Raw genomic sequence first — 144,179 nt, 5'->3', positions numbered from 1 at the left:
ACTTGTTTAAATGCATTAGCTCCACCTTCATTCATCTGTCAGTCACCTCCAGAACACCCACCAGGCATCCTTCAGACGAAGTTAGCCTTAGGGTTAAGACGGACACACCAAAGCAGGGTCCAGCAGGTCCTTAAAATGTATTAAATTATCTTAAATTTACTGTAAATTTGCTGTAGGTATTAAATGTTCAGATGGTCCGTTAAATGTCGGTAAGAAAACACAGTGACCCATCGTAAACATCTAATCCGGGGAGAGAACTAAGGTTAGCAAAGAGCTAGCTAACATTAGTGGCAAGCTAGCTACACATACTAACTTTAGCTAGCTAAAGCGAGGTAGCTAACGTTACCAGGGATAGAACTAAAGTTAGCGGAAAGCTAGATAACATTAGCAGCAAGCTAGCTAACATTTTTTAACATTTATTGAGGTCTTAAAACTGTCTTAAAAGGCATTAATTTTGACTTTTAAATGGTACAAGAACCCTGTAAAAGATTTGAAAAACTAAAAGAGTGGACTGTCTTTTGGTTAGTAAAGTTAAAGGTAGGATTAGGGTTAAGGCGGCCACACACTAAAACAGGGTTCCTGCAGGTCCTTAAAAAGTCTTAAATGAAAATCCTGGTAATTAAGGTCTTAAATTGTCTTTTTAATGCCCGTGGGAAAACACAGTGGCCCATCGTAAACATCTAATTAGTGGAGAGAACTAAGGTTAGCAGAGAGCTAGCGAACATTAGTGGCAAGTTAGCTAACATACTAACTTTAGCGGTGAGCTAGCTAACATACTAATTTTAACTAGCTAAAGCGAGCTAGCTAACGTTACCAGGGATAGAACTAAGGTTAGCGGAGAGTTAGCTAACATTAGTGGTGAGTTAGCTAACATACTAACTCTAGCTAGCTTAAAAGAGCTAGCTAATGTTACCAGGGATAGAATTAAGGTTAGCGGAGAGTTAGCTAACATTAGCGGTGAGTTAGCTAACATACTAACGTCAGCGGAAAGCTAGCTGACGTTAACTTTCGGGGAGAGAACTAAAGAAATTATTACTACATTTTTGGGTCTTAAATTATATTTATTGAGGTCTTAAAAAGGTCTTAAAAATAATTAAACTTGACTAAATTTGACTAAATAAAATGTTGCAAGAACCCTGTAAAAGTGAATTATAGTGCAGCACTGCAACAAAGGCGAAAGTGACCGCTCCTTATCTGTGACCAATGATTTGTTTATACAGTGAAGGAAATAATTATATATAATAATTGATCCCTTGATGATTTTGTTTTTTGTTTGTTGTTCGCCCACTGACAAAGACAAGAAACTCAGTATCATTTTAAGGGTAGGTTAATTTTAACAGTGAGCGATAGAATATCAAAAATAAAATCCATAAAATCACATTGTATAAATTATATAAATTTCTACTGGCTGTTTCACAGCCTGGTCGCCCGGGGGAAGAAGCTGTCTCAAAACAGGCTGGTTCTGGTCTTCAAGCTTTGAGCCTCCTTCCACTGAGCCACTGTGAGAACAGGTAGTGGGAGTGGGAGACATTTGGGTGGGAGGGGTCCTTCTTGATTGATCTGGATTTCCTCAGGCATGGGTGGGTGTATAAATGCAGAAGTATTAGGAGCTGAACCCTGGTGATGTACTGCGCTGTAAACGCTACCCTCTGCAGGGATTTCTGCTTTAGAGGATACTCTCATAGCATAGTAAGGTCCTTGCAAGTATAGTAAAACAAACCTGTGTGTCTGCATGTGTGTAGTAAGGATCAGTAGTTCTGGATCAGAGTGGCAGGGAAGTGCAGGTGGGTGCACATCAGAAGCCCCCCCTCAACCTTCACACACAGTCTCTCTCTCTCTCTCTCTCTCTCTCTCTCTCTCTCTCTCTCTCTCTCTTCAAGTGATGAAAGCTTGTTTTATACAAAGGCTCCCTTTCAGCAACCAGACAGCAGTTTCACAGAAAACGCTTATCATCGTCAAACTCTCTCTCTCTCTCTCTCTCTTTCTCTCTCTCTCTCTCTCTCTCTCTCTCTCTCTCTCTTCTCTCATGCTTTCTTTCTCTCTCTCTCTCTCTCATGCTCTCTCTCTCCCTCACTGTCTCTCTCTCTCTTTCTCTCTCCCTCTCTCTCTGTGTCATCTTTACCGTCTTTTCTTTTAACAGCCTTTCCTTTCCTCTCCTGTAGACACATCAAACGTGTCACACCAGCTTGAGAAAGTAAAGCTTTTTTATGTTTTATTTTTTTTTCAGTAAGTAGTGCCGGGCAGGAGTGGAATGACTACTATAAAAATCCCTACTTAAAGTGGAACTCTGCATAATTCAGTACCTGAGTAAGTGTGTGTGTGTGTGTGTGGTTTGATGAGAAATGTATGTAGTATTGTGGTAGGACAAAATATCGATATTGCGATATATCATATAGTTTTTGTTTGCCATATAGTGCCATATATGAACTGAAGCCATCTATATTTGGCTTCAGTTTTGACATTAGGGCTTGGCAATATTGTAAAAATAATTCTTGATATATCTCAAATATATATGAGTGATTCTCAATTACGATAAATTTTTTAGGCCTTACATAACAACTTAATTAATCTTTTATTATTATTATTTTTTTTTTTGTAAAATTGTCCATTCAAACAGAAATCACTTCAACCACATTCAATAAGGTAGACCCCACACACACATCCCACATGGCAGTACAGCGGGCTAAACGCTGCCACTATGATCGGGAGATCGCTGGTTCGAATCTGGTTCGAATCAGCTGCCGGAGCTCCGAGAGTGCACAATTGGGCTTGCTCTCTCTGGATGGGTAGATGCCGCTCTTTCATCACTTCTAGGGGTGATGTCGATCGGCACAAGGCATCTGTGAGCTGATGTATCAGAACCGAGTCGCTGTGCTTTCCTCCGAGTGTGCTGTGATGCTACTCAGCAATGCTGCATCAGCAGCAGTTCTAAAAGAGGCGAGTCTGACTTGTGTGTCGGAGGAGGCATGTGCTAGTCTACACCCTCCTTATGTTGAAGCAATTTGGGCGAAGAAAAAAATGGGAGAAAATTTGAAGTAAATCTTAAAAAAAAGTAATGGGACACCATACACCATAGTAGTCCCATGTCAGTATAATAATAAGTATAATACATTTTATAAGACTATTAGCCTCTCTTTCTAATGATATATCTGTAAAAGATCCAATAAGGGACTATAACCTTACGCTACCAGCATTAATTCTCTCCCTCCACCTTTTTTATATACTTGATCTTTAATATATCTCTGAGTCTGTGCTCGTTTTCTGCTTTATAAAAGCACATCCTAATTAAACACTCTGCACCACAAAGATGCTAAGCTTGAGCAAAAGATTTATCTCTCCCTCAGAGATATAACCTTACCCCCTTAAATGGACTCAGAAGAATCTCCGAATTCTCATTTGCTTTCCTTTTTGGCCTTAAGCCTGCTGTTCCCCGCACTCAGCAAGATGTAGCAAGCAGGGCAGAGGGAGAACGCTCTCTAATTAATCAGCTCGTTTAGAGCCGAGGCCGCACTTATTACACTAAAGCTTCTGCTGCTGCTGTCTGCCCACAGATACTGCTGAGGGGTGGAGGCCTCAGTCGCCGGGCCAGGTCTTTTACTCAGACAAGTTCATCAGGGGCGACGGGAGGGGGTGTTTATGCTTGTGTGTGTGTGTGTGTGTGTGTACAAGAAGCAGTGTTACACATACTTTTATAGTAGAGGTACACCAATATGTGAACCTTGTGAAGTTTTTAATGTTGAATAGCAAGAAAAAAAGTAGAGGTGCTACGAAAGTTTCCTAGAGCCATAGCCAACACTTTGAAAATAATGTGTAAATTTAAATGTAAAACTTTTTGAAGGGTTAAAAGAAGTGGATGTAGGGCTGTGACACAAATTTCTAACTTAGATTTTTTAAAAAGTCTATTTTTAATTCATTTTTGTATGTACTGTATTTACAATTAAATGCTTGTGTTTGCATTTTACATACACTAAACAGGCTACCCTTTAGAGTTTTGTATATTTTTTATTTTGTTACATTATTACCATATTTTTCGCACTATAAGGTGAAATTAAAATTAAAATCCTTTAATTTTCCCAAAAATCGTCAGTCCGTCTTAAAATCCGCTGCGCCTCATTGATAAATTTTAGCAGTCAGGTATTAAGGAGCAGTAAAGCCATTCCGCTGAAGTGCAGCTTTATACAGGAGTTTCAGTAAAGTTTCTCCAGCACTAAGGCTGGAGCATCATAAACATCAGCCGCTAACTGCCACAGAACAGAAACCAAAACATATAGAATATTTATTAACGAAATTAAGAGATTTGTGAGTGTGAAGAAACTTTACATCCACTCATTTTAACTCTTCACTCTTATTACGACTCCTATTACTGTCTTAATTAAAAGTTTTGTTGACCCTAGAATAGGTCTCTAGAATAGAACTCTGGGGGACCCTATGCATAGAATTTTGTACATATAGGGGTCCAGGCTTTAACCCTTTAAAAAGATTCTTTACACATGCATATCTATTACAAAACAGTTCTTATAAGGATTTACTTAAATACATTTTTGCACAGCATTTGTTCCTATGAGTGTAAATGTCTTATGCTTTTTTAATAGACAATAGTACAGAAATGATTCCTTAATATGTTTCCAATTTTATTTGAATTTCCTCAGATGAGTCTTGTTTCTCAGGCTGCAGTAACTGTAAACTGAAAGCGGTGTAAATCTTGCAGTATTTCTTGGCGTGGAGCTGCAGAAGTGAAGAAGTAGCTGATAAAAGCTCTGTCCTTGAGGATAATGCCAAAGCCCACACATTTCATCACCGTATTGCAACGTCAGCACTACAGCCTTTCAGGTGCACTCTTAAAAAACGAGAGTTCCTAAATGTGGGTTGAGTTGGACACAGTTCTAGGTGTGTGTAGAACAGTTCTTTATACTTGCATTTGTGGCATATGTTCTGGTTAGGCCTGGACAACAATTAGGTATCATCATTTATTGTGATAGAAAATGCTTCAATAATTGTTAATATGATCTTAAAACACAGGTTTCAGGCAGTTTTAGTGTCTTTCAGAACCTGCCTGATGCCTGCACTACATGTTTCTGTGTTCTGATCTTCATAATTTTATAAAAAAATTGATTAAATTATACTAAGAATTATTACACCATAGTGCACTGAAGTGTTCTTGTAGCCACGTTATTATTAATCAGTATATTTAAACAGTGCTAAAATGAAGTAGCTTTTTTCGAACTTATTATGCTTTACCTGGAAAAAAATAGTACAAAAGTCTTACTTAAAGTACTTAACTGTACTAAAATGGATCTATTTTAAATATATATAAGTAACATTTAAACATACTACTTTATGTATGTAACCCCATATTTTAAATATTTAAACGGTATCACTGTTATACACCAGGTATATTAGGAATGTACTGAGAATTTATGTTAAATATATTTACATTAGAGGACAAATATGCTTCTTTTTTCCCGTCTTTTGTAAGTAGCATACTTCTAGTGTACTTTGTTGACTGTAAAAAAATATATTTTAATATACTATACTACAATTTTAAACGTGTTACAAATTTACTTTACATTTTATAAATGTAGTTATTTAATTTATTTTCTAAATGTTACATGATACATCGTACTTGTAACACACTTTGCTAAAAATGTACAAAAGTATATAGTAGCGGTATAATTTTAACTTTTTAAATACACTACATTGTAATTTTTAAAAAGTATCATCAAAGTTTACTTTCAAACTTTTGATGAAAGCATAATATTAATGTACTTTTAATATACACTGCTCAAAAAAATAAAGGGAACACTCAAATAACACAATATAACTCCAAGTAAATCAAACTTCTGTGAAATTAAACTGTCCACTCAGGAAGCAACACTGATTGACAATCAATTTCACCTGCTGTTGTGCAAATGGAATAGACAACAGGTGGAAATTATTGGCAATTAGCAAGACACACTCAATAAAGGAGTGGTTTTGCAGGTGGGGACCACAGACCACTTCTCAGAACCTATGCTGTCTGGCTGATGTTTTGGTCAGTTTTGAATGTTGGTGGTGCTTTCACACTCGTGGTAGCATGAGACGGACTCTACAACCCACACAAGTGGCTCAGGTAGTGCAGCTCATCCAGAATGGCACATCAATGCGAGCTGTGGCAAGAAGGTTTGCTGTGTCTGTCAGCGTAGTGTCCAGAGGCTGGAGGCGCTACCAGGGGACAGGCCAGTACACCAGGAGACGTGGAGGAGGCCGTAGGAGGGCAACAACCCAGCAGCAGGACCGCTACCTCCGCCTTTGTGCAAGAAGGAACAGGAGGAGCACTGCCAGAGCCCTGCAAAATGACCTCCAGCAGGCCACAAATGTGCATGTGTCTGCACAAACGGTTAGAAACCGACTCCATGAGGATGGTATGAGGGCCCGACGTCCACAGATGGGGGTTGTGCTCACAGCCCAACACCGTGCAGGACGCTTGGCATTTGCCAGAGAACACCAGGATTGGCAAATTCGCCACTGGTGCCTTGTGCTCTTCACAGATGAAAGCAGGTTCACACTGAGCACATGACAGACGTGACAGAGTCTGGAGACGCCGTGGAGAGCGGTCTGCTGCCTGCAACATCCTTCAGCATGACCGGTTTGGCAGTGGGTCAGTAATGGTGTGGGGTGGCATTTCTTTGGAGGGCCGCACAGCCCTCCATGTGCTCACCAGAGGTAGCCTGACTGCCATTAGGTACCGAGATGAGATCCTCAGACCCCCTGTGAGACCATATGCTGGTGCGGTTGGCCCTGGGTTCCTCCTAATGCAGGACAATGCTAGACCTCATGTGGCTGGTGTGTGTCAGCAGTTCCTGCAAGATGAAGGCATTGAAGCTATGGACTGGCCCACCCGTTCCCCAGACCTGAATCCGATTGAGCACATCTGGGACATCATGTCTCGCTCCATCCACCAACGTCACGTTGCACCACAGACTGTCCAGGAGTTGGCGGATGCTTTAGTCCAGGTCTGGGAGGAGATCCCTCAGGAGACCATCCGCCACCTCATCAGGAGCATGCCCAGGCGTTGTAGGGAGGTCATACAGGCACGTGGACGCCACACACAATACTGAGCCTCATTTTGACTTGTTTTAAGGACATTACATTAAAGTTGGATCAGCCTGTAGTGTGTTTTTTCACTTTAATTTTGTGTGTGGCTCCAAATCCAGGCCTCCATTGGTTAATAAATTTGATTTCCATTGATGATTTTTGTGTGATTTTGTTGTCAGCATATTCAACTTTGTACAGAACAAAGTATTCAATGAGAATATTTCATTCATTCAGATCTAGGATGTGTTATTTGAGTGTTCCCTTTATTTTTTTGAGCAGTGTATTTTAAGTAAGTACATAAACAGTACATAGACATTTCTCAATATGTTTTAAGTACAATTAAGTATATGTATCTGATATCAACAATTAGCTATTAATCCAGTCTAAAAAAACAGTTAATCAGTTTTGTTGGAGGCTTCATTTTAATCATAAGTCTTCTAGCTAATTCACATTAATGCAGAAATGTACACTAACAAATAATAAAGAACATCCTTTTTTCCCTGTTTTGGACTTTACTAACAAAACATCAGATATCTTAAATATGTTTTATCAATATTTACATCTAGTGTTTAGTGTACTCACACTAAGCACGGTTTGGTTGAATCATGCTGGAGTACGGTACACCCCCTCCCTACTCCCCCGCTGGCCTGCACTCACACTGCGTTTAAACAATCCGTGCCTGAGCACTCTTAGCTCACTCACTTCAGCCAGTAGGGTTGCCTGTATTGGGCCAAATTCAGCACCCCCGCCATGAAAAGCACCCTCTCTCGGAAACGTGTACACAGGGTTCTACATGCAATTTTTTAAGCGCACATATGCAAACTATAGTGTTAATGTTTCAGTGGCAGATGAAACCTAGATGCAATAAGCCAAAGAGTGCCTGTTTCAGATTAAACGTAGTCTGTTTCTTTATCCAGTCAAATGATTCTGGTAAAGAGGATTAATTTCGCGTCCTTCCTTCACACTCAGACTGATCAGTATTTGTCCCTCTTCAGTTCCACAGTAAACCCATCCGGAATCCAGACGCCCATGCAGAATTCATGACTGCTGGGACTCGGCGAGACTTCACACACTCCGAGATTCTCTCTGTGACACTCGCATACACAAACACACACACACACACATGCACACAGAGATGATTGACGTGAGGAGTTTTAAATACTGTGTAACAGATGCACTTGTCGGGTATTAATGTAGCTTGGAGAGTGCTGATTGGTGCTCTGAGAGCTTTGTCTAGGTGTGTGTGTGTGTCTGGGTGTGCTGTGCAGGAAATGTCACCTGTGGTGTTGATGGCGAGGACGTGTGCTGGTGAACGTTCACCTGCTTCTGGTGCTATCTGTGCAGTTTGTCACACGCACACACACACTCGCTCGTCTTCCTTTCACTTGCGTCAGTACCAGATATTCGCCTTTTTAACGCCTTAACGCTGCATTTTTTCGTCATTAGGAAGAGGCTAATTTGCCCTGCATGCTGAAAATCAAATCTGTATGCCTGAGAGCACTAGTTCTATCATTACTACCACAAAGTAGGGATGCATTGATCTTTATTAGATCCAATATCAATACATAAAATCATCTGATACCAATCTGGTACCATTGTTGAATTAATAAATCACATACCTGACCAAGCATTACTTTACTAACTTTGTAAAAAATTGTATGCCCAATGCAATGTCACAACGTTTATTTCTTTCCTGTGTTGCATTAATTCCTCCCCAAGATCTTTTTCGCATTGATGATGGTAGAGTCTGACCACTGCACAAAGTCTTTTCCAGCTCATCCCAAAGATTCTCAATGAGGTTAAGGTCTGGACTCTGTGGTGAACTCTCTCAATCCATGTGTGAAAATGATGATCTCATGCTCCCTGAATTACTCTTTCACAATTCCAGCCCCATGAATCCTGACAGTCCTGCCATCAGGGAAGAAAAAAATCCATTGATGGAATAATCTGGTCTATATTCAGTATATTCAGGTAGTCAGCTGACCTCGTTCTTTCAGCACTTACTGTTTCGGAACATCAAACCACATTAAATATATACACAGGGCCATGTAGGTTTGCTTAGTAATAAACAACTTCTGTTAAAAATATCATTTTGTGTTTACCTGTGTTGTCTTTGACTAATATTTAAATTAGTTAGATGTTCCGAAACCTTTAATTGTGACAAACATGCAAAAAAAATCAGGAATTTAGGAAGGGGGCAAACACTTTTTCACACCACTGTAATTTTGTTTACCAAAAATCCGTAGCATCCCTATTACTCTCTTTGAAGCCGAGGAAGTGTCCTCTTCAGAAGGGATGAGAACCTTCCAGTCTCTCTGACCTTCCACCTGTTCTGCAAAGATGAGCTCTTTCTCTGTCTATCCTCCCAATTTTCTGTATCTCCTGAATGTCAGGGGCTTTTTGTGGCGGCTCTGAGTCGGGGAACGTGAGAATATCAGGCCAGTCGGGTTTCGCTCCTCTCTGGTTCCCTTTGTCCGCTCTGGTTTCTGAGTTTGTTTGCACTCTTGCCTTTCTCTTGCTTCTAATTGAACACTCTTATCTTTCACATTCATGTTCACATTACTTTACATTACATTTGGCAGATGCTTTTGTCCAAAGTGACTTACAGTAGTGATGTACATAGAGTAATAGAAGTTTAGGGTAAAAAACATTTAAGATAGGGTCTGAAGGAGGTCAAAGGGAAATAGTGAGTCAGAGGAGGAAAAGAGGGGAAGAAGGAAATGAGGTTAGAAGTAGTTAGGAGTTTGTTAGAGGTGTTAGGAGAGTAAGTGCTCTTTGAAGAGCTCTGTCTTCAGGAGTTTATTAAAGATAGTGAGAGATTCTCCTGATCTGGTAGTAGGAGGTAGTTAGTTAGAGGTGTTAGGAGAGTAAGTGCTCTTTGAAGTAGAGATGGGACCGATCCGATACAATATCGGTATCGGGGCCGATATTGACGTAATTCGACATATCGGATATCGGGCGAGCGCGTCCGATCCACTTACCGATCCATATTCCAGTACAAAGCTTGAGCTGAACAATAAATCCGCCATAACGTTAACACAAAACGCATCCCTGATCAGGATTCCAGTTCCACAGTTTACCCTGAACATCCAGCAGCTTCAGTCTGCAGCTGACTGAGTAAACATTAGCTATTTGTCTTCAATAAAAATTCAATTATCTGGAGAGTTTTAACTTTGAAAACGCTGTACAGCAGAACGGTACACGTAAAGTCAGCGTCCAAATAAACAGATTAACACCAGCAGTCTGTTAGCCTAGCTAGCACTGAACTGACAGCAAATTATATTTATAATTCACATATCCTATAAAAACACAGGATCTACAAACACTAACCAGCACAAACACACCAGTTAGCCGTTAGCAAATGCATTCCGGCATTGTGAATGCAATAAATAACTATATTAAGTGAACTACAGCCATAATCCACATCTAATATCAAACCACAGATCCTACCAACCCTAACCAGCACTAAGAAATCAATCAGTTATTAAAAAACAGTGATTAATTCAGCTCGGAAATACAGTTAGCACCACCGGTTAGCCATTAGCTATTGCAGCTAATCCTCTACGCTACTTGTCAAAATAAAAGTCTCCTGCGCAACCGTAGCAAAACAATGCCCTGAATTTAATATTTAGCGTATTTAATATTTACCTTTTTTTAATATTTAATAAAAATTAAATCATTTAACTTGAAAGGAAACTACTGTGTATTTGCATATAAAGTATGTCAAATAAATGACTTTTGAATGCATTTACATTAAATGCACTTGTGTATACTCTTCAAAGGGCTGTGTGGTCTGTTTCAGCCTCATTATGAAACCTTAATCATAGTACTATTAATAAACTAAAAGTATCGGTATTTGTATCGGTATCTGCAATTTTATCAGTTTTGTATCGGTATCGGATCGGAGCTGAAAAAAGCGTATCATCACTACTTTGAAGAGCTCTGTCTTCAGGAGTTTATTAAAGATAGTGAGAGATTCTCCTGATCTGGTAGTGGAAGGTAGTTTGTTCCACCATTGGGGAACTCTGTATGAGAACAGTCTGTATTTCTTTGTGTGAATGTTTGTTTGGTAAAGCGAGGCAACGTTCATTGGAGGAGCGCAGCGGCCGGGAGGTAGCGTAAGTCTTCAGGAGTGATCAGTGCAGGTAGGAAGGAGCTGTTCTGTCATCACCTTGTAGGAGATTGTAAGAGCTTTGAGTTTGATGCGAGCATCAACTGGCAGCCAATGGAGCTCAATGAGCAGCGGGGTGACATGCCCGTTTTGGCTGGTTGAAGACCAGACGTCCTGCATTCTGAATTATCTGTAGTGATTTTATAACACAGGCTGGGAGGCCTGTAAAATGCAAAGCATATTGTTTAAATTCCCTCAATTTATTCATTTTATGGGCCACATTTATGTCATATTACTCATCCCACATTTTTTGATTATGTGATAAACAACACCATAGGAGCCACCTTGCAACACTGTAGCACCCATTGTTGTTCAAGTGCCATTTAGTGACACCAAAACAACCACATGGATCTCTCAACAACAGTCTAGCACTTTTCTTCTTCTTCTTTAATTTTATTTCTAATTTTTCCCATTTTTCTCCCCAATTTACACGGCCAATTACCCAACCCACTCATTAGGACTCCCCCTATCACTAGTAATGCCACAACACACCAGGAGGGTGAAGCACATGCTTCACGATACACATGAAGTAAGCCACCGCTTTTTTTCGAGCTGCTGCTGATGCAGCATTGCCGAGCAGCCAGCGCGCTTGGAGGAAAGCACAGCGGCTCGGCTCCGGCTCACAGACGCCCTGTACTGCAGACATTACCCTAGGAGTGATGTGGGGAAAGAGCGCCATCTACCCACCCAGAGGGAGCAGGGCCAATTTTGCTCCCTCTGACGCCGGCAGCTTGATGGCAAAGCTGCTTGAGCTGGGGTTCAAACCTGCGACCTCCTGCTCATAGTGGCAGCGCCTTAGACCGCTGGACCACTCGGCGCCCACAGTCTAGCACTGTTATAGCAACACCATATGAACCACAGTGGCAAAACCATAGCAGCCACTTAGTAATACCATCACACCACATCCATGTGCAGGAGTCAAATTGCTGACTCCAGCCCCATCGCCTGAAAACCTGTTAATCCCTTGCATCCAACTGGGACATCATAGCAAACCATAAACAATACCTTAGCAACCACCAAGCAACATTATAGCACCCTTCAAGGGACTACTAAGCAACATCAAATCAACCACCTACGATACCATGACAAACCATTAGCAACACTATAACACACATCAATGAACTCTTAAGCAACACCTTATCAACCACAGGCACAGACACTGGTTTAGTTTTTTTTTTTTCATGGCTAATGAACTTCCTCTTATCTTGTCTCTGCGCAGGGGACACTACACAGAGGATGAGATCAGCTCAGTGTCCGACCCCTGCGGAGCTGGATGCTTATGCTAAGAAGGTCGCCAACAGCCCACTCACCATCAAGATCTTCCCCAACAGCGTCAAGGTTCCGCAGCGCAACCACGTGCGCCGCACCGTCAACGGCCTGGATACGGGCGGCCCTCGCTACAGCCCCTACCCCCCCTCCCAGCCCACGGCCAAGGCCGGCCTCCTGGCCATCGTAAAGGCGCCCACCGCCAAGGGCGTGGTTAAGGACTTTGCCGGTACACGAGCGCGCCTGCACCCCGAGGCCATGATGAGCGCCCCCGGAGGCCCGTACGCTCCCGCGGGCGCCAGCACTTTAACCCTTCACCACGGGCCACAGCCGCTCCCGAGAGTGCCCGGCCAGCATCAGCAGGGGCTACCCCAGCACTCACAGACTCTCCAGCCCCTCCAGCAGCCCCAGCCTCAGCAGCAACAACAGTCTGGAGCACAACACCAGGGGTGGGCAACTATCTCAGTGCCTTATCAGTGGTTCTGTCCCTTATTATTACCTGTAACAACACATTTATACATCGATAAAGCAGAACATTAGCATACCTCCTTGTTACCTGCTTGAATGAAAATCCTTAAGATTTAGTATCAGGCAAAATATTGACAAAAATGTCTGCCTGTTTAGGGGTTAATAATCGGCTTAGAAACAAGGATTATAAAATTATACTAATGTTATGCCCGATCTGTGCATTTAAAAGAAAAAATCTGTTAAAATGTTAAAATTCAGTTGTATGCAAAGTGCACTTAATCAACAAACAAAAAGTCTTAATGAAATTTAAAAGGTTAATTATGTAGATTTTTATCGCATCTGCTAATATATGGATATGATTTCACAGTTCCTAATTAACTGCTTCCATAACCTTGAGAATTAATCATGTATCTCATGTTTCCATGTATCTCTTTATCTCAGGCATCACCCCCCTTCTGCTATGCCCCAGCACCCCCAGGGCATGGGCAGGACGCAACCTCTGTCGCACCCTCCTGCCCTGGCACATCCAGGTCCACAACCCCCTCCTGCTGTACTGCTCCAACAGCAGCAGCAACAGCACCTCCAGCAGCCTCCTCCAGGCCTGCAGGGCGGCGCCAGGAAACTCCCGGATGCTGACGCCCCACCCAATGTGACCGTGTCTACCTCAACCATTCCGCTGTCCATGGCTGGGGCCCTACACCAGGGCCGACAGGCCGACCTGAGCAGCATCGTGCACCAGATCAACCAGTTCTGCCAGGCGCGGGCTCAGGGTGCCGGCGCCACGTCCGTGTGCGAGGGCCAGATCGCTAACCCCAGCCCCATCAGCCGAAACTTGCTCATCAACGCTAGCTCCCGGGTGTCTATGCACGGTGGTCACCCTGGTGCACTCATGCACCCTTCGTGCAACATGGGACCCTTGGACAAAGCTGCTGCACCGGCCCCTGTGGGCGCCATACCCCCACACGGCATGGGCACCATGAACCGGATGCCTATGTATCATAGTGATATGAAGCAGCATCCTCAGCAACATCAACATCAACAGCAGCATCCACAACAACATCAACAGCATCCACAGCAACATCAACAGCAACAACATCCGCAGCAACAGCATCCGCAGCAACATCAACAGCATCCGCAGCAACAGCAGCCTCTACAGCACCAACAGCAGCATCAGAACCGCCAACACCACCATCAACATCAACAACAACAGCAGCAGCAGCAACAGCAGCAGATGAGGTCATGGAACCAGCATCAGCTAGCTCACCTGCAGCACATTTCAGACGGGGTCGGCCACCCTTGCAAGCCCCCTCAACGAGACCCTACTGGCTTCCCCTGTAAGAGCATGAACTACCCTCCGGAGCTGTGCATGGGGCAGCCTTACACCCTCAAACCCCCCTTGGATAAACCCACGCCCTCGCCACCGGTCGTCAACAACAACAACAACAACAACGGCATGGCGCACTACGCCAACGGGCAGTACTACCACCAGCCACCAGTGTGGGGCAGCATCCTGCCCACGCCCAACAGCGACAGCTCGGGATTGCAGGAGATGCCCATGCCGTTCCTCGGCACCGCCACGGGCAGCACCAACCCAGCCCCGGGGGGAGTGGACTGCGCCCCCGCGGGAGCGACGGCTCATTACCGGCCGCAGGCAGGGGTGGCCGTGGTCGCAGGGCAGACTAATCTGATGCAAACGGCGGATTACATGGGAGGGGACTTCCAGACGCCCTGCTTCCGAGATCAAAATCTGGGCCTGATGAGGAAGATGCACAGGCCGCCCCCCATGGGCAGGGTGGTGGCCCCCCCTTCCGAGGCCCATGGCCAGCACCCAGGGTACAGATAAGCTCCAATTAAAGACTTTAAAAAAAAATAAACACAACAAAACAACAACACAGGCTCTACTCTTCTGCTCCTCCGTCTCTGTCTGTCCACTGCAGATAGCCACACATACTCGATACACTCAACGCTCTCTCAGTCTGTCTTAATACCAATACTACTACTACTACAACTACTACTTACCGTGAGAAAAACGCATAAAGCATCAAAAATTCAGTTTAAAACGACCGGAAACCAATCGCTAATGCTACAAAAAAATAAATAAATAAATGAAGGACGCAAACACACAACAAACGCATCCAAACAAAGAGCAGTGTTTCCTCGATTGTTTCTTTTTTTCCCTTTTTGATCTTCAGTCTTGCAAGTGATCAATTGTTTTAAAGGAGTGCTTTAATTAATTAGGTACCTTCAAGGATCGGGTTCAATATGGCCTCGTTCCCACATTAGTTTTCCTCTCCTTTGCTTCGCTCCACGGTATCTCAGTATCTTTTGGAGTAGACGTATAGAGGCAGGGCTGGAGTCGTCCTCCAAACGTCTGAGCTGGGTTCTGATCAGGGCAGGATAATCTCCTTTTCCTGCAAACCGCTGACACCGGCGATTTGCGCTCCAGTCCAACAGGCTCAGTAATGCATCAGGATGTTTTCTTTCTTTCTTTTTTTTTTTTTCTTTTCTTTCACTTATATTGCAGGATTTTTAAGGAGTTTTAAGGATAAAGTCTGTGGTTCTGATTCTTCTGTAATGAACCTATTTATTTCTTTGTAGGAAGAAAAACAGCACCAGCAGACTGGTTGATGTAGATCGTGTAGCTAATATTGTCATTTAGCTTGTTTAGCTTAGGTCTGATTTGGTCTTGAGATGGGGATGGAACCAGTTATCCCTCCTAAAACTGACAATATTCTTCAATCGTACAGAGAGTTCTAGTTAAGTGTGAGTGAGAGTGGGGCACAAACTAACACTTTTGTAACATGGGGTACAAAAAAATCGTTGGACAGCTCAAAACGCTTGGAGGAGAACACTAACTACTGCATTATGTTGCATCAGAAAACACACAGAGCACACACAGTGACTAGCATCCCAAAGAGTGATTTGTGTGATTTGGGCTTTTGAGTTTTTCTGACCAAGATAAAGTGAGATCAGTTAGTTATGCATGGCAAGTAGATTTCAGTTGCTTTTTAAGCAATTTAAATCTAATCAAGTCAATTCATATGAATTTCTCATTAAATTCTAAAAAAAAAGTGCATTTCTGTTTAGTCTGTTAACATATCAGTCTAAAGTGCCTCTCATTCAGCATGGTCATTGTTTTTCTGTAATAGTGAAAAACTAATAGTATAATCTGTACCAAACATCTATATTGATTATCTGCTTAATTATATTCTATTTTGTATTTAATTCTACATTCAAATTAAAGGAAGTTTTAATTTCGATGACTAGAAATTGTAGAATCATAAACACAGTGTGTGGAATTTTAAAAAGCAGTGGTTCCATGATAGCTTACTCATATGCTGTGTTCTGCTGATCAGCTGGGGTTGCCAGATTTCCACACTCAGTTAATTCATAGGAGCCCAGGTCCATGTCTGAATATTGATACCAAATTCAAGTTCAAATTCACATTGAGTCAGATAAATTCAGTGAGGAGCTCATCAATGTTTTTTCTTACAACAGAAACAGGATTGTCAATATTTTAAGGTTAAAATACAGATGTAACTCAAATAACACAAATGGTTAAAATGGTTGGAACAGAGCTGTAGAACCTAAAATACACTTTAAAAGGAGCTAGTTTAGTTTTATCTCCAGGGCTAAGCTAGGTCAGATAAATGAATACACACAGATGTTTAGTAGTTTTACAGGGGTTGGACAATGAAACTGAAACTTCATGGCTAAATTGGAGCAGCCTGGTGGAGAATCTTCATTAATTGCACATTGCACCAGTAAGAGCAGAGTGTGAAAGTTCAATTAACAGGGTAAGAGCACAGTTCTGCTCTAAATATTGCAATGCACACAACATTAAGGGTGACATACCAGAGTTCAAAAGAGGACAAATTGTTGGTGCACGTCTTGCTGGCGCATCTGTGACCAAGACAGCAAGTCTTTGTGATGTATCAAGAGCCACGGTATCCAGGGTAATGTCAGCATACCACCAAGAAGGACCAACCACATCCAACAGGATTAACTGTGGACACTGTAAGAGGAAGCTGTCTGAAAGGGATGTTCGGGTGCTAACCTTGATTGTATCCAAAAAAACATAAAACCACGGCTGATCAAATCACGGCAGAATTCAATGTGCACCTCAACTCTCCTGTTTCCACCAGAACTGTCCGTCACCACAATAAATTATTGTGGTCTAAAACCAGGTGTTTCAGTTTCATTGTCCAATCCATGTATGTCACGTAGGGACTTTATTAAAGTAAAGTGAAGTGACTGAGAAGTGCTGTAAGGAACTTTACACAGCTTTGAAAGGGTCTGTGACACATACACCACCATGGGCTGTTTTGGGTTAAGTTTCAATAAGGAAACATTTGCTTTTTAATATCTACAAAAATCCAAATATTCAATTAAAAGTCCTTTCGGTTCAAGTCTTAAGTCATATCTTATTATTTATCAATGCTATTAAAGCCACCCTCTACTCTAAACTAAACTTACAAGTTACTTAATCTGCTAAATACACCACTAAATGGTTGTTGAGTCGTGAGTTGAGTGCCCTGCTCTCTCCTACACTTCTAAACATCTACAGGCTGCTATAAATGATTGTTTGCCTCTTTATGAAACCAAAAGTGGTTCAAAGATCCATTTGTAGCAGCTTTATTTCATTTTTAGAGAGTGCTTGTCAAGTCTACCGCCAGCTTTACAGCCCAAAGTGCTGCGCCCAATCAGGTGTCCGTTCACGTCTGGAGTGACGAGCCGCGTCTGGACGGATGAAGTCCTGCAGCGTGATTGTGAATGTGAATGATCTGAGGAAGAAGACACTGTGGGCTGGAGTGTAAAAGGAAAAGGAGACGCTGAGCTTTGAGGGGTGCTGTCGGTTTTCTGCTTCTGCCTGCTTTTTTTTTTCTTAAGATACAAAAACTTAAACTTATTACTTGAATCACAGGGGGGTGGGCTTTCCTCTCTCGTTAGACGGTGTGATGGAATGAAGTTAGCGGGACTTAACTTACTACTGGAGAAGATTGTGTGTCGTGGATTGGTGGATTGTTACTAATATCATTTAGCGACTAACGATGAACCAAATTGAGATTAAAGCCCTATCTGGACGGGATTAGTTTCTCAGGGGGACTTTTACTCAGTGATAAAACTCTTGCTTCTGGACTGTAATTGAAAAAACAGGAGGACCAGTGAGTTTTTTGATGTTCAGTAGCTCCTCCATTTCCACTCGTTGTTGTGTTTATGTGGATCTCCATGGAAACGAGCACTTAAAGTGTAATTACGGTGCGTGACAGTGGACAAATAGCTATTTTATTAAACATGAGGAGACAAAATGTGAGTCCATGAGATGTGAGTCCGGATGGGAGTAAAATTACAGGAGGATCAAGGAGAAAACAGAGAAAAACAGTAGATAATTCAGCCTGTAAATTTTTTTTAAGGGAGGTCTGAGAAAAACGCATATATGGTCATTCTGGACAGGAATAAAATCACAGAGGATAATCCCCCACATAGAAGAGAAAATGACCCCAGAACCCCCTGAAAAACTAATCCGATCTGGATAGAGAGAGAGAGAGAGTGTTATACTTAGGAGTTGCTACTGATACTCTATAACGAGAACTCTTATGTGCTTGAACAGACCAAATTGATCACTTGCAAGATCTCTTGTGGGTAAATCAAGGAGGACGATTAAAAGTTTTGTTTTATATTTTACACTTTATTTAATTTTATTTGGTAATGTTAGGAGTGAAGCAGCAGATGAATTGTTTATTTAATTGTACACACTGGCTAATCTGCTATACTACTGTAACTCTAAGAAGCGTAATGAAATGATTGTGTGAACGGTGGATACCCACGGTGAATATAATGATTACCAAGGACTTTTTGTGGAAGAAAGAAATTGGGTATACGTGTGTTTGGATGAGTTAATGAATGAATGAACGAGTGAATGAGTGAATAAACAAATGAATGAATGAATGAATGAGTGGTTGGCCTGGATTTGAGTTTGAACGTGTGTATGTACGAGTGTTTGTGTGTTAGAATGTGTGTATGAGTGTGTGTAATAATGTGTGTGTTGGTGGGTGGATTCACCCACACCCACTCTCTGCTTGCCTCCCTCTGGAACAGCCCTTATAAAGCCTTAAGTATTTGGTCCTTGGACTTTCCTTTGAAAACAAGCATGGTTATTACGGAACCTATAATAATAACGATAATTACGAAAACCGACGAGAAACAGACTATAAAGGAACAGCAATTTCTTTCGTTTATTTTTATTAACTAAAGCTTTTGTTGAAATAGAAAAGCAATTCCTTAGAATGACTTTACAAATGAAAAATGAAGAAGAAGAAAAAAAAAGAATAATATTTTATCGTAATTATGTTTTATAGCTATGTGTAGTTCTGGGCTGTAACGAAAAAAAAAAATCTTTTTATTCCAAGTTTCAAAGCTTCAGTTTTGCAATTTGTGACTATTTATAATTCTGAACTTGATTTTGTTTTTCTTGTTATTTAAATCATTTTTTTTCCCTTGTTTTTTTGCTATAGCTGTGAAATGGAGGAAGGCTCTAGAAGGCCTTTCTCATATCTGTCACTCTGTGGCTGTTGAATGAATGAATGAATGAGCGAGAACCTACAGAGCGTGTGAGAGTTGTGCTACTCTTTTTGTAATATTGTAATAATAAAATAAAGTTCTAATTTATGCTTTAAAACTGGTCTTTGGTTTATTAATGCAGCTTTTACGCATTTCCCTCCTGAAAGTTTGGATTAAACCTTGTTAGAATAGGTTTTACTCTGCAGTTTACTGAGCAGAATAAAGCACTTTTCTACATCCTGTCTTTATCATCTACATTGACATTGACTGATTTGTAAATTTGTTGTTAATTCAGAAATGTCTTTTCCAGGTGTTGTGCCTAATTCTGCCTTCCTGCACGTATTTAACTGTGTTTCTTCTTCAGATTTCTGTTTATCCTAAAGCCTTAATCTACAGTTACAGTAGATACATACAGGAATCACCAGTGTAATCAGGCTAATGAGTGTGATTTTTGAAACAACGCCAGTTCTTTTTCTTCTTCTGTTGTTTATTGGGTGCTAATAGCCTGCCTGAGCTTTCTGCAGTTGGTCGAAAATCCTGCAAATGGCATGGACCATTATTCAGTTGATCCTTTAGCATTAGCATTACTATGTGTGTATTAAATGTCAGAGAACCTCAAAGCACCATTTCTCCACCCCATTTCCTCAATATCCCATCACTCCACCTCTTCAATTTCCCATTACTTCACAACATTTTTAATAACCAATTACTCTACCCAGTTCTTAAGTTTCCCATCACTCTACTCCATCTCCTCAATAACACATCACTTCACCTCCTTAATGTCCCATTACTTTACTCCTTTTTCTCAATAATATATTACTCTATCCGTTTCCTAAATTTTCCATCACTCCACCCCATATCCTCAGTCGCCCATCACGCCACCTCAATGTCCCATTACTCCACCCCTTCTTCTCAGTAAGCCATTACTCCACCCAGTCTTCTCAATAATCTATCACTCCACCCCATATCCTCAGTCGCCCATCACTCCACTTCAATGTCCCATTACTCCACCCCTTCTTCTCAGTAAGCCATTACTCCACCCAGTCCCCTCAGTGAGCCATTACTCCACCCCTTCTTCTCAGTAAGCCATTACTCCACCCAGTCTTCTCAATAATCTATCACTCCACCCCATATCCTCAGTCGCCCATCACTCCACCTCAATGTCCCATTACTCCACCCAGTCCCCTCAGTGAGCCATTACTCCACCCCTTCTTCTCAGTAAGCCATTACTCCACCCAGTCTTCTCAATAATCTATCACTCTGCTCCATATCCTCAGTCGCCCATCACTCCACCCTATTTCTTTAATAACCCATGTGCTTTTCCAAGATAAACAAATCCTTACATGGAAAGTAGATGGATTTGGACGCAGTATAAATGATGTTATTCCTGGACAGGTATGTATTTATTGAACTGTAAAGTAAAACTGTGTAAAGAACCACTGTTAAACAATAATACGTTCTATCAGTAAGCTGCAGAAAATGCTGAAAAATAACACAGGTAGTGACTGATAACTATTCTCACAGCAGCTACAGTAACTGTTATGATCATTTTTACAGGTTTATAACTTTAAATGTCAGGAAGCTGAATGTAATTCATGCTTTACAAGTGACGTCCACTTTATTAATGCAGCTTTAAGGATTTTTTTTCTCCTGAAAATTTGTATCAAAACCCAGTAAGTTTTATATTTATGGTTGAGTTTATTGAGCAGACTAAAGAACTTCCATCCATCCATCCATCCATCAAGTTGCTTTTCCAGGTGTTGTGGGGCAAATTCTGCAACCCTGTGACAGTATTCAACTCCTTTTGAGTGCGCACACCTTAAGCAGCAGATTGAGTGTAATTAACAGATAAATCCGTGAGGATTACCCTTTATCAATTAGAGAAATCAGTCAAATAAAACTGGGTAAACCACTGCTAAAGAATATTACACGTTTTACCACTCAGCTGCAGATAATGCTCATAGCTAACACAGGTAGTGACTGATAAACTCATGTGAGTCAGCTACAGCAGCTGCAGTAATTTATAAGAATTGTTACAGATTTATAATTTTAACTTTCAAGAAGATGCGTAAATGTTGTATTTGGCAACATCAGATAGCAGGATGATAAAATGCTGACTGCATCGTGCCTCAAGATACTCTGGCTGAATGTCACTGAGTTCTTTGGTTGCATAAAAGACCCTTTAGTCTTTCTGTGAAGTAGATTTTAGGCGAGTGCTTGAGTTCATGGCTGGGAATGAAAGGTGAATTTGAAGGGAAAAATGGTTCCACTGTTGTTGCGATCTTGAATTTTGACTAATGCTCTTTTTAAAAAGCAGCTTCTTGCCCTGTTTGGCCTTTTTCGTCGTTTCCGATTCAGCTTAGTTCTGCAAGCCAAGTGACCTCCTGACCTGTCAGGGGCTCTCGTCCAGCTGAAATCTCGCTCTGCCGTTGGTAGACGTCTTCAGCGCGTCTTCAGCAGCACCTGTCCGTGGTTCTGTGCAGTCGTGAAGTCTGCGTGCTGCTTTGATGTGGATTCGCTTTCTCATATAACATGATCTGACTGGTGGCTGCTGATCCATGAAATCCTGATTCTCTCACTGAGCTGAGCACGTAGAGGAGAGGAGCATGGGAAGCGAGTGGGGAAGCTCTCAGGCACACGACGTGTGACACGTATGAGGCTGCTGCTCGGTGTGCGAGGGCTATTTTCAGTGCTTGAAATGGTGCTTATAATAGTTTCCCCTGTTTAGCTTAGAGTAAACAGGGAAATGAGAGCGGAGTTATGTAAATTCTGCATATCAGACTCTTTACTAGTGGCTTGATTTGTTATATTGAACACACCCAGACAAGACAAGACAAGGTTGACGTGATTTTCAGAAATCAGTCCACTGTGATTTTAATGTGGAGATTCTGAAGATTCTTAATTGTTTTGCAAATTTAATGTATGTCAATCACCCTTGGATGCTGATTAGAGCTTAAATCAGGCCAAAAAAATCAGACCTGACCCGACTCACCCTATAAACTGACTGTTTTCGGGCTGTTTGAATGAGCGAAATCTGTTCAGAATGATGCTAATTAACATTGCAACACTGAAGTTGTGTTCCATGAGTAAGTTTTCCCTTGATTTTCAATGTGATGCTACATTTGGTGGTCCAAAACATCCTCACAAAAATGGCATTCTGTTAGACTATGTTCACATTATCAAGCTGAAATGACTCGTCTGATATTTTGCTTAATGTGACTCAGATCAGATTTTTTAATGGCTGTGTGAACGTGCCAAATCAGATTTTTTCAAATCATATTTGAGTCACTTTCATATGTGGTCCTAAATTGGATTCGTAATCCGATCCATAGAATGAGAACAATCAAATCTGAATTCATGCGTCTTTTTGCTTTTACGCATTAGCATTAGCGCTACGTGCTTCTCTCTCGTACCCACACTGCATCTCTTGGTGCTGCTGTGCAGCTATAGCTGCAAAAAAAAAAACAGCAAAAGCAAACCGCCTGACCTTTTTTCTCCTCCTCGATCTGAGCATGAACTTCAAACCAGCTGTTTATTGTTTCTCCACTCCAGCAAAAGATGCTTCGCATATGAGCTGCTAAAAAACTCATCCATTTCCCTTTATAAAGCTACGAGTCGTCTCTCTAATATGAGTTTTTTTGTTGGTGGTGAAGAAGGAGACGTTTATACAGGTATCAATGTGTCACTTACATTTGTGAATGTGAACCGTCGAGATAGCAAAATCTGATTTGAGCAAAAAATCGGAATTGAGCAATGTGGCTTGTAATGTGAACGTAGTCTTAGATATTTGAGAATTGCTGTAAAAATTTGATTTAGCATCCAGTAACAAGAGGATTAGTGAAGTGTAGTCCGGATGTTGGGCGATAAACACCATCCACACTCATCCCCAACTCCCCAACTAATCCCGAAAGTACTGGATGGAGTAAAACCATCATTCCAGAGAACACAGTGTTCTCAAGTCTCACGCTTTGAGCGTGTGACACACGCACCTTAGCGAGTTCACACGCTCACACGCCACACATGGTATTTCTCAAGCTTGCCAATCCATCGGCTGTATATTATAATGTACTCTCATTGAGCCAATCAGAATATAGATCGCTCTGTTGCTAGGCAGACCTAGTCAAAGAGGGTGGAGTTTCAGCCAGAGTGTCAGGCGAGAAGAACTGTCTGATTCAAAAGTTCTGAAACACACGTCAGTGAACAACTGAGGAAGAACTGCACGGACCATACTGAATTCCTTCAGTATTTGTACAGTTTCATGGCTCACTGCTCTAGTAAGACACAAGCAGCAGACCTCTCTAGATTGCAGTCATTGTCTCAAACAGCTCCACAGAGTCGTTTAGTGAACTTTACTGGAGCTAATAAAACTAGGCTAATGGAATGGCCTTTAAGACGGTGTCTGTGATGCTCCTGAGGGGACACGGCGAGGGCAAGTCAACAAGGGGATGAAAAACGGCCCTGAAAAGAGAACAGAGAGCTGAATCTGAGGACGAGGGCCTGCAGGCTGCTGGAGTAAATTAGCAGAGTTAAAATCGGGTAGCTCAGCTCCTCTCTGCTCAGCTCCGGCAGCATAGCAACAGGACCGGGAGAAAGGCTGCTTTTACTGGAAGTTGCTGTTTTTCTCTGCGCCGTATTGCGCTGCTCTCGGCCAGGAATAGCTAGTTAGCATTAATGAGGACTAATTAGCCATCTGTAATGATGAGGAACTGTGGTGCCACCACTGATCCTCATGGGTCCCCTACTCTCGGAGGACTGCAGCCCTACTGAACACCATCACCTGCGTCTTTTCCTCTTTTCTAGCTGAAGTAGGACATTTCGCTTCGCCACTACTTCTGTGTTCAATCTGACACTCAGGCTAATATCCCAAAATGGATACGTTTAATAGAGTTCTAGTGCTTTATAATGGGGTGGGGTGGGGGGTGGTGGCTTTCTTTGTTCTACAGTAAAAGTTGATGTGTTCACTGGAGTAAAAAGTAAAAATTGACCTTCATAAGAATCTGAGCCCCTCAGAACGTCTTTAAAACATCAGAAAGGTCTTGTGGGGTGTTTCAAAAGTGCTACACTTTCAGTTCTTCACCAGTTTTTCCTCTTTTCCTCTTTCTTTTTCTCTTAAGTTCAACCCTTTCTGAGATTATCTCTCCCCATTTCTCCCTTTGTTTAATTTGTTTCTCTTTTACTTTTACTTTTAATTCCCTTTTTGCTTTTCTCTCTCTTTTTCTATTAGGTTCTCCCCTTTACTTTATTTCTCCCATTTCTTCCTCACAATTTTTATTTTCATGTGTTTCTCTTTCTCATGTGTCTCTCTTTTTCTCCCACCCTTTTCGTCCAGATTTTGTTAGGTTCTTCTCTTTATATTTCTCTCTCCCTCCATCTCATCTGTCTCTATTTATCTTGTTTATTATCTTTTCATTTGCAAAAAACAGCAAAAGCAAACCGCCTGTCCTTTTTTCACCTCCATGACCTGAGCATGAACTTCAGACCAGCTGTTTACTCTCCACTCCAGCAAAAGATGCTCCACATATAAGCTGCTAACTCATCCATTTCACCTTTATGAAGCTCTTTTCCTCTTTCTTTTTCTCTTAAGTTCAACCCTTTCTGAGAATTTCTCTCCCCATTTCTCCCTTTGTTTAGTTTGTTTCTCTTTTACTTTTTTACTATTTTAATTCCCTTTTTGCTTTTCTCTCTTTTTCTATTAGGTTCTCCCCTTTACTTTATTTTTCCCATTTCTCCCTCACGATTTTTTTCTCTTTTTCTTGTTTCTCTCTCTTTCTCATGTGTCTCTCTCTTTTTCTCCCACCCTTTAATTCCACATTTTGTTTCTGTTTCTTCTCTTTATATTTCTCTCTCCCTCCATCTCATCTGTCTCTATTTATCTTGTTTATTATCCCTTCACTTCTCTCTTAACGCCTCTTTCTCTGCTTTCTTTGTTTCATTTTGTGTATATATTATGCTTTCTTCATAGTTACTCTCACTTCCTCTTTCTTTCTTTTCTCACCTCTTTATTTATTAATGTTTCATTCTGTATATATTATGTTTTTAATATGATTAATAATAATCATAAAAATAACACATTTTATTTATATAGTGCTTTTCAAAACATTTCAAAGATGCTTTACATACAAAATAATTGCTCTCTCTCTATATATACACATCTGTCTCTTTCTCGCTCTCTATATTTCTATCTCTTTTTTGTATTTTTTAGTTCTTCTGTATATATTATGTTTTCCTTATAGTTGCTTGTTCTCTCTATCTCTTCCCATCTGTGGGTTTTATTTTATAGTGGATCATGAGTTTAGTTGGAAAGTGCAGCAGACAGGGCAGTGCTCTCTCTCTCTCTCTCTCTCTCTCTCTGTGTGTGTGTGTGTGTGTGTGAGAGAGAGAGAGAGAGAGAGAGAGAGAGAGAGACAGAGAGAGGTCTGGGCAGGTCGGTGTGGAGTTGGAGCGTCTGTCTCAGATGGAAATTGGAGTTATATAAAGAGTCACAGCAGGCCGACAGGCTGCCAGCCAGCGGGTACAGAGTCCAGGGTAGGGGCGCCTTGACCCTCCACTGAACTTTAATACGGGCCCTTTAATGAGGAGTCCGGCACACACTGAACACCCTGAACACCAGCACCATATGCAGGACAGGTCTTTACTGAGAGTTCTCCTCTATATAGTTAGTTTTTGATTTTACAAGTCTATAGAAGATCATTACTGCTGTCTTCATATCTGCTTTTAGCTAAATCTGCTTTTAGCTGCAGTGCACCAGTGAGCTGTAATTCACTTCAGCTCACTGATGTCACTAAATCATTTTGAATTTTTAATATCTTAACCACCTTCAGATAGCCTGTACCTGTTTTAGTTGAGTTTTTTCTTTTACCTTGTTATATATATATATATATATATTTTTTTTTTATCTAATTTTATATTTTATCATTAAGCCCTTTTATTTTATTTCTTTTATTCATTTCATCCTTTTATTTGTTTTGTTACTGCCTTTACGTTTGGCCTTTTACATTTGTTTTTTTTATCATTTTATTTCAGATTTTTCCCATTTTCTCCACCGCTTCTTTTCGAGCTGCTGCTAATGCAGCATTGCCGAGCAGCATCACAGCGCGCTTGGAGGAAAGCGCAGCGACTCGGTTCTGATACACCAGCTCACAGATGCCCTGTGCTGTGAACATCACCAAGGAGTGATGTGGGAGAGAGCGCCATCTACCCACCCGGAGGGAGCAGGGCCAGTTTTGCTCCCTCTGAGCGCCAGACGCTTGATGGTAAAGCTGCATATAAATATATATATATTTATATTATATATATTTTTGTGTTTATATTTTATTATTCTACATATTTATGTCTTTGTTTTATTGCTCTAAATTTGAGCCTGTTTGCATATCATTTTATTTTTAATTATTTATTTTTTCTTAATTAAATCTTATATTGTTTGCTTGTTTTTTTAATTCAAACTCAATTTTCAATCCCTTCAACTATATGTAAGCTCAGCTACATTGAAAATGAGGGTTACCCTCAATGTATTTACCCTCAATGAGTGAAAATAAAGGTTGATTGATTGATTGATATCAGTGTGTACAGAAGAAGTGTGTTTAAGAAGAGTACAGATCCTGAGAAAGAGATTAAACAGCTCACTCTGAGTGAAAATCATCCTCCAAACTGCACAGTAGTTTTATAATGGCATCAAATCAGACATCAGAGGCGTTTAGAGAGATGCACTGATCTTCCTGTATCTTGTCTCCAGCTCCATCCCTACAGATCCTCCTGCACTCTCACAGCCTCCACACCACACACTCACTCCCCCACTCTCTCTGTACAGCAGCTGCTCAGTGAGGCGAGTGAAGCACTGTGTCACAAGAGGGCAGCAGAGCCCAAAGTCTCAAACAGATAAAACACTGTCCTGTCCTTAAGCTGTCCTGTACCAACCAATCACACGTGCTTAGAGGACTTTCTATAAAAAGTTTCTGAATCAGTTTCTCTGATGTTGGTATTTATAGATAAATGTTTAAGTAAAATTAACATTGTAGTTAACATTTTAAACTACAGACAACATTTCTGTCAAATTCCAAATAAAAATAGTCATTTAGAGCATTTATTTGAAGAAAATGAGAAATGGCTGAAATAACAAGAAAGATGCAGAGCTTTCAGACCTCAAATAATGCAAAGAAAACAAAGAACATAAAGTTTTAAGAGTTCAGAAATAAAAATTTGGTGGAATAACCCTGTTTTTTAATCACAGTTTTAATTATGCATCTTGGCATATTCTCCTCCACCAGTCTTACACACTGCTTTTGGATAACTTTATGCCTTTACTCCTGGTGCAAAAATTCAAGCAGTTCAGTTTGCTTTGATGGTTTGTGATCATCCATCTTCATCCAAATCACATGATTTTTAAGTGGTCTCTCTCTCTGTCTCTCTCTCTCTCTCTCTCTCATATATATATATATATATATATATATATATATATATATATATATCAAGTCAAGTCAAGTCAAGCAGTTTTATTGTCAATACTGCATATGTACAGGACATACAGAGAATTGAAATTACGTTACTCTCCTTCCCAAATTTACAGCAAGTACAGATAATAGATATAATAAAAGAGAATGGGAGATGGGAGTATGGGTACAATACAGCAGGGACACAATAGACATACATGAGACAAAAACAAGGTGCAGTAGTGTGGGGAGAAATAGATATTTAAATATAAGTAAAAAAAAATAGATATATAATATAAAAGAGCGGGAGACACTATATGTACAAAACAACAAGACACAATAAACATACGTAAGACAATAGTGCAATATTGATGGTGATTGAGATGGAATGACAGTATAAATAGTATATATCAGTAGTGCAAATATGGTATATGGTATATAGCTTTAGGCTGGTAAAGTGAATGGGTGCGTAAAGTTCTTAAAGTTCACAGTTTTTGGGGAATTAAAGTGCGTATTTACAGTGCAAGTATATCAGTAGTGCAGATACTGGGTGTGTAGTGCAAGTCCGTTTGGAAGGGACCAGTACTTTGTGCATTGTGGTGCAGAGTTTCAGTACTGTATTAGTGGGGGGTCAGGATGCTGAGTGAGTGTGTGCTGGGGGCAGGATTGGGATGGGGGGTAGAGCAGGAAGAGAGTTCAGCATCCTCACAGCCTGATGGATGCTCTCACGATGCGCTGGAGGGTCCTGCGGCAGAATGCTGTGAAACAGCTGGTCAGGATGCTCTCGATGGCCCCTCTGTAGAAGGTGGTCATGATGGGGGTGGGGGCTCCAGCTCTTCTCAGCTTGCGGAGAGAGTAGAGACGCTGATTTGCCTTCCTGGCCAGTGATGCTGAGTTGGTGCTCCAGGAGAGGTCCTCTGTGACGTGCACACCCAGGAACTTGGTGCTGCTCACCCTTTCCACAGCAGTTCCGTTGATGGACAGAGGAGTGTGCTGTGTGTGAGTTCTCGTGAAGTCCACAACAATCTCCTTGGTCTTCTCTGTGTTCAGAGAGAGATTGTTGTGTTTGCACCAGGAGGCCAGGCGGCTCACCTCGCTCCTGTAGTGTGACTCATCGTTGTTGCTGATGAGACCCACCACCGTCGTGTCATCCGCAAACTTGACGAAGAGGTTGGAGGTGTGTGCTGGTGTGCAGTCATGGATCAGCAGAGTGAACAGAAGGGGGCTCAGCACACATCCTTGGGGAGCCCCTGTGTTCAGCGTGGTGATGCTGGATGTGCTGCTGCCAACCCGCACTGCCTGTGGTCTTCCAGTCAGGAAGTCTAACAGCCAGTTGCACAGTGAAGTGCTCAGCCCCAGACTGTCCAGTTTGTGTATGAGCTGTTGGGGGATGATTGTGTTGAATGCTGAACTGAAGTCAACAAACAGCATTCTGATGTAGGTGTTCTTCTTGTCCAGGTGTGTGAGGGCTGAGTGGAGAACAGTGGAGATGGCATCATCGGTCGAGCGATTTGACCGATAAGCAAACTGGTAGGGGTCCAGGGAGGGGGGGAGCAAAGACTTGATGCGATGCATGACTAGTCGTTCGAAGCACTTCATGAGGATGGCGGTGAGTGCAACTGGACGATAGTCATTGAAACAGGATGGCGATGCCTTCTTTGGGACAGGGATGATGGTGGTGGCTTTGAAGCATGTGGGAACCACCGCCTGACTCAGAGAGGTGTTATAGATGTCAGTATAAACCTCTGCGAGTTCCCAGGCACAGTCTCTCAGCACACGGCCAGGAATGTTGTCAGGCCCAGGAGCTTTCCGAGCATTGATCCTGCTGAATGCTCTCCTCACACTGTCTGGGGACAGCGTCAGCACCTGGTCACCAGGAGGAAGGATGGATTTCTGGGCAGTTGTGTTGTTGAGGGGCTCGAACCTTGCGAAGAACCCATTCAGGTCGTTCAGCAGAGATGTGTCGCTGTCACAGGCTGTGGTTTATAGCCTGTGATAGACTGGATACCCTGCCACAGGTTCTGTGTGTCTCTGCTGTCACTGAAGCGTTGGGAAATCTTCTTTGAGTACAGCCTCTTAGCTTTCCTGATCCCGCGGGACAGGTTGGCCCTGGCTGTCCTCAGGCCTGCCTGGTCACCTGTTCTGAAGGCTGCATTTCTAGCCTTCAGGAGCTTGTGGACCTCTCCTGTCAGCCATGGTTTCTGATTCGCTCGAACAGTGATGGTCTTGAGGTCGTTTACATCATCAGTGCACTTGGTGATGTAGGCAGAGACAGTTTCTGTGTACTCCTGAATGTCTGTGGAGTTGTTGTGGGTGGCAGCCTCTCTGAACATATTCCAGTCTGTTGTGCTGAAACAGTCCTGAAGTGCCTCTGAGGAACCCTCTGGCCACACTCGTACCTGCTTAAGAACTGGTTTGGTGACTTTAACCAGTGGTCTGTAAGCTGGCATTAGCATAATGGTGAGGTGATCAGAGGCTCCCAGGTGGTGGAGGGGGGAGGCTCTGTAGGCTCCTCTGTGTGTGGTGAAGACCTGGTCCAATATGTTGTTTCCCCTGGTTGGAAAGTCTATGTGTTTAAAAAGTCCAGAAAACACACTCTTTGGGTCTGCATGGTTGAAAAAGCATCTGGGTGCGCTGTCTGCTGTTCACTGATGTTCTGTTACAGTTCATTCAGTGCTTCCCTCCTCACGCTGTTGTTGGAGGTCGGAGGGATGTAAACAGTAGCGATCAGCACGGCGGTGAAATCTCTCGGTAGATAGAACGGATGGCACTTGATAATCATCAGTTCCACTACCGGTGAGCAGTGTTTACAGACCACAACAACGTTCCGACACCAAGCATCGCTGATGTAAACACAGAGTCCGCCGCCGCGGATCTTACCTCTGTCAGCTAGTGCGCGGTCCGCCCGATAGCATGTTAGCCGCTCCAGCTGAACGGCGTGGTCCCGGACGCTGTTATTGAGCCAGGTTTCGGTAAAAACATAAACACAGCAGTCTCTCACGGTCTTCTGAGTTGACTGAAGTAAGCGGATGTAATCCAGTTTATTGTCCAGAGAGCGTACATTGGCCAAAAGCATGGTGGGGATAGCTGGCTTGTGTGGGTTAGCCGCTAGCCTCGCTCGGATACCCCCGCACTTACCCCGCTTCTGCCTTCTCGCCTGCCGCCTGTGGCGCTTCCATTGTGGGCGAGCTGCAGCGGTGGGGGTCGGTGGGGGTGCGGGTGTCCGGGCACGCAGCAGACTCGCAGATCTTCTTGGAGTCCGCGGTTTAACTCCAAAAATGAGTTTCTGCCAACTCCAAGCAGAAACTCACGGCTGTAGGTGCGCTTCAGGACGTGAACGCACGACAAAGACGTACAAAAACACTGCGACTTACGAGACAAAAAACACGAAAACGCTGTTTCCTCGGAAGAGAGAGTAGCCGCTGCATGTGCACGCACCGCCATCTTGGAATATATATATATACAGTTGTGGTCAAAAGTTTACATACACTTGTAAAAAAACATAATGTTATGGCTGTCTTGAGTTTTCAATAAGTTCTACAACTCTTATTTTTCTGTGATAGAGTGATCGGAACACATACATGTTTGTCACAAAAAACAGTCATAAAATTTGGTTCTTTCATAAATTTATTATGGGTCTGCTGAAAATGTCACCAAATCTGCTGGGTCAAAAATATACATACAGCAACAATAGTATTTGGTTACATGTCCCTTGGCCATTTTCACGGCAACTAGGCGCTTTTGGTAGCCATCCACAAGCTCCTGGCAAGCTTCAGGTCGAATGTTTGACCACTCTTCTTGACAGAATTGGTGCAGTTCAGCTAAATGTGATGGTTTTCTTGCATGAACCTGTTTCTTTAGCACTGTCCACATGTTCTCAATGGGGTTTAAGTCAGGACTTTGGGAAGGCCATTCTAAAACCTTAATTCTAGCCTGGTTTAGCCATTCCTTTACCACTTTTGATGTGTGTTTTGGGTCATTGTCTTGTTGGAACACCCAACTGCGCCCAAGACCCAACCTTCGGGCTGATGGTTTTAAGTTTTCCTGCAGAATTTGGAGGTAATCCTCCTTCTTCATTATCCCATTTACTTTCTGCAAAGAACCAGTTCCACTGGCAGCAAAACATCCCCAGAGCATAATACTACCACCACCATGCTTGACAGTAGGCATGGTGTTCTTGGGATTAAAGGCCTCACCTTTTCTCCTCCAAACATATTGCTGGGTGTTGTGGCCAAACAGCTCAATTTTTGTTTCGTCTGACCAGAGAACTTTCCTCCAGAAGGTTTTATCTTTGTCCATGTGATCAGCAGCAAACTTCAGCCGAGTCTTAAGGTGCCTTTTCTGGAGCAAGGGCTTCTTTCTTGCACGGCAGCCTCTCAGTCCATGGCGATGTAAAACACGCATGACTGTGGAGACTGACACCTGTGTTCCATCAGCTTCCAAATCCTTGCAGACCTGCTTCTTGGTGATTCTTGGTTGACTCTTGACCATCCTGACCAATCTCCTCTCGGCAGCATGTGATAGCTTGCGTTTTCTTCCTGATCGTGGCAGTGACACAACTGTTCCATGCACTTTATACTTGCGTATAATTGTCTGCACAGTTGCTCTTGGGACCTGTAGCTGCTTTGAAATGGCTCCAAGTGACTTCCCTGACTTGTTCAAGTCAATAATTCGCTTTTTCAGATCCACACTGAGTTCCTTTGACTTTCCCATTGTAGCTTTTGTAGCTGAGTCAAATCACTGGGTCAAATGAGCCCTATTTAAATGGGCTCATGAGAAGTCAACAGCTGTAGTCAATCAGAATCACTTACAAGAAGTGAAGAGGCCATGACATGAAGCTAATTTGATTGACACAACTCGCTACATCACCAAAATTGACAAATTTTGTTGCTGTATGTATATTTTTGACCCAGCACATTTGGTGACATTTTCAGCAGACCCATAATAAATTTATGAAAGAACCTAATTTTATGACTGTTTTTTGTGACAAACATGTATGTGTTCCGATCACTCTATCACAGAAAAATAAGAGTTGTAGAACTTATTGAAAACTCAAGACAGCCATAACATTATGTTTTTTTACAAGTGTATGTAAACTTTTGACCACAACTGTATATGTACAGTAAAAAAGCACTAAACTAACTTAGCACTAATCTGTTTTTAGATTCATATTTTCTTTTCTTTTTTGTATATAAATATTTTATATATTGTTTGTATATTTCCTGACACCTTTGTTTTGTCCTCTGTTCTGATATAACATTGCAAATTTCCCCCTTTTGGGATTAATAAAGAATTTATCATGTCTTAAAGTGTATATATATATATATATATATATATATATATATATATATATATATATATATATATATATAATCACTCCCACATAAAGAGATCACACCAGCTCTATTCTTACCAGTTCCAGTCCCTTTCAGATTGAGCTGTTTAAGGGCTCTCTCACTTTTATGCAAATAAGCTGTTGCTGGCTACAGCCCATGAGCATTTTATCACATGTTAATGTTAGCTTGTGTTAAATGGCAAAATGCAAACTAGCTAGTTCATGTTTAAATGTGATGGAAACACAAAACTCAATGTATGAAAGTATTCACATCTCCCTCATCTGCTGACCTGCCACAGACAGTAGGTACAGATCCCTCCCTCAGACGAAGTCCTGCTGTGACATCATAATAAGGGATTATCCAAATGGCTCATAAAAGCAAATGATTCCTGACACCAAACTCTTTCAGCTGATTTACAGAAAACAGATGGATGGATTTTTTTTTGACGTTTAGCTTTTATACAGGCAGGTGAGATGCAAGTGAATAATAATAATTTGCTGGTGAGATCCCTTTGTGGTAAAACAAATCCAAAATTCAGAAAGAATTGTGACAATCTAAAAGAAAATGAAAAAGAAATACAAATAAACTTTAGGAGACAACAGGTTTTATTTTTAACACATTTAATAATCACTTTATTAATTACAACTGTACAAAGTGTATAAAACATAATACAGCATTCACAACACAACCCACTGTCATGGGATAAACTTTCTCAACATTACAGCAGAACATTAGTAAAGCGTAAACTGCAGTCAGGTCACTTTTTACAGGGCTGGAAGTAGCACAGAGAACCTGTATTACAGTGAAAATGTGGACACTGGGTCAGTACCGTGTTAGTACAATATATATATACAGTCTTAAAAATGTAGATGTAAGCTTTACATTTAGGCTGCAAACATTTGAGATTATGGTCATTTCTGCTAGTCCTCTTAAGGGATTCTAATACTATGTTAGCACTAAGCTAATGGAAATTCAGATCAATGATTTTGGCCCTTCTTGCTCAAACACAGACATAGAAAGCTTGTAAAATACGTTACATATTTGATCTTAAATTTCAAACGGACACAAACATATATTTTACCATGTATGTTACAGTTTTACAGTTTTACAGGAGAGCCCAGCACAGTCTTTCAGCAGATCCCTATGATCTTAAATCTAAAAAATGAGGTGGTTTGGTAAAGGTTCTTTAACTAATAGTGTTGTAGTATTCAAGTTCAATCGTCTCAGCCATATTTGGCTTGTCTCATTATTCTTGTCTCATATTTGCAGTTTCATTATTGGTCTTGACTCAATAGGTCCCTGTCTTGGTCTTGACTCGGACTCTATATGTCCCGGTTTTGGTGTTGAATCAGATTGGATATATCCAGTCCTGGTCATGTCTCAGACTCAACATGTCCTGGTCTTGGACTAGACTCGGACTTAGTGTTTCCCGGTCTTGGTCTTGACTTGCACTGGATATGTCCTGGTTTTGGTGTTGAATCTTGTCTCAGACTCAACATGTCCAGGTATTGGACCTCACTAGGACTTAATATGTCCCGCTATTGGTCTTGAGTTGGACTCCATATGTCGCAGTCCTGGACTTGACTCGGACTGCCCCGGTCTTGACTCAGACTTGACTCAAAATCTCAGACTCAGTTTGGATATATCCAGTCTTGGACTTGACTCAGACTGAATATGTCCTGGTCTTGTCTCAGACTTAACATGTCCCGGGATTTGTCTTGACTCTGACTCAATAGGTCCCTGTCTTGGTCTTGACTCGGACTCTATATGTCCCGGTTTTGGTGTTGAATCAGATTGGATATATCCAGTCCTGGTCGTGTCTCAGACTCAACATGTCCTGGTCTTGGACTAGACTCAGACTCAGTGTTTCCCGGTCTTGGTCTTAACTTGCACTGGATATGTCCTGGTCTTAGTCTTGACTTGGACTCTATATGTCCTGGTTTTGGTGTTGAATCTTGTCTCAGACTCAACATGTCCAGGTATTGGACCTCACTAGGACTATATGTCCCGGTATTGGTCTTGAGTTGGACTGGATGTGTCGCAGTCCTGGACTTGACTCGGACTTGCTATGTCCTGGGCTCGGTCTTGACTCAGACTCAAAATGTCCTTGACTCAGACTTAACAAGTCTCAGTCTTAGTCTTGACTCAGTTTGGATATATCCAGTCTTGGACTTGACTCAGACTTAACATGTCCTGGAATTTGTCTTAACTTTGACTCAATAGGTCCCTGTCTTGGTCTTAACTCAGACTGGAAATGTCATAGTCTTAGTCTTGACTCAGAGTCAATGTGTCCTGGTCTTGACTCAGACTTAGTCTTGGTTTTAACTATAGATGTGTCCTAGTTATGGTCTTGACTCAAACTCTGTATGTCCCAGTCTTGTTGTTGATTAGGACTGGATATTTCCTAGTTTTGGTCTTAATTTTAACTCTGTTTGTCCTGGTCTTGGTCTTGATTCAGGCTCGCTATGTCTCAGTCTTGGTCTTGACTCGAACTAGATATATCCCGTTCTTGGTCTTGACTCATTATATGCCAGCCTGGGCTTTGACTCTGACACGATATGTCCTAGTCTTGGTCTTGTCTTAGACTCAAAATGTCCCAATCTTGGTGTTAACTCGGACTGGATATGTTGTTGTCTTGGACTTGATTCTGACTGGAAATTTCCTAGTTTTGGTCTTGACTTGAACTCTGCATGTCCTTGTCTTGATCTTGACTCGGACTTGATATGTCTCAGTCTTGGTCTTGACTCTGAGTGCATATGTCCTAGTCTTGATCTTGACTTGGACTGCATATGTCTTAGTTTTGGTCTTGAATCGGACTCGATATGTCTTAGTTTTGGGCTTGACTTGAACTGGATTTGTCCTAGTTTGGGTCTAGACTCAGACTTGTTATGTCCCAGTCTTGACTCTGAATCAATATGTCCAGGTCTTGGTCTTGACTCAGACTCAATATGTCTTGGTCATGACTCTAGCGATCTTGACTACAACACTATTAAGTAACATTTAAAGAATCATTATTGTAAAAGAGATATGAGTATGAAGAACATTTTAAAGGATAAATAAGTCAGTATAAATGTGTTTTCTTACCATTTTAAAGGTTCTTTACACTGACAGCTCTTAAACATAAAAATGTTCACAAAAATGTACCATTAGCATTAGTTAGCATTAGTTTTAGAGGAGGGTTGACCATGGCTCCTCACCCATAAATTAAAGTACTCCTCTTTCATCAGACGGAGGTATATGCCATAGGCTTCATCTCCTGTTCTTCATCTTCAGAGATGCGGGTCATGGGCCTCCGTCGACTGAAGTCCCGCAGGAACCCGCGCCAGGTTTGTCCTGTAGAGAATAATACGATTTTTTTTATTGCAGATTTGAAATACTAGCTTCATAATGTTAATACTTTAATGACTGTGATAGTGGAGAATGATTCCCTCTGCTGACAACTTTAATGGAGATGCAGATTTCATTTTCCAGCAGGACTTGGCACACAGACCACACTGCAGCCAAAAGTTTCAGTTGGTCTTATTTAATATTTAAATTTTCTGAGATATTGATTTTTGGGTTTTCATTGGCTGTATGCCATAATAATCAACATTAAAAGAAATATAAATCTATAGAACATACATAACATGACATACATTACTGTGGGAATTTCAGTAAAGAATAAGTGTCAGAGATTTTACAGCCCTGTTTTCCTTAAAACATCTCATAATCTCTCCTTATCTGAGTTTAAAAGTTGAATTTATTTCTAGTTCTCATCATATTAATCAACACCTGGTTTGGTAAATTGGTAAATGTGGTAAATCAGGTGAGCTGCTGACGGAACTGAACATATATAAACACATGCTGGCTGAGAAGCATCCAGGAGAAATCTGGAATCTCTACACTTTGTTCTTCAGCTCGGCTCAAAGTATGTAACATACCTAATTAAAAATGAGAATTCCCTGTTATGTTTTACTGTATGTATGTTTATTTGCATCTGTTTAAATCATATGTGGTGCTTTTTGCAGGTAAAAACACTCATATTGCTCTGATAAATTAGTATAATTTGCTTTGGTGCCTAAAACTTTTGCACAGTACTGTATGAGTTTCACATTTTGAACTAAATTACTAAAATAAAGTAACTTTTCAATGATGTTCTATGATATCTATTATATTTTAAAGATGCACCTGTAACTCTACCACCTCAGTCCACATACTTCTTTCACTTTCACCTGCCACTACTGGATCTCTCAGCTTGTCCAGAAATGCATGTGAACGGTTGTCCATAAGGGAAATTCATAGCTTAATTTTGTTTTTACAGACAGTCAAAATTCTAACTAAAGAGGGGTGCTATTGATTCCACAAGTACAGGGTATTATGGGATAAGAAAAAATTTAGTACATGTAATTTTTCACTGAACGATTCCTATAAAGATTTTAGTCTGATAGCAGAGAGCATTTACTGTAATTACTAAACCGCCTGCTTTTACTGCCTGATCTTTCGGGTGGGATTTGCCCCCCTGTGGTTATTAAGTGCTGTTTAATGTGTTTTTTCTTCAGCTCTTCCTGAAAATACAGTAGTGTGTTTTGCAGGGTACCTCTCTGAGGTCTGGTGGGAGACGGTGGGCCTCGGCTGAAGTCACCGGGGTCTTCACTGATGATGCCCACGTGACGGCTCCATTTGTTCCAGTTGACTTCTTCCACTCTGCAAGAGAGACAAGAAGACACGACTCAATTACCGCCGCCATCTTGTGGTAAATGTGTGATGGTAAACGCTGATCAATAGACCAGAAGACTGGATTATGTTAATGGAGAAGTGTGTGCGCGTGTGCGCGTGTGTGTGTGTGTGTGTGTGTGTGTGTGTGTGTGTGTGTGTGTGTGCGTGTGTGCGTGTGTGCGTGTGTGCGTGTGTGTGTGTGTGTGTGTGTATGTGTGTGTGTGTGTTGGATTGAGATGTACAAGTCATACTGGAACCAGACAGCATTTCTTCGTTGTAATTTAAAATTAAAAACATCCACATTTGTCCTCCACATTAATCCCCTGATCTAAACCTGATGAACTGAGATGGTGATTTGAGGTGATTTAATTGGGATGAGCTGGAGCTTCACAGTGTGAAGAAAAAGCAGCAACTATTGTTTAATCAGCACCTTCAGGAACTCCTTCCTTCAAGATGCTGAGAAAACTATTCCAGGTGACTCTCCCTCATGAAGACACTGAGATTAAAATCTCACCAAGAGTGTGCCAATCTAAGAAGAATCTAAATATTTTGTTTTTCTTAGGTAAGCAGAGTCACGGATGCTAATAAATAAGCTGAATTATAACATAAACAATAAATAATGAATTTTAATGATTTATATCTGTTTTAACTCACTGGCGTATGGAGCTTTCTACACATGTCTGAGATGGTCTGGTATGCCTTACATTTGGTCTTAAATTGATCTTAAGCGGTGGGTAACCCTGTTAATCTATTTCTGTTTTTAGTCTGATTGAACCAAGTTAAAAAGTTATTAAAGAAGAAATCCATTGTGAAATAGACTTGGGCCTTAGTGAAACATGATTACATGTTTGCAGAGTACAAACTTTTATCAGATAGCCCACCTCTATTCACCACCAGCATTCTGAAATACAGCGCTTTTAGCCGATGTTCCCAACAGGCTTACCCATGCAAATAAATCACTAGTATGACTCATTAAAGAGCCACTAAACCACCTGTTTTTTGCTCCACCCTAAAGGCAAAAAAATGGGAGTTTGGGAGGGGCACTGGGTGATGTATGGGTTTAGAGACAGGGCAGGAGGGAAAGAGGGCTGATTGGCTAAGCTGCAGCAGCAGCAGTGTGCCTCTGGTTGGACATCAGCAGGGGGTATTACTGATTGACTGATCTGCATCCACACCTATAGCACAGCTGAACCTGAGAGGGTGCTGCAGAGTCAGAAATTACCACAACAAAAGCATCTTTTTAAAGGTTATAATTTATTTTTTTTATTTTTTTTTTTCTAATTTTTCCCATTTTCTCCCCAATTTACACAGCCAATTACCCAACCTACTCATTAGGACTCCCCCTATCACTAGTGATGCCCCAACACACCAGGAGGGTGAAGACTAGCACATGATTCCTCCGATACATGTGAAGCCAGCCACCGCTTCTTTTCGAGCTGCTGCTGATGCAGCATTACCAAGCAGCCAATGCGCTTGGAGGAAAGCACAGCAGCTCGGCTCCGGTACATCAGCTCACAGACGCCCTGTGCTGCGGACATCACCATAGGAGTGATGTGGGGAGAGAGCGCCATCTACCCACCCAGAGGGAGCAGGGCCAATTTTGCCGGCAGCTTGATGGCAAAGCTGCATGAGCTGGGGTTCGAACCTGCGACCTCCTGCTCATAGTGGCAGCGCTTTAGACCGGTTATAAATTTTTTTAATCAGGACTTTTATATTTCATTACTTCAAAGGAACACATTTCACATATTAATGGAAAAAATATGGTTTAGGGTTTAGTGTCTCTTTAACCAAGCTCAAAATAGCTCCACACTTCATTAGTTGATTTCTAAGGGCCCTGATATTTAAAACCAAATATGTTTAAAAACATGTAGAAAAGATTATTTATTGTTTTTTTTGTTTGTTTTTTTTGCTTAAATATCGGGAAATGTACTGAAACAGAAAAGGCTAAAATGTGCTACTTTTCCCTTTATAAAGTAAATCCTATCCACCAGGAAGTCCAATAATTCCTAGTACAAGTGTATAATGATTTTACACATTTTTTTTTTATAAATGATAAATATTCTGTGTATTACCTGAGGCACTGCCGTACGTCTGTCTCTCTTTTTCCCAGATCTCTCTCCACTCCTGACCTCAGCTTAGTCTTCAGACACCAACACAGAGTTCTCTCCAGATCCAGAGTGGTGATGGCTCGCTGAGAGAGAACACACACACACACACATTTAACATTTACTGTCATCATTATTCTGTATATAACATACAACAATGAGGCTCTGTACGCTGCAGACTTCACAGCATTGGCCGGAGGTGATTCTAGGATCAGAGGCCACACCGCTCCCCTTAATAGAACTGTACATTCAATTATGAAGATTTCCCAGAAAGGGTTAATGTCTCATATAATAATAATTTACATTCAAATCAGGCATACTTGCATATTGTATGAAAAATTTCTCCCAATCTGCTCTAATTTAAATAGCTACATTTAACAGCTTTTAATATCTAAAACCGGGAAGCTACTCTAAACTCATTATGGACTTTTCAGGGCATTTGGTCGCCCAACTCTTGACGATGAAGCTCCATCATTTATTATTTAGCTTCTCAGGACAAATCAGGAGCAGGACATCATCTGTCTCACCATATCTTCTGTTATTGTGTAACATTAATTATCTGATACACTTACAGACAGCACTAGTCTAGCACCTGACCTTTAATATAAACAATATATTAATGACATAAACTAGTGGTGTCATTAAAAAAATAATAATTAGATTATTCACAAAAATACTTAATAAAAAAACTTAAGACGCAAGTTTTTATAGTGGATATTTGAATGTTAATAAAAAATGAATGAAAGTGTAAAGTGGAATTAAATTTATATAAGTGTTGTTAATTAAAATACTAATATTATTATTATTTTTTTTTTTACATAATATTGGGTGCTTTACAGGAAAGTGGATCTGGAATGTCAAGTGAAATCATTTTCATTTTAACTATTGCAATGTTTTTCATTAGATTTCTATATAAAAACCTACTTAAAGCAGCATTATACAGGGGTGGGACAATGAAACTGAAACACCTGTCATTTTAGTGTGGGAGGTTTCATGGCTAAATTGGAGCAGCCTGGTGGCCAATCTTCATTAATTGCACATTATTGCACCAGTAAGAGCAGAGTGTGAAGGTTTAATTAGCAGGGTAAGAGCACAGTTCTGCTCAAAATATTTCAATGCACACAACATTATGGGTGACATACCAGAGTTCAAAAGAGGACAAATTGTTGGTGCACGTCTTGCTGGCGCATCTGTGACCAAGACAGCAAGTCTTTGTGATGTATCAAGAGCCACGGTATCCAGGGTAATGTCAGCATACCACCAAGAAGGACCAACCACATCCAACAGGATTAACTGTGGACGCTGTAAGAGGAAGCTGTCTGAAAGGGATGTTCGGGCGCTAACTCGGATTGTAGCCAAAAACATAAAACCACGGCTGCGAAAATCACGGCAGAATTCATTGTGCACCTCAACTCTCCTGTTTCCACCAGAACTGTCCGTCACCACAATCAATTATTGTGGTCTAAAACCAGGTGTTTCAGTTTCATTGTCCAACCCATTCATTGTCCAACTGTATATAGCTGGACAGAGCATCGTCTCTCAAAAGTGAAGCCACCACAGGTCGGGCGCCCCCTGCTGTTCGGTTTCAGAAAGCTGTGTAACTCCACCCATCCCCATAGGTTTCAATGGCAAAACAGACAACTCTCTATCACGTTTTTTTCTAATATACTGTAATTCTACCTCCTTTATTTAAATGCAGCAGCTAGTGTAACCTCTGCTTATATTGTAAAATTTTTATAGCTCTATTCAAAAAAGGTGTGGTTATTGTAAAAGGGCTGGTTATGGGCGGGACCAATAACAGACCGTCAGCTCCGCTCTGCCCCGCTCTGCAGCCTGTGACCGCGAGGCAGCCCTCAGGGGCGGGGTTATTTAAATGAGTAGGCTGTCTCTCCACAGTCTTTCTCCCTCCTCTGGTCTCTACTGCGCAGAATCGGGTATCAGGATCGCCAACATGGAGGAAGATTTTGGCTTCATTTTCACTGAATGAGTGGGAACGGAGACACGGCGTCCATCTTTTTTTACAGTCTCTGGTCCAACCCCTGTATGTGAGAATGAATACTTCTTGTTTCTTGGCTCCCCCTACAGCCAAGAAGTCTAATCTATGCTAGGGTCCAACATTAAAGGATGCACTTTACACATGCATTTCTGGACAAGCTGAGAGATACAGAGCTGGCCATAACTGATAGGAAAAAAAGCATGTGGACTGAGGCGGTAAATTAATGTGGTATATAGATTTAAGAACAAAACATACCAGCATGTGTTTGTGAGCATAACAGTTTCGTGGGGGAGGGGTTAGGAGCTCAGGAGAGATCCCAGCATGCCCAGCAGTCGCTCTTTTTAGTAATTGTGGTTGTTTATGAGGTTTAAGGGTGTGCTGTTCTGTACCTGCAGTCTCCAGATGCTGGTGCTCTCCTTGGACATCTTCTCCACCCTCTTGCTCATGAGGGCGATCAGCATGTTGAGCAGAAGGATGTACGTCAGTATGATGTAGGTTATCAGCAGGATGTAGAACACGTGCTGGTACTGGTACTGATCCGTGAACTCCAGGTCACCCATGCCGATGGTGAACTTGAACAGCTCCAGCGTGGTGAAGGAGATGTTTTTATAGGTGGGCTTTGTGCAGCCCTCTGATGTATCTGGATCTGTGAACAGCGAGCGTCCGCCTACACGGCTGCAGTTCGTGTGGGTTTTTGGAGAAGACGTTGGGGGAGATGTCGGTGGAGATGTTGGGGCGGGCTCCAGGTCAGACTCCTTAAGTAGTGTATTTACAGCTGTTCATGGGAAGAAAAGAAACCTTATTTAACCACTCACCATTGTTTTATGATTGGTTTAAAATATTTTGTGCTTTTATATAAATAATAATAATAATAGGGCTGTCAATGTTAAAGCGTTAATGCACACGATTAATGTGTTATTGTTTTTTTTACGCAATTAATTTTGACCCTTCTTGAACTTCTGCCATAATCTGCCCCGCCCCCGCCCAACACGCAGATTTTTTTTGTGGAGGGATTCGCTTGGCCTTGATCCAACCCAGCTATCAAATATATTTATTTTTAATTGAGCTAAACTGCTGATAAGGCTCAGTTTAATCTAAAATATATTATATTATATAGATAATATATAGATAATATACTGCTATGAATAAATACTGTTCCTGCAGCTCCATGCTGTTTGCACACTAAGAGCGTGGTATGTGCAGCGTTCACTGATTAGAGCCATGCAACTTTGTGCTGCACATGCCATTGAAAACACTGTTTAAAAGAGCAGTGGCACATTTTCAGTGTTCTGTGGTAAAGCAGAATCTTCTCACTATATTTATTTTTTTGTGCACACACTAGACAGCTCTGACCAATCACAGGAGACAATATGCTTGCGTGGTTTATTGGTGCACATATTGGGGCGTTAAGGTTTAAACCTGTGTGAAACCAAACCAAACCAAACAGAAAGAGAAACGCTCCAAATAAACAAATTCATCAACTGATCCGAACCATAAAAAACAACTACAGGTGTGAAAACACCCTTTTATACCAAGCTATTTAAGTTCTATTTCAGAAATCCTTACGAACAAGCTGATATTTTTGTAATAAAGTAAAAAAAGGTTCCTCTATCCAATTTATCATACATTCTTTATTCCAGTGCTCCACGTTGATTTTATCTTCCCTTAAACATCCAAGTATATACTAGTATTTTTATTGACACCACTAATATAAATATAATTGGATTTCACATTTCTTACATTCATTCACACAGTCCAATTTTTTTCAATGATATTTCCGTTTTTGTATACGTTTACGGACATGATTTGCATTCCTAAAATTAAAAAAATTTTACCTGCTGAAAACCCGACGAGGAAGACGATGTAGACGAAGAGGAAGCGCAGCATGTCGCTAAGGATCATCTGAGAGAGAAACACAGAATAAGAAAGTGAAAATCTGCTGATGGAACATCCAAATTCAATCCAATCAAATAGTAGTGGGATGGAAACAGCTATCACTTAGATTTACCCAAAGAGCTCAAGAACTCATTAACCAATACATTATCAAATAATCAATATAAGAATATTACCTCAATAATTCTGCTGACAGCAATAATGCCCATTGTGTTTACTTAGCGGGAAGAGCCCATTAGTTATATTTTATTAAAAATGCAAAGAAATAGTTGCAGTTGTCAGATTGCAGTGCTGTTCAGAAGAAAGACAAAAGTTACCAGGAACAATAAATTATTCAAAATATAGAATGATATGGAAACTCTTGGTTATATGTGTGCTAGATATTTTAGTATGGAGCTGTAGAGGTTCCTAAAGGTTTTCTGTGATAATCCATCCAATGCAGCTCTAATACTCTCTCACAATTCCTGCTGATTTTGTGTTAGGGTTGATAGTGTGTTTAAAGTGCATCCAAGATCATCCAACACATCTTTAATTATAGATTATAGGTCATTGAGTTTAGATTCTCTGCCCAAGCCCGACCCAAACCCGACCCGAACTCAGGCCACCACTTGGTTGGCGGTGGTTGGTTGGGGGTGGTGGTGGTTGCATGCTGTTCTTCTTCAGTTGTTAAAGGGGGGGGGGGGGGGGGGGGCAGGTGCGCGCAGTTCTTCAGTTGTTCAACGGGGGCGAAGGCGGCGCAGTTCTTTAGTTGTTAACCTGGGGAGGGGGGAGGGTCGCAGTTCTTCAGTTGTTCAACGGGGGGTGGGGGTTGGGGGGCTGGTGCATGCAGTTCTTCAGTTGTTAAACGGGGGGGGGGGGGGGGGGGTGGCTCAAACTCCACCCTCTTTGACTAGATCTGCCTAACAACAGAGCGATCTATATTCTGATTGGCTCAACGAGAGTACATTATAATATACAGCCGATGGATTGGCAAGCGTGAGAAATACCATGTGTGGCGTGTGAGCGTGTGAACTCGTTGAGGTGCTCAAAGCGGGAGACTTGAGAACACTGGACATAGGTGTCTGTTTTTTAATGCTATTTTTATTTTATATAAAGCTATGGTGTAATACTCACTTGTCTGCATTATGCACTTAAATTGTAGCACTGTTTGTATCCGCTCTTAATAAATATTTTTCTCAAATAATAGGTCTATGCTTCTTTAGTGTTGCAATGTTAATTTACATAATTCTGAACAGATATTGCTCATTCATACACCCAGAAAAATGATTAAAAAAGTTCTGCTTTAACGCTCTAATATCTTGCTTTGATGACGCACTAGTCTTCTCCAGCACATCCCAAAGATTCTCAATGTGGTTAAGGTCTGGACTCTGTGGTGAACTCTCAAACCATGTGTGAAAATGATGATCTCATGCTCCCTGAATCCTGAACTCTTTCACAATTCCAGCCCCATGAATCCTGACATTGTTATCTTGGAATATGGCCGTGTCATCAGGGAAGGAAAAATCCATTGATGGAATAACCTGGTCTATATTCAGTATATTCAGGTAGTCAGCTGACCTCATTCTTTCAGCACATACTGTTGCTGAACCTAAACCTGCAGACCAACTGCAGCATCAACCAACATTATTTACTTACTTACAACCAGGTGGAGACTTTTTTTTGACCAGGCAGTATTTATCCTATAGTTTAAACATCCATTAAAAAGGTGACCATATATGTGCTGACTGTTTGCAGCAGCTGTGATTGGCTGAGCAGCATTAGGGGAGCTGACTGCAAGCATTGTGATTGGCTCAGTTTTGTAGTGGTCAATATCCTATTAAAAGAGATCAGCTGTCCCATTTCTCCAATGACAACTGCTCCATCTCTCCATTCCTCTTCCTTTCCTCCCCTCAATTCCTCCACCTTTGTCCAGAATAGGAGAGGAGGAGTGGGAAAAGAAAAGGAGGAAAAAATGGAGGAGAAGTTTCTGAACACAGCAGAAGAAAGGCAGAAGAATGGCAGTTACCCTCTGGATCATCACGCTGTAGATGCCCATGTGGCGAGATCCTCTGGAGAAGTACAGGAGGTTGACCCAGCTGAAGGCCAGACACACCACCAGGAACGCCAGATACGCCTTACTGTCAAACGCATACAGCACCACGCAGAGCAGGAAACACACCGCCTGGAAAAAACTACAGCACCAACAAACACAACAACACACTGAGTGGCCAGTTTATTAGAAACACTAAATTTATTAACCTACACTCATTCACCATTTTATCAGAAACGCTTACTCTATTGGTGCAGAACAGCTTCCATTTACAGTGACAAGCCAAAAGTCACAAGACAGGAACTAGTGCTGTATCCCATGACTTTTGCCATGACCCACTGAAGCTGTGGGTCTCCTGCACTGAATGTGGGTGTGATTTCTGTCAGAGTCACCTGTCCGTACGTAGGGACAATTCTAGCCAGACATTGCCAGTCAAGATCATTTCCAATCACTGTGTTGTCTACTGTGGGTGATAATATACATACGTAGAAAGGGCAACAGTATAGATGGCTGTGGGTTCACTATTTGGCAAACAACAGGTCATTGTTGCCCTTTCTACGTATGTGTTATAACTGATTATTAATGATTTTTAAGGCATTTACAACCTAATTAGTAACCATTAATAAACTAATTGTAAACCATTTATAAACCCTTTATAAAGGTAGTCTTATTTTAAAGTGGTACCATAATATTTAATAATATTGATAGTATTTACCGGTGCACACATGTAACACTAGTGTAGATCAATGCAATGTTAAAAATCTGGACTTCACTTCAGAAATGGAATATTTTATCAATCAGGCGCCATTCAAATTCAAATACTCATATATCGATAATGCACATTGGCCCCCACTGTTCTACCTCATTAAACTTAAATAGGTGTGGGGACTCCCATCAATTTGATCAATTTGCATACTGCTATCCCATGACTTTTGGCTTGTCAGTCTACAGTTCGTTAAATCATTTTGAGTATGGCTGTTATTACATTTACAATTACAATTACAATTACTATTATTGGTCTGGAGACCAACATTCAACCTGAAATGAACGTCTTTTGACGTTGGTGGCCAGCTGGGTTATATAAGACCAATTGGAACTTTTGGCTACAGTGTGGACAGTGTGCCAAATCCTGCTGGAAAATGAAATCTGCTTCTCCATAAAGGTTGTCAGCAGAGAAATTGGAATTTGGACTTGATATAACAGAGTGGACCAACTTCAGAAATGGAATGTCCCATCAATCTGGCACGCACTATCAGACGTAATATAAATTCATATAACCGTACTTTTTGGATACAATCAGCAGAAAGGTGGAGCACTCACAAATTCAGGTCCGAATAGCCGTCTATAAGCAGGGTTTTCATCCTGGGTGGTTTCCTCATCATGTCCATCAACTACAAGAACAGATAGTAAATCCAGATGGTTAGAATAAAATAAATTTTTTACATGTTGTAACCTGAGGTAACAGCAATACGTACCCCTTTAATGAAGAAATACACGGATGCAGCACATGTGATGATCTCACCGGTGAAGAATAGGTAGCCACTGGTGGTTTTCTCAGGGAGAAATGCCTGTATTCACAAAGAGAAATAGGGAATGTGAACACAAGAACAGCAGAACATTTAAATATACAGTGACTGGGATAAATAAGGCTGTTCCTCTCTTTTTTCACTTATTCTCCGCTGGCTTTCAGACCTGAATTATCTCCAGTGATGGAAATAGAAATGGAAGTATGATGTCTGTAATTTATTTGCTATATACATTTTATAGTAGAATACAGAGGTGGAAAGTAACAAATTACATTTACTCAAGTTACTGTAATTGAGTAGATTATATGAGTAATTTGCAACTTTTGAAGTAGTTTTTAAAATTGGTAATTTTACTTTTACTCAAGTACATTTTGACACAAGTAATCTACTTTGGTACATTGGAAAACTCCCAATTACTGAGTAAAAAATAAAATGCTGGGAAAAAAACAATTGTCTGAATTAAAAGAAAAAAAAATGGCACAGATGCGCCGGCGCACGGATGCTCAAGCGTGGAATAACAAGGCAATAACGTTCTCATGCAATACAAAATGTGCCCCGCCGGACAGAGCTGTCAGCTTTCAAAACTTCCACATCAAACCTGTGAAAGCATGTGGTGGTAAATATTTTTATCATTAAACAATCTGCTTCAATGTTAAAAAAAAGGAAATAGCAGGTAAAGCACAACAATTGCAAGTTAAAATATAACAATGACCTGTAAAACTATAAAAATACAGTCACATATATGACCATAACCTTTTAATAGTAAAGAAAAAAATGGATCATATACCACTTGTTCTTGAAAATGTTTTATGCGGTGGTCTGAACAAATACTGCCTGAAAGGTCCAAATTATTATGTGAAATAATAGTTCATTAAAAACAATTTAATTTATGATTTGTTTTTACTTTTTTACATCAAATAAATAAAAGTACCTATGTAACTTTTACTCAAAGTACATTTCAAATTGAGTACTTTTTTACTTTTACTCGAGTAGATTTTTAGATGGGTACTTTTACTTTTACTTGAGTAGAATTTTAGCAAAGTAAAGATGCTTTTACTTAATTACAATTTTTCTGTACTTTTTCCACCTCTGGTAGAATATTAGACTCTAATATTCTACTAGACAATCTATATAGCAATAAATCCAATTAACTGAAATATTTATTTAGTTTTTCTGTTATTATTTCCTTTCTATTGGAAGCCTGTGTGTAATATTTGATATTTCATATTAACCTTTTTATTTTATAAACCATCCCTAAACAGTAAAAAAACATGATTAAAATGTTTTAAATCACATTAAATTAGTAAATTTGTTGTTACTTTGCCTCTATGGCTCTAGTACTACTGTTTTTTCAGTGCAGTGGGTGGGGCCAAGGTACTGTTTCATTGTTCTGTAAACTTATTCATTGGCTGGTTCATGGTCTATTCTGATAAAAAACAGCTTTCAAATAGTGTTATAAAAAACACTTGATGTCTATTGTAATGGATGCAGGTTCTGATAGGGTTCAAAGAAATGCCACATTATGTTATGTGGCATCACGTTTTATATAAAATAAATTAACATTTGTCTGTTTTTATTGATATTAATCAATTCCAGTCCAGTTAATACGATGTGTAGTATACTATCTAACTTTACTAGCAGAGACGATGTGTCCGGAGCTCACCTGTCCTTCTCTATGGTGACTACAGATGGCTGTGAAGATGAAGAGGTAGATGAGATAGCAAATAAAATTAAATAAAAATATCCGATGAGCAAATCTGTTCCATTTGTCTTCCAGCAGTTTATTAAGGGGTTCAACTTGGAGCATCTCCAGACGATTCTGAAACACAGCATAGAATCTGTTTCACACCAGTTCAGATTTTTTTTGGTTTTATTGTTTTCTGATTAAAAAAAAAAATTGTGGTTTTGTATAGTTGACTGTAGCCATGTCATCTGCTGGTGTTGATCCTCTGTGTTATTTCATCAAGTTTAAAATCAGTGCAGTTTTGTTTTCCCACAAAATCTTACAGCACTTCCTGCTTCCCTCTGCTACTGACAACTTTTATGAAGATGCAGATTTCATTTTCCAGCAGGACTTGGCACTCTGCCCACACTGTAGCCAAAAGTACCAATTGATCTAATATAATATTCAAATTTTCTGAGATACTGATTGTTGGGTTTTCATTGGCTGTCAGCCATAATCATCAACTATAAAAGAAATAAACGCTTAAAACAGATTACTGTGTTTAATACATCGAAATTTTGTACTGAATTACTGAAACAAAGTAACTTTCCAATGATTTTCTATTTTATTAAGATTGCACTAGTATATATGAAGAGTAGTGCAGGGTAAAAAGGCTCTCACCGGTATCTCTGTGCCGTACACAACGATCTCCAGCACTGAGTTTTTCTCGTAGGTGTCCACAGAGGCCAGGTCATATAGAGAGGAATATATAGGACCGTATGCCCACTCTGTAAACTTCCGGGACAGATGCCTGCACTCCTCCTGCTGGAACTCACGATGCAGAATGTGTTCAAACAACTGGAGACAGAAAGAAAGATAAATCATTTCTATTAATATTTATTACAGGGTTTTAAAAAGGTTTGTAAAACTGCACCTGAATATTTAACAGTCTCATACATACTATTTAATGACCAAATAACGGAATATTGTGTTTAATGGTACCAGTGTGCTGGAGCGACCATCCCTACTAAGCATAATATATTCATTCTAAAAATTGCTTTTTGCGGGAGTTCTTCTTCTGGCCAGGTCACGCATCTTCGAGTACTTACGTCACACGTACAGCCTCTAAAAGAGGATCTGGCTCAATTTTACTGAACACGAGCGGCTGGTGGAGCATTGGAGACCTCAGAAGAGGAAACTCAGAGCTCAGTAGCTCCTCCATTCACTCATAGTAAAACCAAAGAACTGAAGGAGTGAAGTTTCTGACTGAGCCCACTCTCTCTCTTTCTCTTTCTCTCTCTCTGACTGAACATAACCTGGAATCTGGATTCATCCACTCTGAAAGGAGACCGCATCACACCCGCCCAGTTTAAAATGACTCTTCCGCATGCTCGGTGCAGTTACCCATTCTCACCAGAGAGGGACCTACCTCCCAAAATGTACAGAGGTGCTAAAGGTGCTGTTGCCATGTGGGTCAGCCAGACGTGACTCTTCCTGTAGCAGTTTTCTCCAGTTTACAGTCTTTTGAAGGTGTAGGAAACAGTACTCACTGCTGCTCTCTGGCTTCATGTTTCTGTGTATTTTTCTAGTTATTATGATGAAAGTGTGAATGTGCTGTGTGTAAGTGTGTAAATGCTGCAGTAGAGAGTGCAGTAAACCATCTGTTCCAAAGGCTTTGGAAATTGATATATATATATATATATATTTTATATATATATTAATATTGTTTAAGATGGTAAAATAAAGTAGTCTGGTCTATTCCATGTTGGCACCATGTCTATTCCCATGGATTAAAGGGATTAAACCCCCCTGTGTTGCTCTGTGGAGCAGTGGAAACTGGGTCCTCTGGAATGAAAATGCTCCATCTACTAAATGCCTTTCTTGACAGTAGTGGAGACAGTTATTCCAACAAAAGCAGAATTAATATGTTTAATTTCATATAGGGATTTTAGGAAAGTGGAAATGGAAATTATATCAGTGCCATCACAAGACTGGAATGATTCATCTCATAGAATCCTCAAAATAAAAAGAGGAATATGATTGAGAAATGTCTGACTAAAACATACCACTGACTCTCAACCACGTCTCAAATCCTCTCTGCTAGCTCACTCCAAATCTATTTAACTATCCAAAACATCTTTCCAATCAACTAGACCAGAGCTACATATTAATGAAATAGAATTAAAATGCTGTATCTGTATCTGCTGGAGTTTTATTTCTCCTAATTCCACTTTTACTTTACTACATATTTTGGACGAGTTTAATACTTTTACTCTGATACATTAGTGTTTATGAGCTGCATTGTTACTCGTTACAGTTATAAAAATGTTAGGAATTATTCTAAACCCACATTATCAGTAAACCTTCCATTCTGGCTTTAACATCTGGATCAAGTCATATACTGTTACATATAGAAACCCATTCCCGCCACCTGAAACAAAAAGATTGCAAATTTTTATAATTAAATAAACTGCTATCTCATTATTTTGAGATATCAAATCATTACTATCGTATTATTTTTGAGATGTTCGGACACTATATCATTATTTTGATATACTAAGTCATTGTTTTGACATTTGTAGTCATTATGTTGAAATAGCAAGTTTGTTTCCTTTTGGAAAAAATGTGCTGTTTATTTTTACTTAGGTGGCAGGAATGGGCTTCCTTAGTTATCCCACCTTTTTTTTTATTATTAAGTAAACGATATGTTATTATTTTGAGATACTAATTCATTATTTTTACATAGTAAGTCTTTATTTTGAAAAAAGCAATGTTAATTTCTGATACTAAGTCATTATTTTGAGATACTATCTCATTATTTTGAGATACTATCTCATTATTTTGAGATACTAATTAATTACTTTGAGATAAGTAATTATTTTAAGATAGTAAGACTTTATTTTGAGATACTAATTCATTATTTTTACATAGTAAGTCTTTATTTTGTGATAGTAAGTCTTTATTTAAAAAAAAGCAACGTTATTTTTAGATACTAATTCATTAATTTGAGATACTATCTCATTTTGTGACATACTAAGTCCTTATTTTAAGATAGCAAGTTTGCTTGCATTTGGGGAAAAATGTCCAGCACATTTTTTTCTTATTATTAAGTAAACATTATTTTGAGATAGTAAGATGTTATTTTGAGATACTATCTTATTATTTTTAGATACTAGGTCATCCTTTTGAGGGAGTAGGTTATTATTTTGAGTTACTCTTGTTTTTTTTAGATAATAAGTTGTTATTTTGAGATACTAAGTCACTATTTTAAGACAGACGTTATTTTCAGATATTATCTCATTATTTTAAAATACCATGTTATTATTTTGAAATAGCAAGTGTGTGTTAGGTGGTGGGAATGGGCCGTGACTTTTGGCATGTCAGTGTGGCAGCTCACAGCTTACAGGACTTAAAGCCTCTTCAGAGGTCTTGTGGAATTCATGCCTGGAATGATAGAACTGTTTATTGTGTTATAATGTGTTGGAAGGTGGTGCTAATGTTATGGCTGATTGGTCTAATGGAACACTTACTCCTATCTTCCCGGTCTTGGCCGCCAGTTTGATGGTGGTGAGTCCCTGGTTGTTCTGGATGTCCTCCAGCTTCTGCCTCTTAGGGTTCATGTGAGCGTCTTTGGTGAGGATGTAGTCGTACATGCAGATGACGAAGTCGGTGTTCTCGGGGCTGTTATCTGCCACCGCCACCAGAGCGTGGAGCACCGTGTTCCCCTGAGAGTCCTTCTCCCTCACGTCTGCTTTACTGACCGGGTTATCCATCAGCAGGTCCACTATCTCCTTCTGATTGGTGCAGGCAGCCAGAGACAGAGGAAGCTCTCCTGTGGAGAAAGAGCAATATGAGTATGTACTATGCTACTCAGCTGTATATCCCCCATCACTAGGGATGCTACAACACCAGGAGGGTGAAGACCAGCACATGCCTCCTCTGATACATGTGAAGTCAGACTCCGCCTCTTTTTAAACTGCTGCTGTTTAAGCATTGCCGAGTAGCATCACAGCGCACTTGGAGAAAAGCGCAGCGACTCGGTTCTGATACATCAGCTCACAGACGCAGCCTTGTGCTGATCAACATCACCCTAGGAGTGTTGAGTAGAAAGAGCTCCATCTACCCACCCAGAGAGAGCAAGGCTTATTGTGCTTTCTCAGGGCTCCAGCAGTTGATGGCCCAATCATAGTGGTAGCACTCTTTTAAAGCTTTTAAAGAGAGAAGCAGAGAAGCGTGCAGTAGCAATATTATTGGATATATTTTCCACTATATTCACAATTTCTATACCATCTATTCATATAAAATATGCACATACAATATGTTATGCTGGCATGGTATGCTGTTAATTTGAATGAAGTAGTAAAGAATCGTTTTCTCATTTTATTTGACAGACTGGACAGTTTTGTTGTAACATTAAAAATTATAGATTATTAACAAAGGAAAGTTAAAAATTTTCGTAATTAAAGGAAAAAAGAGTGAAATTTGCACACACGCTCAACACTGATGAGAAGTGGCAGCCAATAGCGTACAGCATATTCTCAACCGGAATGACCGTCCACCTGGAGGACTTCATTGGGAATTTTTAACCCTTGTGTGGTGTTCGGGTCTGTGGGACCCGTTTTCATGATAATAAAAAATAATTTTTCTAACTCAAACTCATTGGCATTGGCTCATTTTTTGTGAAAAACATATATCAAAACACATTTTCGATAAACACACACTGTACCCCCCCCCCCCCCCCCCTACACATTTATATTACATACAGTATGTTTGGCCAAGGGCTAATAAACATTGCTTCATTTGTAAATTTGAAACTAAACAAATTTTCTACTCATATCTTGAGTTTAATTCATTTTCTTTTACATTTTATTAAAAAACTAATAAAAAAAGAGTAGCACTTTTTGAAAGAAATGTAACATAAGAAAGGTAAAGGGCAAATATTAACCATGTAAGCTGTTTATATTGCTTACAGTTTAGGTGAAGCAAGCATGTGTAAAGCATTTTAATGTAAAATTGCTTAATTTCGCTGAATTAAATACAAGTAACAAAGTAAACGAGTAACAAAAATATGAACACCACACAAGGGTTAAGAGCATCCAGTTTCCCTGTTCTCCATGTTTTTGGACTGTGGGAGGAAACCCACACAGACACAGAGAGAACATGGAAAATCCACCCAGATAAGGACTTGAACCCAAGACCCCAGTGCTGGGAGGTGAACGTGTTAACCGCTAAGCCACTGTGCCATTTACTTTATAGTTAAGAGTTAACGAATCAGAGGAAATCATCAGCCATCATCAGCTGGACTTACCGAAGTAGAAACATGTTTCTCCATGAGGCTGGAAGAAGCTCCCGCAGGCCTTAGCGTGGACGTTAGCCCCTTTCTGGATCAGCAGATCAGCAAAGTGCTTACTCCTCCTCTCAATCGCAACATGTAGAGGAGTCTGACCTGCACCATCACATTATATCAATATTAATATCAATATAACATACCTTTTGTGTCTGCACACTGCTACTGCTTAAAACAACATCATACTCAGTGAAATTATCTAATTATAAGGCAATAAGGTTTTTTGTCTTATTAAGCATTGTGTAAGTGTGAGATTATTTTGCTTATTTTAGGAATAATGACCTTATTCATTCTTACTTACACTTTTCACCTTATTTTAAAGTGTCAGTCCGTATCTTTATGTTTCTAAACTGAAAGCAGAAGCATTTCTGAGTGGAGAAGGGATAAAATATTGTGTTTAATGGAACAGTGTGCTAAATCGACCCTCCCTGCTAAGCCTGATATATTCTTTCTAAAAACTGGGGTGTCGGGTCGCTTTTCACAGGAGTTCTTCTTCTTCCTCTTCTGGATACGTCACACGTCTTTACGTACTTCTGTCACACATACAGCCTATAAAAGAGGATCCGGCTCAGTTTTACTGAACGTAAGCAGCTGGTGGAGCAATGGAGACTTCAGAAGAGGAAACTCAGAGCTCAGAAGCTCATTCACCCATAGTAAAACCAAAGAAACGAAGGAGTGAAGTTTCTGACTGAGTGCTCTCTCTCTCTGACTGAACATAACCTGGAATCGGATTCATCCGCTCTGAAAGGAAACCGCATCACACCCGCCCAGTTTAAAATGATTCTTCCGCATGCTCTGTGCAATTACCCATTCTCACCAGAGAGGGCCCCAAATCCCAAAACTTACAGACATCAGCTTTAAGTCACATTAGCTCAAAATAAGCATAAAAAATCACCAGTTAAGTTATTTGCAACCTTGTGTCCAAATTTAAGCCAAAGATTCAGTGAGTTTTTCTTGATTTAGGTCTTATTTCAGTTATTTTGAGACTTATTTTAGGAAAACGTTTTACCTCATTGGCAGATTTTGTTGCTTAATATAAGCATATACAACTCTCATTTCACTTATATTTTGTATAGTCTTTGTCAATGGACTATTTGCAGTGCAGTTTAAATGTTTAAATTTCATATTAATACTATGTAACAATACATTCATCACATTATATCCTGACTAATTTTATTTTCAAGGGACTTCAGACACTTGTTGCATGTTCAGCAATTAATAATGTATCATATTTTCTTCACACTTATCTGAGAGTTATGGGAAAAGGGATTGAATAATAATAGAGAAATATAATTTTCTACCTTTATAGAAGCAGTCTGTGTACGGGGCGTTCACCAACTCCTTCAGATCTTCTTCTTTCTCTGGGATTTTCAGCAAGTGTTCCACTGTATCGTTCTCTCCGTTCCTCAGATTTAACAGAGCCTTCAGCAGAGCTGTTTTACCATTGTGTCGATCTGAGGGTGATAGAGAAATCAATTAACCCTTGTGTGGTGTTCATATTTTTGTTACTCGTTTACTTTGTTACTTGTATTTAATTCAGCAAAATTAAGCAATTTTACATTAAAATGCTTTACACATGCTTGCTTCACCTAAATTGCAAGCAATATAAACAGCTTACATGGTTAATATTTGCCCTTTACCTTTCTTATGTTACATTTCTTTTAAAAAGTGCTACTCTTTTTTTATTAGTTTTTTAATAAAATGTAAAAGAAAATGAATTAAACTCAAGATATGAGTAGAAAATTTGTTTAGTTTCAAATTTACAATTGAAGCAATGTTTATTAGCCCTTGGCCAAACATACTGTATGTAATATAAATGGTTGGTTTTTCCCAAAAAAAGTTTGAGTTTGAGTTAGAAAAAATATTTTTTTAGTACCATTTGAAGAAAAATGAAAACGGGTCCCACAGACCCGAACACCACACGAGGGTTAAACTAGTCTTTAATTAAAGTACCATATTTTTACTGTAATGTAATATAAATATAAACTTCCAATCAGATCAGTTTATTTAGTTTTTTGCTCATGTCTCACATTGATTGGACCAATCAGATGATTTGTTATAATAATGTGATAATACTCTAAACAGTGCTATAGATGTGGAGGGGTGGTTTGTATTTATATTTGTATTTACAGGACCAGAGTTGGACTTTCCAAATGTTTGAATCCCACATAGATCCCATCTATATACAGTACCAGTCAAAAATTTGGACACACCTCTTCTCATTCAGGGTTTTTTTTTTTTCGTCTTTTTATGATTTTTTACATTGTAAGCTTAATATTGAGGCTTTTATATTAAAGCTATACATGAAGAATTATGCTGAATTATTCTGTAAACAAAAAGTGTTAAATAAACCAAAATATACTTTAGATTCTTCTAAGTAGCACATATATTTTTTAATCTATCTTTTTAATCTATTTAATCTATTTTAATCTCAGTGTCTTCATGAGGGAGCATCACCTGGAATAGTTTTCTCAGCGTCTTGAAGAAGAAGTTCCTGGAGGTGCTGAACAATAGTTGGGTAACACTTTCTATGAATGTCATGTCTTTTAGACTCTATAAACATACCCATAACACATTATAATGCATTCATAAAGCATTATTAACGTGGCTATAAATATTTGTAAAAGCCATGTTTATTGTACATTATGAACTGTGATTATAATGCATCATTAGTTTATAAGTGTTTATAAGATGTTTTGTGTCAATACCAAGAACCCCAACAACGCTGCCTTAATAAAGCATTCTATAATTCCTTTTAATCACTTATGAATTCTACTTACATTATATATTATAATAGCTTATATTAATTTATAATGTATTATAATGTGTTGTCATACACTCCAAGTATAGTGAAAGATGTCTCTTATGAGAATATATTAATATATAGTGATATTTTTTTCAGATTTTGTTTTTTCAAAGGTGGTGATGGGGAAAGAGCACCATCTAGGCGCGAGGCTAAAGGCTAGTCCTAGCCGGCCGGCTATACCATCGCTCTTTCTGGCAAACGTCTGTTCCCTTGACAATAAACTGGACTACATCCGACTCCAGCGAACAACCCAGTGTGAGTTCAGAGACTGCTGTGCTTTGGTTTTTGTGGAATCGTGGCTGAACGACAACATTCCGGACAGCGCCATTCAGCTAGCCGGGCTAACCACGTTCAGAGCGGATAGGAGCGCGGCTCTATCCGGGAAGACCCGCGGTGGAGGCGTGTGTGTTTACATCAACACGGAATGGTGTAACAACGCTGTGACTGTCGCCAAACACTGCTCTCCGCTGGTGGAGTTCCTGATAGTCAAGTGCAGACCTTTTTATTTAGTACGGGAGTTCTCCGCCGTGCTAATAGCTGCTGTCTACATCCCACCCAGCGCTAGCATTGGTGCTAATGCTAAAGAGGCTCTGTGTGAACTCTATCGGTCTATCAGCGATCTGCAGAACAAACACCCAGACGGACTGTTTATTATCGCCGGAGATTTCAACCACGCAAATCTCAAGTCAGTGCTCCCTAAATTCCACCAACATGTGGACTTTGCAACGAGAGGAGCGAGCGCGCTGGATCTTGTTTACACAAACATCCCCAGCGCGTACCGGGCGGAGCCCCGCCCCCACCTCGCTTTCTCGGACCACATGTGTGTTTGGCTGACTCCAACATACACACCACTCATCGGACGCTCCAGACCAGTTCAGAAGCAGGTGAAAACCTGGCCGGCAGGCTCCATCTCTGCCCTTCAGGACTGTTTTGAGTGCACTGCATGGGACATGTTTAGGGAGGCTGCTACTGAAGGCGATTCTGTTGATTTGGAGGAGTATGCAGCATCAGTCACTGGCTACATCAGCAAGTGTATTGATGATGTCACTGTCTCCAAGACCATCACTACACGCCCAAACCAGAAGCCTTGGATGACTGCTGAGGTACGTGCGCTGCTGAGGACCCGTGACTCCGCCTTCAGAGTGGGTGACAAGGTGGCCCTGAGGAAAGCGAGAGCCGACCTGTCAAGAGCCATCAGAGAGGCAAAGCGTGCACACGCCCAGAGAATCCACAGCCACTTCAAGGACACGGGTGACGCGCGGCGTATGTGGCAGGGCATCCAGGCAATCACCAACTACAGGACAATGCCACCGTCCTGTGAACGTGATGCCTCCCTCCCTGATGCCCTGAACAACTTTTATGCACGGTTTGAGGCACAAAACAACACAATGGTGAGAAAGACCATGCCCAAGCCGGACGAGCAGGTGTTGTGCCTGACTGCAGTGGATGTGAGGAACACTCTGCGCAGAGTCAACCCACAAAAAGCTGCAGGACCAGACAACATCCCCGGCAGAGTGCTCAGGGAGTGCGCAGACCAGCTGACAGATGTTCTCACGGACATCTTCAACATCTCCCTGTGCAGCGCCACTGTCCCAACGTGCCTCAAGTCCACCACCATCGTTCCCGTGCCGAAGAAGTCCACAGTGTCCTGCCTCAATGACTACCGTCCCGTTGCAATTACACCCATCATCATGAAGTGCTTCGAGAGGCTAGTCATGAGGAACATCAAGACACAACTGCCCTCTTCACTGGACCCCCTGCAGTTTGCGTATCGTCCCAATCGCTCCACGGACTATGCCATCACCACCACCCTTCATCTCTCCCTCACCCACCTGGAGAAGAAGGACACTTACGTCAGAATGCTGTTTATAGACTTCAGTTCAGCATTCAACACCATCATCCCACAGAACCTCATCAGGAAGCTAAGCTCGCTCGGCCTCAAAACCCCCGGTTCGAGGGCAGCACCTCCAGCACCATCACACTGAACACGGGGGCCCCCCAGGGCAGTGTCCTGAGTCCTCTGCTGTTCACCCTGCTGACTCATGACTGTGCTGCAAAACACAGTTCTAACAGCTTTATCAAGTTTGCCGATGATACAACCGTACTGGGTCTCATCACCAAAGGCGACGAGTCAGCATACAGAGAGGAGGTGCAGCGGCTGACAGACTGGTGTAGAGTCAACAACCTTCACCTGAATGTGGACAAGACAAAGGAAATGGTTGTTGACTTCAGGAGAGCACAACACACCCACTCTCCACTCAACATCGACGGGTCCTCTGTGGAGATTGTTAAGAGCACCAAGTTCCTTGGTGTCCACTTAGCAGATAACCTCATCTGGACCCTGAACACCAGCTCTACAGCCAAGAAAGCCCAGCAGCGTCTCTACTTCCTCCGGAAGCTGAGAAAGCACACTATAAAAAATTAACTAAAACTAACTGAATCGGAGGAGAAAAAGTTATTTTATTTTGAAAACAAAATAAAATTAAATTGTAATGAAAATTGAAAAACTATTATAACCTTGTAAGTTACAAGTTAAACTGTTTAAAGAAAGGTGCACCAGTTAGAATGTTATAATCACGCAGCTCTGGCCGCACGTGAGCTCCTCCACTTGTCCGCGTTTGACTGTGTTTAGCTGTTCTTAATAAAAAAAAAATTTATTAAACAATAGATCTGCGCTCCTTCCGTGTTTCAGTGTTAATTAACATCATTCTGAACAGATTTTGCTCATTTTAACGGCCCAAAAACAGACAGTTTATGGGTCGGGTTGGCTCGGGCAGAACGTGCACGGGCTCGGGCCAGGTCGGGTCGGACTTTTTGGGCCTGATCTAAGCTCTACCGCTGGACCACTTGGCACCAGAGACATGATATTTTAACCCAGGTGTGTAACATAGTACAAGCACAGCTTCTGACGCATTATAAACACAATTTATAATACACAATAAACATGAATACAAAACCAAATCAACTCAAATCAACGTTGATTCAATCATAACAGACAAACCAAGTCTCCCTGAAGCTGCGGGAGTCTCCAGCATTTTGGTAGTGGCTCCCTGATGCCCTCGAGTCACATATAATCTCCCGGAATTCAGAACGAGTGCCCCAAAAGCGCACACAGGCCACAGACTTTTTTTTTCTCTAATCGCGTGTGGGAAGGAGAGAGATTGTTCTGATTGGCCTGTTCTCTGCAAAGAGTCTGTAAGACAGCCAATCAGTTTTTAGTGTGGGCGGGCAGTGTTTTCAGTGATTGAGAGAAAGCAGATCATGGCAGAGGCAATATTAATAACTATTGTAATATGATATGAAATGTTTTTGATGTGGAAATTTTTGTGATATTGTAACTGTCAATTTTTGTCAAATAAACGCTTTTTTTCCAAGCAGAGGCAGGGCCTTTCAAAAAGAAAAAAGATAAAACTCATTTTACATGTGAATACTCTAAATAAAAAATATAAAAAGTAAAATTAATTAATATAAAAGTAAAGTTTTTTTATCCTTTGGTGTGTGTGCAAGGTTTTTTTTTTTTTGTTTTGTTTTCTTTGGGGGGGGCGTAACCTCCCTGAAATCAACTTTTGCAACTTGGGATGTCTGTCATAACATCAACGTTGATTCAACATTGAAACATCAGCTGGGAATAGAAATGCTCCAAAGTGACTTGGTATAGATTCTTCTGGTAAAAGCTAAGAATTGTTTTCCTCCTCCTGTAAAGCTGCTGTTTTGTAGATATGAGAAGTTTGTTTACAGTGATGATCTGTTGTTTTATCAGTATTGTGCTGTGTGTAAACTGTGATGACGGAGAGAGTGAGGTTCTTATCTTACATTCAGTGTCTGTGAGTTTCTTATTCGTTTTGCTCAGATACTCCTTCAGGCCCTCTAGCTTAGATACGTCACCGCTGGCCACGGCATCAAACAGCCTCTTAATATCAAACCTCTCCTTCTCTCTCTGAGACGGATCTTCTTTTATCCCTCGTTTATTTCTGTACAAAAGAAAGGATACATTAAATTAACTGTTAAATGAACTGCTCATCACAAATGAGCCCTTCCAACCAATAACCTTTTGTTATCTATACTTTACTGTGGTAATTATTTTTCAGATGACTTTTTTACTTCGTCTTTTCACATTTTCACACAATTATCTGAACTTTCTACTTCTTACATTTTAAAAATTATTTTCAGCTTATTTTCATTCCTGCTTCTCATCGTTCAATAAAACCCCCACTCCAGATAAATCTATATAGGACTATAGGACTCTGTGGGCGTGGCCTAAGCTTTTGTTCTTAAAGGCATTTTTTCCCCATTTTACATTATTTTATACTTTAAGTCAGGGGTGTCGAAATACCCGCGAGGTTTTTTAGGAATAGAATGAAAGTTGGCCCGCTGTTAAGCAGGTTTTTATAATGTGAGATTCAAAGTTTGAACGCTAGGTGTCAGAAATGGGCCAAAGAGTCTAAAAGTGGAGAGGGTGCGCATTTCTAGCGCAGATAAAACGGGGAGAGAGTCTAAAAGCGGAGAGAGTGCGCATTTCTAGCTCAGAAAAACGGGGCAAAGAGTCTAAAAGCGGAGAGAGTGTGCGTTTCTAGAGCAGAAAAACAGGGAGAGAGTCTAAAAGCGGAGAGAGTGCGCATTTCTAGAGCAGAACAAAGGGGCAAAGAGTCTAAAAGCGGAGAGAGTGTGCATTTCTAGTGCAGAAAAACAGGGAGAGAGTCTAAAAGCAGAGAGAGTGTGCATTTCTAGTGCAGAAAAACAGGGAGAGTGTCTAAAAGCGGAGAGGGTGCGCATTTCTAGCACAGAAAAACGGGACAAAGAGTCTAAAAGCGGAGAGAGTGCGCATTTCTAGCACAGAAAAACGGGGCAAGTAGTCTAAAAGTGGAGAGAGTGCGCATTTCTAGTGCAGAAAAACAGGGAGAGAGTCTAAAAGCGGAGAGAGTGTGCATTTCTAGCGCAGATAAAACGGGGAGAGAATCTAAAAGCGGAGAGAGTGTGCATTTCTAGTGCAGAAAAACAGGGAGAGAGTCTAAAAGCGGAGAGAGTGTGCATTTCTAGCGCAGATAAAACGGGGAGAGAATCTAAAAGCGGAGAGAGTGTGCATTTCTAGCGCAGAAAAACGAGCCAAAGAGCCTAAAAGCGGAGAGTGTGCATTTCTAGCGCAGAAAAACGGGGCAAAAAGTCTAAAAGTTATTAAGGAGTTTAATATTAAGAGACATCATGAAATTAAACATCAATTTGAAAAATCTTAGTTTACACAACACTGTCAAAGATAAAGATAGTAAGTCAAGTAAAATAGTGTGTAAATGAAATAATCAGGAAAATGTATTATTTAAAGTAGTATATTTCATTATTTGTTTTATTACAGAGTCTGTGGCTCGTGACTTCAAATATATTTCTTCTTCTGGCCCCCAACAAAAATAGTTTGGACACCCCTGCTTTAAGTAGTTCTTTTTACACTTTTACTTAAAGAGTATCTACAGTATACTTCTACCTACAGAGTAATGAATGAGAATACTTTTCACACCTTTGATTATAACTGCATTATAACTCACTTATTGAAGTTCAGATTATATCGACATTGGATGGGGGTCTCGTGGTCATCTAGGCAGTCCGTGTCCATAGGCCCTCTGCTCTTGCCTGGGCATTTTCCTGCTGCCTTCTTTTTGGCTCTGTCCTCTGCCCTCATCTCATCTGTCCTGTCGTCCGTCTCCAATCTGAATGGGTTGCTCATCTTCGTTGGCTGTCAGGGTCTCAGCTCTGAACGATGCAGAAGCAAAACAAAAAGTATATTTGGTGGAATAACTCTGGTGGTTTTTAATCACAGTTTTCATGCATCTTGGCATGTTCTCCTCCACCAGTCTTACACACTGCTTTTAGATAACTTTATGCTGCTTTACTCCTGGTGCAAAAATTTAAGTAGTTCAGCTTGGTGGTTTGATGGCTTGTGATCATCCATCTTCCTCTTGATTATATTATATTATATTTAATTTGGTAAAATCAAAGAAACCACTCATTTTTAAATGGTCTATTGTTTTTTTACTAAAGCTATATGTTAATAAAATGGCTCTATTCAGTAATAAAAAATGTTTTACACTCATATCCAAATTAGTTTCTTATAGTACTGAAAATGAAATAAAAGAGGTTCTACATAGTACTGAAAATTGGCTCTATATAGTATTTAAAAAATTAGTTTCTGATAGTACTCAACACACTATTTAGTACTAAAAATGGGTTTAGGCTTTTAAAGAACCACTTAAACCTGATCCATATTATTTCCATTATTGTGTTCCTTTGAAGTAATAAAACAAACCAGACCTGCTTAACATTTTTATAAACATTTCCTAACCTTTAAAAAATGATCTTATTGTGGTCATTTCTGCCTCTGCAGTGCCCCCTCAGGTTCATTTGCAGATCAATCAATAATACCGCACCCCCCTGCTGACGTCCAATCATCTGCGTCTCTCTACTATCAGAGGCACACTGCTGCTGCAGCTGCTGCTGAGCCAATCAGCTCTCTCATCCTGCCCCACCTCTAAACCCATACATCACCCAGTGCCCATTCAAAACTCCCACTCCCATTTTTTTTTTGCCTTTTTCCAAATTTAAGCTGAAGGTGGAGTCTAAGCTAAAATCAGGGGGATTAGTTACCCTTTAAAAAATAGTTGGCTTCATTAATGCTCTTTTTGACAAATGCAATCAAATCCTCACTATCCTTTTGTGGATAGTAGAGACAGGATGAACTATTTTTAATGTTTTTAATGTATAAATAAACTATGAATGAGTAGGTTTTCATCACTTTTGCTCTTTCATTGTTTTTATGGGGGATATAAACCATCACTCCCTCATGATAGACCATGTGTCTAAGAGACTTTACCAACTTCAAAACCAGCCTGAGCAACAAACAAACGAGCTATTTAGAGCTGAAGAAAACACCACAACGTCTTTACTGTTAAAAGCCTTCAAAAAACAAGGCCTGATCACAGCCTTATTACTCACTACAGAATCCACCATGAGAAAAAAAATCACCCCTGGCCTAAAATCTGCTCTGTCTTGTGATTTCCTCAGCTCAGCCCGACCTCAAACCCAGCCAGTTCCCATTCACAGGTCCAGACCACCGAATCTGCCCCCAACACGTGATAAAACCCCCTCAGGATCTTCAGACATCCTTCATCCAACGTCAGAATGAGATTTTATCCATCAAATGCTTTTCCCTGCGCTGCCAATCGGATTAGTTTATCGATAGTGATTGTGTAAGATGCTCCAAAGGGAGATACTGAGGAGATACTGCTTCCTCATCTAATCTCTCTCGGGCTGAGTGAGATGAATGCCAGAGAGAAAGAGGAAGACCCGTCCCGTGATGAAGCGGGAAGCAGAGGAGAAAAGGAGAAGTGTCTGTTCTGGGTTTAAACTATCTTTAGTTTCTGAAAAAAATTCAGATATGTTTGTGTATTGTTGCTATAGTAACTGTGTGCATATGTTACCAGTCCATATATAACCTGTGATTGCTTATTTCAGCATGGACTTGAGTAAAACTTCATAAACAAGGGCACCATAAAAAAATACTGCAGGAGAACTTAACTAAAGCTTCAGTTAAAGAACTTTTTAGTGAATAGCTCATTTCCAATTTATTTTACAAATTTTTCTTTCATGCAGTGCAAAAATGTTCCTATATTGTGCTAAAAAAAAGGGGGTTCCACACTATTATCAAAAACAATCCTACACTGTAAAACCCGATAAGTTGACTAAAATCAAATCTTTTGTTGTAACCGATGACCTAATAAATTTTAAGTTCATGTAATATAATTTGTAAGTACAGTGAACCTAACAAATACATATACATATATATTTAAACTTAATATTTTCATGAACTTGTATTTAGTCTTCTTTCTGGTTTCATTCAACTATTTTTTTAAATACTCATAGAAAAGTAGATGAAAGAAAACAGTAAAGAATTAAAAGTACTGAGAGCACAGTGAGAACACAGAGTTACTGCAGCTCAGTAAATGATGCTTGTTCTTACAGCCAACAACACAGAGGCCAAGTATTTAATCATAATATGTTATCTACAACTTTACCTAAGGTAGCCCAGGGGGAATCACTACACACTGATGGTGAGTGTCGGTCAGAAACTGTTGGACACACCCAGTATGCAAATAGACTGTGACAGAAGCCAATGGAAAAGAAGCCGTTAATGGCAACAGACTAAACTTTTATTATAAGTTGATTCAACTCAAAGATCTCAGTTTGAATTGTATATGTGGCCACAAAAGTTCAACTAACTCAAAATAGTTGAGTATTGTTTAGAAATATCAAATTTTATGTAAAACAGACTTAATTTTTTGGAGTTCAAACTACTTCTGGGTTTACAGTGTATCATACACTGAACAAAAATAGAAACTCAACACGGTTTTGGTTTCGCTACCATTTTTCATGAGCTGAACCTCTATGTACACGAAAGGTCCTTTTCTCTCAAATTTTGTTCACGATTAGGTCTAAATCTGTGTTAGTGAGCTTTTCCTTTGCTGAGATAAATCATTCACCAGTCACAGGTGTGGCATATCAAGATGCTGATTAGACACAGTGATTATAACACAGGTGAATCTTGGGCTGGCCAAAATCAAAAAGGTCACTCTAAAATGCAGTGCAGTTTTACAGTATTGTGAGAATCTTGTGAAAATTGTGAGAGAAGTTGCTGGATATTGGGAGGAACTGCCGCTGTCATATATGCCAATTCAGAGCATCCCAAATCTGCTCAATGGATGACATATCTGATGAGCAGTGGCGTGCACAGACATTTTGGGGGGCAAGTACTCAGGGGGGAAAAAATGCCACTTTTTAGCGCACGTGGAACACTTCGTTATAAAAAAAAAAAACGTTATCTATCATTGATTTGGGCTAGAGCGGCAAGTTTATCTGGTGACCAGTCGGCTAAAGATGCTTAGTAGTTTGGGGTCACATGACAGAGAAAGAGAGAGGTCGGGTGTGTGCGAGCTGATTTCAGGGCATTCTGTTTTCACTCGTTTTTATTCAAACGAAAAGGGCACTTTGGTTGATAAAGGGCAGAGTTGTCTGATGTCTATGTCTGTACGCCTCTGCTGATTGCTGGCCATTCAAGAACTGGGTCTTTTTCAGCTTCCAGGAACTCGGTACAGATCTTTGCAACTGGGCTGTGCATTATCATGCTGTAATATAAGGTTATTAGTGGGAAGAGTGGGAATATGATATTGTGAGATCGGCTAGGCTAGCTTTACATGGCTGAAGTGACTGTTTGTGACAATTGTTTTTCAAGGATGTGGGGACATGTCAAATCAGATCTGTTTGAATCAGATTTTAATCATCTTGGCAAGTCAGATTTTAATCTTCAATCTGATCTGTTGAGATGCATTGATCGATTTTTAATCAGAATTTTAACACTGTTTCAGGGATCTAATTTTAGTTGATTTGAAACGATCAGATTAGCCATGTCCACACAGCCTCAAAAAACAGATTTGTGTCATATTAAGACGAAAAAATGTTTTAATTAACTTCAGCCTGGTAATGTCAACTTAGCCTGGACTTTCTAAAATCTGTATTCAAGAAGTAAAATGTACGAATTTAGGTAATTTCTGTATATCATAAATGTAACAGGAAATACTTGACCTACCCTCCAAACCATCACTGATTGGTGGAAACTTCACACTAAACCTCAAGCAGCTTGGACTGTGGACATTTTCAGCTTCCAGGATCTGGGTACAGATCTTTGCACCTGGGCTGTGCATTATCATGCTGTAATATAAGGTTATGGTTATGGATGCATGGCACAACAATGGGCCTCAGGATCTCTGTGCATTTAACATTCCATCCAAAAAAATCATTCACAACATTGACACCCACACAACACCATACACACAGTCTGCCATCTTGTGTTAGGGTGCTTTCACACCAGCCTCGTTTGGTCCGGACTTTCGGACATTTCAGTTTGGTCCGAACCAAAGTAGCAGGTGTGAAAGGGGCCGCGAACCACGGTCCGGACTAGAGGACAAAAGTTTGGGCTGACCAAGAGAGGTGGTCTCGGTCTGGATCTTCAGAACCATGGTCCGGTTCGCCTGCAGTGTGAAAGCGCTTTTCTGGATGGTTCAGACTTTCGTACCAATTACAGGAAGCTGACTACGCGTTCCTCAACAACGGCAGTAGAAGAAGAAAAATGACCAACTACTACTGACTGCAGCCTGCGGGAAGGTGGAGTTGGACATCCAGCGCGTCCATTCCCACCCACTTTGTCCTCGCCACGCCTCGTCAATCTCGCAAGCTTGTAGTGTATACACAGTATTTAAGCCGGACGACGCGGCACATTATATTTAAAGTCCACTAACTGCCCTGTACATTGTTTACTTCCGTTCAGAGGCGGAGCTAAGACATGATGCTGACAAAGTGGGCGGGACTGGACGGCATGACGCTAACAAAGTGGGCAAAGTCGGACGCACTGCACTGGACGCCTTCCTGCAGGCTGCAGTCAGTACCCTCTCAAAATAACCGGAAAAGCAGGAAAAATGAGCCGTGGATACAGCTGCTTCAGGACGAGCACGTTCGTTTGGTGAAGTTGAACTAACCTAGAGTACTGAGCCTGAAGTTGCTGCTGCTGCTGGTATAAAAATCACAATAGCAGCACTACTATGAAGACGAAATGAAACTGTTCATTCATTTTATCTTTATACTGGAAAGGCTTTCCACTGAATGAACCACCTGCTGAATTGTCAACACGCCAACGTCAGATGCATGTCCTTCTAAAACTAATCAGCGTCAAGTCAAGGAAAATGTATCGATATATAAGTGATGATGAAAGTATGTAGGAGTATCACACAAAGGTCTTTAGTGCGCTCTCTAAACTGCAGTGTGAAAACAAAGATCAGCGGATCCAATATATACAATGTAGCAAACACATGAACCTTGGTTCGCACCACGGTCCAGACTTTCAGGTGTGAAAGCACCCTTAAATGCCATCAAAAAAAGAGGCATTGGTGCTTTGGTCATGGACTGATTGTTACAGCAGCTGTTCAGGTGGCTGGTCTCAGATGATCTTGGAAGTGAAAATGCTGTGAGTTCTGTGTAAGTTCTGGCCTGGTGTGGTTATGCATGGTCTGCAGTTCTGAGGCTGGTTGGATGTACTGCCAAATTTAAAAAAATATAAAAAATAGGTTCTATATAGTACTGAAAGTGGTTCTGTACAATTATTAAAAAAGGATCCTATACAGTAGTTCCTAGTAGATCCTATACACCAAGTTCCTCGGTGTTCACATTGCAGAGAACCTCACCTGGTCCCTCAACACCAGCTCCATAACCAAGAAAGCCCAGCAGCGCCTCTACTTCCTGCGGAGATTGAGGAAAGCACATCTCCCACCTCCCATGTTCTACAGAGTGACTGTAGAAAGCATCCTGAGCACCTGCATTACCGTCTGGTTTGGGAACTGCAACACCTCTGATCGCAAGACCCTACAGCGGATAGTGCGGACAGCTGAGAAGATCATCTGAGTCCCTTTTCCCTCAATCACCGAGATCTACACCACACGCTGCATCCGCAAAGCTACCAGCATTGTGGACGACCCCACCCATCCCTCACACGGACTCTTCGCTCTGATGCCGTCCGGCAGAAGATACAGGAGCATCCGAGCCTCCACTACTAGACTCTGCAACAGCTTCATCCACCAGGCAGTCAGACTTCTCAACGCACAGAGACAGATCTGAACCCCACCCCACCCACCACTCACACAAAACTGAACTGAACACCCCACCCCCCCTTACACACACAAAGACTGAGCTTCACCCACCCACACACACACACACACACACACAGTCAGCACACAGAGACTGACATGACTTTATTCCTTTCAGCAATATTTGCTGCTACTCTCAAAAACTATAAACTCTACCTCAGTAACTGCTGTGATTATATATGTTCTATATGTTACAGCATGTTATACATCTCTGCACCTTATCCTCACTAAACACTCTATTATACCGTATCGGTACTGCACTGTCCTGTCTTTAAATTGTCTCGTCTTTTGTATTTATTGTATTTATTGTTATTTAGTGTTATAATTTTATAATCTTACGTTGCACTGTTGTCACTCCTGCACTTTATGCTTGTTGTCAATTGCTTGTTGTTCTATGTTGCACCATGGTTCCGGAGGAACATAATTTCATTACACTGTGTACCTGGACCTGGAGATGTAATGACAATAAAAGCCTCTTGACTTGACTTGAGTACTAAACCTATAGGTTCTGTATAGTACTTAAAAAGGGTTCAATGCACTTCTCAAAATGTGCCTGTCACGTTCCTGTACTCTCCTGTGTCTTTCCTGGTCTATCTCTGTGTTTCTCTTTTTCCCCATGCCATGCCTGCTTTCTTTGTTGTTTTCCTTGTCTCCACCCCTGTCTTCAGCGCTCCCACATGTTTGTAGCTCCGCCCCCTTGTTACTTGTCTCCAGGTGTTTTCTGTTCCATAGCCCCTTTGTTTTCAGTGTTGTCTTGTCAGCTCTTGCACTTTTTATTGTCAGTTCAGTTTGCGTGTGTTTTCTTTATTATGTGTACTAAATATATATATTTTTGGTTTATTTGCATCTGCCACACCCTCAGAGTGTCATGTTATAATTAAAATGTGTTTTACACTTAGCACTAAGAAGTGATTATGCACATTTTGCAATATGTTTCAACACTTTCAGCAAAACAGGTTCTATATAGAATGATAAATTGACTGTAGTATATGGTACTAAACATGATTTCTACACTTATAGGAAAAATGGTTTTATTTCATTCAAAGTTTAAACGTTTATATGTAGAACTATATTGGGTTTAGCACTCAAAAGTGTTTGTATATAGTACTGAAAAACAGTTCTACACTCTTATCTCAGAGGATTTTACACACGTAACCAAAGGTTTAATATACTGTATAACTGTGGGCTTTTCTAAAGAACCTGAACTCCTTTTTTAAGGATATAGAACTGTACCTACAACCGGAAATGCTAGCAGGGGCATTAGCATGAGCTCCAGCTGTGGTGAGAGTGGTCAGACAGATGGCTGTAGGCTGTAGCAGAACTACAGTATGTTAGCTGAATTATTAATGTCTCTTTATGCTGGAGTTACACGAGTCTCCCCTCAGGCAGAATCCATATTCTGTCCCGCGGGTCAGAGCGTTACTGGACATCTTATCCCCATCTTTTAGCGAAACCTAGCCCTTCCAAGGGCGAATCAAAGCTGCAACGCAAACCAAATTAGCTTCATATCACAAGCCACTCTAGATTTAATAGCATTTTGTTCTTAGGGAATAAATTATATTAATACAAAAAAACAACAAAAAACAATTACATCACAGCCCATCATACTGAAGAGTGGCAATATGATAGTTTGGCTAGGTTAGCTTCACATGGCTGAAGTGAGTGTTTATGACAATTGTTTTTCAAGGATGTGTGGACATGTCAAATCAGATCTTTTAAAATCAGATTTTAGACATTTTGGCAAATCAGATTTTTTTGACACAACACTTTTTCAGGGATCTAATTTTAGTCGATTTGGAAAGATCGGATTAGCCATGTCCACACAGCCTTAAAAACAGATTTGTGTCATATTAAGGCAAAAAAAAAAGTTTTTGATTTACTTCATTCTGGTAATGTCAACTTAGCCTGGATTAGCTAAAATCTCTACTCAAGAAGTCAAATGTATGAATTTAGGTCATTTCTGTATATCATAAGTGTAACAGGAAATACTTGACCTACTCTCCAAACCATCACTGATTGGTGGAAACTTTTCCTCCAGACTCTGCTCCCTTATTTTACAAATGAAATGTAAAATTTACTGATGATCAGTGATGGTTTGGAGAGACATGTCATCTGCTGGTGTTGATCCACTGTGTTTTATGATCAAGTCTAAAGTCAGTGCAGTTTTGTTTTCCCACAAAATCTTACAGCACTTCATGCTTCCCTCTGCTGACAACCTTTATGAAGATGCGGATTTCATTTTCCAGCAGGACCTGGCACACTACTGAAAGTACCAATTGGTCTTATATAATATTAAAATTTTCTAAGAAACAGATTTTTGGGTTTTCATTGGCTGTAAGCCAAAATCATCAACAATATAAGAAATAAAGGCTTAAAATAGATCACTCTGCGTGTAATACATCTATATAATATATGTGTTTCACATTTTTAACTGAAATACTGAAATAAGTTAACTTTTCAATGATATACAATACAGATGCAGAGCTTTCAGACGTCAAATAATGCAAAGAAAACCAGTTCATATTAATAAAGTTTTAAGAGTTTAGAAATCAATATTTGGTGGAATAACCCTGGTTTTTAATCACATTTTTCATGCATCTTGGCAGGTTCTCCTCCACCAGTTTTACACACTGCTTTTGGATAACTTTATGCCTTTACTCCTGGTGCAAAAATGTAAGCAGTTCAGTTTGGTTTGATGGTTGTGATCAGCGATCTTCCTCTTGATTATATTTCAGAGGTTTTCAATCTGGTAAAAATCAAAGAGCTGTATATATAGATATGTACATTTTCTTGTATTACTAAAAATATACATTTTTAAATAGCACTGTTATTTTCTTATTTACTGTATCTACAATATGGGCAAAAGTACTGGGACAGTTGCTCATTGTTTCGTCTGAAATCAAGTGTATTAAAATAGTTTGCTCATCATGCTTTTGTTGGAGTAACTGTCTCTACTGTCCAGAGAAGTCTTTCTGCTATTTCTGATTTTGGAGCATTGTTGTGAGGATTTGATTGCCCTCAACAACAAGAGCATTTTTAGGTCAGGGTGTCGAATGTTCACCACTTCATCTTGTCATCAACTCCCCAACTCAACCTAAAAGAACTGGATGGAGCCAAACCATCATTCTAGAAAACACTTTTTACCCCTCAGTAGCTCACACCTGGCATTAGGCATGGTGCCAGTGGGTTCATATGTATCTGCTCCAGAGTTAAATGAATCCTTTCTGTTGGCAGGGTCTTCACAAGCTGTGTGTGTTTGTGTATATATATATATATATATATATATATATATATATATATATATATATATATATATATATACATTCAATCAGTGCTAATGGATGCCTGCATATTTGATTGGCTTCATTACAGTAAGTGAAGCTGAAGGCTGAGGCTAACACACAGGCATGTTAACCCAATATCTCCACATATCACATTATCAATAACTGTGTTTCAAAGAGGCTCTAGCTGGTTTTGCTGAGCTTGGGTAAGGGCGGTGCCACTTTAAAAACACAACAGGACGCACAGGATTCACTATATCTGTGGCTGTGGTTGACAAACCTAAAGAGCATCTGTTTGACATAATTTTATAAAATTAAAAACCCATCTGCGGGCAGTGAAATGACCCCAAACAACATAATAACCTATAAATGTGTGTTAATAAATGCCACAAATTGTGGTGAGCATTCTATTTAAAGAGCTAAAGTGGATGCATGCACTGAATAAATGGGCTGTTCCTCAAAACCACATTCTGATCATAAAATGAAAAATATATATGTATATTTAATTCCAAAAATAATTCTTATTCTAAAAAAAAGATCATGCACACAATAAAGGGCATAAACATCTAATGGAATGAGAAGGTTGTACTTACCAGTCGTTCAAAAAATCATCCAAACTGTACAAAGAGAGACAAAACGAACATCTGCTTTGTATAGTTTCTTGCAGTTGATTCAACTTAGCTGTGAAACTGAAACTCAGCCCTAGCTAGAAATAAAGCTGGAGGAAGAGGAAGCGATCACTGTTCATATACTGCTCCTTATTATGAGCTCTAAAGAGGAAGAGTGAGGGCTAGCGAGAGCAAGACAGAGCTCTCTCTCTCTCTCTCTCTCTCTCTCTCTCGCCTGGGTGTTTCAGGCCCATCCCACAGCACGTATAGGATGGATGGGCAATAGAATGAGAAATAATGACAGAAGAGCCACTTTTGTGTCGCTAAAGAAACGTTCAATGGCTAATTCACTGTAAAATTGTTCCACAAGTCATGGGACAGGAACTAGTAAACTAGAATTGTGTCCCATGACTTTTGCCATGCCCCATGGAAGATAAAGAATGCTGCACTGAGTGTGGGGTCTCCTGAATTGAATGTGGTTGTGATTTCTAAGAGAGACAATTCTAGCCAGACACCACCGGTCACGATAACTACCTATCATTGAACTTCCGTCCACTGTGGCTGGAAATTAAGGCTTTCTTTGACGTATTCCCAGTACACACTTAACACTGTGGATTGAGGAATGTTGAATGCCTGCAGATGCTGGCTTGCAGAGTTTAACCACACTCACAAGATAACACCTCACAACATATACAGTTCCCAAGTCTACCCTCTTTGGAAGTAACATTTCATAATCAATTCACATACTGCTATCCCTTGATTTTTGCCATGTGAGTGTATAATTTCAGTGTTTAAAAAATAAAAAGAGCAAATGCACTGGTTCATCATTCCCATCATTGGGTTAAAGGAGGGTTTGAGCATTGCATTTGAGCACCTGACCTCATTGATAAGTGATCTATTTTAAGCATTTGTTTCTTTTATTGTTGATGATTATGGCTTACAGCCAATGAAAACCCAAAAATCAGTCTCTCAGAAAATTGTAATATTATATAAGACCAATTGGTAATTTCTGCAGTGTGGGCAGCGTGCCAAGTCCTGCTGGAAAATGAAATCTGCATCTCCATAAAAGTTGTCAGCAGAGGGAAGCATGAAGTGCTGTAAGATTTTGTGGGAAAACAAAACTGCACTGTGCACAGTGGATCAACACCAGCAGATGACATGTCTCTCCAAACCATCACTGATCATCAGTAAATTTTACATTTCATTTGTAAATCAAGGAACCAGAGTCTGGAGGAAGAGTGGAGAGACACACAGCCCAACTTGCTGGAGGTCTAGTGTGAAGTTTCCACCAATCAGTGATGGTTTGGAGAGACATGTCATCTGCTGGTGTTGATCCACTGTGTTTTATTATCAAGTCTAAAGTCAGTGCAGTTTTGTTTTCCCCTGAAAATCTAACAGCACTTCATGCTTCCCTCTGCTGACAACTTTTAAGGAGATGTGGATTTCATTTTCCAGAAGGACTGCCCACATAATCAACAACCATAAAATGAAAAATGCTTAAAATAGATCACTCTGTGTGTAATTCATCTATATACACTGTAATATATAAGTTTCACATAGTGGAATACCAGAATTGATCTTCTATCAACAGCTGACCTCACTTAAGTTATTGTAGTCTAATGCAATCAAATTCTCACAACAATGTTCCAAAATCTGGTAGAAGGCCTTCCCTGGACAGTAGAGACAGGTACTCCAGCAAAAGCAGGATGAACTATTTCACCAAAACCTTTGATTTCTGAAGAAATAATAAATAAGTGGGTTTCCCAAAAAAATTATAGTAATTTAGTTTTTTATTCCATACCCTTAATGAACATGTCCAAATTGAGCCCAAAGAGTCAATACTTCCATTATTACCTTGGAGTGCTTTAACCCTCTTGGGCATGAAATTCACCCAAGCTGCAGAAGGATGCTACTGGAATCCTTTTCCACACCTCCTCCACACCTTGCACTCCTCTACTCTCCCCTTAAAAATGCCCCACAGGTGCTCAATTTGGATTTAGGTCTGGAAACATACTTGGCAAGTCAATTACTTTCACCTTTATCTGTTTCAGAAAGGCAGTTGTCATCTTGGAGATGGGTTTGGGGGTGTTGTGTTGTAAAACTTCCATTATGCCCAGTTTCTTTATAATCTGCTTAAAAATGTCACAGTACATGTTGTAACTCAGCTTCCCTGTGCTACCAGCATTAATATCCATGATGCTACCACCACCATGCTTGACTGTAGAAGCAATACTTTTTTGGTACTCCTCACATACTGGACAACCCCTGGAGCAATGAAACCCCACCTTTGGGATGAGGTGGATCACCAAAATTGATCCTCTGTCAACATCCATTATTGCATTAAAGCATCGATTAAAGCTTTTAATAAAGAGTGGTTTGTAAACATTTACAAAAACCTTCACATAATATAAAGGTTCTATACTGATTAACTTTGTTGTCTAGAACCACATATCCAAGCCAAGAACCAGTAAGGAAACCTTCATTTTCTATAAGCACACAGTAGTCTCCAGTAGGACACGTGTGGTTTAATTCTCTTTAGTGATGTTAAGTCTGTGCTATGCTGATTGGACAGCTGCTTTGGTAAATGGATTACTAAGAACGTAAATGGTGGCGTTATTGATTTTTATAATGCGCTGAAGAAAGCATACGATCTGCTTATTCTGCAATAATGCATGAGCACTTTCACCATTACACGCTGTGTGCATCACAAATGTAGAGACAGCATTAGAGGAGGAGTGGTACACTGCTGGAGCATTAGCTAAACAATGGCACACTAAACCCTTAATGCTTGTTTAACAGGGAACACATGCATTACATCATTAATATTGCCATACTGTATCATAAACGATAGGGGTGGGAATCACAGGGCATTTTAGCATACGATATTAACACGATAGGTTAATTACCTTAATTTCTTGTCTTTTTAATGTGTTTGAGAGCATCAGTTGTAAAGTTGTGAAGAGGTAGAGTTGCTATACAGTGAATAGCCCTATTTGAGTAAAGTTCTAATCCAGATTATGGCAAGAATTACTCAACTACTCAACTAAGTACAGAAAAATACTTTAAGAATTACAGGTCAGTCAATACGAAAATTTTTAAGAACTTCGAAAGACTCCAAAAGTGCAGTCAAAAAAGACTATCAAAAACGTTTTGATTAAACTGGCACTCATCAGGACCGCCCCAGCAAAGGAAGAGCAAGAGTTCCCTCTGTTGTACAGGATTAGTTCATCAAAGTTACCAGCCTCAGAAACCACAAGTTAAAAACACCAAAGATAAGAGTATTTTGGTCATCCTATATTCATAAATTTAATAACTATATTACACTGGACCTCACTTTCTTGCTCAAACTACACAGAAATGTGCTGACCAATCATATTTTACTCATTTGCATGCTACACTCTGTTCCTTTTTATACCCTCTCACCCGTGACTTTATTTCTCACATGGCACTCTCACACCAGCTGCTCACTTCACTTTTTTATTCTATATACAGGATCCTGTATGTTCATATACACTACATGGACAAAAGTATTGGGACACCTGCTCGTTCATTGTTTGTTCTGAAAGCAAGGGTATTAAATAGAGTTTATCCTGCTTTTGTTTGAGTAACTGTCTCTACTGTTCACATGAGGTTTTTTTTTTTCCTAAAGCACTGCTGTGAGGATTTGATTGCAGGGCTCTTGAATGCGACCAATTTGGTCAAAGACTTGCACTTGTAAACCAAGAACAATACAGAAAAAAAATATTTTACTTTGACTTTTACTAAATACACTTTTGATCAAAATATGGTCAAATATCTAAATTCTCTTAATAACTGCATCTAATTTTAAGCGTTTTAAGCAGAGCTATAAGAGCTGTTAGAGTGTAATTACTCTTTATGATGTATTTGAGTAACCGATGGCATGTGTGACTTTTTCCTAAAAAAAAAAAAAAATTAAAGTGAATAAAGGTTCATCAAACTATATAAAAATGGTCTTGGGTCATGCAGGATAATCCACAAGATATTGAGCTATTAGATGTTTGGTTTGAAGCCCTTAAACACACTTTATTTCATTCATTTTGAGAGATTTAAGATTAAATTTAAGCTCAGTAAAGCATTTTAAACACAACACATTTTCTGTATACTACTTTTCTCCTAGAATTGTGCCTCAAATAAAGAAATTTATGCTGACCAGATTGTTAGTTTATTAGTCACTACTAATAAGTCAATACTGCCTAGAGCTGGTCAACTTTTAAAACTGCGGCGTTAAAGGAATTGCAGTCAAAAATTTGAGTGCACCTAACATTGGTGTTGGTGCACCTAAAAAAATAAGTTAGGCGCACCAGTGCAACCAGTGCAAAAAGTCTAAAGTCTAGAGCCCTGGATTCGTTGGTCAAGAGTAAGTCATAATAAGATGCTGGATTATCACCACCCCAACCTCATCCCCAACTCCCCTAATGTATTAGATGGAGCTCCATGGTTCCAGAGCACTCTTTACTGCCCCACAGCTCAGAGTGCTGCATAGGGGGGTTATACTCTGCCTCTAGCACACATCTGGCATTAGGTATGATGTTATGGCAGTTTGGTACAGACAGTCCTATTCTATTGGCAATACTTCACAACAGGGACTATATATATAGTCCTTTCACAGAAGTTTTGCCAATAGAATAAGACTCTTTATCTTTATCTAAAATATATAAGCATTCACGCAGACAGTGGTACTGACTCAAGACCCAAGTTATGCGTTTTGACCTCACTGCGGATGTGGTTAACTGCTTGTGCCCTATTTGCAAAAAGTCCCTCGCTTCAGCACACACTGCACAGGATACACCCACACACCCACACACAAACACACACACAACAGCACTTAAAACACAACCTTGTTTCAATACAAATAAAGAAACCTCTGTCAAACAAGCAAAACATATTTATTTTACCTAGAAAGCGATAGGATTTATCGATTGATGTAAAGATTATAGTCACGCTCATGTATGGCTTTTTTTCCCCTTTTTTGTCCCTCCTATTTTGTCCTGCTTCTCTGCCTGTTTCTGTCTTTCCTCAGCTTGTTTGTTTTCTTCCCCATGTGCTCTTTAAGCACATGGGTCTGTTTATTTTTGTCTTATCTCTGCACTAGCTCCACCCTTTCATCAATGTTCTTATCTGTGGTTGTTGGTAACCCTGCCTCCTCGTTATCTTCCCCAGGCGTTCCCAGTCTCCCAGTGTACTGTACATAGAGCCCCCTTGTTTCTGTGTCCCTTGTCTTGTCTTTTGTATGCTTTTTTCAGGTCTCTCAGTTTTTCATGCTCCTTGTCGTCGTTCATGGTTGTTCTATTGTTTCTTGTTTTCTTAGTAATGTTAATTTGATCTAGTTTTCATAGTTTTATTATCTTTAGTCTTGTCTTTGTAGTTTAGAGATGTGTGTGTTGTTTATTTGTTTTACGTTCCCTACCTGTGTTTGTTTTATGTTTTACTTTTAAATAAATCTTATACCTGTACTTATGTCCCCCCTCTCATCCCTCAAGAACTGTGACAATTATGTTTTACAAATACAAATTCTTTATTAAAATGTTAATTATTAGGACAATTTCAGAAGCCTGAACTGTTCCAAAAAACGTATACAATATAATAGTGCTGGAATATTTTTGTAAAAACAACTTAAAATTGTAAAAATAAAAAAAACACCTATGAACGTAAATATACCACAATCAAGTAATAAATTAACAGTTAAGATTAAACTGGAATAATTACAAGAACAGTAATTACAGTAGCAGCTTGTATATGTACACAAATACAAGTGTAAGGAATGCACATCATTTACAGTTTTACTTATGTTGAAATATTAAAGCTATTTGTCCCCTAATTACAAAAATAACAAGATCCTACTCCTTAAATGTAGGAGGGAATGTTTAAATATGCATTTACATGAGTATTAATCAAATAGGTTGATTAGAAGACAGAATGTTTTTCATATTACCCTAAATGCTGAAAATAAACACTTATTTTTTGATATAATGTGAATTTGGCATTTGTTTGTTACACTCCATGATAACCAATAGGAATGATCTAAAGAAAATGGAATAAAATCTTCCGACTCTATTATATTTAATTGAAATTTTAAATTGAGGATTTTTTTTTCCTTTTCTGTAAAGTTACCAATTTTGAGATGCAAAATTTCTGTTTTATTTTCCTGATGTTAGAAATACAAATTCTCTAGCTGATGGCCACATTGACTGGAAATGAAATAAATGAAAGTATAAATGACACAGCCTCGCACACTCAGCTCACAGGTTTACCCCTGTGGCTAACGCTACGTGCAAGTTTGTTTCACAGTCGATCACTAAAAACCATTGCGACCCCGACTGCCGAGTCCACATCCTCCCCATAGACCACCGGCAGGGGGAACGCTCGCTCCAGCTCCTGCTTCAGGACCTCAACACGAGCCAGAGCACTCCCACTACCCATAATCCTTTTCACCCCTGCAGCTACTAGCACCTCTGGGGGCATCATGGTGGCCAGATTAGTCAGGATCCCTCTGCACATGGCGCGCGTCATATGACCCAGGGAGAGGTTGGAGGGGGAGATGTTGGAGACGAGGCCGAGGCTGGTGGGGTTGTGCCTCTCGCCCAACAGGGTGGGGGTCACACACAGGTCAGTGGTGGGCTGGATCAGGGCACTCTGGACCAGTCTGGAGTAAACTTCAGACTCGGGCACCTCGGCTCCTGCAATGAAAAAAAAAACATATAATAATATATATATATATATTCCTGCTGATTCATGGCTGGTTGCTATGGTGTCTCTGCTGGTTGCTAAGATGTTGCAAATCAGATTATAATGTATCTGGACGTACAGGGGGGTCTAAACTTTTGACCGATAGCAGCTTCATCCAACAGCTCCACCATACACACACAGTACTGGAGAACTAAGCACACAAGAGATTTTAATGTCATTCATTAAATGTAGGAATTCACCAAATGTTTGTAAACTGAAATTATTCACCCTTAAATGAAAAAAAAGCATCTGGTGTTCTCAATAAGTGGAAGAAAATCCAAATAAATGTTTTTAAACAATGATTTTTTTTTTGAAGTCATGCATTCATCATTTTAACACTCTACTCACATAAATGAAACTAAATAAAAAGTTAAGTATCACTTTTCATGCTTGCTATGAGTTAACTTTACTAAGTCTTAACAAACCGGCTGTTTGTGAAGCTGTTTTCAGCTGAAAGATATGAGCTGTATTGATAATATTGATAGCTGAGCTAGCTTAGCCTTAGCATTTGTTCGTTTAATAAAATACTGTCTGTCTTTCTCTGTGTAAGTTTCACTCACATGTGATCGACTGTGATTTTCTTTTCTGTGCTCTTTGTATGGCTTTAAGTTAAAGTATTATTGTCTAAATATTGCTCACATAATTAAAAAATCTTTAAATTACCAAATTCTCTCATCCAAAATGTCAGCATCCCTACAAATACCAGAGAGTTTATCAGAGAACTGCTGTGTACAGATAAAGCAGAGAGTGTGGGAGAGAGCCGACAGAAATCGGCGAAAAGCGGCAGGTTTAAGTTCAACATTTTAACATAATTGTAACTAAATAAAAAGTTAAGTATCACTTATCATGCTTGCTATGAATTTACTTTACTACCTCTTAAGAAACTGGTGGTTTGTGACACTTTTTACAGCTGAAAGATATCAGCTGAACAGGACTAGAATAGTATCAATAAACTTAGCCTTAACATTTGTTAGTTTAATAAAATACTGTCTGTCTTTCTCTTAGCAAATTTCACACACATGATCAACTGTGCTTTTATTTGCTGTGGTCTCTATATTGTTTTCATTGAATGTAGTACTGTCAAAAGTTTCCACGCATAATTTAAATTTAATCATTAAATTACCAAATTCTCTCACCCAAATGGTCCACATCCCTACAAATGCTGTGTATCAGAGAACTGCTGTGTACAGGTCTGTGCGGGAGAGAGCCGACAGAAATCGGCGACAAACGGCAGGTTTAAGTTCATCATTTTGACACTCTGCTTACATAAATTAAACTAAATAAAAAGTTAAGTATGACTTGTCAACTAAATAAACTAAAATTACTATATTATAGTAGGCCTAAAATGAATCTGACACACAATCTTTAATAATAAAAAGTGTGTCAGATCCTGAGAGCTCTATTGTGTAGGCTTAAATTACTGAATTAACTCTGAGCTGATGTATTTGTAGCTCCATTGATGAAATTGCCATGATTTTCCAAGATTTTCTGGGTATTTTTATTTTTCCAAAATGTATCCAGGCCTGGAAATTTATATTTTTGAATTCCATTACTTTTCCAGTTTTTCCTGACTGTACGAACCTTGTTACTACCTACAGGGCTGGGATAGTATTGATAGCTGAGCTAACTTAGCCTTAGCATGTGTTACTGTCTATATATGGGTTTAATTTAACGAAGTATTGTCTAAATACTGCACACGTAATTAAAAAATCATTAAATTACCAAATTCTCTTATCCAAGACGTCAGCATCCCTACAAACGTTGCGATGACGTTGCCTCCGTTGAGAGCTGCAGCCACTGCGAGGTAGGTGTTGTGGAAGTAAGGGAAGTAGGCGATGGGAGAGGCAGGGTCTGGAATCGTCTGTGGGGTGAAGTCAGCTGGCATGGCAAACGACAGCTGAGCTGAAGTGCTCAAGTTTAAAACTGTAAATGACAAGATGGGGGTTATACTTTACAGACATATACAGTAACTAAATAATCAGTTTATAGTTTTAAGTTATAGGTTTTATAACCTTTCCTTAGAATTTAGCTTCTGTACAAACAGCAAATACACAACTATGCTGTTTTCTGATTTATATTAATTAGTTTTTTTTCAATATTAATTAATTCGTTTTCTTCTACACGTTTTAAAATATCGACACCATTCAGACTCAACTGGGATACCATAGCAACTGCCTAGCAACCAACAAACAACCCCATAACAGCCACCTGAACAACTTTAGAAACCAACTCGCAATACTACTGAACTCATTGCATCCAGCTAGCAACTCCTTAGCAGCCACCTTGATACCTTAGTATCCTTAGTAACCACCTGGCAACCACCAATGATACCATATCAACAGCCCAGGAACGAGACATCGACCACCCAGCCGAACCACAGCAACTACTTAGCAACACAATGGATATACTGCTGCAGATACAGCCTATATAAACCAACTAATAATACCATAGAAACCACTTTGATAGCTGAGCTAACTTATAAAATACTGTCTGTCATTCTCTTTGTAAATTTTTTTTCACATTTGATCAACAGTGGATTTCTTTTTTGTGCTCTCTATATAACTTTAAGTTAATGTAGCATTTAGTTTCTGTACAAATGGCAAATACACAACTATAATGTTTTCTGATTTATATTAATCTTTTTTTTATATATTAATTTTACAATTCTGCCATGTATATCTTTTACGCTTTTTGAGAAAAACAACACCATTTAGACTCAACTGGGATACTATAGCAACTACCTAGCAATCAACAAAAAACATAACAGCCACCTGGAACACTACAGAACTAATCTAGCATCCAGCTAGCAACACCTTAGCAGGAATCTTTAATACCTTAGTAACCACCTGACAACCACCAGGGATACCATATCAACAGCCTAGGAACGAGACATTGGCCACCCAGCCACACAGCAGCAACTACTGCCTGGAATCTGGAACCACTTCTTTTGTACTAGAGTTAGGGTTAGGTTTGGGGTGGGATTACGGTTTACAATTCCAAAAGGGTTTATAATGAATTGGATTAGATTACCTGCATCTGTCCTGTTCTTCATACAGGAGTAAACGCTGCACTGGAAGTCTCCCAGCGCTGCTCCTACAGGGGTGTTAACTGGGATACCATGCCATTCTGAGCACGTCCGCCCAGCTATCGCCCCAGACTCCACCGGCTCAGGCAGTAAACGCACAGGGAAGCCAGCAGCTTTTAGTCTGATATTAAAAATACCCAGTTCAGCACATTTATATTAACATCAATACATAGATCTGAATCATTCTGATAATAAAAGCCAACATGTTTATCTCTTTATCAGTGTGTAAATTAATCTCACAATAAAGGTGTAGTGATATCAACTATCAACAATCAGTATAATTCACACAGCAAGTGAAAAATAAATTAAGATTAAATAAAATAAAGATTAAAGAAAATAATAAAATATAATGTCAACATGTAAAATAAATGACAGATATCATCAAGAAGAAGATGGATAATCACAAGCCATCAAACAAAGCTGAACTGCTTTAATTTCTGCACAAGAAGCAGCATAAAATCACCCAAAAGCACCTTGATTTCAAATGAAATGTAAAATGTACTGATGATCAGTGATGGTTTGGAGAGACATGTCATCTGCTGGTGTTGATCCACTGTGTTTTATTATCAAGTCTAAAGCCAAAGTGCAGTTTTGTTTTCCCACAAAATCTTACAGCACTGCATGCTTCCCTCTGCTGACAACTTTTATGGATATGCGGATTTCATTTTCCAGCAGGACTTGGCACACTGCCCACACTGCCACAAGTACTAGTTGGTCTTATATAATAATTTAATTTTCTTTTTTGGGTTTTTATTGACTGTAAGCCATAATCATCAACAATAAAAGAAATAAACACTTAAAATAGATCACTCTACACTCTACTGTAATACATCTATATAATATATGAGTTATAACACATTTTTAACTGAATTACTGAAATAAAATTCATTTAAATTTTTCAATGATATTCATTTTTTTATTTTTTTAGATTTCCATTAAATTTCCATGACTTTTCCAAAACTTTCTGGGTATTTTTATTTTTCCAAAACGAATCCAGGCCTGGAAACTATTTTCAAATGCCATGACTTTTCAAGGTTTTTCTGACTGTACTAGTATGTATGTATATAGCTCCGATCGGTGTCTGTAATAACACTGTAATAATGTAATAAAGATCGGTACTCACATTTCCATGTTCCACTGGTTTTTGGTGGTGTTGAAGTAACCCCAGCTCGCAGCGTTCTGCCCAGTGATGACGCAGCTTTCTGAACCACACAGCATGGAGACCACGTAATCCTGGATGGTGCCCGCCATGCTGAACTCTGAGAGGAACTCTGGCCTGTATTTAAAAATGAGACAAATCTCAGGAGTGAGCTTTAATGCTGTGTAAAGACATTAATGCAGAGGTCCATTATACATCATACACTGACTTATGCTTTTTGTATTATATTATATTATATTATATATATTATACATACACTGACGCACCAAAATCATGAGACAGTAGTAGTGGGTGGAAGATTTATTAAGCTGTGGAGGTTTTAAACATTCCTCAACACACAGTGTCAAACAAAAAACAGGAATACATCATACAAGGCATTATCATCCACAGTGGACAGCACAGTGAGTGGTAATGACTGTGACCAGCAGAATTTATCTTAGAACATTCATTTTACTCTATTTGGGTTTCTCCTTTTTATATTTCTTAATAATTCTAAGCTACATTTATTACTATTTTTAAAGTAACTGCTGCTTAATCTGCTGCTAAACAAGAATTCAACTATATTAAATTATTACATTTAATAACATATATTTAATAAAAAATAATTCTACATGAAATACGTCCCCACACATATACAGCAGGGTTTTTGCTGGATATGTCCCATTAAATTTGGTACAGTTGTGGTCAAAAGTTTACATACACTTGTAAAAAAACATAATGTTATGGCTGTCTTGAGTTTTCAATAAGTTCTACAACTCTTATTTTTCTGTGATAGAGTGATCGGAACACATACATGTTTGTCACAAAAAACAGTCATAAAATTTGGTTCTTTCATAAATTTATTATGGGTCTGCTGAAAATGTCACCAAATCTGCTGGGTCAAAAATATACATACAGCAACAAAATTTGTCAATTTTGGTGATGTAGCGAGTTGTGTCAATCAAATTAGCTTCATGTCATGGCCTCTTCACTTCTTGTAAGTGATTCTGATTGACTACAGCTGTTGACTTCTCATGAGCCCATTTAAATAGGGCTCATTTGACCCAGTGATTAGACTCAGCTACAAAAGCTACAATGGGAAAGTCAAAGGAACTCAGTGTGGATCTGAAAAAGCGAATTATTGACTTGAACAAGTCAGGGAAGTCACTTGGAGCCATTTCAAAGCAGCTACAGGTCCCAAGAGCAACTGTGCAGACAATTATACGCAAGTATAAAGTGCATGGAACAGTTGTGTCACTGCCACGATCAGGAAGAAAACGCAAGCTATCACATGCTGCCGAGAGGAGATTGGTCAGGATGGTCAAGAGTCAACCAAGAATCACCAAGAAGCAGGTCTGCAAGGATTTGGAAGCTGATGGAACACAGGTGTCAGTCTCCACAGTCAAGCGTGTTTTACATCGCCATGGACTGAGAGGCTGCCGTGCAAGAAAGAAGCCCTTGCTCCAGAAAAGGCACCTTAAGACTCGGCTGAAGTTTGCTGCTGATCACATGGACAAAGATAAAACCTTCTGGAGGAAAGTTCTCTGGTCAGACGAAACAAAAATTGAGCTGTTTGGCCACAACACCCAGCAATATGTTTGGAGGAGAAAAGGTGAGGCCTTTAATCCCAGGAACACCATGCCTACTGTCAAGCATGGTGGTGGTAGTATTATGCTCTGGGGATGTTTTGCTGCCAGTGGAACTGGTTCTTTGCAGAAAGTAAATGGGATAATGAAGAAGGAGGATTACCTCCAAATTCTGCAGGAAAACTTAAAACCATCAGCCCGAAGGTTGGGTCTTGGGCGCAGTTGGGTGTTCCAACAAGACAATGACCCAAAACACACATCAAAAGTGGTAAAGGAATGGCTAAACCAGGCTAGAATTAAGGTTTTAGAATGGCCTTCCCTAAGTCCTGACTTAAACCCCATTGAGAACATGTGGACAGTGCTAAAGAAACGGGTTCATGCAAGAAAACCATCACATTTAGCTGAACTGCACCAATTCTGTCAAGAAGAGTGGTCAAACATTCGACCTGAAGCTTGCCAGGAGCTTGTGGATGGCTACCAAAAGCGCCTAGTTGCCGTGAAAATGGCCAAGGGACATGTAACCAAATACTAATGTTGCTGTATGTATATTTTTGACCCAGCAGATTTGGTGACATTTTCAGCAGACCCATAATAAATTTATGAAAGTACCAAATTTTATGACTGTTTTTTGTGACAAACATGTATGTGTTCCGATCACTCTATCACGGAAAAATAAGAGTTGTAGAACTTATTGAAAACTCAAGACAGCCATAACATTATGTTTTTTTACAAGTGTATGTAAACTTTTGACCACAACTGTATGCCTGGCCTTCTGTTTGTATAGCTAATAATGTGAACATAATTTTTACATTCTTTTTAAAAATCATTTAAATTAAATGTAAAGAATTAAAATTTTTGGCTACCTCATATTAGTCCTGATAATAAGAAGTGAGAGTTCAGAGCTTCTCACCTGTGCTTGCTGTACCAGAAGATGGAGGCACAGCCAAAGCCAGTGGCCACGCTCAGGTGAGATTCTGGTTTGGGCAGTGATGACAGGAACTCGCTGCTGCAGCGTCCGTCCTGCCATGTGATCAGAGTGCTCACATCTCGAGGTCTGAATCTGTAACCCGCATCACTACTGGACCATTCACAACCTGGTAAGTCAAAAGAAAATCATTTGAATATAAAAGGGGTCAGAACTCTGAGCCAGGTCATGAAGAGCTTTAAAAACAATTAGTAAACCTTTCCATTACGTTTATTGTAATGTCATGTTACTATAAACTACACTGCCTGGCCAAAAAAAAGGTCACAAAGATTCTCAATGGGGTTAAGATCTGGACTCCGTGGAGAACAATCCATGTGTGAAAATGAAGATCTCATGCTCCCTGAATCACTCTTTCATTATTCCTGAATCCTGACACTGTCATCTTGGAATATGCTCGTGCCATCAGGGGAAAAAAAATCCATTGATGGAATAACCTGGTCTATATTCAGTATATTCAGGTAGTCAGCTGACCTCATTCTTTCAGCACATACTGCTGCTGAACCTAAACCTGCAGATCAACTGCAGCATCAACCAACCCCACATCATTTACTTACTTAAATCCAAGTGGATCAGCTACGTCTGGAAGAAAACAAACTCTTTCTGTATCCACAATTCATCAATCTGTGCTAAACATCATCTCATACAGTTAAAATGTGTACAATGGGTGTACTGGACAAAGATTAGATTAGATTAAATTAGCAAAATTTAGAACAGATATCGATCCATTGTGTGATCCATGCCATTCTGGGTCAGCTGATTTGATGCACATGTTTTGGACATGTCCTTCTCTTTCCCCTTTCTGGCAGTCATTTTTTAAATGTTTTTCATCAAGTGCTGGTAAACAAATGGAGCCATGTCCACTAATTGCACTTTTTGGACTCTCCCTAAATAAGGTGCCAACTTCACTCGCCAAAGCCTTTGCTTTTACTACATTGTTAGCCAGACATCTCATTCTCCTATTCTGGAAGGAAAAATCCCCACATCCTTTGATCTTTGGTTGAAATCCAGGTGGTTGGTTGGCCAGGCAGTGTAGCTTGCAATACTTAAGAATAAAAACATTTTTTTTTTTGATAGAGCACTTATGAAAGCACTTATTTATACATGTCTGGTATGTGTGAGAATTTGAAGCACATAGTATGCATTAACTCTGCACCTGTTTTAGACTTCCAGAGCACGACCCCATGCATCTGTCCGGACACCCCCACACACACCACCTTACTCAGCCTGTCCCGGGGCAGGGCGGCCAGGCACCGGTCCAGGGTGCAGATGATGCGGGCAGGGTCCTGCTCCCGAGCCTGAACAGGACAGTCTGGGTCAGTTTCACATTTTTAATACAGAATACAAAATCAAAGTTCAGCAGTAGGAGAGAGAAAGCTGTGTCTGAGACGCACGTGTTCAGTAGTAGGTGTGCTGCTGGTTTCTGAGCAGGTCGGAAAACAGCTGCTGTCCGTCACCGTCTTTAACAGCGAGTCCAACAGTACCACCTTTACCGAGGAGGTCCCCAGATCCACCCCCAGCACATACCCTGCAGCAGCCATGCTCTATAACACAGCTCCACTCAATCCTCTCAAAGCGTTTAACTGCCCAGAACCCCCGACAAACCAGCAGATTCATTTAGCGTTATTATCAAACTAGCGTCCAAAGTACGAACTCAGAGCATATGTGTATATCTGTCTATAGTTCAGACAGGTTTGAGCCTCTATGGCCACCGTAGTTTCGTAATGTGGACGAACGAAAAATAAATAAATAATGATATCGATACAATTACTTATGCGAATATACTAAATATATTATCCATTATTATTATTAACAAATAAATAACAATAAACAAAATAAAAACAAATATTAGAATATAGACAAAATCGCTTGCACGAGTGTACCAATATATATTATAAATTATTATTAACAAATAAATAATATAAAAATAATAGTTAGAATATAGATAAAATCACTTACGTTGGTGTACCACATATATTATATTTTATTATTAAAGAATAAATAATAAAACAAATAATAATTAGAATATAGATAAAATCACTTGCACGAGTGTACCAATATATATTATCAATTATTATTAACGAACAAACAATAGACAAAATATTATAATATATACCCAAATAATTTACATTAATGTAAAACATATATTATTTATTTATATTAATAAAGAAAAAGTAAAAAGAAGAAATATAAGATAAAATAAAATATATTAAATATTTTTTACACAATTACAAAAAACGTAGTTTTGTAGTTTTATTTGATTTGGTCGTTAAGGTATTTTTAACGTTGATTTAGTGATGTTTTGGTAAGTCAATTTGATTTTATAAAATTTTACATTTACAAATATCTTTATATTTACTCGTCTTTCTTTCACTTGTAGTAATTACACACGATTTGTAATTGTTTTGTCTTATTTCATATATTTTTTACTCCTTTAAATGTGGATTTATGGCTGTGAATTAGTAATTTAGTAATTAAGTATTTTATAACAGCGCATAAATGCTGCTATAACAAAAAAATAGACAAGAATCCAACACTATAATATGAAAATTAAATCGAATAAAAACAATAAAATAAAAAAAATATATAGTGTGTAAGTGTTAAAATAATTATGTAATGATAAATAAAAAATAGATGTATAATCATAATTTTCAAAAAAAAAATTGTTGCGTAGGGGGACTTTTATTTGTTAGTACCCAGCAGGCAGTGCGGGAAGACATGGTTGCTGAGCAGTGACGGGTCTTGTCGTTGTGTGAGAGTAATGGTGATTTAATGAGAAATACAGGCTTTATAAACACAGAATTCCGCATATAATCGCTGTATCTGAGTGATACGAGATCAGGGGAGATAATGCTGGTGTAGGTCTGGAGTTTAAAGGAGGATTTGGAGGAGTTTTCTCTGAAACACTGCGGTAAGTGCGGGTGAATGGCGGAGAGCTAGCTTAGCTTAGCTTAGTTAATAACTGATATTAGCCGAGGGGATGAATGGAGCTGAGTGGAGTCTATAGCAGGGTAATATGCTATGTAATCAGAAATGATTAATGGTTGTTTATTTAGTCATTTTATGGTAATTACTGCGTTCACTTATTGTACAGTATTTGGAAATTAACTCAGTAATTTTTGCAGACCTTAGTAATAATTAGTGCTGGCCGGTATGACCCAAAATATATATCACTGTGTTTTTAAAGATTCTGTCTGTTTCACGGTATATCACTGTATTTTTATTTATTTATTTTGCATGACTGTGATTTGTTGTACTGTTAGGAGCATGTATAATTTAAAACATTAAGGCTTTGGTTAGGTTTACTTTGTTCTACAAAATTACACAATACGTGAAGAAATCAGACTTCATCAGCAGAAAAACAGCTGAAGAATGTAAACAATACACCTTAAAAAGAAAGAGATACACCAGCAACTTTAACACGCCATACGAAACGAAATATTTTAAATAATTTCATACTCAAAAAGTGTTCAAAAGAGATATTTTTCAAAAGGTCTATCGCACAAGTAAAACAAATGTAATATAAATGTACAATATGTTATTACTGAAGCCATTGGAGGCATTACAGTATTAAAATCAGTCACAATTCCCTTCTTTCTCCAGTTAACAAATACATTCAGTTCAGTATGCATTAAAATGATTCACCAAGCTATTTATATATTTAAACAGGGCTGTATTTACTGCTTTTAAAGTTTGTTTTGTACCTTGTATCCATAGTTTTAGGGAGTTTTATCACTTGTGCTTAGTAAATGATTATTAGTTCGGCAAGCTCGTTTGCCAGGTGTTGTGCTGAATTCTTCACGTACACATTTTCACCCTGCAGCAGGATGAGTGAAAAAGATTCTCTTCAGATTCCTTTTATTTCTGTTTATAAATAAGCATAATTTTCTGTTACAGTAAATTAATAAATTCATAGTCTAAGAGTTTGTGTTCATACTGCTGCATGATGCTCCTGAAGAACAAGGGAAGTTGGATTTCGGCACACTAGTTTTTCATCTGGTTTGTTTAAAGTCTGACTCAGCTTTCTGTAATTGGTCACACTGTACACAAACTGGACCATGGTTGAGTAAATCCGGATAGAGACCAACTTGTAACATTATTGTTTAATAATGTTGTTTAATGCAGTTATTTTTAGGACACCATATTGCCTAAAGAATAGTTATCATAACAGCTTTATTTCTAGATGATGGATAGATACTTTATTGATCCCTGCTTTAACATGTCTCTATTTCTTTTCATCTTAGCTCTGAAGTTAAGGGTCGTTCTTGCTAGTGGAGAAGAATGGCCACTCTGGCAGCTAAACGCGAGGGTCCGCAGTTCATCAGCGAGGTGGCCGTGAGGGGCAACGCGGCGGTGCTGGAGTACTGCAGGACCTCAGTGTCAGCCCTGTCCGGAGCCACTGCGGGCATCCTGGGTCTCACAGGCCTGTACGGCTTCATCTTCTACTTCCTGGCCTCCTTCCTCCTCTCGGTGCTCCTCATCCTCAAAGCTGGTCGGCGGTGGAACAAGTGCTTCAAGTCACGGCGGCTGCTTTTTACTGGGGGCCTCGTCGGGGGGCTTTTCACCTATGTGTTGTTCTGGACTTTTCTCTACGGCATGGTGCATGTGTACTGATGAGGAGGGGTGTCTACAGTCTGGAGTGATTGGGAGTCCACTGCTGTCCTGGGCTTGATTAGAAGTAGTAGAAGTAGGGCTGTGGTCCCTACTCATTTCATATGGTACCCCTGGTATCCCGTAACCCCTCGCCATACACATTTTAATGTTTTCTGTTCTCAGATGCATCACATCCAACTAATCGGCACCTCAACCACAACATGTAGAGGACAGGGATACTCCGGTGTTCTCTGTATCCAGAACCATAATGTAGTAACTAATTACTACCTGCTTTATTGTTGCTGACACTCTTAAGCCTATCTCTGGTTTTGCCATCTTCCACTTTTTGGCATGATGTGAATTTGGAAGTTGTTCTTTATCAGTAGTATTGATTTCATGATGAATGGACCAATAGAAATGCTTCAGAATATTCATTAGATTTTTACATTTAACAGTAATTTGACAGCAACAGTATAGGTTTTGAATGCAGGGCTGTGAACCAATGTAGGTTTAAGTGTAAATCACTAAGAAAGTAGAAATTTGTGAATAGAAATTTGTGCATAAACTAAGAACAAAATGTCTTAGAAACCAAACATTTGGTCATCATTTATGCTTAATTAAAGTGTTTGTTTCATATTGTTTCCTCTTGATATCCAGAAGTGAGCAGCTCGCTCTACCCAGCTCTGTATCTTGTATCTGATTGCACTGAACTTTTCTAAAATGTTGCCCAGGCCAGAACTAAGTCTCTTTTTATCTGATTATTCCAACTTAACATCATATGCTTTAAGAACTGTGAGGATGTGGTCCGGTTGTTTAGATCTGTTTGGTTCAGAGTGCACTGGCTGAGGAGATGGATAAAACTGTATTTCCTCCTAAATATGATAATCAAAGGTCATGTTTTTGTTCAGTGGAGGGAAAGGTAAAAACAAGCAATGCACCCTAACACTTCCTAAATGATAGAAATACTGTGTGTTTGATTTAATTATTTAAAAAACCTTCTCAATAAATTAATCCCTCACAACCAACTGTGTAATTGTTTTTATGGATGGGTTTTGTTTTAACTCTAAAACACAAAGGACATTTAATGTTATATGTCCAAACTTAAGTTACATCTGCTGCTGACAGAGATGTGCAAATGCGCACACACACACACACAGTAAGTCTAGTCCCCTGTTCAGAGCTACTAGCAGTATAATAGGACTCTTGGGAGCAGAGTGTGAGATGCTGGCTGAAGAATATACTGATTCTACACAGTACACAAGTGCCAATATCTTACCGGTACATAAAAGCCCTCCCTCTTATATTATTGTATATACGGGGTGAGTCAGTTGTCACAATACACTCTATAATTTCTAAAACAAAAGAGAATCTATATAGACAAACAGTGCCAGTCAAAAATGTGGACACACCTTCTAATTCAATGTTTTTCTACAGTGTAGATTAATAATAAACACATGAAAACAGTAAACATACATATGGAATTATGTAGTAAACAAAAAAAAGATTTTGGTCCTCCACATTAATCCCCTGATCTAAACCTGATGAACTAAGATGGTGATTTGGAATGAGCTGGAGCTTCACAGCATGAAGGAAAAGCAGTAACTACCTACAGGAACTCCTTTAAGATGCTGAGAAAACTATTCCAGGTGACTCTCCCTCATGTGCAGATCTGTCCTCAAAGATAAATGAGCTACTTAGAAGAATCTAAAGTATAAAACATATTCTGGTTATCATAAAAGAAAGAAAACTCATCAAAGGAGAAGAAGTGTGTCCAAACTTTTTACTGGTACTGTATGTGAATACCCCAGCATTTTGTTTTTTAAATGAAAGAGTGTCCTACAACATTTTATTTTCCTTGTATATCTGAACCCAAATAAAATATAGTTCATGAAAAAAGTGTGAAAAACTGGCACATTTATTTTGAGCACAAAACGGTTGAGGTAATGTCAGAACAATAAAATGAGATGCACGTGGACATGTTTAGTACATTTTAGAACGGTCTCTGAATCAACAATGTAACATTTCTGAATTAATATGGGTAATAAATGGTATACTTTAGCTCAGAAATCGGATGTCAGAGCTGTAAAAGGTGTCACATCCAAGCTGACAGCGTTCCAGATAAATGTTTAGATATTGGACACAACTTCCAAACATTTCCAATTCCAACATATTTGGACAGTTACACAACCGTCATGATTTCAGCTCTGTATGCCACCACACTGGATTTAAAATGAAATAAATGAGATGAGTCTACTGAAGTGTAGACTTTCAGGCTTAAAAATAGAAATTAGAAATTACAACCATGGTGCCGAGTGGTCCAGCGGTCTAAAGCTCTGCCACTATGAGTGGGAGGTCACAGGTTCGAACCCCCGCTTATGCAGCTTTACCATCAAGCTGCCGGCTTTAGAGGGTGCAAAATTGGCCCTGCTCCCTCTGGGTGGGTAGATGGCGCTCTCTCCCACATCACTCCTAGGGTGATGTCTGCAGCACAGGGCGTCTGTGAGCTGATGTATCAGAACCGAGTCGTTGCACTTTCCTCCAAGCACGCTGTGATGCTGCTTGGCAATGCTGCATCAGCAGCTCGAAAAGAAGCGGTGGCTGGCTTCACATGTATCAGAGGAAGCATGTGTTAGTCTTCACCCTCCTGGTGTGTTGCGGCATTACTAGTGATAGGGGGAGTCCTAAAGAGTGGGTTGGGTAATTGGCTGTGTAAATTGGGGAGAAAAAGGGAAAAATTTGAAATAAAATTATTTTTTAAAAAAAGTAATTGGACAAAGAAAGTAAAATGTTCATTTTTAATACTTTGTCGAGGATCCTTTGTAGGCAATGACTGCCTGAAGTCCGGAACCCCCTGGACATCACCACACTCTAGGTTTGTGGGTCTTTCTACCTTTAGTTTAGTTTGAAGCAATTGAAATGCTGCTTGATCGGGTTCAGATGTGTTTACTGACTTGGCCACTGCAGAATATTCCACTTATTTGCCTGTTTTGGGCCATTGTCCATCTATACTGTTACAGACAAACCAAGTCTCCCTGAAGCTGCGGGAGTCTCCTGCATTTCGGTAGTGGCTCCCGGATGCCCGCGAGTCACATATAATCTCCCGGAATTCAGAACGAGTGCCCCAAGAGCGCACTGCACACAAACGCGCACACAGGCCACAGACTTTTTTTCTCTAATCGCGTGTGGGAAGGAGAGAGAGAAAACAGAGAGGATTCTGATTGGCCTGTTCTCTGCATAGAGTCTGTGAGACAGCTTTTAGTGTGGGCGGGCAGTGTTTTTCCCCCCTCCCGGACGGGATTTGTTCAGTGAGTGAGAGAAAGCAGATCATGGCGGAGGCAGGGAAAGCAGAGGCAGGCCCTTCCAAAAAGAAAAAATATAAAACTCATTTCACCTCTGAGTACTCTAAATTTAAAATTAATTAAAATAAAAGTAAAGTTTCGTTATCCTTTGGTGTGTGTGTGTGCAAGTTTTTTTTGTTCTGTTTTTTGGCCGGGGGGAGGGGGGAGGGGGGAGGGGGGGGGGTAACCTCCCTGAAATCAACTTTTGCAACTTGGGATGTCTGCTGTTAGGTTATTAAGATTGTGTCACTGTCCAAATATTTGTGGGTTAACTGTAGCTATCTAAAGATTACAACTGCTTTCAGAGTCCTTTATTGGTGTTTTATGGCAAATCCAACTAAAATATGTCCCACTTTTTTATGCCCCAGCTTAATGTTGTTAGCACTGTCCCAGGTTAGCATTGCTAGCGGTACCAGTTTGTGAAGTTGTACAGTATTTTGCATCTCCAAACACCATGTAAACATGTCCACAGGTAGAAGCTGTATCTCTTAATGAGACACTAATAGACAGAAGTGACAATAAACTGTATAATTCTACTGATTTTACTACTGTTGATGTTTGATGCAGCCATCTTGGATTCTGTTGGGGAAGTTCCAGTAACAATTTCCTACAATTATATTAGAAATGACAACATCTGATGTTCAAATGAAAAGCAGCATTAGTTGTAACAGTGTGTTAAACTAATCCCCCAGTGCGGAGACTGTAAGTTAGCCTGGCTGGGTCTCAGTAAGTGTTGTTTTGCAATATTTCAGAGTAGCATGATTATGCTACCAACAAAATGAATAAAATAATACAGGAGCACATGAGAAACATTTGTCAGAAAATAAAATAAAAGAATAAAATTCACACAGGACATTTCCACAGGACTATGAGATGACCAAAAGTATATGTAACCTGCATTTTACTCTGCATTAGCTTGTGCCCCACCCTCTCCGCTACTTTTAATCAATGTGTGTCTAAAACAACATATATATAAGTCTGGTCCTTTATCGTTCTGTTGTTTAACAACACTTATTTGATGGTTCCAGTGGGTTTCAGGTGCTGGATGTTGGGCAAAGCTTCCAGTAAATACCTCATTACATTATGAAAATAACTTATTTCCACCACTTACGACTACGTCTCACTGTAGTAGAAAACTCTTGGATCAGGACGTCTGCAGGTCCTTTAAACGTCTTTTTAATATTGTGAATTCTGTTTTATTTAAATCATCTATAATTATGTTTGTGTTTTACTTTACTTTAACTCACCTTGAGTCAAGGTTCGGCACAGTTTTCTGTAGATAAATATTGCTGCAGTACCCTCAATATATTGAGTAAGTAACTATATTTTTTACTTGGGATAAATTTCAGAATAGTACCAATACTTCTAGGCTTGTACTTTTAATTGAGTCACAATTAAGTACAGTACTAATACTTTGAGTAATTAAGTACTTCTTATTGATTCAGATTTTGGTACAGTACCCATACTTTCACTTAATACTTTTAATTAATTAATATGTTGGCACAGCCCTAGACTGTAAGTATTTTTACTTGGGTCAAATTTTGTACAGTACCAGTGCTACTAATGATGTATTTTTACTTACATCAAATTTGGGGCAGTACCCATACCTTAACTTAAGTTATTTTAATTAATTCATATATTGGTACAGCATCTAGACTTTCACTCAAATTTGGTACTGTACCAAATGTTTTTTACTTAAATCAAATTTGGTACAGTACTCATAATTCCACTTAAGTACTTTTGATTAGTTAATATATTGGTGCAGCATCTAGACTTTTACTTAAGTTTTTTTTTCTAAGTCAAATCTGGTATAGTACCAATGATAATAATTAAGTACTTTTACTTAAATCATATTTGATACAGTACTCATACTTTCATCTTAAGTACTGGTACTGCACCAAGAATCTGACTTAAGTAACAATACTTAGTTGAAAGTTAAAATTATTATTGAAAATACATAACTGTAACAATTTAAATACTTTTACTTAAGTCAGATTTTTGGTACTTTTACTTAAATATTTTGGTCAAACTATTGGTACAGTACCAGTTCATTTACTTAAGTACTTTTACTTGAGTCAAATTTGGTACAGTACCCATATGTCCAGTACAGTGCTTATTGTTTTATTTAAATACTTAAGATATATTCTCGATACAGTACCAATACTCTGACTTGGAGTACTTTTACTTGAGTTAGAGATTTTGCTACAGTACCCATTTTTTTATTCGAGTATTTTACTTTTTGTGTTACAGTACCCACACTTTCACTTGGTACTAAGTACTATTACTTGAATCTTTATTGTACTATTTTTAAAAATGTGGGATATTGTCTTAAATTTGGTCACGAATGGCATTAATGATGGCATAACTTTAATCAGAGGAGGCCTGAAGACACCCTTTGAGTTCCCACAGATCTCTGAAAGCTGACTGACAGGTGGAAGGACATCTGCATGAGCTTTAATTCAGGCATCACATCTTCATGTCCTGTATTAGAACACAGTCCTGATGGTGTTGGCGAATGTCTGTGTGGTGTGTGGTTTGGTGGAGGAGGTCACTGGGGATAAGGCCCTCCGGTCTGGGCTGCGGTGGAGTTTGGACGACGGTGCGTCCGGCCCCTGTTTATTTAAAGGGCTGCGGGGTTTCAGTGCGGAATCTGTGGGCACAGGCTGGTGGTCCGGACTGTGGGTGGAGGGCGAGGACATGGGCGTGAGGGGCAGCTCCTCCACCGGGGGCTTCTCCTCTTTCCTGTGATGGCCGTCGTGGGCGTGCCGGTGGTGTCTGCTGTGTCTTGCGTCTCTGGCCTTTCTCTCTGCCTTCCTACAGGTGGTGAAATTAGCATAAATTACCTGTGGATGTTCACTCAACACCACCCTCCCCCAGAGATACACCTGTATTTACCTTTCTGTGAGCCTTACCTCCCAACAGGCTCGTACTTCCTCTCTCTGTAGAAGGAGCTGGTGCTCATCATGTAGAGCAGGATCATATCACAGATGAACACGCCCTGTAGAAACACATAAAACATCAATAGGGGCAGTTGGAGATGTGAGGCTTAGATGGAGCTGCATGAAGTTGGAGGTGTGTAGTGATGAACTCTGAAGCTACATGAAGTTTGGAGGTGTGTAGTGATGATGAACTCTGAAGCTACACAAAGTTTGGGGGTGTGTAGTGATGAACTCTGAAGCTACATGAAGTTTGGAGGTGTGTAGTGATGAACTCTGAAGCTATGTGAAGTTTGGAGGTGTGTAGTGATGAACTCTGAAGTTACATGAAGTTTGGAGGTGTGTAGTGATGAACTCTGAAGCTACATGAAGTTTGGAGGTGTGTAGTGATGAACTCTGAAGTTACATGAAGTTTGGAGGTGTGCAGTGATGAACTCTGAAGCTACATGAAGTTTGGAGGTGTGTAGTGATGAACTCTGAAGCTACATGAAGTTTGGAGGTGTGTAGTGATGATGAACTCTGAAGCTACATGAAGTTTGGAGGTGTGTAGTGATGAACTCTGAAGCTACATGAAGTTTGGAGGTGTGTAGTGATGAACTCTGAAGGTAAATGAAGTTTGGAGGTGTTTAGTGATGATGAACTATGAAGCTTCATGAAGTTTGGAGGTGTGTAATGATGAACTATGAAGCTACATGAAGTTTGGAGGTGTGTAGTGATGAACTCTGAAGCTACATGAAGTTTGGAGGTGTGTAGTGATGAACTCTGAAGGTACATGAAGTTTGGAGGTGTGTAGTGATGATGAACTCTGAAGGTACATGAAGTTTGGAGGTGTGTAGTGATGAACTCTGAAGCTACATGAAGTTTGGAGGTGTGTAGTGATGATGAACTCTGAAGCTACATGAAGTTTGGAGGTGTGTAGTGATGAACTCTGAAGCCACATGACGTTTGGAGGTGTGTAGTGATGATGAACTATGAAGCTACATGAAGTTTGGAGGTGTGTAGTGATGAACTCTGAAGCTACATGAAGTTTGGAGGTGTGTAGTGATGATGAACTCTGAAGCTACATGAAGTTTGGAGGTGTGTAGTGATGATGAACTCTGAAGCTACATGAAGTTTGGAGGTGTGTAGTGATGAACTCTGAAGGTACATGAAGTTTGGAGGTGTGTAGTGATGATGAACTCTGAAGCTACATGAAGTTTGGAGGTGTGTAGTGATGAACTCTGAAGGTACATGAAGTTTGGAGGTGTGTAGTGATGAACTCTGAAGGTACATGAAGTTTGGAGGAGTGTAGTGATGATGAACTCTGAAGCTACATGAAGTTTGGAGGTGTGTAGTGATGATGAACTCTGAAGCTACATAAAAGCAGTATAAATATTAAAGACACTTTTGCCATTTACCAAAATACTTAGTAAAAAGCAGTGTGAATCAGGGGTAAACAGCAGGTGGCGATGTTTACAGCACTTCTACTCATAGCAAATACTAATACAATAGCGCCCTCTTGTGACTAAAGCTTTTACTGAGAATTTCAGTGCAAAAAATATTCATAATATAATATATTTTACATAGTTTGATTATGTATTATCGTTTCTTACTACTTAAGATTCCAAACATTGTTTAATTTATATGTAATTGGCCAAATTAATTTTCTAGTGTGAATTATATTACTACACAATTTACTTTAGCACTTAACACATCAACATCACAGATTCTATTAGTAATTATTACCTTTTTATTATATATTTTTATAAATTATAATTATATTTTCCAATAAACAACAATTCGGAGACCACATCAGTTTCTGAATCAGTTTCTTTGATTTTGCTATTTATGGGTAAATGTTTGAGTAAAATGATCATTATTGTTTTATTCTTTAAACTACAGACAACATTGTTTGCAAATAAAAATATTGTCATTTAGAGCAAGAACAAGAACAAATTAGAACAAGTTCATATTTATAAAGTTTTAAGAGTTCAGAAATCAATATTTGGTGGAATTGTCATGAATTTTGGCATGTTCTCCTCCACCAGTCTTACACACTGCTTTTGGATAACTTTATGCCTTTACTCCTGGTGCAAAAATTCAAGCAGTTCAGTTTGGTTTGATGGTTTGTGATCATCCATCTTCCTCTTGATTTATATTCCAGAGGTTTTCAATTTGGTAAAATCAAAGAAACTCATCATTTTTAAGTGCTCTCTTATTTTTTCCAGAGCTGTATATGTGCATCTTCCAGCAGGTAATTGATAAACCAGGCTTGAGCAAAGTAAAAACACCTAGTTTGAGAGAATACATGTTTTACAAAAATATTACAGACACTGTAGCTAAAGTCATTTTAACACTTTAATGATCTCTTATACAATTTCTGACACCATTGATTTTGAAAATGGCCAACTTAATAGTGACTTTAGTAAGAATTAAATTAAATTATGGCATTCCAAAACTGGCTTACTTTAATTGGAAAAACTAATATAAAAAGGCCACTGTAATATACTATAACAGAACAGTCAGTGGATGAGAAATGAAGATATAGCACTTACAGCACCCATTAAAGCAAGTCCAGATCCAATGTTCACCACTGTAGGGATGATACTAAACTTCCCAGCCTGAAGAAAAATATGGTTATAGATAAGAAAAAGACTGGAAATAGAATATTAACATTATCAGAGCTGAATAAGAGCAGAAGCCGGCCTTACCTCCCCGTTAACCATGATATCAAACCGAATACCATAGACTTTATACAGAGAGCGATAGGTCTGCCCGTCTGAATCTCTGTAATATCGAGCAAATCTGCACAACAACAAAAAACACAAGATTGCATATAAGAGATAACTATATGGACAAAGGTATTGGGACAACAGCTCACGTATTGTTTATTATGAAATCAAGGGTATTATAAAGAGTTTACCCTGCTTTTGTTTGAGTAACTGTCTCTAATGTCCAAATTCAGGAATATTGCTCTGAGCATTTGATTGCATTCAGCAACACAAGCGTAAGTGAGGTCAGGATTTTAGATGTACCTATGTATTATATATTCATATAAAGTTGGACACACCTCCTCTTATTCAATGTGTTTCTTTGTTTTTTAATTTTGTTACATTTACAAATTTAATATTGAAGACTATATTAAAGTTATACAGGAACACATGCTGAATTAACCTATTAAAAAGTGTTAAACAAACCAGAATATGTTTTATATTTTAGATTCTTCTAAGTAGCTCATGTATCTTAGAGTACAGATCTGCACACTCTTGGTATTTTAATCTCAGTGTCTTCATGAGGGAGAGTCACCTGGAATAGTTTTTTCAGCGTCTTGAACGAAGGAGTTCCTGGAGGTGCTGATTAAACAATAGTTGCTGCTTTTCCTTCAAGCTGTAAAGCTCCAGCTCATCTCAAATCATCTCAAATCACCATCTCAGTTAATCAGGTTTAGATCAGGAGATTTTTACTGTTTTACTGTCTACTCTGTAATTCCATATGTTAATGTTTGTATAAAAAACATAGAATAAAGAAATAAAAAACAAACATCGAATTGGAAGGTGTGTCCACACTGTCGACTGGTATCTAAAATATTGCCATTTAGAGCATTTATTTGGAAAAAATGAGAAATGGCTGAAATAACAAAAAAGATGCAGAGCTTTCAGACCTCAAATAATGCAAAGAAAACAAGTTCATATTCATAAAGTTTCAAGAGTTGAGAAATCAATATTTGGTGGAATAACCCTGGTTTTTAATCACGGTTTTCATGTATTTTGGCAGTTCTCCTCCACCAGTCTTACACACTGCTTTTGGATAACTTTATGCCACTCCTGGTGCAACAATTCAAGCAGTTCAGCTTGGTTTGATGGCTTGTGGCTTGTGTTCATCCATCTTTCTCTTGATTATATTCAAGGAAAATGAAGACAAATAATCATTAAGTGGTCTCTTATTTTTCCACTATATATATATATATATATATATATATATATATACAGTATATATAGAGTGTTGTGAAAATAATGTTTTGATAATTGTTCCACATATGTAACCAACAGACTACTGAGAAGAAGTCTTCATAGGACAGTACTACCAAGTACTCACCGTGCCTCAACTGCAGTGTACACAGCAACTAAATACATTATTTGGATTTGATTTCTATCACAAATAAGTTTTCGAAATAAAAATATAATAGCTCTGGTATGAAAAAAATACTACCTAAAGTTGTATCCTGAAGTGACTGAATTTGTTGAGCCTTTTGAAGCGTCCAGGCGAGTGAATCTATACTGAGGGTTGCATTTGGAGGAGTCTTTATCCAGGTCACAGGTCCAGTCAATCTCCACTCCAATAGATCCACCCTGGAAATGTAAAAGACAAATGATGAGAATAAATCAAGAGCAGAATGTTGTTACGAGTGACTGACTGTTAATTTTATTACCCTACTACACTCTTCATCATCAAAACAATAGTTGCACCCAGCAGGAATCAACTGACAGGAGCGAAACTTGGTGGGCAGTCCTTCCAGCCTGTCATGGGTTGACTCATCTTTAGTAAGGAGTCCAGCATTTGTCCAGAAGGCCTGGTGTCATAGCGTGGGGTGCAATTTTGTACGATGGCATATGACCTTTGTTCTTTACTATACCACAGTTAGTAACGACCAATGTGATTGGCTGAGAGGCGTTCTGTGAGGGCCGTTATCAGCCGGTAATGCACTGTAACCGAAGCTCTCCATGTATTACTCCACCACATACAGGTAACCGAGCAATGATGCAGCGCTTACAAGCCAAACAGCACAGCTACAAACAGAGCAGCAATGGAGTTATTTTAAGTTGCAGAGTTTTTATAACTAAACAGATCATATTTTCTCGTCCTTAATCTTTCAATAAACAGCAATAATGGAACTGTGGTAAAATCGTTCCACTGTAACGTATAATTATAGCACTCCCTCTCATTTATTATTGTTTATTAATAGGCACTTTGACAGGCCAACGTTAAATTAATGAGGTCCATTTCAACCCAACAATGTCCGTCCACATACTGCTGCTGTCTAAAGACTTGCCTTAAAGACTATGGTCAGATACTACCTATACCTTTAAGGAAATTGTGTGGGATGCTATTGGACACTATCAACATTCCAAACAATGCCTACCGCAAAATCAGCAAGAACTGAATGAGAATATCTGAGCTGCATGAGATGGATCAATTGTCACAGGACTCCATTAGGAACCTCTACAACTCCATGGTGAGACACCTGGCATGTTACACAAATGTGTTACACACTACTTCTGTATGTGTAGCTTAATAAATGTGACCGAGAGTTTCCATATCAGTCTAAATCAGGGGCGTGCAGTTAATATAGTGGGTACCCCTTCTGCAACACCCACCCCCACCGCCCTACACATAGACGAATATTACAATAACTACATATTCTCTGTATGGACTTAAGTTAATAAACTTAATACACATTAACAGCCCACAAACACAGCTAGAAATAACAAAAGTATACAATAGACAATCAATGATTAATTTTTTTACCAGGACAGCTGTTCAACAAAGATTAGTCATTTGTATGCCTACAGTACGTCAGGGCAGCCAAAACATTAAGTACACACAAATACTCACCAGGCGGCCTATTATTGTGAATTAGTTTCACATTGAAGGACATCCTTAAAAAGGTTTAAAATGGTTAAGCCATTTTAAAAAGCTCTGATTTGTTAGTACAGCTGTCAGTCAGATATGCGGCATATATCAATTGAAAAACGCAGACTAATGCTTTGAATTAGTTGCTGTTTTTTATTTAATTTTATTTAATAATCTAGTTAACTTATGAAATATATGCTTATACTTACAATAACTATAATATATATTTCCTGATTAAATATTATGTGATGACTACATGCACCTATTGTCACCCCTTCTCTGAAGGGTTAGAAGGGCCTCACCTCTGGTCTAAATGTTTAATAATTTATTGTTCCTGGTAACTTTTATCCTCTTTCCGCATAGCATTACAATCTGACGCTTTCTTCTCAATTCCACTATTTCTTTGATTGTGTTTATTTTTTCATTTCTTTTTATTTGTTCCTCTATTTCTTCTCCCCTATACACCGTTAAAGAGCAAGGTCATTTCATGCGAGTACCATTAGCATACCTAATGTAAACCGAGTATAATGGCCTGCACGCTGCTTAAGCGTTCCTCTGTGGACATAACATGTGCCAAGTAATGAATGAGCAGTAGGAACTTCTAATGAAATCAATTCTACACTAATCGAGCCCAGTATCCTCCAGCAAAGCCTCGCCCATCCTCTGCACTGGTGAGAAATCTACTGCTGGGATGCTTTATATCTATTTTCATGGGCTCTTCAGCTTCAAGCTGTGGCACAACCACATACAAGACATTAACGACCCTATCTTACACCCTGCCAAGAGTCTATTTCCAGTGATGGGAATAACGGCATCGAAATAAACGGCGTTATTAACGCTGTTACTTTTTTCAGTAACGAGTAATATAACGAATAACTCTGACTCACAAGGGAGGGGAGGATGAGATAACCACCTAAGTAATGATTGGCTAAGGCATAGTAAGATTATTTCTTCAGCCAATCAGAGAAAATAGGTGGATGGGTGTTTACAGCGCATAGCGAGAGATGGCGAGTTAGGAGGAGGTTACAGGGGCGAGTAACACAAAAGTAATGCAATAGTTACTTTTACTGGTAACTAATTACTTTTATAGTGGAGTAACTCAGTTAGTAACTCAGTTACTTTTTTGGAGAAGTAACTAGTAACGATAACTAATTACTTTTTCAAAGTAATGTGACCAACACTGTCTATTTCACAACTTGCACCTGCTTTGTTTAAATAGCAACAGTATTTATGAATATATCTATGTCGGTGGGTGTGGTGGATGTGAGGTGTGTTCAGGTAAATTTCTGGAATATTGCTATCTTGGCAATGGAAAACACAGATGCGCCACTGACTGAAAACCTAGTCAGACATCAACAGTGGCAGTGTGAAAGAGCAGGTCAGTTTCCTCTGCTGTGAAGTCAGAGCACACCTGGCTCTTATAGAAAATGACACACTGATTGGTTTACTGTAAATTACGCCCAAACCACACTCAAGATTAATTGGTGAGAATTGGCTCGCATATAAATCACCAAAATAGGGCCTGTAGAAGTCAACAGGGTTGTGTTTATTAAAGGAAAAAAGGAAAAAAAAATAATATTTCCACTATTTTCCACTATCAAATATATTTACATTAATAAGTTGCTTGACAAAAATAAATCACACTGTAATCATTCAAATAGACTCATACAGTTCTTAAACTAAACCTAGCCAACCAGCTTGCACAGCCTTAAATTATACAAAAGAGGAAATGCTGTGATGTCACCTCCTGCCATTTTGGAGGAAAACCAGTCAATAAAGGTCCCCCAAACAAACACAATAACTTCCCCACTGAATAAAAACATGGATGCACAACCCAGCACAACAAACAACCACATATAAGTATGCTTTCTTCATTTTTGGATTAATTACAAAGTTGTGGCCAATAACAATAGCAAATATTCAAACATTAAACATTATCTCAATTTAATTTTAAAACAGATTATGACCTCAGTAGGAACACTTGCCTTAACTGCCATTTCTTGGAAGTTGTGACCAGTCCACTGTACAATGTCTCCAACACGGAAGATGGGGCAGTAGGGGTGGTGCTCCCTGTCGTAGTTGCATGTCTTCAGATACGACTTGTTGGTGGTGGAGAGAACATTGGACCTGGTGATGGAGGAAGACACACAATCAGTATCACATTTATAACATTGATTTCCACCTTACTAATGCTTTTATGGCTGTATTACCTTCACTGCCTATTAATACTGCTTGCCATAAAGGCACAGAGATTATGCAATGGCGACTCTTGTAAAAGTGTATTAAGTATATTTTTTAAAATTATACTTAACATGGAAAAGTACATACTTTTTTTAACTTTACTTAAATACATACTAAATGTACTATTTTGGAACAACTTATGGCAATTTAAGTATATTTCAGTTGTGATTAAGCTATATTTAAACACACCATAAAAGCTGTTGGTGGTGGAGAGAACATTGGACCTGGTGATGGAGGAAGACACACAATCAGTATCACATTTATAACATTGATTTCCACCTTACTAATGCTTTTATGGCTGTATTACCTTCACTGCCTATTAATACTGCTTGCCATAAAGGCACAGAGATTATGCAATGGCGACTCTTGTAAAAGTGTATTAAGTATATTTTTTAAAATTATACTTAACATGGAAAAGTACATACTTTTTTTAACTTTACTTAAATACATACTAAATGTACTATTTTGGAACAACTTATGGCAATTTAAGTATATTTCAGTTGTGATTAAGCTATATTTAAACACACCATAAAAGCATTAAGTTGTGTAAGTAGATGTGTTTTTAAACTTTATTTATTTATTTATTTAAGTATATTTCAGTTGTGATTAAGCTATATTTAAACACAACATAAAAGCATTAAGTTGTGTAAGTAGATGTTTTTTTAAACTTTATTTTAATACACTTTAAGTATGTTGTAAATGTACTACTTTGCATATTGGTGCACATATTGTGTACACCTTAATGCTACCAGAAAAACATAAACTAAGGTGCACTTTAACCAGTATTTAATGCCACTAAATATATTTTCTATCAACACAATGTATAATTTAAAGCATGGCTTAAAAATACATTTTATGGAAATATAGAGAAAGTATGTTGGATTTTTGGCCATCTATTCTAATGCATGCATTTGGCTACTTTCAATTGCACCCATTGCTGATAGAGATGTGCAAAAGCATGCACACAGTGTGTCTAGTCCCTACTGTTGCAAAGTATTGCCAACAGAACAGCAGATAAACAAACATGATTTTATTGGCACCATGCCTAATGCCAGGCCTGAGCTAAAAGCAGATTCATGATGGGAAAGTAGAGAAGTGGGATACAGGAGAGTATCCTTATCTCACTAACACTCTCCTTCCTGAATGCATCTAAATCCTTGCAGCAATGCTCCAAAATCTAGTATAAAGTCTTCTCTGGAAAGGAGAGACAGTTACTCCAACAAAAGCAGGATAAACTATTTTATAATACCATTCTTGTTAAAAGAACCAGTAAATGACAGTGTGTCCCAATACTTTATCTATGTACTAGTTTATCTCAAATAAAATTAGAAAATCATTGAAAAGTTACTTTATTTCAGTAATTCAGTTAAAAATATGAAACTCATATACAGTATTATATAGATGTATTACACACAGAGTGATCTATTTTAAGCATTTAATTCTTTTATTTATGATGATTATGTCTTACAGCCAATGAAAACCCAAAAATCAGTGTCTCAGAAAATTAGAATATTATATAAGACCAATTGGTACTTTTGGCTACAGTGTGGGCAGTGTGCCAAGTCCTGCTGGAAAATGAAATCCACATCTCTATAAAAGTTGTCAGCAGAGGGAAGCATGAAGTGCTGTAAGATTTTGTGGGAAAACAAAACTGCACTGACTTTAGACTTGATCATAAAACACAGTGGATCAACACCAGCAGATGACATGTCTCTTCAGACAGTTATATATAAACTGTGTTATATCAAGTCCAAAGTCAGTGCAGTGTCTTCCTGAAAAACCTTACAGCACTTAATAGCGAAAGTACTAGTTGGTCTTATATAATATTATAATTTTCTGAGAAACTGATTTTTGGGTTTTCATTAGCTGTAAGCCATAATTAATAACAATAAAATAAATAAACACTTAAAATTTTAACTGAATGACTGAAATAAAGTAACTTTTCAATGATATTCTATTTTTTTGAGATGCACTAGTACTGTATCTTTCTCATTTAGAAAACAAATTGCTGTATACCCCCACCATCCACCATCTGCAGCTGCTGGTTGAGTAAATGACTCAGCACAGTTGCAGTGGGACGCAGTATTAACCCTGTTATCCCAGCTGTTCACACTGACTCTCTTCCATTAGTCAGTGTTCTGACACAGCAGACCTGATGGACATTAGCAAAGGTCTGTAATCACTGGGCAGCTGCAGTCCTTAATAGGCTATTAACACAACATTTAAGCTAAAACACTGTAAAAAAAAAAAAAAAGTGTCCATCCATTTAATTATCATATATGATCAAATATCATATATAAACCACTGTTTTAATTGTTCAAAGTATTGATTTATTCATATACCATTCCGACACCCTATTGGTTTATACTGTGATCCATCACACCTGCACACGTGTGTATCCTAGTATGAAGATGATCCGTGCAGAGACTCAAGAGAACTCCAGACAAACTCCAGTCCAACTAAACTTCTTTAATATATTTACATTCTACTAAAATACATTCATTTACAATCAGCATATATGCAGCTGAAACAGGGAGGAGCTTAGTGCATCCAAAATTAATCAAAATTAAAAAATTTTAGCATTAATATTTTAACATTATAGTCATTATGGCTTTTAGAAAAACGTTCTTAATGCCATTTTCCCCCTATTTTATATTACTTTTACTTTTATACTTTAAGCAGTTTTGAAATCAGTACTTTTACACTTTTACTTGCAGAGTAAAAAGCTTGAGTTGATGCTTCAACTACTACAGAAGCGTTTTAAACCCTAGAATCTATACGTCTACCTACAGACTAATGAATATCAAAACTTTGTGCATTGTCCACTGTGGGTGGTTATGTCTTCTATGATTATTCCTGTCCCATGACTTTTGGCATGTCAGTGTATTTGAGTTACAAAAAAATTAGTTTGAGTGCTAGTTTGAGACTTAGCCTTCAAATTTGAAAAAGGCTAAAAAAGATTGGAGGGATAGTTTGGGAGGGGCACTGGGTGATGTATGGGTTTAGGGGTAGGGTAGGGCAGGTGGATGAGCTGACTGGCTGAGCTGCAGCAGCAGCAGTGTGCCTCTGAGAGCAGTGAGGCACAGACAGTTGGACGACAGCAGGGGATGGTATTATTGATAGACTGATCTGCATATGGTGATGTGTCTGCGTACCAAAGTACACAGAATTATACATTTTAATCAGGACTGGTATGTTTCATTACTTCAAAGGAACACATTTCAGTTATTCATGAAAAAAATATGATTTAGGGTTTAGTGGCTCTTTAAAGAGGTGTAATATGGTAAGTACTGCTGTTTGTAAATGATAAATTGTAATTTATCTCTCCAAAATAAAACTTTTTTAAACTGCATTAAAACAGATTGGTAATGTGAACTAAGAAAGAAAACAACTTTTATGTCCTATTAGACCTTGAGTGCTCAAAGGGCTTAAAATATCCAGAATTAAATAATAAAAGTCTTAATTTTTGGGTCTCTGTGTACTGAAAGCATTGTGATACCCTGTTGCATCGATTTGTCTCGTCTTCAAGTCCCTAAGCAAAGTAAACTAGATGCCCAAATCTGAGGATGACTGGATGTATCAGGTGATCTCACTGGTGTGGTTTTAGGGGCCGGGGGGCCATGTGATCCTCCCTTTTTAATTTTATGCTAGATCATTCTGGGATCATTCTGGGAAATAACATTCTATGTTACTGAGACCTTTTTAATATTTATAGCCATACTTTTGATTAGATTACACCCGTAAAAAGGGAGGCAGGGTCCTTAAGGGTTCTTTATTCAAAAAACTATTTCTTAAACAGAGACCAACTTATATCGCTCTTCGCCTGGTCTATTTGTTCTTTATGTATAAGTACAAAATTGTAGAGCTTATAGAGAGCATAGTTTACCCCCAATTTATTTTTCTTTTTGCTCTAATATCTTAATCACTTACATATTGTTACACAATTGTTACACATTAATGGCTCGTTTTAAATGTCAGGGCTTTTCGGATTCTACTTTGAGCTGGATAACGGTGGAATAAACGATTTATTGGGGCAAATTATGCCCTGTGTCACCCAGTCTGAAGGGTGTTTGGATAAACTGTTAAAATTTCTGGATCTCGGAACGCTGTGGGAGAACGGAGGTGTGCTTTTCATCAAAGTTCAGTACTTTTTATCATGTTTTACTACAACAAAAGTCCATTTTACACCGGAGTTCTCCTTTAAATTAACAGAACTAAGGGAATTATTTATTAAATTTAACAGAACTATTTATTAAAACGGAGGGAACTTGTTTAATAAATTAAGAGAAAGATTGTTTATTAAATCAAGTGGATGATTTACTATATTTAAGTAAACATATTAATTACATGCAAGGAATTATTTATTACATTGAGGTAACAATTTTTACCTTATATGTATATAAATTAAGGGAATTATTTACGACATTAAGAAAAATATTGTATTATATTTAAGAAAACCCATTTATTGTAATATTAAATAATATATTAAATAATAGTACTTAGTAATAGTTATAAAAGTTATTTATTGTCTGTGAAACGTCTGTGCGACTGTTTAATGTTTAGAAAATGTGTAGACAGGCTGAACCCTTGTTTCTGTATCCGTGCTGTGTGTGTGCCTGTGTTTGGAACACGCCCCCAAGCGACTCGTAGCCTGTTGGACAAGCGACACAGGGCGATAGTATCACGTTCGGTGTGGACGTACAGTTAATTAATTAATTCATTCATTAAATAGTACTTTATTGTCAGATCCATGATCTGAAATTTGTTTTGCATAAAAACAGTAGATCTGCAACAACATAGTACATTAACAGCACAACATATAGAAACATGACTAGCAGTCAACAGTCTCTCACCAAGAGGTACACTAATTAAAAGTATAGTGAGCCCTTAAATTTCCAGTGTGGTGTCTTCCACTGTTTTACTGCCAGTCTAACAGCCAATAACAGCTGAGGATTAATCATTCAGCAAACTCTACTTTTTGATATACCGACTCCTGTCTGTCTTTTTGAACAGTGCCACCTGCCCAGGAATGCTCTCAGTGACCTGCTGCCACAGCGTCCCACAGAACAGACGAGCAGCCCCGGTGATCCCGTAACGGACTGTGAGGGTATTAATAGCAGGGGGCGAAGGCGAGACATGCAGAGCGGGCTTATGCTCCGAGTCATTATGTCCAAAGATAGATCTGTCCAGAAATCCCCCCTTTTACAAGGTCCCATGATACACTAGCTAAGGCTGAGAGGTTATAACATTCCCAGGTCTTTCATATGGTGTGATGTATGTGTCCCCCGTCTTGTTCTGGAATCAAGGGTATTAATAGGGCGTTTGGCACCCATCCCAGCAACAGTCTCTACTCTCCTGGGACGTCCTGACACTAGACGCTGAACTACTGCAGCTGGGATTCAGTTCTTTTCAGCCGCAAAAGCACTTTTGGGCAATGATACTGGACCCTTTAAAACTGGATCTCCAACAGAACTCCAATTAATAAAGCTTAACCCTTTCAGACTCCGCGTCTATTACAATGAATATCATGTATCTCCTTATTTTTTTAAATGTTTTGTTGAACATAACGCTAATTGAGAGCTGTTTTTAATCAGAATAGACTATAAACGAACCCAAGAAAAAGTTTACAAGACAATTAAACAATAGCTAAGCCCCGCCCACTGCACTAAAAAAAACAAACAAACAAAAAAACAGCACTAAAATGCCAAAGAGGCAAATTAAAAGAGCTAATTTTTATTTATTTTCATGTTTATTTTAGTGTTTAAGGGTGGCTAAGATTATATCAAATCGAAAAAATGTTAACCAAAAGACATAATTCAAAAACAGTTGCTTATTTTAGTCAATTGGATTTAATGTTAATATAGATTTTATATTGCAGACAGAAAACAGCATTATTACGGGAATTAAGGGATTGGCAGTACTTGAGCCAGTAAGGCAAAGTGAGGGCTCATTTTTACTATTTTTATGTGATTTACCCTTTTTTATCTTTTTGGTTTTACTGTTAAAGTAAATATCAAAACTAAAATAAAAATGTTAAAAGCAATTAAATATTGTATTTAATATGACAACATTTGTAAACTAGAGTCTTAAATAGAGGCTTTGTTTGTGTGCATCATAGACAGAAAGCAGCATTCTTTTATTTTTGTCATCACTAGGACATAATTCAGGTATGAAAGGGTTAAAAAACATGCTTTCTTAGTAAGAATGAACAAAAAAAAATCAAAATTCATTGTAATTGAAGGAACCTTTTTGAATTAATTCCTTTGTAATTAAAATTGTAATTTAATTTACTTTTTAATTAATATTTTAATTTTGACAGGTTCACTCATGTCTGATTTGTTTTCTTCCTTGTGAAAACTGTTTAAAAAAATGACTGTGCAAGCTTTATGTGACATTGCTTCACCCACATCCCTCCACACACATTTCCACACGTTTACACTTTAACCCACTCAACAGCCACACACACACACACACACACATTTTTTTTAGAGTGACTTACTTGGAGAAGTCAAACTTTGGGAATCTAATGAAGTTCTTGATGTAAATGGTAAAGTTTTCTGCTTTTCCCAGCAGCGGTTCCCTAAGTTATATAAAAAAAAACACACAAATATTAAACCTTAAATGCTGCAGACATGCCCCTGTAATGAGTGATCTGAGTTATCTGAGTGATCTGAGGTCAGGAGCTGAATGAAGGCATCTCACTGCATCAGTAATGAATAGAGGTCATTAATAATGAAGATGAGCAGGTTATGTGACAGCTGAGCGTGTTATTCTTACTGGGGTGTGCGACTGCTCTCAACTGGACACCACCCATAAATCTCACACGTCCCCGTCTCATTAACACAGCGGCCTGTCTTCACACCTGAGCCACCACATGCAATACAAAACACAATTTACAGTTTAATTACATACTGATACACCATAACTATAATATATATATATATATATATATATATATATATATATATATATATATATATATATATATATATATATATATATATATATATATACAGCTCTGGAGAAAAAATAAGAGAGCACTTCAGTTTCTGAATCAGTTTCTCTGATGTTTGTTTGAGTAAAATTAACATTGTGATTTTATTCTATAAACTACAGACAACATTTCTCCCAAATTCCAAATAAAAATATTGTCATTTAAAGCATTTATTTGCAGAAAATGAGAAATGGCTGGAATAACAAAAAAGATGCAGAGCTTTCAGACCTCAAATAATGCAAAGAAAACAAGTTCATATTCATTAAGTTTTAAGAGTTCAGAAATCAATATTTGGTGGAATAACCCTGGTTTTTAATCCCAGTTTTCATGCATCTTGGCATGTTCTCCTCCACCAGTCTTACACACTGCTTTTGGATAACTTTATGCCTTTACTCCTGGTGCAAAAATTCAAGCAGTTCAGTTTGGTTTGATGGCTTGTGATCATCCATCTTCCTCTTGATTATATTCCAGAGGTTTTTAATTTGGTAAAATCAAAGAAACTCATCATTTTTAAGGGACTGTATATACTAGTGCATCTCAAAAAAATAGATGTACTATGTAAGCGTTTTTTTTTTTTTATTGTTGTTGATTATGGATTACAGCCAATAAAAACCTACACATCAGTATCTCAGAAAATTAGAATATTATATAAAACCAATTGGTACTGTTGGCAGTGTGGGCAGTGTGCCAAGTCCTGCTGGAAAATGAAATCTGTATAAAAGTTGTAAGCAGAGGAAGGCATGAAGTGCACTGTGCACTGACTTTGAACTTGATAAAACACAGTGGATCAACACCAGCAGATGACATGTCTCTCCAAACCATCACTGATCATCAGTACATTTGGCATTTAATTTGTAAATCAAGAGAGCAGAGTCTGGAGGAAAACAACATCAGGTTAAAACACAGAAGCATCAGCAGATTTCTGTGGGTAAAGAACTGTAAACTGACAGGTCCTCTAGAGGTAACGGTAACGGTGCACCTGTGGCTGTTTCAGGAGCGCATCTGTCTGTGGTTTGTGGTTCGGCTTGTTCAACTGTTTCACTTTTGGTTTTACAAAAAGATTAGCTTCCTAAGTCATAGTGTGGCACCGATTTACTTTAAATCACATGATTAACAGAAGTGTGTCTCGTTTTTATCCGTCTGTGAGAACATTTGTCTTACCATGTCCTGCTGTGACTGTTTCTCCTTCCAGACAGTCAGCATCGTAGCTACACAGTCCGTCTGGCACCTTTACGCTCTGAAAACATTCAGAAAAACAGGAAATATAGCAAAAAAAACATAATCAGCAACACATTATTTTATACAAATTTGTAAATACTAAATACTATATACCAGGGTTTGCCAATGCTTTGTAAATAACATAAAAAGATTTATCGCCCATTAAAAATATTTAATTAACCATTTAAATTCTAATTATTACAATTTCAGCTTATGTTTAAGAAACTGTATAAATACCATCAATCTCTAGTCTAGTTCAGCACATGCAACCATATTCAAGAAGACGATCATCAGCACCCTCCACAAGCAGAGTAAGCACCAGAAATTATTGCTAAAGAATCAATCAAGCATATTTATGAAAATTACTGGTGGATAATAGTTGTTGGCTGAGGTCAATGCATCAAGAGGTCTTATGAAATATTATAATTCATAACTCACCATAAAACATTCTACCTCACATGATAAAACTAATACAGTCTAAATATAAATGTAGACTAGGCTTAGATTAATTCTTAGATTAACATAATCTATTTTAATTAATTTTAGGAATACACAAACCACTGCAATAGACTACATATTAAATAATATTAGGTATGTATAACTTATATTATGCATATATATAAATATTTCTACAACAATCTATAGCCATTACATTAGTACCACCAAATTAATATACTTTTATTTGTTTATTTTTATTTACAGTACTCTTATTTCTTTTAATATTATTTATCATTTAATCGTAAATTTTAACTTAATTTAATGTTTTTTTGTATCTCACGTATATATCTATTTTAGATTGTTTTTTTTAAACCTATTTTAATTTTTATATTACTTTCTTATTTTTATCTTATTTTAACAGACTGACTGATTATTGTATTGACTGATTGATTGATTGATTGATTAATTGATTGATAATATGGACTAGATCCCCCTTGCACCACCACGACAGATCTGACCGTTCGAGGCATGGACTCCACAACACCTCTAGACACCTCTAGTACACAGACCATTTTTTTTCTTCAAATTTTCTTTCATTTTAGCTAGGCCAATGTCCCACCTATTAGGCTGCTACTCAGCTGTATATCCCCCATCACTAGTGATGCCTCTACACAAGGCAGGTGAAGACTAGCACATGCCTCCTCTGATACATGTGAAGTCAGACTCCGCTCTTTTTGAACTGCTACTGATGCAGCATTGCCGTGCAGCATCACAGCGCACTCGGAGGAAAGCGCAGCGACTCGGTTCTGATACATCAGCTCACAGATGCCTTGTGCTGATCCACATCACCCTAGGAGTGATGAGGGGAAATAGCGCCATCTACCCTGCTCTCTTGGGGCTCTGGCAGCTGATGGCAAGCTGCATGACCGGGATTCGAACCAGCGATCTGCCCCCAAAGTGGCAGTGCTTTAGTGGCAGCACTAGGTGTCTTGTCCTTTTAGAGCACTTTTAGTAGATACTAACCCTAGTGGTCAGATCTCAGAAACACTACAATCATCTACCCATCACAGTTTTTCTGCTCCCAACAAACACACCACCTTCAACAAGATCTGACTGTTTACTTACTGCCTAATATGAAGATCCCACCTCTTAAAAAATGCCCCTGTAAATAATCAGTGTTATTTACTTTACCTGTCAGTGGTGCTAATGTTATTGCTAAACTGTGTACATATATACACACACACATATATTACCTCTGCGCAGACGTTCAGCCTTTGGTTTGGAGTCTCGAGGTAATTCGTCACTATAAAGAAGACTCGGTCCCCCTAGAAAAACAAACCAAGACCAAATAAATCCTCATTAATAAATAAAATCATGATAATATTCTTTACTTTGGGGGCTATCCTATTAAAAACAGGCTTCTTCAATGGTTCCTTACTAATACAGTTCCTTTTAAATACAAAAAAAAATATCTTGTAGCTGTAGATATAAACTACACTGTAACCAATTGCTGTATTTCTTACATTAAATGCATACAGTAAATAACTGTTTAACAGTGTAATGACTGTAAAACGATAGACCACAATGCATCTTGGGATTTTTAATGAATACATGTTCCACCTGTATATTTAACCATGGAATTCAAGTTAAAAGCTGGTCGGTAGATTATGGAACTTTCTAATTAATTTACTGCTGTGTTGTTAGACTAAACACCAGGCAAAAACACATCAGTTCTACCACATGCAGTAGTTTCCTACATTTTACCCAAACAAAGACTGTAAAAATTAACACATACAGTAGAATCTACTCGATAAAACACACCAATACTGTTAGATGATACTGTATTCCATTTTAGTAAATTTTATATATATTTAAAAAAATTGTTGTAAATAATAATGAATTGAGACATCTTATAAAATTGATAAAATATAATTTTATATACCTGAGACAGGCAACTGTCACATCTGGCGCTGATAGTGCTCCTGTCTCCCTAGCATTCAGCTCTTCCTGCCCTCATCAGTCTCCGAACTACATTACCCAGAACGCACCACACTTGGACTACAATAACTCACTAGATCACATGACAGCCCTATCAGGAAGTAATCAGTGTACTTAGCCTCACCTGTTTTACCTCTGTATTTATACCCCTCAGTTCACTCTCTCCCTACTGAGTATTGTTTGTTTTTTCCTGCTTTACAAAGCGCTTTCCTTGCTGTTTTGATTACCTTGTTTTGACCTATTTATTTGTGTACGTTGACTCTGCCTTTTGTCTGCCTTTCGTGGCTGTGTTTGCCTGTGTTTTTGACCCTGGACTGTTACACCGTTTATGGTATGTTACTGCCCGTTGGCTCCTGTTTATCGGCATTGACCCTATTCTGTCTGACCACTCTTTGTATCGCCCCTTTATTTCATAAAGCATCCCAGTCCTGCCTAATCAGAAACATACTGTCATAAGTACTGTGAATTAATGTGTGCTTATTATATTTTAATTATTAGACTTGGAGAGCAATATCTGAGGGCAGATATTGTGTTGTACTCAGAGATTTATTGGTTAGTTTAGTTCATAGAGCTTCCTGTGCCATTTGAGTATGTGGTTGATGTGGTTGAGCTTAAAAAAGGACATTTTAGAAACATGTTAGGCTGATTTTGTGGCTTATTAAGAGAAACACCGATGAAAGGTGGTGCCTAACTGTTAGTCCCTGTGAAGAGCTTGCAAGTGCATGGGTGGGTCTGTGAATGAGACTATTCAAGCCTGTCATTAATTAATAAACTTTTACAGTGTATATTTAAAAGAAGGGTCTCTGGATATTTTTGTACCAATTTATACTTAAGTATCTGGGATTTTCTGCATGCATAATCAATTAAAATGTCATAGGATGGCCAAGCAACCACTGTATGCAGACCTAATAAAGGACATACAGTAGGATGAACAATCTAACTGAGTTTTATTGCTAATCTAGAGCACGGCTAGATTTTGGCGAGGGCTGCATGTGAAACTCCTGAACTTCCTGTCTACCTGTCATAAATGTACACGTCTCATCTTTGTAACTTACACAGTGAACGCCCACATGCTGCTACCGGTTTACAGTATTATGCTACAACATGGCACCACAGAACAAAACAGAAACCAAAACAGGTGTTCCGTGAACGCCAGACCATTTCTGAGAAACACCAAATAAATGTATGCAACTTTTCTAATCATCGGACTTGTGGAGTGTATCTCACATACGAACAACTTTTTAAAACTTATAAAGAAAATCAGTGTCTGATATATGAATATATATGGATATATAATAGAAGTGGGCGATATGGCTCTAAAATAATATCACGATATTTCAAGGTATTTTTGCGATAGCGATATACTTGGCGATATAGGAAAACTAAAATAATTCATTAATTTCAGGAATATAGTATAAGAGTATAACAGTATAATCATAATGTGGCAAAATAAATAATATAGCATAAAATAATATAATGCAGCAAATAATATTGCAGAATATTTAGTGCATGCATATAAACTGCAAACTAAAACAATTATACAACAAATACACCTAAAGCTTCACAGTAAATAATAGACTACTTTTAAAACAGAACAGCCCTATTATCACGATATGGATTTATAATATCATGATATTTCTGTGTCACAATATATAAAATAGAATTTTATTGAAAAGTTACTTTATTTCAGTAATTCAGTTCAAAATGTGAAACTCATTTATTATATAGATGTATTAAACACAGAGTGATCTATTTTAAGCGTTTATTTCTTTTATTGTTGATGATTATGACTTACAGCCAATGAAAACCCAAAAATCTGTCTCTCAGAAAATTGGTACTTTTGGAAGTGTGGGCAGTATGCCAAGCTTGGATCCCAGACGGACTACAAGACAAATGCCAAGTACACAAATTTTCTTCTAAACAGACACCTACAAATGTGATTATACACTGACATTGCAAATGACTAGAAAAAAAAACTCTCTCCAATCAGATTTTTTTTTATTCTTTGCTCTCAGAGACCAACTGACTACTTAGAATTGGTGTCCAGATTTCTTTGAACACACCTTGAATGGAAAGATGAAGTTACTTCCAGGTACACTTACCTGAGAAGGTATAACGTAGTCTTCGGCACCCCACACCAGGAGGCCGAGCTCTGTACTGTTGGTGAGGGCAACACCTTTCAGCTTAGTGAACACAGAGCTCTGGATGGCCTCCTCTCTTTCCTGGTAGCTTTTCTTCCATAAGAAGACCCACCTGGAAAACAAAGACAACACTGCTGCAGATCACAGGGAGGAGAGATGGGTGCCATGTATTTTATTGGCATGTATTTTTTTACTTCCCAGAAATCACTTGGGCTTCTCTGATTGCCTAGAAGCCCCAGAGTGTTTCCCTGCTCTTGCATGTTATGAAGATTTTAATGTAAATGGTCTTAAATGCAAAAAGCATTAGTAATGTATCTTCCGTCAGCACGCCAAAGAGAAGTCAATAAATGATTGCGAAAAAATAAGAGAACTATTTCCTCTAATGTAAAATAATTATGGCTTTACTGTGTCACAGGATGAAAATTTCAACTCTATGGCTAGCAATGTAAACTTATAGACATGAGGCTATATGCATTTTACAATGAATAAAGGATAAAGTGGAGGATGTGCCTAGTTCAAAAAGTGTTTTTGCTATGGTTGCTACAAAACGCTGCACTGAACTGTAGAATATGTGTGTACAGTCTCCTGCACTGTGCAACTGTGGATGTCAATTCTGCCAGATTCAACAATTCTAGCCAGATACTGCCAGTCACAATCATTACCAGCCACCCACACTGTTAATAGATGTCTTCTTCTTATTATTATGATTATTATTCTGTTTGAGTTTTTTACCCTAATTTTTCCCCTATTTTCCCCCCAATTTACATGGCCAATTACCCAACCCACTCATTAGGACTCCCCTATCACTAGTAATGAATGCCCCAACACACCAGGAGGATGAAGACTAGGACATGCCTCCTTCGATACATTTGAAGTTAGACACCACCTCTTTTAGAACTGCTGCTGATGCAGCATTACCGAGTAGCATCACAGCGAGCTCGGAGGAAAGTGCAGCGACTCGGTTCCAATACATCAGCTCACAGACGCCTTGTGCTGATCCACATCACCCTTTGGAGTGATGACAGGAGAGAGTGCCATCTACCCACCCAGAGAGAGAGCAAGACTTATTGTGCTCTCTCAGGGCTCCGGTAGCCGATGGCAAGCTACATGAACAGGATTCGAACCGGCGATCTACTGCTATTTGCGTTATTTTAAATGCTACTTCTCCCACAGCTTTTGACGTGGAAAAAAGGAATCTTGCAGGATCGTAGGAACTATACTGAATTATATTCATTGAGCCCCCCGTAAAGTGTCCTAAAGTTTACGGACACTTTTAAATGGATTCCTACGGGCAGATTTCCCACTTTCCCTTGCGCAAATACAGCACGGCGATGAAGTCACCACTCTCCCTTGTGCGCTTTTTCTTGCTTAAAGTTCGTTCACGCTCTTTCCCCCAAGTTTTATTTATGCAATGGTAAAAAATTTGTCAAAAATAATGAAAACTTTTTTTTGTGTTGGTTATCTGGTATTCCACTTCTGGTCAAATATTTTATTTTGTTGGGTTTCTAGTCATTTGGCTTTGTCCAAAATATTAATTTTGGTGTATCCTTAGGAATGTCACATCCAGTGATGGCATAGTTACTTTGAAAAAGTAATCTGATTACCAATTACTGATTATTCCTTTAAAAAGTAACTTAGTTACTTTATGCATTACATGATTTTAAAATTAACTAAGTTACTTTTAAGTTACTTTTAGTTGGGCACTGATTGGTCCAGTGAACTAAGGCGCTGCCACTATGATCGGGAGATCGCTGGTTCAAATCCCGGTCATGTAGCTTGCCATCGGCTACCAGAGCCATAAGAGAACAAAATTGTCCTTGCTCTCTCTGGGTGAATAGATGGCTCTCCAAAGGTTGATGTCGATAAGCACTAGGCATCTGTGAGCTGATGTATTGGAACCGAGTCACTGCGAGTGCGCTTAATGCTACTCAGCAATGCTGCATCATCAGCAGTTTAAAAAGAGGTGATGGCTGACTTCACCTGTATCGGAGAAGGCATTTGCTAGTCTTCACCCTCCTGGGATTTGGGGCATCACTAGTGATAGGGGGAGTCCTAGTAAAATTATTTAAAAAAGACTTTTAAGTTACTGCCACCTCAACATAACAGTTTAAACTCACTTTATTGGAAGCTTCTCTCCACCTTTGGGACTTGTTCTGTAAGTCTACGACTCCAAGTGTTTCTTCAAATTTGACCTTTTTTTTTTAAAGCTAGGCAGCACTTCGTCGCAGCACATAATTAACAACCAACCTTGATATTGTCTTATATTTAGCTCATATCTCTTTCCCCCCTCCAGTATTCAGGGGATAAGAAGATGTAAAAAATGTAAAAACATACATCATTTAAAAAACTAATTAGTACTGTTGTTGGTATACAAACACACATGAATACAATATAAAAGCTAGATTGGGGGAAATTATAAAATATAAGAAAAATGTAGGATAATTAATGAAATAATATCTAATAGACTTAATTTAATCATGGAGAGAGGCGGAAAGTATAGTCTAATTAAAACAGTATCAGTAGATTATTCTTAAGTCTGAATATTGAGTGTCCTTTTGTACTTTTGATAGTAAATTTGGCAATAATAGTGCTTCTAAAGTTTCCAATGTCGGCTATGAAGTGTAAGGACATGAGGATGATAAGTGCGACTCTGCTGGCGTCTGTATCGAGTGGTAATGAGCACTAGTGTAATAAAGTAGAGATGAAGCTGGTGCCACAGTCTAATAAATCTCTACAGCACAAAATGAATAAGAGGAACAACAGTTTTCTACTTTATAACACTAAGATATAGCTACGCTCACTGAGAAATCTATCAGAAATATTATTCTAATACTGGGTATGGCCTGTTTCTTTGAGATTCTGGAACATGGTGACATGATTGCCTTACTCAGGTCAGATACAGGTTTGTCAGATGATACAGACACAGTGCTTGGGAAGGTCAATGAAGAACACTGAACTTATTTTCATGTTCATTAAACCAGTTTCTACACGTAGCTGTTAGAAGATAGTAAGCTGTGGTCATGAAGGGATGCACATGGTCAGCAAATAATACTCAAATAGTCTGTGAAATTAATGGCATTATTGGCCCAAAATTGTGCCAAGGAAACATTCCCCATCCCATTACACCATGACTTCAATCAGTCTGGACCACTGACACAAGGCAAATTGGGTCCTTAGATTATAGATTATATTTAGTGCCATAAGTTGACATACCCTCTATAGTGAAATGCCTCAACACAAACCAAGAACCATTGGAGCAGGCTATGTTTCTCCAGTCAACGAAGTGTCCACTGTAGCCTCAGAAGTAAAACCCTTTTCTGGAGACGTTACTAAGTAACTGTAGGCTTTCAGTCAGTTTCAAACAATCAGCATTTCAGCATTATTCACTTATGGTGAGAATGTGTTCTGGGACCCAACTATCAAATATAGTCCTTATGTGCAGCTGTTCAGGTGCAGTTTAAACTGATATATTACAAAGATAATTAAAACAGCTATTAACTAATCTGTTTTAATTTTTTTTATATAAAAAATGTTTTCATCAAAAATTCCACTCATTAGGACTCTCCCTATCACTACTGATGCCCCAACACCAGGAAAGTAAAGACTAGCACATGCCTCCTCCGATACAGAAGTCAGCCACTGCCTCTTTTTGAAAGAGTAGCGAGTATCATCACAGTGCACTCGGAGGAAAGCGCAGAGACTCAGATCACAGACATCTTGTGCTGATCTACATCCCCCTTTGGAGTGATGAAGGAAAAGAGTGCCATCTCCTTACCCAGAGAGAGCAAGGGCAATTGTGCTCTCTCAGGACTCCAGCAGCTGATGGCAAGCTACATGAACAGGATTCGAACCAGCAATCTCCCAATCATAGTGGCTGCACCTTAATCCGCTGGACCACTCAGAATACAATGCACAAATGCACAAATATGCATGCTGGTCTGGAAAACAGGACCTTCTTGCTGTATTTACTTTTTTGCTTCCCCTCCAGACAGCTCTGACCAATCAGAGGAGACAGCACACTCACATGGTTTGTTGTTGGTGCATTTAGGTTTGTGCCTGTGTGAAAACAAACCAAAGAGAAAAACGCTCCAAGTAAACAAACTCACCAACTGATTTGGACTATAGAAACAAGTAAATCCGTGTAAAAATACCTCTAGATCAACTGCAACCCAATAAACCAACAGGTAACAAACATGCAATGATGCAATAATCTCCTCATTTCCATATCTTCCCCAGAAACAAGTTTTCTGCAATTGTTATTACATCCATGGGTACCCAGAGCTCCTCATCCCCCTGAAACATCATTTGTAGGTCAAGGCTAAATTCCAATCTGGATCCAAGCCCTAAACCTCAGCCAGGCCTGAGTGACGGGACTCTTGGCACAACTGAAGATTCCTCTGGATTTTGGCCTCAAGGACAAGACATCCTGAACCTGTCTGAGATTTAATGAGTGGATTATGATTTTCATGGCAGAGGAAATGAGTCAGGTATCATCAAGCAAGTAAAACGAGTAAATAAATAACAGTAGGGATGCACCAAAATTAACATTTTTGGCTGAAACTGAAAGCCAAATGATACATTTGGCTGAATTCCAAACACATCTTTTTTTTTTTGCACTTCATTCATTTTCCACTTTTTGTGCAATGTAAATATTAGTAACTTGTTGACTATGATACATGATGTGTAAAACTGATGTGTTTTACTGCCATGCTTTTAACAGTTCCTGTGTTACAGACAGTGTTGCGCGTGAACGAGTTCAAAAGAACGTGTTGATTGAACACGCTAATTTTTTAGTGAATTTTTTAATAAAGAACTTGAACGTGCATTAGTTCACATTATGTGTCATGAACGGCAGACATCACTGTAAATGAACGTTGGAATTTGTTTTCCATTGAAAACTGAGTGACAGACAATGACAGTGACAGACCAATGACGAGAGTGAGAGAAAGCGCTGCAATTAAAAAAATATATACATATTTCATATAATATATTCTTTTTTTATTAAATGCTGGTAGATTTCATTGCACTAAGTATAGAACTGGTCTACCTTGTCTGTACTGCTGCAAGTTTCATCACCTGGTAAGAAACCCACAATTGCAGTGTCATGAGCAAATGTCTACAATGAGCAGTTTCAAAGAACGTACAGTGTTTTCTAGCTTGTAGTGTGGAAAAAAGTATTTATTTGAATATCTCAGGAAAAAAGTAAAATGAACTGAACTTTGAACTGGTTCAGAATTAAAATTGTGAACTTTGAACGTGAACTGTTCACTTTGAGCATGTATGAACTGAACTTGAACTAGTTCAGAAAAGCTGTGAACTGGCACAACACTGGTTACAGATGGCTCTTTGATAAAAGCAACTTTCAGTTTAACAGGCAAAACTTTTTTTCAGTAATGTCATTGGTTTACTCTTCTTCACTATATTGCCAAAAGTATTCACTCACTTTTTTACTTTTCCTAATTTATATAACATTACATTTGGCAGACGCTTTTGTCCAAGCAATAATGATGCACACATAGTAATAGAAGTTCAAGGTAAAAAACATAAAATAGGACCTAAAGGAGGTCAAAGGGGAACAGTGGGATAGACGAGTGAAGGAGGGGAAGAAGAAAATGTGGTTAGAAGTAGTCTGAAGTGTGTTAGAGGTGTTAGAAGAGTACGTGCTCTTTGAAGAGCTCTGTCTTCAGGAGTTTATTAAAGATAGTGAGAGATTCTCCTGATCAGGTAGTAGAAGGTAGTTAGTTAGAGGTGTTAGGAGAGTAAGAGCTCTTTGAAGAGCTCTGTCTTCAGGAGTTTATTAAAGATAGTGAGAGATTCTCCTCATCTGGTAGTAGAAGGTAGTTAGTTAGAGGTGTTAGGAGAGTAAGTGCTCTTTGAAGAGCTCTGTCTTCAGGAGTTTATTAAAGATAGTGAGAGATTCTCCTCATCTGGTAGTAGAAGGTAGTTTGTGCCACCATTGGGAAATTCTGTATGAGAACAGTCTGGATTGCTTTTTTTGGATGTTTTTTTTGTTATTAGCAATTAGCAACTGCTAATAAATTAAACTGCTGAATAAATTAAATAAAGAAATAAAGAAAATCATTGAATAAGAAGGTGTGTCCAAACTTTTGACAGGCACTCTATGGGCTACAAGTTAGTTTACCTAAGGTAGCCGGTGAGTAATCCCTACAGACTGATAGTGAGTGTCAGAATCTTAGGGACATACCCAGTATGCAAATTGATAGTGGCAATAGAAAAGAAATGTTCAATAGCAACAGACTAAACTGAGTTAATATAAGCTGATTCAACTCAAAGATCTCAGCTTGAATGTAGATGTGGTCACAAATCTTCGGGTAGCTGAGAAAGGTTTGCAAATATCCAGTTTTAAGTAAAACAGACTTAATTTATTTAAGTTGTAACAAATTGTGGCTTTTCAGTGTACAATGACCTTATTAAACACATTTAGCTATGCTCCTCAGGGAAAGATGTCCCCCTCTAATTCCTTCAGAAACATTATCTGAGTCACTGTGTTCCTGGGATTTATTCCTCAGTTGGAACAGTATGGGAAATGGAAATTTAATTTAAAAAAACAGTGTTTCTCAGATTAATTGTATTAATTGTAGACAGTATAAACCCAAGATACTTCAAGTTTTGTCTGATAATGTATTATAATTGGGTACCACTTTAAAATAAGACTACCTTTATAAAGGGTTTATAAATGGTTTACAATTAGTTTATTAATGGTTTCTAATTAGGCTGTAAATACCTTAAAAAACATTAATAATCAGTTATAACACATACGTAGAAAGGGCAACAATGACCTGTTGTTTGCCAAATAGTGAACCCACAGCCATCTATACTGTTGCCCTTTCTGTGTATGTGTTATAACTGATTATTAATGATTTTTAATGCATTTACAGCCTAATTAGTAACCATTAATAAACTAATTGTAAATCATTTGTAAACCCTTTATAAAGGTAGTCTTATTTTAAAGTGGTACCTATAATTGTACTGTAAGCATATTTAAAATATGGGGTTACATACATGAAGTAGTATGTTTAAATGTTACTTAAGTATATTTAAAATACTTCCATTTTAGTAGAGTTAAGTACACTTAGCACAATTTAAGTAAGACTTTTGTACTATTTTTATACAGTTAAAATATAATAAGTACAAAAAGAGTTGTTCCATTTTAGCATTCTTTAAATATACTGATTAATAATGTGGCACTTTAGTACACATTTAGTACACTTTAGCGCTCTATAGCATAATAATGCTTAGTATAATTTAATATACTTTTTTCACTAGGGTATATTAGGGTATATAAACACTTATACATTGATAAAAGTAGCAAATAAAGTGTCCACCCCTTGTTATGCGTTTGAACATGGTGGTTTACATGGTTAACACTCTGAGGGGGTCTAATCTGCCCCTGTGGGTGCTGTGCTGCAGGTCTACAGGGGTAGCAGCTGTCTGCAGGTCAGAGCCATGCAATGCAATGAGTCCTGACCGCTAACAGCCCACAAATAGCCCTGCACTGAGTATTAATACTGCTGCTGGAGTAACAGTACTATAGCAATGTGAGAATAAGAGTGTAGGAACAGCCTACCCAATCAGATATCCGATCACCCCCAGCTGGAACAGTCTGAACAGCACTCCCACCTTCTTGTTCTTGGCGATCACGAATTTCTCGGTCTTGTAATCCAGCAGAGAGTAGAAGAACATGCCCCGGCTCTGAGCCATTCTTTCTGCCGGCTGCAGCCCTCTGTGGAGCCCACCCCGGTCACCTCTACCCTGCCCCGGCTCCGGATCAGCTGTCCTGGGCTGGTCTCAGCGCCTCTTCACACACTGAAATAGGACACCTCCTCACACCTACCATTTTACACCCAATCCTGCCTTTATCTCAGACCCTGAGCCTCTGCTGCTGCTGCTGCAACTCAAACTGAAGTTCAGAGACAGAGACAGACAAAGATAAAGAGATGCTGGTACCTCCTCCTCCTCCTCCTCCTCCTCTTTCTCTTTCTTCAGCACTGAGCTGATCTGATTCTCTGATCTGCTCCTCTCTCAGAAGTAGAGAGAGCGTAGAAGAACTGGGAGGTGGGCTCAGATAATTGTTGGACCAACTTACGAATACTTTAATTGGTGACACATACAGTTGCAAGAAAATATATGTGTGTTATTACTTAGATTTTTGCATAAATTGGTCATTAAATGTGTTCTGATCTTCACAACAATAGACAAACACAGTTTGCTTAAACTAATACCACACTAAAAAATATACATTTGCATGTTTTTATTGAACACAACATGTTAACACAGTGAGGGGTAAAAAAAAAAGTATGTGATCCTTTAGATTTAATAACTGGTTGACCCTCCTTTGGCATCAAAAAACTCAACCAAACGTTTCCTGTAAGACCTGCAAACATATAATGTTTTGTATGGTATTAGTTTAACCCTTGTGTGGTGTTCGGGTCTGTGGGACCCGTTTACATTTTTCATCAAATTATACAAAAAAAAATATTTTTTCTAACTCAAACTCATTGGCTCATTTTTTGTGAAAAACATATATCAAAACACATTTTCGATAAACACACACTGTACACCCCCCCCCCCCCACACACACATTTATATTATATACAGTATGTTTGGCCAAGGGCTAATAAACATTGCTTCATTTGTAAATTTGAAACTTCTCGTATCTTGAGTTTAATTCATTTTCTTTTACATTTTATTAAAAAACTAATAAAAAAAGAAATTGTATAATTTAATTTTTATTTAATTATTTAATTATAATTGAATAAATTAAATATATATAAATTATATATATAAATTATTAATTTATATAATTATTTAATTATAATTTAATTTATAATTTATAATTTTAAAAGAAATGTAAAATAAGAAATTTAAAGGGCAAATATTAACCATGTAAGCTGTTTATATTGCTTGCAATTTAGGTGAAGCGAGCATGTGTAAAGCATTTTAATGTAAAATTGCTTAATTTTGCTGAATTAAATACAAGTAACAAAGTAAACGAATAACAAAAATATGAACACCACACAAGGGTTAAGCAGTCTGTGTTAGATAAAGATCAGAACACATATAATGCCCAATTTATGCAGAAATCCAAATTTTCTGATAACTGTAAATGAATTAGCCCCATATAGCACATTTTTATTTTGCTTTTTTTCCCTCTATAAATCATTGGTTGTTTGGATCAGCAATTTCAGTTAAATATATCATATAGCAGAAGAACACAGTGATATTTGAGAAGTGAAATAAAGTTTATAAGATTTACAGAAAGTTTGCAATAATTCTTTAAACCAATGATGTCACAATAGAAAAATGACTTCAATATTTAGTAGATCTCCTTTTGCAGAAATAACAGCCTCTAAACTCTTCCTTAAGCTTCCAATGAGAGTCTGGCTTCTGGTTGAAGCTTCTAGTTAAAAGTATTTTGGATCATTCTTCTTAGAACATAGAACATCTCCAGTTCAGTCAGGTTTGATTCAGGTTTCTGATCATGGTCTTTGTTGACTATGACTGTTTTCACCATCCTTCTCCTCTGCTTATCTGAGATATTTTATATATTTTCTTGTTCTGCTACTCCAAGTCTTTACTAGAACTGTGCCTGTGTTCTTCCATTTCCTCACTCTGTTCCTCACAGTGAAAACTGACAGCTGAAATCCCTGAGATTTGAGCTTTTTGTATCCTTCCCATAAAACATGATGTTTTAAATCAATCTTTGTTTTCAGGTCATTTGAGAGTTGGGTTTTGAGGCTGCCATGTTGCCGCACTTCAGAGAGGATTTAAAGAGGACAGAAATTTTAAATTGTCCACATTCTCATATAATAACCCTTTCTCATAATTAGATTCACCTGTGTATGTAGGTCAAGGGTCAAAATGAGCTTACTAGCTAACTACTAACTAATTTTGGGTTCCAATAATTAGTGGTAAAGTGCTGAACTTTTCTAATAGGGACAGATGTGTTCCCTGGCTGTCTATACTTTAAAGGGGCACTGGGTACAATCCATATTTCTTGTTTACACTACAAAAAACTCAATCTTGACAAGTGAAATTATCTAGTTTCACAGCATTAAATCTTATGTCTTGCTCTGATAAGATTATTTAGTCTTACCAAGCATTGTAAATGTAGGATTGTTTTAGGAATAATTATCTTATTCAGTCTTACTTAGACATTTCACCTTATTTTGGGTAATTTGAACAAAAGTGAACAAAAGAAAATCACCAGTCAAGTTATTCTGATACTTGTGTAACCATTTTAGATAGAAAATAAAATATTTTTGCTTGATTTGAGTCTTACTTCACTCATTTTAAGGCTTTGTCATTGCTTATTTTAAGAATACCTTATAAGAAAATTTTGCTTACCCCATTGGCAGATTGTTTTGCTTAATTTAAGCATTTATGTCTCAATTTAAATAGATTTTATCTCGTTTTTGGCAGTGGATTTTTTTGCAGTGTAGGGGCTCCCCCTACAGTTGCAGAGTGTAATTCACCTTTACAGCAGTGTCCTGAAGTCAGGTTTAAGCCACTCCCCTACAACTAACTTTTTTTAATGCACAAAGATCTTGACGCAACTCACTCTTAAATCATTTTCTTATTTAAACCTCCTACCAGACTGTTTCCAAAAATTATTCCTATTCAGCTCTGACATCCACCACCACCATCCCTTTTCCAGAGCCTCTGACAACCTACGCCCTGCATTTTATAGAAATACTTTCACAAGTCAATTCACAATTTCACACAGAGGTTCTCGTTTCTGGAACTGTCTACCACACAACCTAAGAACTTGCAATAATCTGATTTTCTTCAAAAAGGTAACTAAAGACCGCTTTCTTATACAAGGATCAGTTATTGGGTGGCACAGTGGCTCCGTGGATAGCACGTTTGCCTCCCAGCACTGGGGTCTTGGGTTCAAGTCCCTATCTATGTGTTCCTATGTTCCCTGTGAGTTCCTATGTTATCCCTGTTGAATACTATAAATTGATCTGGTGTGTATGTGTATTGTGTAAGTGTGTGTGGTATGTATGTAAATTTATGTGTGTGTAAATGTGTGTATGACTGTGCTCAGATATGGATTGGCAGTCTGTCCTGGGTAAATGCTGTAGTGCCTAATGCAGTCCTCCAGGTGGACGGTCATTTCCGGTTAAGAGTACGCTGGGTGCTATTGGCTGCCACTTCTCACTGGAAATTCATTTATTCATTCATTCATTATTACTTAAATCTATATTACTTTTTTTATTAATCATCTGGCAGCTATCTGTGACTTCCTATCGATTATATTGTTTTTGCTACTGTCATTAAAATTATTCCCTCCCTTTTTTCTTCTACTTCCTCATTTCCTTTACTTTATATTCTGTTTATTAACTTAAAATGTAATTAATATAAATACAGTGAGCAAGTGCCTAGTACAAGCCCTGCTGGCTTTTTTGTTATCATTATTATTACTGCTTTTTATCTTTATTATGTTTTGATGTATTGTGCATTAAAAAATACATTAAATAAGTGAATGCACAGAGCTCCTAGTGGGTCTGTTTTACTTTTGTTTTCTTTATGGTTTAACATTAAATTACTAAATCAAGACATTTCTAAAGTGTCTACAACTATGATAAAACAGAGTGTGTTTACACAGTACCACTGTTGGCCTTCAACACAAAATGTCCAACATGAAATAATAGCAAAAAGAAAAACACAGCATCAGTAAAAATCCAGCTTTTACCAGCCTCCTACTAAAACTCACATTTTTAACTTTTTAAATAAGTTTGGAGCCCTGAACTGCCACCTAGGCTAACAAAACCTGGAGCACAACATGTGCCAGTCTCTCACTATAACCGTCATGTCACGTCTTAGCCCTGTCTCATGTCTCTGTGTGTCTTCCCCACGTGACCTGTGCCTCTCTGTGTCTCCTGTCAGTAGATTTCCACCATGTGTTTCTCATTTGTAGCTCCGCCCCTTCCCCAGGTGTTTCCAATTCTAGTGTGTTTTATGTTACTATAAATAGCCCTCCTCTGCCACCTTGTCCTCCGTCGGTCTTTGCACCTTCCCATGTCGTTTTGTCTCTTTCTGTGTTTTATAGCTTCGCTCAGTGTTTACCTTGTTTTCTTAGCCTTAGTCCCTTGTTTCATGTTTATCTTCTTGTATATATATATTCCCTGTTTATTTTCTCATTATTATCTCTAGTTGGTTTAGTTTATGTTCTTTAGTTTCTCTCGTTTGTTTTGGTTTTTGGTTATATGTTTATCTATTTTCCGTTATTTAGTTTATTCCCCAGTTCCTTGTATACATCTCCCTGTTTTATGTTTACGTGTTAATTTGTTGCCTTTCTCTTTGTTTATCTTTGTTATTTATTTATTAAATTATTCGTTTCGCTCCTACCTGCACTTGTGTCCGCTTTCCTCGTCTCCCGGCCTGGGTCACCCGTGACACGTCACATGTAACAGTAACACCAAACACCTTAAAACCAGGCCAGGTTTTCCCTGTTTGCTATTTGGAGGAGGGTGATGATACGAGCATGAGCTAAAAATACTTACACACAGTTATTCGACCCCCACAACCCCTTACTCACACTCTGTCCATGAAGAGACATTAATGGAATAAAATTCTTCATGATCGCTGGGTCATCAGCTCAAGTTCTGGAGAGCTAGCCCTGCTCAAACAAGCCAAATACAGCCGGCTGATATGCTGAGTCAGGTGTGTTAAAGTAGGAAATTTCCAAACACACCCATTCAGGGACCCAGGACTACAGTACAGCTAACACAGTTCCCACCGGTAACTATAGGATCCCAGGTGGTTGCTAAGGTGTGCCTTAGTGGTTGCTATGATGTTACTAAGTGGTTGTTAGTTGGATATTTAAGTGTTGCTAGGTCATTTATATGGTATCACCAGTGGTTGCTATGGTATTGTTAAGGTGTTGACAGGTGGATCCTGCGGTATCAAAGGTGGTTGCTATATTGTTGCTAGGTGATTGCTATGATGTTACTAAGTGGTTGCTAGTTGGATACTAAAGTGTTGCTAGATCATTGTTATAGTATCAAAAGTGGTTGCTATGATGTTGCTAATTTGTTGCTAGGTGGTTTCAGTGGTATCCAGTGTGGTTGCTATGGTATTGCTGAGGTGTTGACAGGTGGATGCTGCAGTATCCAATTTGGCCGCTATGGTGTTTCTAGGTGATTGATATGATGTTTCTAAGTGTTTTCTAGTTGGATACTAAAGAATTGCTAGGTCATTAATATGGTATCATGGGTGGATGCTGCGGTATCCAAGGTGGTTGCTATGGGGTTTTACTAGGTGGTTGCTAACGTATTGTTTTGCAATGCATAACCATAATGAAAAAATATTACAAATAAATAAATCGGATAACAGTATAGTTATTAATAATACTTATCAATATAACAAGAACAATACAAGTCTCTGGTCACTGTGGCTAGTTTTTAGCTAGGTGGTTACTATGGCATAACGGGAGGTTGCTTTGGGGATGCTAGAAAATCCTCAGGAGTCGCCCTTTCGCACATGTAATGATTTTGAATTAATAATGTGGTCAAACTGTTTTCACTGATTCGCTATTGTGGTATAAGAGGTAACTAGAATTAGGGTTGATAGAAAGTTGCTAGGTGGTTGCTATGATGTTGTTAGATGACTATTGTGGTAGCCCAAGTGATTTCTATAGCATTTCTAATGCAGATTTGAAGAATGATCTCTGGGCAATGTCCTGACATTATCATTTGGACATTATCAAGAGGTTATACATCAAAACGGCACTAGAAATACCATAGCAACCACTCAGTTATGCCCTCAGTAATAACGTGGCTTAAAAAAACTTGTTGACAAGGCAAGCCAGAGTGTACGCACTTTATTTATAAGGCTTTATTTTTAGATCTGAAGCTCCTCATTGACCTGGATTGTGACTGAATCTTTTAGTCCACATGGGGGCGCTGTTAGTACTGGAATAACTTTTAGTGTTTTTTGATTCAGTGACTCTTGTTACCTGATGACATTCATCTGACCTTTTACATACATTTACTTAAGGACCTTTCAATATAAAGCACAATTATATATCATATTCAATTCATTACTAGTTATATGCTATACTTATGTGACTACATACTACATTTTAACCTATAGTATATATTCAATGGTTTCCCCTGCTAATTAATCAATTCCACTACATAAAATTCCTTATTGCTGACCCACTGTCTAGTTTTAGTTCCTACAAACATATCCGCCAGACCCTTTAGTAGGTTTAACTGCTCAAAACAAGTATAAGTTAGAAATAAGATTAATACTGTTATAAATTTAGAAACTTCTACAGTGCCAGTCAAATGTTTTTCTAATTCAATGTTTTTTTATGTATTTATTCTTACATTGTAAATGAATACTGAAGTGATTCAGACTATGGAGGAACACATATGGAATTATGTAGTAACTTAAAAGTGTTAAACCAACCAAAATACTCTGTGAAGAAATATTTAGGTGCTCTTATCTGTGTTCTGTTAACTTGTGGTTGCTGAGGCTGGTAACTCTAAAGAACTCTTTATGCTGTGTAAAGGAGGTTTCTTTGTCCTCCTTTGCTAGGGTGTTTCTGATAAGAACCATTTTCATCATAACTTCTGATGTTTTTTGCATATGCACTTAAGGTTACTATGAAAGTTCTTAATTTTCATTCTTTAACTAGCCATTTAACCATTCAAATTCCTGTTGCTCAATAATGGCCAAGATGACTAACCTGCTACACCAGCATAGGGCAACCATTTGATTTATATATAGCTTTGTAGAATATTTATATATTTCATGTACCTTTATTATTCTACATCAATATTACTACACTTACAAAACTGGCAGCAGTTCCCCTTAAAATGTATTAGCTCCTGCAACTTCAGTTCCCCACTTAAAGCAAACATGTCAATGTGTACTAAAGGCACATTAATGATGTGTAAAAATACTTTATATGAAAACAAGGCCTTTATTAACAGGCCAGCATTAGTAAATATTTTGGTGCAAGTTTAAAACTACATTTAACAAAATGCTAGATTGAGTTTTTGTTGTGGCATTGACAAATTTGAAAGTCACCAATCTGCATCTGACCTAAAGCAATTTATGTGTTGGTGGTTTAATATTTGTAAGGTTTATTTTCAGGTTCACCCATGTTGCAACTCTTATTAAATAGTCATTAATGCTATTGAAAGACAATTAAAATACTTGAATAAGCTACAACCACCACTGGAATCATATTTTTTAAATGGGCAATGCGTTTAATCCTAACATCTAAAAATAGAAGTGTCAAAATGCACTGATAAAAGTGGCAGAACTCACTTCTAATCAAATCCAAATCAGATCAGGCTTTCTTATACTAAATAATTAGGATAACTTATGTTTCCCAGTGATATCAGGTACAAGACCAATTCCTTGCGGAACAAAAATCACCTTTGGAGCATTTTGTTCTTTATGGAGAACCTATAAATTCAACACATACAAATTTATTTTTAATTAATGAAACAGGAGATTGAATAAATGCTTCTCAATGCTTTATTGATTCACTTTTGAACATAAAAAAACTGGAAAGGGTCAGAAACTTAAAAAAGTGAGGTCTGGGAAAGTCAGAAGAATCAACAATTCAGGTTGACTCAAGCACGGGCAATTGGACATTTACTGTCCGCCCCTGAGACGCAGCACCAGGTGGAGAGTGGACTCCTTCTGGATGTTGTAGTCAGACAGGGTGCGCCCATCTTCCAGCTGTTTGCCAGCAAAGATCAACCTCTGCTGATCTGGGGGAATGCCTTCTTTGTCTTGAATCTTGGCCTTCACGTTCTCAATGGTGTCGCTTGGCTCAACCTCAAGGGTGATGGTCTTGCCAGTCAGGGTCTTCACGAAGATCTGCATGCCTCCCCTGAGACGAAGGACAAGATGCAGGGTGGATTCTTTCTGGATGTTGTAGTCGGACAGGGTGCGCCCATCTTCCAGCTGTTTGCCGGCAAAGATCAACCTCTGCTGATCTGGGGGAATGCCTTCTTTGTCTTGAATCTTGGCCTTCACGTTCTCAATGGTGTCGCTTGGCTCAACCTCAAGGGTGATGGTCTTGCCGGTCAGGGTCTTTACGAAGATCTGCATGCCTCCCCTGAGACGAAGGACAAGATGCAGGGTGGATTCTTTCTGGATGTTGTAGTCGGACAGGGTGCGCCCATCTTCCAGCTGTTTGCCGGCAAAGATCAACCTCTGCTGATCTGGGGGAATGCCTTCTTTGTCTTGAATCTTGGCCTTCACGTTCTCAATGGTGTCGCTTGGCTCAACCTCAAGGGTGATGGTCTTGCCGGTCAGGGTCTTTACGAAGATCTGCATGCCTCCCCTGAGACGAAGGACAAGATGCAGGGTGGATTCTTTCTGGATGTTGTAGTCGGACAGGGTGCGCCCATCTTCCAGCTGTTTGCCGGCAAAGATCAACCTCTGCTGATCTGGGGGAATGCCTTCTTTGTCTTGAATCTTGGCCTTCACGTTCTCAATGGTGTCGCTTGGCTCAACCTCAAGGGTGATGGTCTTGCCGGTCAGGGTCTTTACGAAGATCTGCATGCCTCCCCTGAGACGAAGGACAAGATGCAGGGTGGATTCTTTCTGGATGTTGTAGTCGGACAGGGTGCGCCCATCTTCCAGCTGTTTGCCGGCAAAGATCAACCTCTGCTGATCTGGGGGAATGCCTTCTTTGTCTTGAATCTTGGCCTTCACGTTCTCAATGGTGTCGCTTGGCTCAACCTCAAGGGTGATGGTCTTGCCGGTCAGGGTCTTTACGAAGATCTGCATGCCTCCCCTGAGACGAAGGACAAGATGCAGGGTGGATTCTTTCTGGATGTTGTAGTCGGACAGGGTGCGCCCATCTTCCAGCTGTTTGCCGGCAAAGATCAACCTCTGCTGATCTGGGGGAATGCCTTCTTTGTCTTGAATCTTGGCCTTCACGTTCTCAATGGTGTCACTTGGCTCAACCTCAAGGGTGATGGTCTTGCCGGTCAGGGTCTTTACGAAGATCTGCATGCCTCCCCTGAGACGGAGCACCAAGTGCAGGGTGGATTCTTTCTGGATATTGTAGTCGGAGAGGGTGCGTCCATCTTCCAGCTGCTTACCAGCGAAGATCAACCTCTGCTGATCTGGGGGAATGCCTTCTTTGTCCTGGATCTTGGCCTTCACGTTCTCAATGGTGTCGCTTGGCTCAACCTCGAGGGTGATGGTCTTGCCAGTCAGGGTCTTCACGAAGATCTGCATGCCTCCCCTGAGACGGAGCACCAAGTGCAGTGTGGACTCCTTCTGAATATTGTAGTCAGACAGGGTGCGCCCATCTTCCAGCTGTTTGCCGGCAAAGATCAACCTCTGCTGATCTGGGGGAATGCCTTCTTTGTCCTGGATCTTGGCCTTCACGTTCTCAATGGTGTCGCTTGGCTCAACCTCGAGGGTGATGGTCTTGCCAGTCAGGGTCTTCACGAAGATCTGCATGCCTCCCCTGAGACGGAGCACCAAGTGCAGTGTGGACTCCTTCTGAATATTGTAGTCAGACAGGGTGCGCCCATCTTCCAGCTGTTTGCCGGCAAAGATCAACCTCTGCTGATCTGGGGGAATGCCTTCTTTGTCCTGGATCTTGGCCTTCACGTTCTCAATGGTGTCGCTTGGCTCAACCTCGAGGGTGATGGTCTTGCCAGTCAGGGTCTTCACGAAGATCTGCATGCCTCCCCTGAGACGGAGCACCAAGTGCAGTGTGGACTCCTTCTGAATATTGTAGTCAGACAGGGTGCGCCCATCTTCCAGCTGTTTGCCGGCAAAGATCAACCTCTGCTGATCTGGGGGAATGCCTTCTTTGTCCTGGATCTTGGCCTTCACGTTCTCAATGGTGTCGCTTGGCTCAACCTCGAGGGTGATGGTCTTGCCAGTCAGGGTCTTCACGAAGATCTGCATGCCTCCCCTGAGACGAAGGACAAGATGGAGAGTGGACTCTTTCTGGATATTGTAGTCGGACAAGGTGCGTCCATCTTCCAGCTGCTTGCCAGCGAAGATCAACCTCTGCTGGTCTGGGGGAATGCCTTCTTTGTCCTGGATCTTGGCTTTGACATTCTCAATTGTGTCACTTGGCTCAACCTCAAGGGTGATGGTCTTGCCAGTGAGGGTCTTCACAAAGATTTGCATTTCTGCAAATATCTACAGGAAAAGAAAAATAAACACACCTTTAAATATGCAGTCTAGTTTGAAACCACACATTTTTATAGTAATACATCAATCACTAAATCAGTCTAAAAAAATAGATCTAATATAAATCAACGTATCACAATATTTGGTTTTGCAATACTGTAATTGCTATAAAACCAATTGATTATTAAAATACAAAGACCTGTTGATTTTATGAAACTAAAATGTGATCTATATTTCTTGCCATATTTCAGTATGTCAACATATTGAATCGCTACCCTCCCAATCATATATTGTATGCAGTAAGTCAATTTATGTAGATAGTCATCACAAAAATATTCTGATATCACAATATCTTTTTTAGCTAATTCTAGAAAAAGAACACTAACATTGTGTTAATTTATTATTAAATATACTAAAGAGACAGATCATATTTGTTCAGTGGATTTAGGATACACAAAGCGCATAATTAGTATCATGACATGTTGAATCTGATACAATCTGGAGAAAATATGAATTTGGGATGTGTAGCATTATACTGAATGAAATATACTAAATCTAACAATTTTAGGCTCTCCTGTCTTTTTAAATGTAAATTTAAAATGTCTTGTCATATCTCCAAGAACACCGATATCACAAAAACAGCTCGAAATATTGCGACATTATTTTAGCGCCATTTCACCCATATAGATATGTAGGATTAAGAGATACTTGTTAACAGACAGTGTCAAGAATTAATACTGACAGTACTTCTTAAGAAAACAGACATTTCCGACTACATTAATATATACTACATTAAAGCAAAAACTAAAACGAGCTTTCAAATCATCACAAAAAGACAGTAAGCTTTAAAAACCCACAGGAATGACCCCCTCAAAAAGCAGTTTTTAAAGAATCAGTCATCTGAGATGTAACGTTACAGTAAGCATATAATTAAGCCCTTCTTCTCCTTCCCCTCAGACGCCATTTCAGAACATCCGGGTCTTTGTTCAGTTAAGTCAAAATGATTCAGCAAAAAAGCGCTAGCTAACAAAGGGGTTCCACCCATATAAATAGCAAAAAAATGGTTTATTTCAATACAACAGATAAAATAAAGAATTTATAAGCGAATATATACGACAAATACAATTGGTTTAACGTTAATATCTGGATTATTCGAGTCTATAGTTTATTAGTCGGTTAAAATAGGTTGGATGGACTTTAGCCACGGAGCTAACTAGAGTTAACTGCGATTTAAAGACAAACTCGACGTATTTTTAACCCAAAATCAATCCGAAATAAAAATATGTGATGTCAAATAATACTTACTTATTCCCCAAAGTCCTTAAAGCGAAGAAATGAGGATATATTTCAAGAAACCGGTAGACTCTATGACTGCCCAACGGATAGAAACTGCGGCAAAATGGTGCAGCTACTGTATATATAGGAAGAGGGCGGTTTGTCGTGTCACAACGTCACGCGGAAGATTTGTCCTTCCGCGGACAGAACTAGTCCCGGCTTGCGCTCTGTAAAACACGCGTATGTTGAAGCTAACAATTCAATCAGACGTTAATCGTCTTTAAAACGACGTGCCTAATAAAAATGTGATAGATTTAATTGTTAAAATGTATTATTAAACAGCGCGGAGTTACACCAGCGTTATGAAACCCGAAGCTTCTAGAACTAGCCAGATAGGCCGGGTCTATGCGGGACACATCTCGTGCGCTGACTGGTCGAGCGGCTTGTTTTTCTGCCTGGTGATTGGTGAAACATCGCTCAGGAACGCGGTGGTGGGGGCGGGACTAAGCGGTTTCGTTGCCAAGGGGGGAACAAAGACAAATAACCTAGTTAGCTTAGATACGTATAGATAGATAAATAATACGTATAAATATCTTATTAAAACGGGGTTTTGAGTTATAATACGTTATGTTTAATAATGTTCTGGCATGTAATAGCTTGTTTAAGCCTATTTTAACCATTTAACCATTTAAAATTATTCCTTTTAGTTATTTTTACTTATATTTATGTCAGTTTCTAAGTGTTTTGGCTACCAAATGGGAATATCTCCAGATATAGTTGTCTTTTAAACGTCTCTAAAGCATCTAATATATTAAATATAGCTGTAGCTATATTCTATGGTAGCCTACTGCACTCAAAATAGGACAACACTGTGTGTAATGTAGGTCACTGCACTAGGCCAGACGTGAAGGTACAGTTTCAGTGGTTGCACAGAAATACAGTGGTTGTCCACAAACAGTGCTAAAAATAATGCTAAAACCCAGACTTGAGTAAAAATACTCTAAGTGCTCTATCAAAAAAATGACTGGAGTAGAAGTTGACGTGTTATTTAAGCTCACACTTAAGTAAAAGTACTAAGTTTTCAAGTATTAATTTTTTGTACTTAAGTATAAGTATTCCTTCCATTTTTGTAATTGTAACGAGTAACAATGCAGCACATAAAGCATGTCTCAGAGTAAACGTTCATGCAAAATATGCAGTGAAGTAAAAGTAAAAGTAGGATTTAAAATAATACTCCAGTAGATACAGTATTTTAGTGCTTTATTACTTAGGTAGAAGTATAGATAGGTTTTAAATACTTCTGTAGAAGTTGAAATATAAACTTAAGCTTTTTATTCAAGTAAAAGAGTAAAAAAGTACTGGTATAAAAGTATAAAACAGCATATTAAAATGTTTATGTTGATAAATTTGAGATGCACTAGGCTCCCTGTTTCAGCTTCATATATGCTCCATGAAAATTAATGTATTTTTTAATACAAGGTAAATATATTATAGAAGCTTAATTCGGACAGTTTTCAGCTTAAGTTTCTACACGGATCATCTTCATACTAGGCTACATACGTCTGCTATGTTCTCGTTTATAAACCAATAGGGTGTCAGAATGGTATATGTTTCTACTTCTCATCCAACCACAATCAGATTCACTCTATCTGGATGGAGAGATTTATCTGGATAAGGTTTATTTGAAAGATGAGAAGCCAGAATGAAAACAAGCTGAAATGGAATAATAGTAACAAGGCTATATTTAAAATATAAGGAAAAGAAAGTTCAGTTAATTGTGAGAAAATGTAAGGAGTATAAGTAAAAATTTGGCAAAGTATTTGTACTTCATTACTTGACACCTATGGTTATAACTAAACGAATACAAAAAATACACATATTACAGTAAATCTATTGGAAATCCACAGGAAACACTCAGTTCCCCAGTAATTCACATGAACAGACAACAAGGCCAGCATGGACATGTTAGGTTAGTGATAAAATGTCCACTTCCTCTTCCTGCTAAGAACTGTTGCTGTAAAAACAGGTTAGCAGATAATAGCATAACCTTTGCCAGCAATGTAAGCAAGATAAAAAGGTCTTTTAAATATTTACAGGGCTCTAAACTACAGTAAGGCCTAAACACATCTCCATAGCACAAAAACAACAGCAGCAGCAAACTGCCCAAACCGGCTCTCTATCTAGAGTTTCGTCATTCACTGCTGACTTTAGGTTACAACCTGAATTATTCATTACTCAAGACAAGAAAAGAGACTCAAGAACAGTTTTAGCCTTTCAATGTAAAATATTATTGAGTTGTGTGATAAAATTAATGGGTAACAGCAAGTTTTAGGCATTGTATTAAGTACAGACTGGGTGTATTGTCTTCCACTGATTGGATTACTGTAATCGAGGTTCACACTTCTGCTCCATTTCTCAGTTAACAGCTGCTAGATCCTCCTGATCACCTGGTTAAACCACTCTGGCTCACAGACTCACAGTGGGGGAAGTGTCTTGTTTTAACAAAGACTTCCATTCAGCTCTGCTGTTCTAAATCCGTACAGACTTACATGTGCAAGTGCTGATCTACACAAACAGCCATCTTACTGAAAACTCATTTGTCTTTAAAGAAGCACTAAAGAAGTGACTGAAGTCACTGCTCAGCCTAATCAGCTCAACCTTTATTCCATTCCTAAACCCATACATCACCCAGTACCTCTCACAAACTACTCCTCGCATTTTTTTTTTTTTTTTTTTAACATTTTTCAAATTTGAGCTAAGGGGGGAATCAGTAAAATCAAGGGGTTTAGTGCCCCTTTAAAGGAAATTTATCCTGTATAACCATTTTAAACATTTTAATGCTGTATTATTCTGATTTTAATCATTTCTAAAGTCTACAGGGCTAAGCAGGTGTGGAGAAATGAATTACAGATGAAGATAGACTAAGGCCTAGTCATCTGCCTATTTTTAGGGTCACAGATATGTCTTGATATGGCAAGACGATGAAATTGAGTCTGACCCCAGGAGACCCAGACCTTATAAATCAACTGTAAGATTGGGAATGTTTCAATAATACAGTTTAATCTGTTGGTTATTTAATTTTTGTCTCCCACATGGGTTGATGTGCTCTGATAGAACTCATACTTTAAATATTCAACTATAGTATATTTATGGAAACTGCTGACCATACAATACTATTTTAACATGCCCTCGCCGACCTCGTTATTTCATCTTGGGCAAACACACGCATAATTCTCATGTAGTTGAGACACATTTTATTCACAATATAGAGTTGCAAATCACTGCATTCTGTTTTCACTGACTGTTATAAACAAGTAAATTCTATATCAATTGGCTGAACAAATTCTTGGGACCAATCAGAGACATGGAAGTCTGAGGTCGCCACCTTCTGCTCTGTGAACCTTTGATTCCTACCATATTTCTGACATTTCTGAATTAACATTTGCTCAAATACAGAGACAATTTGGAGAAAAATAAAGCGTGGGTGAAAGTAGCCACAATTCCCTTCTTTCTCCAGTTAACCAATAAATATAATTTAGTGTGCATTAAAATTAATATTAATATATTTAAACAAACTTTTTTCACCTCAAATCAGAGTTTTATGGAGTTTTCTCAGGACTGTTTCTGGGCTCGTCTGGGGGACGAGAGGAACTTTGTCCTAGCTGTGGATTGATTGTGCAATTCTATTCATCTCTTTCTGAGTGAATAATTGCTGTTTGCTGTTGTTTTTCTATTTTTCTTGGATAAAAACACTCATATTGCAAGGAACAGCAACAGAAGCTTTTCAAATAAAGTGCTGTTTTCATTTCTCTCCAGGCAGGACACAGTGAGATGAGCCTTTGACTCCACAGAGATAAGCTACTATCTCTGTTCTACACAGTGTTACGCAGCGTCTCTAGCGGTATATCAAAAATTCGGTTTTATTTTCCCTTCCGTTATACCAGATGAACTGTCAGCTATACCACAGTCAACTGTCAGTGATATTATGATATTGATTTTTTTATGGCCAAGCAGCTTTCCATTCAACATTATAGTATATAAGCAAAATATTGTATAATACTATATGAAAAGAAATCCTATGGCTATTTATATTATATGTATATGTACTGTATATATACACATTTTTCTGATTTTTTTTCATAAATGTTGATAATAAACGTAATAATTATATATCAACTACAGGTAACATATATGAAAACACCACTCTTGATATAGGGACATAAATGTCATGTATTGTATTTAAGTGTGGGCCAGCTGTAGGCAATCATAACAGGGTTCATATGGTCGTGAAAAACCTGGAAAAGTCATGGAATTTGAAAATAGCAATTATCAGGCCTGTATAAGTTTTGGAAAAATAAAAATGCCCAGAAAGTTTTGGAAAAGTCATGCAAATTTGGTCTAGAAATATTTGTGTTTCCGTTTATCGATGGAGAAAATCTATTTTAAGCCAGTAATTTAGCCCTACACAATTGAGCTCTCATTTTATTATTGAAGATTGTAAATTTCGATTATAGTTTTAGTTGATTTTTTTGTCCATGTCTGCACTGATGTTTTAAAAATTGTATGGTCATGAAAATTTGTCTTGAAGGCATGGAAAAGTCATGGAAATTTCTTGGTTAAAAAGTGTATGAACCCTGTCATAAGTAAAATAACATTGAACCCTTTGTAGCTTTTTTTGATTTTACATTTATTTACTCATGAAAATCAGTCGCCAACTCTGTATCTGAGGATTTGCTTGGTCATGCTACACTTTTTCCAGAGGTCTTATCCCATTTGATCTGCCACAGAAGCTTATTCAGGCTGCTCATATGACTTGTATTACAAGATCTGCCACATTACTCTCTCTCCCTCTTTAGCAGAAAGCAGAGCTCAGCTGAGTGTTTGTTCAGAGTCAGACGTCCTGTACCTTCAGCTGGGTGTTTACCCCATGTGAGACTGTGTGTATAATTATGTGTGAGTGTGTGTTTGAGTGTGTGTGTGTGTGTGTTCTAGGAACCACTGGACAACCAGATTGTCAACATCATCCTGTAATATGATACTCCACTCTAAAAACAGAACATGTAAACATTACATTAAGGACTTACAGTATACTGACCACAGTGTAGCTAAGAAAATGAACAGGCCTTTTAAGAGAAGAGCAGCATAATGGAGTCTTTTGCTGAGTCATTTAGTGTGACCTTTCACCCATATCCTGTAACCTATTGGGAATGAACTGGCTATTATGTTGCGTAAACTATTCAGGTTTGAATGAAACCCTTATCTGACTTCAACATAATTACAACATAATCCTAAAAGACTGCCCACTTTTTTTTAAAATAAGTATTAATTTCTATAAAACTGCATTTCCTCATATAAATCACATAATTATGGTTTAGAAACTAGGTCAACTTCACCCTCAAGCTGCCTTAAAAGCAGCATGTGTGCGTTTTGGTTAGTGGAAAGCAGAGCTGATATGTCTGGGCTTGTTCTACAGTATTTTGCCAATGCCTGACCTCAAACAGAGCAAACAAATGATTCAGCTAGATGAGTCAATTCGTTTGAGCTTCCAATTCAATGATTCATTTTAGTTACACTGCAGCTGTTAAAACAAGTCAAGACATCCCAGCTGACATGATCATGTGGAGCTCTAACATGGGTGAAACCTGGGCTACTTTATAGCACCTCATCTCACATGGGTCCCATTTAAGCCCTATATACAATGTACAATCCATGTTTAACTCATCACAATGGGGACCATCACTGACATCCACTTAATCGGATAACATGAAACTCGTAGACAAAACTTTTTAGTTCCTAGTGGGGCTCCCCACATACAGGCCCCACATGTGCCCATATAAAGGCCCAAAACACTTGGAAACTCATTACATTAAAAATGATGAGTAATGAATTTAGATTCTGGAATTATTTAAAATATAAGTGGGGTCTAAAAAAGAGATATTTAGAAGTTAATTTAACCTGAATTTACATTTACATTCAATTTGCCCTGTGATTTGTCTTCATCAGAATTTCATCTCTAAACTTGACATATTTTTATGTTATTTGTTTTCCTTGTCTGCTTTATACTAAATTTAAAAATAAGATAAAAAATAAAGACATTTTGGGGGGATGTCAACTAGCTGAGGTGGTCATGGGGCAGTCCTGATGAGAGCCATCAAAACATGATTGATGGTCTTTGCAACTACACTCCTTTCAAAGTTTATTCATTTTTTTTCTGATTTACTGACATTCAATTTTGACATTCAGTATTTTCTTATTTAATTAGTTGAGTAGTTCCTGCTATAATGTGGATTAGAACATTACTTAAATAGAGCTATTCACTGTATACTTGTAACTCTAACTCTTCACAACTTTACAACTGATGCTTTCAAACAATTATATATATATATATATATATATATATATATATATATATATATATATATATATATATATATATATATATACTGCACTGGAAAACATAAGGCACCGCCTAAAAATGAAAAGTTTGTTACAAATTTGAAAACCTCTGGAACCTGAGAAAGATGGATGATCACAAGCTATTAAACCAGGCCTGAACTGCTGCTAGAATGATGTTAGACTTTTTGACATAAAGTTATCCAAAAGCAGTGTGTAAGACTGGTGGAGGAGAACATGCCAAGATGCATGAAAACTGTGATAAAAAAAATGTATATACATATTGCATTATTTGAGGTCTAAAAGCTCTGCAAATAAAAAGCT

At 38.8% G+C, this 144,179-nt stretch overlaps 6 protein-coding genes across 18 annotated transcripts in view; 2 read left to right on the top strand and 4 right to left on the bottom strand.

Moving 5' to 3' along the window:
* Nucleotides 1-15,125, top strand: part of fam222ba (family with sequence similarity 222 member Ba) — a 148,089-nt gene extending 132,964 nt beyond the window's left edge. For both annotated transcript variants that reach the window (XM_049466370.1, XM_049466368.1), the window contains exons 4-5: nucleotides 12,465-12,960; nucleotides 13,421-15,125. In XM_049466370.1, coding sequence (XP_049322327.1) covers nucleotides 12,465-12,960; nucleotides 13,421-14,822 — 1,898 coding nt within the window. In that variant the 3' untranslated portion in view covers nucleotides 14,823-15,125. The remainder of the gene's footprint in view (nucleotides 1-12,464; nucleotides 12,961-13,420) is intronic.
* An 18,780-nt stretch (nucleotides 15,126-33,905) lies between these two features.
* trpv1 (transient receptor potential cation channel, subfamily V, member 1) lies at nucleotides 33,906-73,149 on the bottom strand. The gene is made up of 16 exons (XM_022665778.2): nucleotides 72,969-73,149; nucleotides 62,897-63,101; nucleotides 61,176-61,333; nucleotides 55,858-56,010; nucleotides 54,518-54,655; nucleotides 52,740-53,041; nucleotides 49,891-50,067; nucleotides 49,210-49,365; nucleotides 47,496-47,588; nucleotides 47,341-47,411; nucleotides 45,997-46,162; nucleotides 43,934-44,000; nucleotides 42,488-42,873; nucleotides 40,070-40,188; nucleotides 37,879-37,985; nucleotides 33,906-36,635 (listed from the first exon to the last, which is right to left on the bottom strand). Exons 2-16 carry the CDS (start codon nucleotides 63,073-63,075, stop codon nucleotides 36,526-36,528), a joined length of 2,382 nt encoding a protein of 793 aa, XP_022521499.2. The 5' UTR covers nucleotides 63,076-63,101; nucleotides 72,969-73,149; the 3' UTR covers nucleotides 33,906-36,525.
* A 4,722-nt stretch (nucleotides 73,150-77,871) lies between these two features.
* On the bottom strand, nucleotides 77,872-88,113 carry shpk (sedoheptulokinase). Its single transcript, XM_022665828.2, has 7 exons — nucleotides 87,916-88,113; nucleotides 87,678-87,819; nucleotides 86,450-86,633; nucleotides 83,939-84,091; nucleotides 82,761-82,936; nucleotides 81,453-81,653; nucleotides 77,872-79,681 (listed from the first exon to the last, which is right to left on the bottom strand). Exons 1-7 carry the CDS (start codon nucleotides 88,060-88,062, stop codon nucleotides 79,287-79,289), a joined length of 1,398 nt encoding a protein of 465 aa, XP_022521549.2. The 5' UTR covers nucleotides 88,063-88,113; the 3' UTR covers nucleotides 77,872-79,286.
* A 1,109-nt stretch (nucleotides 88,114-89,222) lies between these two features.
* On the top strand, nucleotides 89,223-92,139 carry emc6 (ER membrane protein complex subunit 6). Its single transcript, XM_007233539.4, has 2 exons — nucleotides 89,223-89,432; nucleotides 90,766-92,139. Exon 2 carries the CDS (start codon nucleotides 90,803-90,805, stop codon nucleotides 91,133-91,135), a length of 333 nt encoding a protein of 110 aa, XP_007233601.1. The 5' UTR covers nucleotides 89,223-89,432; nucleotides 90,766-90,802; the 3' UTR covers nucleotides 91,136-92,139.
* Nucleotides 92,140-95,642: 3,503 nt separating this feature from the next.
* Nucleotides 95,643-125,960, bottom strand: p2rx5 (purinergic receptor P2X, ligand-gated ion channel, 5). Its single transcript, XM_022665780.2, has 12 exons — nucleotides 125,617-125,960; nucleotides 117,990-118,140; nucleotides 115,143-115,214; nucleotides 113,395-113,470; nucleotides 112,017-112,101; nucleotides 111,739-111,819; nucleotides 104,984-105,125; nucleotides 101,577-101,716; nucleotides 100,079-100,172; nucleotides 99,923-99,988; nucleotides 97,365-97,450; nucleotides 95,643-97,266 (listed from the first exon to the last, which is right to left on the bottom strand). The coding sequence occupies exons 1-12, from the start codon at nucleotides 125,748-125,750 to the stop codon at nucleotides 96,939-96,941; spliced, it is 1,455 nt and encodes a 484-aa protein (XP_022521501.2). The 5' UTR covers nucleotides 125,751-125,960; the 3' UTR covers nucleotides 95,643-96,938.
* Nucleotides 125,961-133,532: 7,572 nt separating this feature from the next.
* Nucleotides 133,533-137,648, bottom strand: ubb (ubiquitin B). 12 transcript variants are annotated; one of them, XM_049466347.1, is made up of 3 exons: nucleotides 137,493-137,648; nucleotides 136,060-136,196; nucleotides 133,533-134,007 (listed from the first exon to the last, which is right to left on the bottom strand). In XM_049466347.1, the coding sequence occupies exons 2-3, from the start codon at nucleotides 136,182-136,184 to the stop codon at nucleotides 133,671-133,673; spliced, it is 462 nt and encodes a 153-aa protein (XP_049322304.1). In that variant the 5' UTR covers nucleotides 136,185-136,196; nucleotides 137,493-137,648; the 3' UTR covers nucleotides 133,533-133,670. The 12 variants fall into 12 exon arrangements, with proteins under 12 accessions (XP_049322304.1, XP_049322296.1, XP_049322292.1 ...); XM_049466339.1 differs by having other exon boundaries at nucleotides 133,533-134,235; nucleotides 137,493-137,645; XM_049466335.1 differs by having other exon boundaries at nucleotides 133,533-134,463; nucleotides 137,493-137,643.
* Nucleotides 137,649-144,179: the final 6,531 nt, after the last annotated feature.

The sequence above is a fragment of the Astyanax mexicanus genome, chromosome 1, assembly GCF_023375975.1.
Source record: "Astyanax mexicanus isolate ESR-SI-001 chromosome 1, AstMex3_surface, whole genome shotgun sequence".
Classification (NCBI taxonomy): domain Eukaryota; kingdom Metazoa; phylum Chordata; class Actinopteri; order Characiformes; family Acestrorhamphidae; genus Astyanax; species Astyanax mexicanus.
The sequence above is the reverse complement of the archived record's forward strand: the minus strand, read 5'-3'. Positions and strand labels throughout refer to the sequence as shown.

Coding starts and splice junctions, on each gene's coding strand:
- trpv1 (XM_022665778.2), bottom strand. CDS start 63,075: ATGAGCAACCCATTCAGATTGGAGACGGACGACAGGACAGATGAGATG. Junction 54,656..55,857: donor CACAGACTGCTTCTATAAAG/GTAGAAAATTAT, acceptor GTGATGGTGCAG/GTCAGACTCCTCTACATGTT. Junction 46,163..47,340: donor GGCTATTCGGACCTGAATTT/GTGAGTGCTCCA, acceptor TTGGTGCTGTAG/TTTTTTCCAGGCGGTGTGTT.
- shpk (XM_022665828.2), bottom strand. CDS start 88,062: ATGGCTGCTGCAGGGTATGTGCTGGGGGTGGATCTGGGGACCTCCTCG. Junction 82,937..83,938: donor AACCAGTGGAACATGGAAAT/GTGAGTACCGAT, acceptor TTTTAATATCAG/ACTAAAAGCTGCTGGCTTCC. Junction 81,654..82,760: donor GAAGAACAGGACAGATGCAG/GTAATCTAATCC, acceptor TGTCATTTACAG/TTTTAAACTTGAGCACTTCA.
- emc6 (XM_007233539.4), top strand. CDS start 90,803: ATGGCCACTCTGGCAGCTAAACGCGAGGGTCCGCAGTTCATCAGCGAG.
- p2rx5 (XM_022665780.2), bottom strand. CDS start 125,750: ATGGCTCAGAGCCGGGGCATGTTCTTCTACTCTCTGCTGGATTACAAG. Junction 111,820..112,016: donor GAGAGCAGTCGCACACCCCA/GTAAGAATAACA, acceptor TATATAACTTAG/GGAACCGCTGCTGGGAAAAG. Junction 97,451..99,922: donor GACTTGCTTTAATGGGTGCT/GTAAGTGCTATA, acceptor GTGTTTCTACAG/GGCGTGTTCATCTGTGATAT.
- ubb (XM_049466310.1), bottom strand. CDS start 135,956: ATGCAGATCTTCGTGAAGACCCTGACTGGCAAGACCATCACCCTCGAG.